Source organism: Monodon monoceros, unplaced genomic scaffold (genome assembly GCF_005190385.1).
Source record: "Monodon monoceros isolate NGI ecotype Baffin Bay Population unplaced genomic scaffold, NGI_Narwhal_1 Super_Scaffold_22, whole genome shotgun sequence".
Taxonomy (NCBI): Eukaryota; Metazoa; Chordata; class Mammalia; order Artiodactyla; family Monodontidae; genus Monodon; species Monodon monoceros.
In genome coordinates, this window is record NW_021703779.1 from 116,455,539 (window position 1) to 116,599,717 (window position 144,179).

Here is a 144,179-nt window from a genome sequence, read left to right on the forward strand (position 1 = left end):
TCACATGGAAGCAGATTTTTTTCAGTGTGTGGAAATATCCACTCATAAACATGGCTATCTAACCCCTGAAACTGCTATCCTACAAATTTGGGTAAAGAAATTTTTTAAGCAAAATATTTTATCCTAGTTCTGGTCAGATCTCTGTGTCTCTGTGTCTCTCTGTCTCTGTCTCTCTCAGAGAAGCAAGGCTGAAAGTAAACATTTCTTTCCACATTTCCTAGCATCATTTATTAAACAGTCCCTTATTTCCCCACATGCAATGCGACATCCATCAATACAGCAAATTAAATATATGTAAGACTGTTTCTGGGTTTTCTTTGTTCTATTGTATTTTGTCTATCATTGAGCTCATTCTCTTTCTTTATTGCAACTTTATGACAAATCTGAAGGTAAGCATTTAACTCAAAATACTTACTGTGTCTTTACTGTATCACTAATAAATGAAAGGACAGGAGTTTTCCATTCTTTGACATAAATCGTACCAATGTTTTCTTAGGTCAGTCTCCCAAGGCAATAGAAATAAAAACAAAAATAAACAAATGGGACCTAATCAAACTTACAAACTTTTGCACAGCAAAGGAAACCATAAACAAAACGAAAAGACAACCTACAAACTGGGAGAACATACGTGCAAATGATGCAACAGACAAGGGCCTAATTTCCAATATATACAAACAGCTCATACAACTCAACAACAATCAAAAAAAAGAGAAAACAACCCATTCAAAAATGGGCAGAAGACCTAAATAGACATTTCCACAAAGAAGAAGTACAGATGGCCAATAGGCACATGAAAAGATGTTCAACATCACTAATTATTAGAGAAATGCAAATCAAAACTACAATGAGATATCACCTCACACCAGTCAGAATGGCCATCATGAAAAAGTCTACAAATAACAAATGCTAGAGAAGGTGTGGAGAAAAAGGAACCCTCCTACACTGTTGGTGGGAATATAAATTGGTGCAGCCACTATGGAAAACAGTGTGGAGGTTCCTCAGAAAACTAAAAATAGAATTACCATATGATCTAGCAATCCCACTCCTGGGCATATATCCAAAAAGATACATGCACCCCTATGTTCATAGCGGCACTATTCACAACAGCCAAGACATGGAAACAACCTAAATGTCCATGGACAGATGGATGGATAAAGAAGATGTGGTACATATATATAATGGAATACTACTCAACCATAAAAGAGAATGAAATAATGCCATTTGCAGCAACATGAATGGACCCAGAGATTATCATACTAAGTGAAGTAAGTCAGAAAGAGCAAGACAAATATCATACATCACTTATATGTGGAATCTAAAATAAGACACAAATGAACCTATCTATGAAACAGAAACAGAATCAAGGACATGGAGAACAGACTTGTGGTTGCCAAGGGTGAGGGGGTGGGAGAGGGAGGGATTGGGAGGTTGGGGTTAGCAGATGCAAACTATTATACATAGGATGGATAAACAACGAGGTCCTACTCTACTGTAGAGCACAGAGAACTGTATTCAGTATCCTGTGATAAACCATAATGGAAAAGAATATATATTATATAGAAAAAAGAATATATATATGTGTAACTGAATCACTTTGTTGTACAGCAGTAATTAACACAGCATTGGAAATCAACTATACTTCAATAAAAAAAAAAAGGAAAGCAGTTTTCAATGATACTATACTAAACCGAAAAAAATATATGAGTGAGTTTAAGGTTGGATATTTTTAATGTGGAATTAATGCAAGTACATTTACTTTTTAAGTACATTTATAACGTAATTAAAATTTGAAGACTTAAAGGGAAATTGCTGCTATGTTTCATAGTAACACACATTTATAAACCTGAAAAAATTAATACAGTGCAGTTACATATACAAATACATGTACAAATATAGCATTCATTGTACAGTGATTAAAACATTAAAAGACTACACTGTATGTTTGAATATATAGAACTCAGTACTGTCTTAAATGATTAAAATCCCTAGTTTAATACCATGAAAATAAAATGCCTTGTGCAGAGGGGCATCATTATTCAAAGATTTTATCTCCTAGTTCTCTCTTCTAACCACAGGGTCAGCACACAAAAGAAATGTATTTTGATATCATTTTGTTGTTGTTGTTATTGTTGCAGAAGCATTCATTGAAATATCAAACATATGGACATTTTCATGAGTCAGTTATAAATCAACCATCACAAATTCCAGCAATTTGACATTAGAAGATTTATAATTTACAGGTAACTTTGAATAAAATACAATCGGTTTGTCATATAAATGGTGACATCTAACGATACCACTGAAATAAACTATGATTTGACATGATACACAAACCTACTTAAAAGATAATTTATGTATTATATAGTTATTGTGTTGTTTTCTGTAAAACCAATCATCAAAAACCATGCACCTAATATGCCAACTTGATAGTAAAACTCACGATCCATGATTCAAAAGGCAGCAATTTCAAACCATTGTCTTCAGTGCTTTAAAACAAGTGATCTCACTGTTTACATATTTAAAAGAAGGGCATCTATACATATATTATCAAAGAAAAACCACAGGAAGGAACACAATATAACTTAAGAAAACCTGCACTAGAATAGATTTTTCTAGAAAATTCAAAAGCAAGTAAAGACACTGGAAAGCAGAGCTTTGTTACAGGAACACCTCTTGTGCAAATATGAATATTTAACTTAAAGCTGTGATGTATCTAAATTTCAATGCATAAAGTGTAAACTTCAACACATCCTAATTGCAGGATTTTTAGCTTTGGGTCTTTTTAGAACAATTAAGACAGCTCTGACAACCCTAAATACCAGTCCAAGTGCAAAAGAGGTCCTTCAGAACGTATCCCTTTGGTACATTATAGTCACATAGTTAACAAAATTAAATAATAACATATCCTAACAATTACCAAAGGGGTTTAAAATCTCTGATTATCTCGCTTCTCTCTTTGGATTTTTGTTTTTTGTTTTGTTTAGACAGAATCTGAATGCATGCCATGAAAAACCCTACTTGGAAACAAAATAACACCGCACTTTTCACCTGGGGGGATTGGAAGGTGTGAAGATGGCTTCTTGCAAGAATGAGACAAACTGTGAATGACGAAGTCCACCTCAGTCCTGAGGAAGTTCTGTGAATGTCATGGGTAGCATAGGATCATCCTGACTCTTGTGCTGTTTATCTGTAACACTTTTGAGAACTGTAATCTAGTTCATACCTTCAAAGGAAATCTTATTTTTTAAAGTCTATTCATTCTCCTTTAATTCAAGGGGAACTTAGTTTCCTTGTGTTACTCACAGCAGCATCTACAAAATAATGAAGAATGATGTTAATACTCGTGACTTTTAAGGCCAAAAATGTTGTCTGTGCTATGACTTCTAACACTAAATGTGAGGATTCAAAAGGTCCATCATAAATTCAAGGGTGATGTCTTTTGGTTGTTTATTTTAATTTGAAAGTCGTTATTCTGTTACATAGTGATTTATTAAAAGCATCTATTTCATGAATGGCATAACTTCACTAGAAGCAAAATAAACAGAATTCACATCTCCTAAAACCAGATTTCCCGAATATTGTATGAATTATGCTGTGTGCATATAGATGAAACATGTTAAGCACATAATTAACGGAGAGACCTTTACATTCCATTTGCCAGATTTCAAATAAGATACTCTAATACATATTTTGAAACCTAAGTGCTGTTGACAGTTGCATATGCGATCAACCTTCATTTCCTAATCCATTAACTGACACACAGTACAATATATTTTTGTAGGCCACATTATACTATTTTGCTCTAGGCAATGTGATGAGGAACAGATCTCAATCAAGACCACTTGATATAGCATTCAACCAAAATCTACCAAGTACTGATTTGTCAATTCGATCTGTCATAAATCCATGTTATTTGAAAGTAATGTATATTTTTAAAACTTCCGAAGTCAGAACTTTCTAGAGAACAGGGAACTATGGGACCTTGTCACCTTATCTAGTAGCATGTCACACCAAGCGAGTAATACATGCTTTAAATGCTGATGGTATATCAATCCATTACACTTAACTCTCCTGATGACACTGCAAAAAAGAAAAGGATATTGAAAAAGTGTACTGATGGTAGAAAATAAAACTGAAAAGAATAATGTTATTTTTTCCAAATAAAGTGTATGTATGTTAACAAATGTATAGTAAGCCCTTCACTGACTGAAAAATAAGCACATAGCCCTAAATCTACTGTGATTAGTTACAGTAATGGAATCATTTCAAATTAAAACTAATCATATATGTAATTTTACACGTCCTGCATTACTGTTAGCTAAAATTGAATGTAATTAACTTTGTCCTGAATTAACTATGAGGACATCTGGCTCTATATTTAAAATGATGATGATAAAAGTTATGGAAAACCTACTGAGTGTTCCTAATGTTGAATACAAATGCTAATATTATATGGAAGTTAGATGAATACACTTGGTGTTCTCAATTTTGAAATTTGGAGACCTGAGTACAAGAAAGGCCATTATTTTCTAGTATATACACTGCACTCTTATTTCATGGCTTTATTGGTTTATAAAACATGCTTCATTAAAAAATGATTTATATAGTTAATTTACACAGCTCTTTGAGCACGTATTTTAAGTGACTCATGTGTTTCTTTGCCTCTCTCTCATTAACCACTTAAATAAGCATAAAGCAGTTGGCAGAAAGCTGGCCATATTTATTTTCAAACTTAACTCTTTAATGTGTAAGATGGAATCAGTTAATTTGAGGGGAATATATGATTCATTACAACTATCTGGCTTTTGAAAGTGTTCAAAATGTCACTATCTTAGGTTTTACCTTATTCGAACACGTATACATTTTTAAAGTGTAAAGTGCTCAATTCAGCATGTGCAATGTTTCTTTGTGTTTGTCCGATACTCTTCTTTTATGGTTAGTACTTTTTCTGCCCTGTATAATTTACAAGAAAGAAATGGTTAACTGCTCAAAGGCATGAAGATGTTGTCCTGTGCTTTTAGAAGCTTTATGATTCTAGCTTTTATGTTTAGGTCTATGATGCAACTGAAATTAATTTTTGTGTATGGAGTGAGGTGTAGGGATGGAGGCTCATTTTTTTTTTAATGTGGATACCCAGTTGCTCCTGCACAATTTGCTAAAACAACCTTCCTTTCCCCATTCAGTTGACTTGACACCTTGATTAAACATTAATCAGTTATATATATGTGGGTCTATTTTTTGTAATTCTTTTAAAATTTTATTTTATTTATTTATCTTTGGCTGTGTTGGGTCTTCATTGCTGCGCGCTGGCTTTCTCTAGTTGCCGCGAGCGGGGGCTACTCTTTGTTACGGTGCGTGGACTTCTCATTGCGGGGGGCTTCTCTTGCTGTGGAGCATGGGCTCTAGGTGCGTGGGCTTCAGTAGTTGTGGCGTGTGGGCTCAGTAGTTGTGGCTCACGGGCTCTGGAGCGCAGGCTCAGTAGCTGTGGCGCATGGGCTTCGTTGCTCCACGGCACATAGGATCTTCCCAGACCAGGGCTCAAACCCGTGTCCCCTGCATTGGCAGGCGGATTCTTAACCACTGCGCCACCAGGGAAGTCCCTGTGGGTCTATTTTTCTTTTTTCTTTTTTTTTTTTTTTTGCAGTATGCGGGCCTCTCACTGCTGTGGCCTCTCCCGTTGCGGAGCACAGGCTCCGGACGTGCAGGCTCAGCGGCCATGGCTCACGGGCCCAGCCGCTCTGCGGCATGTGGGATCTTCCCGGACCAGGGCACGAACCAGTGTCCCCTGCATTGGCAGGCGGACTCTCAACCACTGCGCCACCAGGGAAGCCCCCTGTGGGTCTATTTTTGAACTCTATTTTTCTATACTTAAACCAATACCACACTGTATTCATTACTGTAGCCTTTTAGTAGGTTTTGAGATCAGGTACGTAAATCCTCAAGATTTCTGAGATTCCTCTGTTCTAGGTTGTTTTTTGCCTTCCATATACATTTTAGAATATACTTGTCTTTATTTTTTCTTCCAAAAGGGCTTGCTGAGATTTTGACTTCATTAACTGTCAATTTGGGGACAATGGATTTCTTAACAATGAGATTTCCAATCCTCGAATATGGTATATCTCTCCTTTTAGTAGGTCATCTTAAATATACCCCAGCAATTATTTGTGGTTGTCAGTATAGAAGCCTTAGACATCTGTTGTTAGATTTATTCATATTTATTTTATATTTTATATTACTAATGTAAATGGTATTTTTTATTTCTTTTTTTTCTAATTCTTTGTTGCTAGGATATAGAATTACAGTTTATTTTTTATAATTATTTTATATACCATGGCCTTATAAAATTCACTTATTACTTCTAATAGGGTCTTTTTGTGTAGAGATTCCCAATGGTTTCATACATACACATGATCTGCTAAGCATGACAGCGTTGTCTCTTTTCTAATATTTTGGTTCTTTTATCTCTTTATCTTCAGTTATGGCACTGGCTAGGACTTCCAATATAATGTTAAATAGAAATGGTGAGAATGAATATCCTTGGCTTATTCCCAGTCTTAGGGGCAAAAGCTTCCAATATTTCATCATTAAGAATGAGGTTAACTGTGATTTTTCACAAGCACACATTATTCCCTTTATTCCTAGTGTGGTGAGAGTTGTTATCATGAATAAGTATGGAGTTTTGTCAAGTGCTTTTCTGTATCTACTAAAATGATTATATAATTTTCCAATTCATTATATTAATATGGCAAATTATACCGACTTTTGAAGCATGTAATACAAGTACTTAATTTAAAGCTATACAATTCCCTACATTTCCTTCCCTCTTGAGCTGCATCCCCAAATTTTGATATGTCACATTTCATTTTCATCCAGTTTTAAATCATTATAATTACTCTTGTGATTTCCTCTTTGTCCCATGTGTTGTTTAGATGTGTATTATTTAATATCCAAATATTTAGGGATAATCTATTTCTAATATAATATCTTTTGAGACTTTATATGATTCCTATCTTCTGAAATTTATTATTTCTTTTGTGATCCAACGTATAATCTATCTTGGTGAATGTTCCATGTATACTTAAAAATAATGGTGTATCCTGCAGTTGTTGGGTGTCAATTTTGAATAAATGCCAACTGGTTCAGGTTGTTGGCCTATCAGACTTTTCTGATTACTAACTGTCTAAATAATTCAGTAATTCAATAATTATCCAAAAAAAAAACCTTTGAAAGGTGGCCCAGATTTAGAGAAACAAACAAACAAACAAACAAAAACACAAACAAGAAGTGACTCTATTTTGGGGATTCCCATGTGACCCAATATTTATATTGAGCCCTATCACCCTTAGATTTTGTTTCATGTCATAAATGAAATTTAGAACCAAGTAAGTTACTTCTGGCCTATTAGATTCATTTAAACACAAGGTAACATCACCTAGAATTCAAATACAAGTCCAAAACCAGGAATTCAAAGGAAATATGTACATATAATAATAATAATCTTGTTCACAAACAAATCTGTTGTTGTTGTTGTTGTTGTGCTGCCTTTTTATAGGTAGCTCAGTATCAGGTGAAAAATTTATAAGAACACTGGTTTGTGTACAGAAATTTCATGTACTAATGCTTGGGTTAATAGAAAGGAACATTCTCATTGCTTCGTAATATCTTCACACATTAAGTCTTGGGAACAGACACAGGGTATGTTTGTGTGCGTGTGCGTGCGCACGCGCATGCACAAACGTGTAGCAGAAACCTACCATAAGGAAATACATGCTCTTAGAACTGAGTAAAAACACACTGGTGAAGCATTCTTGGACAGTAAGGCTGGTTCCTTAAAATCATATCATCAGTATTTAGTTCTGAAGGATCTCTTGTAAGACAGCACTGTACATGAAACTTCCTTTCAAACCTATCAACCTTGTAGAGAAAAGTTTAACATGTTTAAAACATCTCTATTCATTAATTTAAAACTGTTAAGGGAAAAAATTAAATCCCAGCTAACATAATATGCTTGCAGCTCTATTTCTAAGTGCAGAGAGGTTCTTACCCTATGCCAATTACATATTTGGTGGAGCTTTAAGATTTTTAGCCTTTAAACAAATAGCATACAGTCAAGTTCATATTATACCTGTAACTTTGGCATTCTGAAACCTATAGTCACCGATTAAAACCTGCAAACTGGGGCTTCCCTGGTGGCACAGTGGTTAAGAATCCACCTGCCAATGAAAGGGACATGGGTTCGATCCCTGGTCTGGGAAGATCCCACATGCCGCGGAGCAACTAAGCCCGTGTGCCACAACTACTGAGCCTGCGCGCCAGAGCCCGTGAGCCACAACTCCTGAAGCCCAGGCACCTAGAGCCCATGCTCCACAACAAGAGAAGCCACCGCAGTGAGAAGCCCGCGCACCGCAACAGAGTAGCCCCCGCTCGCCGCAACCAGAGAAAGCCTGCACGCACTGACAAAGACCCAACGCAGCCAAAAATAAATAAATTAATTAAAAGAAACAAACAAACAAAAAAAACCCCTGCAAACTGTTCCCTGGAATCAGATCTTCTTTTCTTCTGTTTAGATTTTTCACCAACCTAAATAATAAACTAATTAGTAGCCAATAATGGTAATATAAGGTAATAAAATTAACATATACATTGCATTAAAGCTCAGATTTTCACAAACTATTGCACATATTCAAAGACCTTCATGACACTGTGCTTGAGTCCTCTGAGTAATCTACAAAAGACTTAGCTCACTAGCAAAAATGGTTATTATGTTAATGATCCATCATTAATTTCACCGTCAGGTGTACACTCTTCCCCCTTTAGGGTCAGAGTACACAGTCAATGTAGCACTTCAGTTAAAGTTATTGACACAATGAAGGCAGAATTACTTCATATAAAATTTCCAAAAGCTTTATGGAAGTTTCATTCAGTCCTCTTCCAAATAATATTTCCTTCTTGCTTTGGGTTCTCTATAATTAAACAGCATAGCTGGCAGAAGCATCTTTGCAATCAGTGCTGTATAAAGTCAAACGCATGAGGATAGAATGATAAGACTAAAAAGTCAGTATTCGAACTGATAAAGCAAAGTGTGGCTATGTTGTAAAGTAGCGAACATGGTCCCTGGCACATAGTGGGCATTCATTAAACATGTGATGAATTAATGAATGACTTAAACGACCTAATGTAATGTGATCTGTAGCCATTACAAAGCCTGATGTATCAGCTGAAACATCTGAGCCAAAGGTAAACCACAAAAGAGCATGCAGACTCATAGCATTTCATTCTTTCAAAGCATTTTTCACTCACCAAAGGTTAACATTCCTTTCAGTGAGCTATACAGACATGGATGAAGCAATGAAAATGAAACACTGATAAGAAATGTGTTATTTCTGCTTCTTGAGACTGTATAACAAAGATACAAGTAAAGCAGAACAATTGATTAGATATCCGTGTGCCCCAGGCGGAGGTCAACATAGCCATGGAGAATTCACCTACCATTGACCCTCAGCATCCTCATGGAGAAGCTGAATGACATCTCCATTTCTAATCAGGAGGTCTTCTGAGCCTCTCTCCTGCAATCTGCTAGGGCTTTATATTTGCCTGGAGACTGTAAGGTTGTTTTGAAAAATGACATTACAAATTTGAATGCAAAACTACTTGCGTAAGTGCCTGTTCTGTGACGTACAGACCTCATTCTTTACTTCAATGGTAAATGTGGTTAGCTGCAGCAGCTTTGCAGTAACAAACAAACATAGAGCAGTTTGTGATGGCAAAAAAAGAAAAGCAGGACATGTGTTTATTTAACCTGAAGAATTAATTTTTATTTGCAAAAAGAGCATTACAGCATGAATTACACAGAAAATAACAGAGCACAACTGATTTAAGTTACATGAATAATAAACATAAATCCAGAAAAAAAACAAGCATGAAAATAATTTTTAAATACTGTTATTTGTAAACTACTCTCATTAAAAATAATTATCTTGGCACATAAAAAAGGCAATGGCCCTGAACAAAGATTTACTAACGCCCCCAAAAGGATTCCTGTGCTTTGTTATCGTTTTGCACAGGTAAAAATAATGGGCACAAAAGCTGAGTCCAACAAAAGCATATTAAACCATAATGTTGTGCTTTACTTGGCCTTAATCTTTTTGCAGCTATAATTTTAACTTGATTCATTAATAAGCTAAATAATCCAAGGCACACTGATTGCATTTGGTTACAAGGTAGACAGAGAAGAAATAGTAATCTTCAAGTCCAAACGTATTCTGAGATGAGAATTTTTCCAGCACAGTATCTTACACATTGAATATATGATTTTAAAGAGTAAGAGTACCATAATTAAAACTTTTTTAAAATAAAAGGAAAGAAATAATTATGTGGTGTTGATTCTTTGCACGTCCAAAGGAATTAACCTGAAAACATTATCCGCATCACTCGGGCTGAACGTCTTTTGAGCAGTATTTTTATCAAATGGGCCGAGGAGCAGGCAGGAAAGAGCTACTTGCCATTTAACAGAGTAGCTTCATTAAAATAGGACAGCCATCTCCGACACGGGCCTCTACAAGGGAAGCAGCACCCATTATTTCTTGTTTTTGACTTGATAAAGCGAGGCTAAAAGATCAGCTCATTCCAACCTGTTTTGCTTTTTTAGGTTGGGGGTTATTTAATTGAGGGGGTATGGAATGCACTATATTGTCCCTTGTATGTTTTCCTTAGTAGCACAACTCAGGGAATTCTTGGGAGAAGAGAGCTAGTAGGTTTTTCTACATTCCCATCCCCTATGATGAAAGCATTCATCAATTTTGCATATTTGCTTTATTTTCTGACACCATAGCTGGAAAAATGCTTACTGAAGGCTTTCTCGGTTCTTGACAATCCCTTCATAGAGCATCATTTACAGCAAACATTGAAATCCCAACTGGCTTCCCTTGACTTACTGCTCACATCTGAACAACGACCCCTCCTGTCCTCAGATAATGTTACTTCAGGAAATGAAGTTCTTTTTATTTATTCGTCTAAATCAGCAATTCTCAAAGTTTGGGAGGCTGACCGTTGGGAGTTCCAAGGGTCTGCAAGGGTCAAAGCTAAATATATTATTTGCCTTTTTCACTCTCGTCCTCTCACAAGTCTACAGGGGAGTTTTCAAGAGGCCACCGAATGTGTGATAGCACAACAGATTGAATGCAAACGCAAATATGAGAATCCAGCTGTCTTTTCTGAAGCCAGATGTTAAAGAAATTTGCAAAAATATTTCATTTATTATTATTATTTTTATTGGTTGCACTGTGCAGCTTGCGGGATACCACTTCCCTGACCAGGGGTCGAACCCATGCCCCCTGCAGTGGAAGCGCAGAGTCCTAACCACCGGACCGCCAGGGAAGTCCCTTATTTACTTTTTATTTTTTAGGCTGCAAAAATATTTCAAATGCCACTCTTCTCACTAGATTTTTTTTGGTTTCAAAAATGTAAATTCATTAAAACGTTTGAGCACTGCCAGTCTAGACAACGAACGCTGGACAAAACCCTTACCAGCTCTGAGCTTCGGTCTCCTCCTCCGCCAGTTGGAGGGAATAAAGCCTCACTAAGACTATGAATATTCAGTGTGAAATCACTTTGAAAACTGTAAATGACCATACAAATATGAATTATGGTCACTGTCTTATTAGTGGAAAGAATATTTTGTTGCTTTTTAAAAGAAAGCATTCCAGCGTCGATGCAGCTTTGGGATTCTCCATGCCATTACTCCCTTACCCCAACACCAGAACTGCCAAACTGAATTTATTCCTCTGAAAAGCACCAAGGAACAGTCCACTACAAAGCATCGTTCCCACCCTCCACCCTGGTGACTTCAGAAAATTGGAGATTTATCCTAAACAGTCCTGACTCCCCTGTAATAATCCACCAGGATCCTAACAACACTGCAAACTAGTTCTATAAAACACTTCCTTTTACCCTAAAGCAACCTTTACTTTCATGGGGTGCCCTCTTGCTGTGATATGCTGAGATCTGTAGCATTAGCATGTTTTTTGACAGCCCACTAAAATATATTCCCCAGATGGTATTAAATAGTTTTTAATGTGTAATGTTTATTTCCTATACTTTCTAATCTGGAATCTAAACTGATTTCTAAGTATATCTGAACCTCCTTTGTGCTCTGATTTTATCTCACATGCCCAGATTGAAAACAGAGTGGTGAAGCTCAATTAAAGATAAAATTGGTCACGATATGGGACTTGGAATGATTGACTATCTCATCAACTTCAGTAGGAGCTCCATGTATAGCTCAAACAAGTTCTCACAGAGATAAAAGTGCTTACTGAATGTTCACAGTAAGACTTGCTTCAAATCTTTTGGCTGTGGAAATGACCTCATGACCTCAAGGATACTGACAAAGGATTGCCCCTATGTGCCTCACCTATTTCATCAATAAAATTGCTTGAAGGGTTTTTACTTATCTTAATATGTCATTACTAACCATTAGAGGCCTTTCTTCTTCATTGTCATCATAAGAAGAGTAGAAATAGTTACTGGACCATTCCTCAGGCTCAACAGAGATTTCTGCAGGTGACGACATCTCAGTCCAAACTGTAAGAAAAACATGGAGGGTGGCAGTTACTGGTCCACCACAAGGAGAGAAGTAAAATGAAGTGTAATAATCAAGGCCATACCCTTCAATGGTCCAAGAATAATATCTTTTGTAATAAAACCTCCAATTAGGTTGTACTAGTTTAGAATTTCTGATATTTCAGAAAGGGCCTAGAATATCTACACTTCTTTTACTTTTCAGAACAGTTTCCTGTTGGGGGTGGTGGGAGTTATTACAGATAATAATAAGTTAAATAACATTCCAGAGAACATTTACCCCTTCTTATAGAAAATCATCTCTTCCAAAAATTCTTTCTATAGCATTCTTCTTGGTCCCACTTAAATAGCACTTATAACATTCTACCTGGTAATATTGTTATTTCGGACTTGTCGTATCTCTTTTATTAGGCAGGAACCATGTGTTACACATTGTGTGTCTCATAAGAACCTGCCTGCAAGAGATGCTTAATTAATAAAATGCATTGAACTGGTATGGAAGAAGCAATCTGATGTAGGCAGAGAAATGACACAGCATTTCATCTTGGCCACACTAAGCTATTCATGTAACCTTGGAAGAGTCATGTTAACTTTCTCTGACTTGGTTTCCTCATCTGTCAAATGAAGGCAGTGGTACTAGGCTCTCTCCTGATGGCTCAGGGGGCCACAGTATAGATGACCTGAGGGAAGTGACACGTAAACGGAGAACTGAAGCTGAGCAAGGTTGTTGTTCCTTGTTTCTCCTCAGCTAGTAGAGAAGTCTTCCAGATTAAGGAACATCATATTTAAGCATTGAGTATCAGGCACCCCGTTAGGCATTTCTTCAGGGAAGTCTATGCTGTTGATCCCAGAGTTGTTGAGGTGACCCTTGCAGGTGCTTCGGAAGCGCCTTCCCTGTTATCACACTATCAAATTGAATTTTCATTGCTTGTTGCATTATCTTTCTACACTCCTAGCTTCGTGGGGATGGCAGCTGAGCGTATCTCAGTTAGACTGTATGCCCAGAGTACTGCACAGTTCCTGGCACACAGGCTGCTATGTTTGTTAAATTAAACAAATTGTTTTAAATCCCTTTAAATGACCCAATTTGAAAAATAAAAAGAAATATTCCTGGGCTGTAAATGACTCTTTTCTATTCATTAAACTTACAGTGACTCAAGCAGGTGTGCATCCCTTGATGCAGGATGTGTTTTATTCACCTCTGTATCCTGTGTAGGAGGGGCTCCCAAACTTGAGAAGGTTCCAGAAAGAATCACATGAAGAACTTGTTACATTACAGCTGGCTGGGTCTCACTCCCAGAGTTTTTGATTCAGAAGGTCTGGGATGGAGCCAGAGCATTTGCCTTCTTAACAAGTTCCCAGGTGATGCTGAAGCTACTGGTCCACGGACCACACTTTGACAACCTCTGCTCAGCCGAGTATCTTGCATATACACAGGACAGAAGAGTCGTCTAAAAATGGGTTAACTTTGTTTTCTCCATATAAAGTGAATAGATGGGTAGATTTCTCAAATTAACAACGGGAGGAAACAATTTGCACAGCCATGAATTCTGCCTTCAGATGAGCATTACACATACCTGTATTTGCTTCTGCCCGAACTGACGCGATGGCCTCACCAACTTCCACCATAGCGCTGGTGTGCTCCAAGTCAGTTTCCTCAGCACCTATAAAAGCTCCCTGTTGCCTTCTGAAATAGTAAATATGTAAAAACTGGTAAGCTTTTTTTCAGTTTAAGAGTAATAAGAAATTTTAAATGGTATTTCTTCTACTAATACCATGTGTTAAGAACATAGTCTAAGAATCCATTCAAACAGAGCTGATTTCCCCCCTTATTTAAGTCTGTGTGATAACAGCTCATAATATACAAAAGCTTTAATCCTGGGATCCAAGCCAGCATGGAAAGAAAAGGCTCCTTTCTGGACCCAAGGCAGGTATATTGTTTAAAATCCTTGTTTCATATTATATTGTATATCCAAAATTTGCTAAGAGGTAAATGCTAAATGTTCTCACCACAGACACAAAAAAGGATAACTATGTGAGGTGATAGATATGTCAATTAGCTTGATTGTGTTGATTATTTCACAGTGTATATGTATGTCAAATCATCAAATTTTACTCTTTTTTAAAAATATCTTTATTGGAGTATAATTGCTTTACAATGGTGTGTTAGTTTCTGCTGTATAACAAAGTGAAATCAGCTATACATATACATATATCCCCATATCTCCTCCCTCTTGCATCTCCCTCCCACCCTCCCTATCCCACCCCTCTAGGTGGTCACAAAGCACGAGCTGATCTCCCTGTGCTATGTGGCTGCTTCCCACTAGCTATCTGTTTTACATTTGGTAGTGTATATATGTCCATGCCACTCTCTCACTTCGTCCCAGCTTACCCTTCCCCCTCCCCATGTCCTCAGGTCCATTCTCTACGTCTGCATCTTTATTCCTGTCCTGCCCCTAGGTTCTTCAGAACCTTTTTTTTTTTTTTAGATTCCACATATACGTGTTAGCATATGGTATCAAATTGTACTCTTTAAACGTATATAATTTTAATTGTCAACTATAACTCAATAAGTTGGAAAAATATAAACAACAAAAAAAACCCTATTGTTCTATGAACTTTTAACTTCAATGAATTAGGCAAAGTGTATATGAATGACAATGAAACCTCAATCTGATTAATACTGTTGAGTTGTATCAGCTACTATAGAGTCAATTGCTCCATGAAATCTAAAGACTTTACTTCCAGAACACATGATAAAACACTGAGTATTGTGAACCATGGAAAATAAAGACTTCCACCGTGATTTTAAAATGGTTCTCCTGCGGCTTCCCTGGTGGCGCAGTGGTTAAGAATCCACCTGCCAATGCAGGGGACACAGGTTCGAGGCCTGGTCCGGGAAGATCTCACATGCCGTGGAGCAACTAAGCCCGTGTGCCACAACTACCGAAGCCTGTGCGCCTAGAGCCCGTGCTCTGCAACAAGAGAAGCCACCGCAGTGAGAAGCCCGCGCACTGCAACGAACAGTAGCCCCCGCTCGCCACAACTACAGAAAGCCTGTCCGCAGCAACAAAGACCCAACGCAGCCAAAAATAAATAAATAAAAAATAAACTAAAATGGGTCTCCTAAAGCCTCAGATGAATCAACATACTTTGCACCTGATCTTAGCTACCTGTGAAAGATGATGTGCAACAGAGAAAAAGAGTATTTTTATTTTTATTGGAGTACAGTTGATGTACAATGTCGTGTTAGTTTCTGCTCTACAGCACAGTGACTCAGTCATACATATACCTATACCCACTCTTTTTTAGACTCTTTTCCCAGATAGGTCATTAGATAGTATTGAGTAGAGCTCCCTGTGCAGTAAGTCCTTATTAGTTATCTATTTTATCTATAGTCGTATGTATATGTCAGTCCCAATCCCCCAATTTATCCCTCCCTCACCTGCCCCCCACCCCGTAACAGTAAGTGTATTTTCTACATCTGTGACTCTATTACTGTTTTGTAAATAAGGTCATTTGTACCATTGAAAAAGAGTACTTTTAGTAAGTCCTTCAGTGATCCCTACATCATGCAGATGCTGCGTGGTGAATTTCTGTGCCAAGGCTTTGGAATCACCGTGAGGATTCTTTCTGCATATATGTAAATGTTGTATGGAAACTCCACCTTTTAAGATTCCTAGAGGCGGAATACAATGGCCACATCTCTAAACCAGCAGCAAAGCTATCATTGAGGACGGCTGCCTTCCTCAAAGACGTCGTGGTTGTGTCCAGGCACAGCCCCCGCCCCACAGCCCCCGCCCCCGGGATCCAGACCTCCTCTCTAGCTACACAGAGAGGCCAAGTCACCAGCAAGTGGTCTCCATCAAGGGACCACAAAGCTGCAGGCCAGTATTAGCTGCCAGTACTTCATCATTCTTATACCTCTCCTTCTCCAATCAGATTGAAGGTGCCCAGAAATATTTTGAAGAGAAAGCCATGAGTGTAGCCGCTTTTGCTAGCAGCCTACATGCAACTCCCCCCAGGGTATACTGAGAACAAAGCACTTATAATCGTGTTTAAAAATTAGCCCAGACTATTTTTTTTTTTTTGAGGCAAGGAAGACGACTTTATTTGGAAAGCTGGCAGACCGAGAAGATGGCAGACTAATGTCTCAAAATAACCATCTTATCAGGGTCTGGATGCCAGTTTCTTTTATAGAATCCGAGAGGGAAATAAAGTAAAAAGGCATAATAGTGAGAGGCGGGGAGGAAGTAAAGTAAAAAGGGCCATCAGTCTTGCAAAACATCTCCTGGGGGAGGGGATGTGTTAATTTCTTCTTTCTTGCCGCCATCCACACGTGGACGGGTCAAGATGTTTCCCTGAACAAAGGCACTTCCTTATATTCTTTTTAACATCAGGGGGACAGTGGGATAACTACTAAGGACTATCAGGCTCCAAGTCCAAGGACAGAACTGAGAAAATGTGTTTATAGAATTTGATGAGCTATTGCTAAAAGGCCAGGTAATTTTTGTCTGATAGTTTAATTACATTGTTTCATGTTATATACAGAAAACAGAAGATTGGAGAGTGGTATTTCTTAAAGTATAATCACTTACTCATTCCGCTGAGAAGAAAGATTCTGTTCTGTTAACTGATTATGTTGTTCTTGTTTTTTAACTGTGAAATAAAACAAAGATTATATAAGCATTGTTCGGAAGCCACAATTCTTACTTCCCTGAGGACCAATGACCTTCACATATGCACACACACACACCCCAATCCCATTTGAGTTCACCTTCACAGACTTGAAACAGCCAGAGGGAAGGCCAGTCTGAATTTGGAATATAGAAAAGGGTCGAACCATGTAATATTTTATTCAAGAAATTCAAGTTTATAACTAGCACCACCCCCAGGCCAACATTACCAAGCACTGATTACTGAGGTCCTAAGCAGAGTTGCCTCATGGGAAGCATTTAGAATTGACACATTCAGATTGCTCTATCACTGCACCACTGCTTCTCAGGCACTGGAGCTCATCTTCCATTGTAAAATTCATTCTCCAAAATAGTTTAAACAGCCTCCTGCATCTTGATCTCCTACTAATGAGTTGAGCAAACCATTTCATTATAAATAGTAGAAAGTAAATATCAGCCCCATTCCCTGTAAAAATTATCACAGAATCTGAGTCACTGAGCCGTTCTTGTACTTCTTGTTCTGGAGAATGCGTGCTTGAACTTACCTGTCATAAGTTCCTGTTGCTTCAACAAAATACTTCTGATTTCTTTTAACCACGTCATCTTCACATCTACATTTGAAGCCTAAAGATTTAAAAAGCAGGGGGGGAGAGGACATGTTTCCTTTTTAGAACGATGCTTTAATAATAAAACAAATGTCACTAAGTATATCAAACACGATTTACATCCTGAACCACCATAATCCAACTCTAACATTTTGATTCTTAAAACTTCTAAGAAGCAAATAAGTAGCCATCGGATTAGATGAAATAACAGCCCAAAGCATTTCGAAATTGGCCTTCAAGAATAACGCTCAGAGAAGCGTGAAATATAAATCTCACTTATTTTTTCTGTGTAGGAGGGTTCTTTTAAATATATAAATGTTTTTATGTTTAATTCTGGTAAAACAAAACAAGTTCTACTGTTTCTGAAAAGACAATCTATTGTAGGGACTTCCCTGGCGGTCCAGTGGTTAGGACTCGGTGCTTTCACAGCCGAGGGCCGGGGTTCAATCCCTGGTCAGGGAACTAAGATCCTGAAAGCCATGTGGTACGGCCAAAAAAAAAAAGACTCTTTGAAATGACAATAATCTCTTGAAATGTTCTAATTCCTCTCTTCTTCCGTGAGACAGGTTGAAGCTTACAGCGCGTCTGGCCAGGACTTTAACCACGTTCTTTAGAAAAAACAATCCGATCTGAATCATCACATCGCCCTGTCTCGTAATCAGGTCCTCTCTGAATGCTGAGCACAAGAGGAACTCAGAACTGTTATAAATCTGTAACTCAAGAGACTTGATGGGGACAGAGAAGCACCGGCCAAGCTCTTGGCTATCAGCTCTTGTTGATAAGTCTCCTGGTGTCGTGGTGAAAACTTAAAGCCATAGAAAGCATCACAGACATATCTCAAGTTAAAGAAAACTTCTGCCAAGACATGGAAGTAACCTAAGTGTCCTTCGACAGATGAACGGATTTGGAAGATATGGTACATATATACAATGGAATACTACTCAGCCATAAAAAAGTATGAAATAATGCCATTTGCAGCAACACGGATGGACCTAGAGATTATATATGGAATCTAAAAAATAAACAAACTAGTGAATATAACAAAAAAGAAGCAGACTCACAGATACAGAGAACAAACTAGTGGTTACCAGTGGGGAGAGGGAAGGGGGAAGGGGCAATATGACAGTAGGGGATTAATAGGTACAAACTATTAGATATAAAATGAGCTACAAGGATATATTGTACAGCACAGGGAATATAGCCAATATTTTATAATAACTATAAATGGAGTATAACCTTTAAAAATTGTGAATCACTATATTGTACATCTGTAATACATAATATTATACAGCAACTATACTTCAATAAAAGAAAAAAAAGAAAACTTGGTAACTGAGAAAATGTTTAATTGCATCACAAAGAATAATAATCAAATAATATTTAGGTAACCTACAGGAAAGGACTGAGAACTTTTGTAATGTAACCAAAATTATTTTTGTCTGTAAATTCAGACTTCTGTATCTTAAGGCAGGTTATGGTTTCTAGAATAATTCTTAAGTGACCAACCTGGACAATATAAACTTCTTCCTTCCCAGCGTACCAGATTTCAAACTTGCGGTTGTCTCCTTTTACATATTCAGTGATTCCAACTTCATCCATCTACAATAAATGAGTCACCATTTTCATGAGCATTTTATTAGGAAAATGAAATTACATTAAATCTACCCCCATCATATTCTAAATGAAACAGAATTTCTCACTTCTGCAAAATATATGTTTTATAATCAAAGAATATGAAATGATAAATACAGAGACCTGAGTGTTTATACGCTTTCATTAAACTATGCACTTATATAGTACAGACTACATGCTCCATTCCAGTGAGTGAAACAAATGTTTCAAATCTGAGCATCCAAGTAGTCCATGTAAGATTGAATTCCATTATAAATTAACTGTACAGTATAAAAACAAATTATTGTGTCAAACACAGAAGTAAAACTAATTGAACACTGTGGAAAAGGTCATCCAAAATTAATTTAAATGGTTCTTTTTAATAACTTTATGCCAGATAAGTTAATCTCACAAATTACTACGTATGTCTATAGAAGCCCTACAAGTTATAGACATCCAATTTATGGGTCAGGGGAGAACCAACCAGGTACACAGAAATCCCCTCTATTTCCACCAATCTCTTGGCCTCTCTAGGAAACAACCTGTCATGGGACAGTGATGTCTTCTTGTAGCCAGTGAAAATTAGGTATGCAATATCCCTTCCCTACCATAGTTTTTATTCTCTTTCATATGATTGTGCAAAGCACAAACTCTTCCATTTTCTTTCATCCAGTGCTACTAGTAGCTTGGTTAATTTCATTTTGAGCAACTTCACTCCCTTGTACACACACTCTCTTTCAGTTTCCTTCTGCCTTCTCTTTCCTTTCAATCCTTTCCTAATTAACTAAAGGAATATCTCACTCTCTGTTCCATTTACATGCCTCCCAAATGACCCTAATTAGAGCTGATAAGCATTTAAAGTAGTGCTAGTGAGATCCCCGTATCAAGGAAAAGAAAAAGGATTATACTTAGAAATGAAAGAGCCTGTGACATCTACCCTGAATGTACCCAGAAGTTACTTTCAGAATATCCAAAAATATCTTTACATTCCTACTCAACCACTCTAACTAACCTACTTTTGCTCAAACATCAGGTTTTAAGATAAACAATAATCTCATATTCAATCTCTATTTAAATTGATTTTGTTTCAATACATGGTTTTGTTTTAACAGCATGATAAGATGGAAAGCCCATGCGCTAGCTATGTGTGCTGGTACAAGTTGCTTAACCTTTCTGAATTTCAGTTTCCTCAACTATAAAGTGGGAAGAGTACCTATCTCATAGAGTTGATATAAGGATTAAATAGCATGCACTAAAGGCTTAGATAACATGATGAGTTTTTAAAAGTATGAGTTTGCTTTCTCAACTTTCCCTTATTTGAATAGCAATGGTTTTGCCATTTTTCATTGTATACATAGAGCACAGCATTATAGAGTAAATGAGCTTTTTTGAGTTACTCTGGAAACCTAACCATGATCTCTATCAGACAACACTGTTCTTAGTTCTAAACAATTCACTACAAATGATCCACTGTAATACAATCCATTTGTAATTCATGGATTGTAGATATTTACTCAAATAACACAATATAAAGGTTTTATCAAAAGGTTTTTATTCTACTTATTAAATATTTACTATACCATGAAAACTTACCTTTAGAACCTAGAGGCAGAGTTAAAGCTCTAACTATATGAATATAGTTATATGATATATTATATAATAAATAATATATATAAAAGAACGAGGCTGATTCTATAGTTATACCCTAACTGTGGCCTCCGCCTCACCCTTCACATTTTCACTGATGATTTCTGGTAGCTATGAATATATTTTCTTTATTTTAAAGCATTTTATCTGAAGACATCTTGCTGTATCAAGTGCTCAGGGCCCCAACTTTTAACCTAATTTTCTGTCTTCAGGGTAGTGAGAAGATGTCAACTACCTTGTTAAAAGTCACCCAGTGGGTCAGAACTCTGGGATTATAACCAATAACTACCTATCTTAAGACTTTTATTAGGCAGATCGGCTCGGTGCTTTGCGATGACCTAAAGAGGTGGGATAGGGAGGGTGGGAGGGAGGCTCAAGAGGGAGGGGATATGGGGACATGTGTATGTATATGGCTGATTCACTTTGTTGTACAACAGAAACTAACACAGTATTGTGAAGCAATTATATTCCAATAAAGATCTATTAAAAAAAACTACTTGAATATTGGGAGGGAAAGCACTTGATATATTAAATGAAAAGTCCATGTTATAAAACTGAAGAAAAAAGACTTTTATTTCTGTATCTGGGATATATAATAGTTACTTCTTGGGTCAGTATTATGAAAAAATTGATCTTGGACTTCCCTGGCAGTCCAGTGGGTAACACTCTGCACTTCCAATGCAGGGGGCACGGGTTTGATCCCTGGTCAGGGAACTAGGATCCCACATGCCACGTGGTACAGCCAAAAAAAAAAAAAACTGATCTTGATTCACAATAACACCACCAATAAAAAAATGTAGCTAGGTTGAACTGCCGTGAAGCAGTTAGAAACAAGATACTGGGTATAAAACAGTAACATAACTGTATCTTGAAAATAGTTTCTGGGATCAAAAAAAGAAAGAAAATGAGAATTATAACAGAATACTATTTATATAAATTAAAACTAAATGGGGGGGCTTCCCTGGTGGTGCAGTGGTTGAGAGTCTGCCTGCCAATGCAGGGGACATGAGTTTGAGCCTTGGTCTGGGAAGATCCCACACACCGCAGAGCAACTAAGCCCGTGTGCCACAACTACTGAGCCTGAGCTCTAGAGCCCGCGAGCCACAACTACTGAAGCCCACGTGCCACAACTACTGAAGCCCGTGTGCCTAGAGCCTGTGCTCCATAACAAGAGAAGCCACTGCAATGAGAAGCCCGTGCACCGCAACGAAGAGCAGCCCCCGCTCGCCGCAACTAGAGAGAGCCCGTGTGCAGCAATGAAGACCCAATGCAACCAAAAATAAATAAATAAAATAAAATAATTAATTAATTTTTTAAAAACTAAATGGGCACAGAACATTAGTGTATACTTAAAAAGAACACACAAACTGAAGGATGTACATCAAATAATACAGGGGTAGAGAGGAGAGTAAGTGTGGGGAATGATAAAAAGGAATGAATGAAGGAATGAAAGAATAAACAAGCAAGAACAAGTCCTGCCAGCACGGCGCAGTGGTTACAATCATGGAGACCGAAGCCATCTGCCCGGGTTTGAATCTGTGCTGCACCACTTACTAGCCATGCTCTTGGATGAATTATTCACCTCTCTGGAACTTGGCTTTCTCATCTTCAAAATGGGGTTAATAATAGTTCCTACTTCATATAAAGTTGCTATGTGGATTAAATGAATTAACAGTGATATTCATAAACACTTAGAACAGCTCCTAGCAAACAGCGAGTACTACATGTATGTTTGTTAAACTTAAAAACATAGATGATAATAATAAACACATGAACTGAGGAATCTGTAGAACTCAAATGTCTCCATTTGACTAACTGTGACTTTAGGGCCTTTCCTTTGCACAGGAGCAGCCGACTTAAAATATAGCACACAATCATGGCACAGCTGTGGGGCTACGAGATTCCAGCTTGGTACGATGAACTCACGGCAACAGTCCCCTGAAAGTGCATCTGCATTGATCGCATCTACCAAGGGGAAGATTCTGAAACCAGGAACCCAAACTGTTAGGTAACACACCGACTAGTCCTACTAGTAATTATTTAATCCTGGACTCTCATATAAGCAAGAGGAAGAAAGCATGGTGAGGCTTATAAGAGATAGCCTAATTTCCATCTTTCTCTGTCAGCGACATCACCATTTTCCTAGTAATCCCGGTCTAAATCCTTGCAGGCATCACTGACTAATCTCTTTTATTAAGGACACTAGGCATTATTGGGGAATCAAAGAAAAATCAGGCTGATTTTTTTCCTTCAAATGTCAGGTATTATTTATTTTCAGTATCTAGTAAGTCAATAAGCCTGCCTGTTTACCTGCCATGGAAGTGTTTCTTGCATCTATCCCACCCTCTGTTTCCACAGTAGCCACTGTAGTTCGAAATCTCACAAATTGGTTACCTCATACCAGTCTGTCCTTACTGTGATGTACTTTAGAAACACTCTGTTGGTGTGCCCATCATTGTGACAAATTAAAGGTAAAAAAAGAAAAATAGATACAAGCCAGAAATAGTGTATTAGGTAGTAACTAGGTCACACCTAAATGCCCATTGACAGACGAATGGATAAAGAAGATGTGGTACATATATACAATGGAATATTACTCAGCCATAAAAAGGAACGAAATTGGGTCATTTGTTGAGACGTGGGTGGATCTAGAGACTGCCATACAGAGTGAAGTAAGACAGAAAGAGAAAAACAAATATCGTGTATTAACGCATATATGTGGAACCTAGAAAAATGGTACGGTTTGCAGGGCAGAAATTGAGACACATGTAGAGAACAAACGTATGGGGACCAAGGGGGGGAAAGTGGCGGGGGCAGGGGGGTGGTGTGATGAATTGGGAGATTGGGATTGACATGTATACACTAATATGTATAAAATGGATAACTATAAGAACGTGCTGTATAAAAGAATAAATTAAATTAAATTTAAAAATTAAAAAGAAAAGTGAACCAAATGGATTTGGGTCCAACGTGGCTATGAAGATAAAGTACCCTCCTCTGGAATAAATACACAGACAGCAAGACATCTGAACCCTGTCTGAGGTCAATTACAAATTCTTGCTTCTCGACAGATGTTTATTAGAGACATAAAAGATCCTTGGAGATTTTGGGGGCTTAGAGGTGGGCGAATATCAAAGGAGCAACTGGGAGACATCCCTGGTGGCGCAGTGGTCAAGAATCCGCCTGCCAATGCAGGGGACACGGGTTCGCGCCCTGGTCCCAGAAGATCCCACATGCCGCGGAGCAACTAAGCCCATATGCCACAACTACTGAGCCTGCGCTCTAGAGCCCACGAGCCACAACTACTGAGCCCGCATGCCACAACTACTGAAGCCCACACGCCTAAAGCCCGTGCTCCGCAACAAGAGAAGCCACCACAATGAGAAGCCCACGCACCGCAATGTAAAGTAGCCGCCGCTCGCCGCAACTAGAGAAAGCCCGCGCACAGCAGCGAAGACCCAACACAGCCAAAAATTAATTAATTTTTTAAAAGGAGCAACTGGGCATTTGTTATGAAAACAGTGAGGTTTTTGAACAGTCACTGCTGTGGGTTCAGAAGTGAAGCAGGGAAAGTAGACAGTAGGAAGAAGTCAGAGACCTAACCCTGGGCAGGAACCCCATTAGGAACAGCATGGGGTCGTTGGCCTCTGGGAAGAATCAAAAGCAGGGCCTGCTTCTCCGGTGGCCTCCTGACACAAAGCCCTCGGGCCTGGCTCAGGACACATGGCACGCCCTCTCCATTACCACTGCTGGACATCGCATCAATTCTCAACATGCTAACAACCAAGAAACAGTGGTTGGGGAGTCGAGGGTCATAATTTTCTCCATTTTCCAAATTTTCTTCAGCAAATGCCATACCGCTTTTACAATGTAGAACTTGAAAGATAAAATTAATTAGGTGTGAAAAAAAATCAAATTTGCCAATTACAGACTCATGTGGATTGGAGGTTCCTCTTGTCAAATGTCAAAACCAGCTGGGAGTGTCACTGGATTGGCAGTAACTTCCTCAAACAATACTGCTCTCATTTTAATACCAAACTAACATTAGGACACAATGGCAGTTTGGGTTATGGGAGAGAAGAAAGTAATTTCTAAGGATCGGACAGGACAGGTGTGGGCAGGATTCAGCGGTAGGTGGCTTTGCACACCCAGGAAGGGAGGGGATGGAGGAGGGATACAATGGGAATGTGCTAACCATAAAAGTGATCCATTTTTAAATCACACGGAAAAAAAGGAAGAAACCCTTTCCTCCTTGACTCTCCCGTATGAGAAAAGCTCCTTGCTACCAAGACCAAGAACTCCACCTGGAGCCATTGGTAAGAGAGTGCTAATGGGGGAGCCTGTGTCACTGCCCACAATTTCAAACTGTGCCGTGCAGGAGTCTAGGGCGCCCCCTTGGGGACTGCCTGGGACTGAAGTGAGAGAGGAAAGGAAGGAGGCCACGGTCTGCCCTCCGTGGCTCTCATTTCAGGCAGAAAAGTTCTGCTTCACCTGACTTCTCTCTAAGACTTCTACTTAAGGTTCCATGGGTGGGAGCGTGCGAAATGGGTGGTGAAGGGGGAGTCAAAGGGTACAAACTTCCCGTTATAAAATAAGTCCTAGGGCTGTAATGCACAGCATGGTGACTATGGGTACCACGGTTAATAATACTGTACTTCATATTTGAAACTTGCGAACAGATTAGATCTTAAAAGTTCCCATCACAAGAAAAAAAGGTCTGTAACTATGTGTGGTGATGGATGTTACTTGTGGTGATCATTTCACAACATATACAAATATTGAATCATTACACTGTACACCTGAAACTAATGTAATGTTATATGTCAGTTATACCTCAATTTAAAAAAAAAAGATTTTCTTTTAAAAAAAGATGTGCAACTAAAGTATAAGAGTATATATACTTTTTCAGCCCAGTCATCTGAGCTGAAAAAGTATACAAACTGGAATACAGTATATGTATATATGAAAGACTATTACATTACACAATTCAAACAGTCTTACTTTCAAACAGTGCTTAAAACTGTATGACGGGTATCGATCGGAGCCTTCTCTGCTTTCAACACGCCTTTTACAAAAAACAATGGCTTTTTCGTACAAGAAAAGGTGCCGCTGCATTGGCTTGAATCTAGCAAAATCCTTCATCTTTGTAGCACCTTTCTTGTGTCCAATCCAAACGCTGAATGCACCCTGCGTTATCATCTTGCCCAGCTCATTTAAGTTTCCCTGGAATGGAAAACCCAAACTCATTAGTACAAGGCAGAGCAACATTCAGATCTCTGACATCAATATTACAGTGTTTAGATTGAGTTACTAAAACCCTGAAGCGTATATTTATAGTTTTTAAAGTTTCATTCATCATAACTTTTCACAGGAAAACATGCCATGTGTCACCCAGTTACAAAATGACTGTGGGACCAGGAGATAGAAGAAGCCTCCTTTTCCCTGGCTTCATGTTTCCATTATTTCCTCAATCCTAATCGGTAAATGACCTCTCCCAGTCCAAGTTTTCCCACGGGGGGCAGTTAACTCTAAAGATTTGATCTCTTTCTTCCATCTCTATCCTGGACTGAGGCAAAGAGCAATTCTGGGACCATATGCCTCCTTAGAATAGACCCAAACATTCCAGCAAGCGGGATCTCCCAAGGTCTGCACTTGGGGGTAGGCCTTGTTAGGGACAAGGGGAATGTCGTAAATCCATCTGGCTGCTGATCTGAAGCCAATTTTCCACTTAGCATCATAAGTAATAATGCTGACATTCGGATCCTTCATTTGTCTGCCTCTTACATCTTATTTCTCAGTTGATTCCAGGAGAGGAAGAAAGAGATGTTAACATGCTTACCCTGTAAAACTGCAACAATCGTTATGATCTACTTACGATATAGCCATTTATTGCAATCTGATGCATTGAGTCATTAACTGACTTCAGTAAATCCAGTATCATGTCAAGTGCCTCCTTTAATTGCACAGATCCTTCGCAGTCTTTGCTATATTTTAATAGCTCCTGTAATTAGAAGTCAAGGATTAATATTAGGCTGATATTAATAGCTGGAGAAAATGAATACATTTTTGGCTAACACGCTTTCGAGGAGGAATCCAAAGATAATGGCAGTTTTTCGAGTAATTTCTTTCATATGCTATTTGTCACGTTAATACTATATTTAATAACAATGTCAAAACTGGGGAAGAAACGGAATAGTGACTAAACAGTAGAAAGCAAAGGGCATTCAATGCTTCTGGAGCTGGAGAACTATAGGTATTAGGACACGCTAGAGATCTGTTTTTAAAGCAATTACGCATTTTTTGGTCCTCCACTTACAGCAATTCATTTTATTCATTATGCATATACCATAGAACGTTGTAAAAAGACATTTTAAAACAGGCTATGTTGTATTTATACTTAACGTGACATTTTTGGAATCCTTTCACATTACTCAGAGGTATGCCATCTTCATTTTTCATTGAGAAGGCCCACAGGAAATACAGTCTCAAAACTATATTTGTTTAGTTCTGCTTAACAACAGTAAAAGTTCTGCAGTCAGGGTTATCCATGTATCAGTGTAACTTGTATGGACGATTGAATAGCTAGGAGCATTGATTCAACTGCTAAATCCAGCTGTCCCAGTCAGGAAGCCTACCTATTTCTAGTGCTTACTAGTCAGCTGCTTCCGTTTTAATGGCTTTGCCACATTTGACCCAAAGAAGTAAGGAAAGAAAGAAACAAATGTTTCATGCACTTACCTTCAACAGTAACTGATATTTAGTAATCCGTTGCACTGGTTTCAGTAAATAGGAATCTAGACCAAGTCTGTGTTTTAATTTTCTTTGACATTCCTGTCATTAAAATACAATGATCACAAAAAAAAAAATACAATGATCAATAAATTTAAATTGACATTTACCTATGAAAATGTCAAATGTTCATTGATTAGACCCAATGCACGCATGTTTCTTACATCTCAAGGAAAAGTTACCAGAAAAATTGCTGTTATATATGGTATGGAAATTGTGAGAGGCAGTATGTCTAAAACACTACAGTAAACTTTATTTCAAGGATCGGAGAGGTAGAAAATCCTCAAATTTCAAAGACTAAAAAGTTTTTATATATAAATTCACAATGACGTAGAATGCTTAAAAAGTAAGAAAGCAGGGCTTCCCTGGTGGCGCAGTGGTTGAGAGTCGGCCTGCCGATGCAGGGGACGCGGGTTCGTGCCCCGGTCTGGGAAGATCCCACATGCCACGGAGCGGCTGGGCCCGTGAGCCATGGCCGCTGAACCTGCGCGTCCGGAGCCTGTGCTCCGCAACGGGAGAGGCCATAGCAGTGAGAGGCCCGCGTACCGCAAAAAAAAAAAAAAGGAAGAAAGCAATGAATGACCATAGGTTAACATGACCACAAAGTACTTCAAAGTATCCAAGAAAATTAACAAAAGGCTCAGCTCTGCAAGCCAAGACCCAGAAAAGAAATAGGTTGTACTGAATATAAATCAGACTGGGTATGAGAAGAGGTTTTTAAATGTCACAAGAAAAATACAGCCCTTATCAACTGGTGCTACATTTCATCTGATTATTGGCTTGCTGCCACTATAAATACAAGAGCCATGACTTTGGGTCCTGGGAACATTGTAGGGTCCATAATTAGGGCAAGATGGAGCTGTTTGGGATGAAATCTGCGTATAGGAAGTGCAGAACACAAAGGGAATGGGAGAGGAGATATCTATGGAAGATCCAGGACCCTCCTCTGTATGTGATAAAATCCAATACATAATCTAATTCGATTATCAACTTTTATGGTTAAAAATGGTGGACTGATACATGTATTTAGCTCTCCACTCATGAAACCCAATTAAAGTGATGGAAAAGTTATTTTTACAACGAAAAACCCAAAGTTACAAAGATGAAAGAGGGAAAAACATTGACAAAATTTGGAAACTGGCAGAGGGAAAAGCCAAGGAACAACTCAATTTATGTTAAAGAACACACTTCCCCCTCCTCCACAAAGACTCCAGAATCAAGTACCTCTGGAAGTTGGAGATGAAGGTGGGGTTTGAAAAAAGATAGCTGTTTAAGAAGTAATTTTAAAAGTTTGTTTAAGAAGCAATTAGATACTAACCAGTGTTGGTAGAGGTGTGGAGCAATCAGGCCCCTCATACACCGTTGGCAGGAATGTAAAAAGGTGCAGCAACTTTGGAAAACAACCCAACAGTTCTTCAAAAAGTTAACAGAATTACCATATGACCTAGCAATTTCACACCCAGGTCTATGGCAAAGAGAAATGAAAATAATGCCCACACAAAAACTTGTACACAAAAGGTGGAGACAACCCAAATGTCCATCAACTGATGAATGGGTAAATAAAATGTGGAATATCCATCCATACAATGGAATATTATTAGGCCATAAAATGGAATGAAGTTCTGACACTTGCTACAACACGGATGAACCATGAAAACATGATGCTGAGTGGAAGGAGCCAGACACAGAAGGTCATGTATTTTAAGATTCCATTTATATGAAATGTTCAGAACAGGCAAATCTATAGTGACAGAAAGTAGCTTCGTAATTGCAGAGAGCAGTTGGGGCTTGGGGGAAAGTGGGAGGTGACTGTTAAAAGAGAATTGTTTTTGGAGTGATGAATATAGTGAAACTACTGAATTGTACATTTTAAAAGGGTGAATTTTGTGTTATTTTAATTATATCTCAACAAAGCTGTTACCAAAAAAAAAAAAAAAAAAAGAATTAAATGAGCATTAAATCTAAACAAAGCAGCACCGGCGGCGGCAGCAACAGTAAGCATCTTAGACAGCATGCCACTGTGCAAAACTGGGTGGCTGCTGCCCTTGTCCCCATAGCACAAGAAAGGATGTTTATCTGAAAAGAGTAAAACAGAGGGCCTTTGGACTAGGGAATACCAGGTCCAGCTGACGGCATCATACCATATTGAAAGCAAAGAGATTACCTGAATATTTATGTACCAACTAAGAGACTCTCAACCTTTCCCCCCACTTGGCTACCAGAACACTGGCAGTCAGATCCTTATTCTCCAGGTAGCAGAATGGAGAATCTGACCAGCCTGAGCAAAAGGACCTAAACATACAGGTCTTGGGGATCCTCCAAGGACCCAACAGTGAGGACCATGGTCAATAAACCCACATAAGCACAGGAAACTTCCAGTGAGCTTTTTAGTGCTTATTCCTAACGCAAGTGGACAACCAAATATCACCAGACATTTGAGGAAAGTGACAGAAACAAAAAAAAGAAAAGAAAAGAAAGAAGAAAAGCAATATGAAGACAACAGAAACTCTGCAAGGAGGAGAAAGCTATTTTTAAAAGGAAAATCTATTATAATTCTCCTCATAGAGATAAGTAAAGATATTGAATTCATGAAACATAAACAGGGTTGTACTGAAAGGAACATTCAGAGAACAAAAAGGGGTAGAGGCTCTTCAAAATTAATAACATGACGGCAGAAACAAAACCCTCAACAGAAGGACTGGAAGATAAGTCCCAGAAGATACAGCAACAAGACAAAGACCCAGAACATAGAAAGAAAAGATAATTAGAGGACTGGTCCAGAATCTCCAACATCTGTACAATAGAAATTCCAGAAAGAGAAAATGGAGAAAATTGTGTGGAGAAAATCAAAGGAAAAAAAATCCAACTAAATTTGGACAAGGGGTTCCAAATTCAAAGGGATCACCATAAGATTGGATAATGGTACAGCACTGTGATATTTCAGAACCCTGAGGATAAAGGAAGCTCCCATAAGCTTTCACAGAGAGGACAAAACTAGGTCACATGCAAAGGAACAAAAATCAAAATGGCATAAGATTTCTTAACAGCAACACTGGAAACTAGAAAACAATGGAGCAAATACCTTCAAAATTCTGAGGAAAATTATTTCTTACATAGAACTCTATACCCAGTCAAGCTAGCAATCAAGTGTTAGGGTAGAATAAAGACATTCGCAGACATGCACGCTCTCAGAAACATTTACCTATCATGCACACTTTCTCAGTAAAGCTACTGGAGGATGTATTCCGCTGAACAAGTTAATAAAACAAGGAAGAGACAGATATGGCACCTAGGAAACGGGAGAGCCTGGGCAAGAGACACGTGAACAGGCTCCCCGAAATTGATATTCACCAACATTCCAAGATGGCAGCTGCACAACGGGCTTAGTGAGTCTAGATGAGCAGGTCAGAAGACTCCAGGGGAGATTTTTTCAAGATGAAATTCAGAGAAAATATAATGTTTAAATGTACTAAGAAGAGATTGATGTAACTCTCACAACTGGGAGAGTTTGGGGTAGAATAGGGATAAGTACCTAGAAAATTAAGTGAGTAAAAAAGACACTTGTAAGAAAAATAATAAGGAAGGAAAAGCAACCGTCTTATTCCACATTATTCACCTGAGCACAGAAATTACACAGTCTTAATAATATAACACTGTATATCAATCTAACCAGAGTTACACAATATAACTAGATTGGACTATTTGGAGGAAAAGGGGTGTGTGTGTGTGTGTGTGTGTGTGTGTGTGTGTGTGTGTGTGTGTGTTGGGGAGCCAAGGACAATGAAAGAAAGCTAAATCCTCATCTTCCATCATGGGAAGCAGCAACATGGGTATGATATTTGGAGGTATGGAGGTAAATACCGAAAGAAGTAGCTAAAAGAGCAGAAAATAGTTGCCTCTGGGGAGCAGCATATATGTTTGTGTGCGTGTATGCGTATTTTGGGGTGGGTCAAACCGCTCTTTTATATATATATATAACTTACTTAAAGCAGAAAATGAATTTATAAATAAGAAATACCCCAGTATCTTCCACAGAGAGTACATCCAATACCTGAACAATTACTATACCTGGAAAAAGGTGCATTCTGAATACTTCTTCCAAATTGCCTCTGACCTGGGCTTATTCTGACAATATTTTGCATACATTTGAAAATCATCTTTCTGTGATAAAAAGAAAATTCAAGGGTATTAGCAATTTGTGAGCATGTACTTTTCTTATCAAGGAAGCCTGAGCAAGGGTTAGTATGGCCAAGCATCACAGGGAATGTGGCCTAAAGGGCCTGTCACACTGGCAGCTGGTCAGAAGCCCTTTTTATATTCCAAGAACAGCATGCCCATCAGACCAGGTACAGGGACACATAATTATCCAAGGAATTTCATAACTTCCATTTACCAAGTTTAAGAGTTAGAGGGAGAAAAGAAAAGTCAGAGGGAGAAAAGCCTTCTTTGAATGAACTATGAAAACAGACTACTTTTTTCACTACTATGAGGTAATAGGATACCAAGAAATACGCTCTTTCTATGCTTTCAGTCTCTCGACTCCCTAGTGAATGAACTTATAGTAAGTCCCGAGGTCTTTGGTTCCTCGGAGCATCATCATTGTACCATAACACTGCGAGGCATCTGCCCATGCTATTCTCTCTCCCTGGAATCATCTTTATTCGACCCTCATGTAATGGGCTACCTCCTACTCACTCATTAACATTCATCTCATGAGTCATCTCTTCTATACAACCATCACTTATACCTCCAGTCAATAGCAGATGCACCTCTTCTTGGCTCCTATAGGACCCTTTGTATATCTCTAATATACCACATCTCACACTGTACACAATGGATTCCCTGTCTTTCTATGTGGATGGTCTTGGTATTCCGCATTGCCTAGTAAAGTGCTTGGCACAGAGTAGGTATTCAGTAGATGGCTGTCGAATGAATGAACAGACCAACAGGCACTTATTAAACCCCTACTGATCGCCAAGAACCATGCTGACCTTATTAGAGATACAAAAATACATGGGATATGGACCCTGCCTCAATGAGCTTTCCATCTAGTTGGAGCAGATTTCATGAATATGTGTAAAGATGCGTAGTAATGTAAAATTCCCAATGAGTAGCACAGACATTAAGTACTACAGTTCAAAGGAAAGAGAGGTTGCTGTTGCTTAGGGAAGTTGGGGAGGAATTTGGCCATGGTTTAAATGCATTTGAAGTTTGGATATGTTGAGAAAGGTTCTGCCTTATCCTTATTATTTTCTCACGCCATAAACGCTTTCTGAGACAAGATATCTCCTTGGAAGCTTTCAGTGATCACCTCTATCAAACTGACTCTCAAATCAAGACAAAACTGATCTTTCAAGAAGAGGAGGAACTAGATAAGCAGAGAACATTGTGAGAGAAAACTCTAATGGAAGAGAGTATGATTACAAAGCCTGGGAAGTCAATTGTACTAAGTACACTCTTAGGACGTAGAGAATGAGCCTCCCTGAATGATCTTGTAGAATAAAAGGAACACACAGCTCCCCATTTTGCAAAGTTCCTGTGATAGATGCCTTGGTGTCTGAAAGCCAGACTCCATTTGATTCAAAGACTTCACGTGTATTAGAGGGGAATATCAAGGCATCTCTTAGGCTAAAAATTAACCACGCCAAGAATGGTTGCGCTGAGATGATCCCAAATCTTCCATCTTCACAGCCAGGATGGTCCTTGGACTCCTGGGATCACCCAGGGGTCAGTGGACACAAGCTGAGCCATTGTAGCATTTGATAGCACAGAATACAATGGCCATTTGCACGTTCGAATACCCCATTCCTGTAACAAAACGTGGTTTAGCCTCAAATACTTGCTGGAGTGATGTGTTTCCTCCAAAAACATAAAGACATAAAAAATAATGCCTACCTTGTCTCTAAATCTGTAAAATGACCTGCTCTTTTGGTGGCCTATATTTATCTATTTTGAAATAATCATTGGACTAACCCTTTCCAGGAAACAAGGTCCCACTCTTTCTGGAGCAACAACGCAATCTTCCAGACTCCTCATGAAAATGCTGTAAAAATTTCAAAGAAAAAAATGATATGATTTTGTGTGAAATACGCTAAATTGATCAATAACCTTTTAAATAAAAATCACGAAAAAGAAAATTCAATTCAGCAATTACATACTTGTTATGGAATTCATATATTTCTGCCATATTTCCAAAGAGAACATCCTTTTTATTTCTCAGGAGAGGTGGTATAAGGTCAAACATCTCTGGATTATCCATCTCCTCTCTATAGCCCTACCCAAAATAAATACATTTATTCATTTAAAAAATATTTACATCAACATTTGATTGGGCCACCAAAGATATAGGTATAGCAGAACATATATGGGATTAATGGGTAAAGTTGTTTAAATTTTAACATTTTCTAGTTCCCAAAGTTATCCACTATTATTATTATTATTATTTTAGATAGTAGAACAAGGAAGTCAAGGTTTTCTACTCAATGGGTAGAATAAAGTGACAGCTCTTTGGCCTTCAGGGTAGCTTATAGGAAAACAAAATAGAGACAAAATAGAAACCAGGTATGAAAAATGATATTACAGGCCATTAACTTCTCCTTAAACAGGCAATAATTGTTTAGTTTTTTTCAGACCAAATTAATATTATGACATTTGTATCAAGAGAATGTTTTTCTCCCAACTTAATGCTTTACATCACAATCTCTAAAGAGCACCCTGGGAATAATGATAACAATCTGCTGTATTCCTAAGGGAACAGCTTATCTGTTCTGTAACAAATTCTGAACCCACAATTCTCACTGCTGAGGGAGAACCTGAATATGCACATTTAACAATCAAGGAAGGAGACAAAAAGAGAAGTCTGCCCGAAGCACTTCCTAAAAGACAGGAAGATACGATCTGAGTCACTTACCAACAAAACAGCAAATAGTTCCCGAACATACACCTTCTCTGTCTGTACCAGCTCATTTAGGACGTGGCTAAAATGAAAGGACCACATCTGTCAGTTATTTTATGGCTTTAGAATTGTATTGCAACATTTCACTTATTATCATTATAAATTGTCAAAGATGAAAATTAATAATGCAGGGGAACTACCAATGGTTTGGTTTTATCATCAAAATATAAAATTAATTCTATGGTTTCTAGAGTAAGTACTACGCACAAGACTCTTAAAAATTGTTTTTAAAAAAGAGGAGTGGGGCTCAGGAGTTATTTTTAAAGAGAAAAAAAACCCATCTTATTTCTAACTCACTAAGCTTAAGAATCATTTACTAAAAATTCACAAAATCTATTCCTAAAAATCTGGGGAATACTTTTTTCAATTAGCAATAATCGCGCCTCGAATAAACCTCATTGGCTATGATACTGCCACTGCGCAAAAGCTGGGAATACTTTTCTGAACAGCACAGTTTCTGTGCTATAGTTCCCTCTCTCTCGCTCAGAAAAAAATAATATTTGCATTTTAGGCACAATTTTTCCTTTTTTTCCCAGTAATGTTCTGAAATTTTCCAAGACATGATTATACTGGTTTTCTCAAATATAGATCATACTTAAGTTTCTGTAGTAATTTTTTTACTGTCTTTTTAAAATAAAATACATTTTCCTTCCAATGTGATTTCTAATTGACATCATATTTAAAATTTATTTCCTCACTCCCCAATATAAGTTACCCATTTAATTTAACTTCTATCCTTGGCTTCTTTTAAATTTTTACACTTTTAAGAATTAACATTTAACAGTCTTTGACTATATACATAACTTGCTCCAAAATACTGGTTACTTACTCAAAAGTCTGTGATATAAAGTTTAAAATGTGAATATTCATATGTGTGGAATATTAACATAATAATATAAAAGTGAACAAAAGAATGATTTTTATTAGCACCTATAAAACCACATTGTATATCTACATAATCCTTTGTAGTTTTTGAAACACTGACCCATTCACTCTCACCTCTTTCATAAAAGAGGAGACTAAGATTCTGAAAAGATCTGGTTAATTTTCAAGTCACATAAACAGAATATAGGTTGGCCAGGCCTAAATCTAGGACTTCTGACACCTTCTCTAGTGTACTTTTCATCACATCCAGTAGAACCCCATTCTGTGAACTCAAAATTCTAAGCACATTGGCCTTGAACACTGAATCAGAGCCTCCTACTGGTAGATGTATATATGGGTGTATGTTAATAAATAAAAGATACTTCTTTAAAGTATCCAGGCTATTGTCATTGTCCAAACTGGAGGACTGAGCAGAACTTCTCTTCTCCTGACAATCATGCACTGCTTCAATCTGAAATGAAAATAAAAGTGAAATTAGCATCTACGTAGGTATAGTTCTTTTTCATGGAACTCTAACTCAAATTAAGTTTTCTTCTGTCTACGTTCTAACTGTATAGATAAACTGAAAAGTAACACTATGAGTATGATTTTTTCAGAAATAACTTTGATATGTACTAGTTAAAAAAATTATTTTAGTTGCCTAAGAGGACAGATTTAAGATATTCATTACCATTTACTTTATATGTTAAGTAATGTTTCATTTCTTTGGCACTTCGGGAAAATGAGGTTAATTCATAAAAAGTTGATTGTACTGGGACATCCCTGGCGGTCCAGTGGCTAAGACTCCGTGTTTCCACTGCAGAGGGCACAGGTTCGATCCCTGGTTGAGGAACTAAGATCCCACATGCCGGGATTTCCCTGGTGGTGCAGTGGTTAAGAATCCGCCTGCCAATGCAGGGGACATGGGTTCAATCTCTGGTCCGGGAAGGTCCCACATGCCTCGGAGCAACTAAGCCCGCATGCCACAGCTACTGATCCTGCACTCTAGAGCCCGTGAGCCACAACTACTGAGCCCACGTGCTGCAACTACTGAAGCTGGCGCGCCTAGAGCCCGTGCTCTGCAGCAAGAGAAGCCACTGCAATGAGAAGCCTTCACACCGCAACAACGAGTAGCCCCCGCTCGCCGCAACTAGAGAAAGCCCGCGCACAGCAACGAAGACCCAATGCAGCCCCAAATTAATTAATTAATTATTTTTAAAAAAGAACACACAAAGAAAACGTAGGGTGCTGCAGTTTTGAGGAGGCTACTCTCTGCAGATACCAGAATATCATGGCTAACTGAGAAGGAATCTTAAATCTATCAAGAAATGGATAGATGTCTGTTTTGAGGCAAGGGGATGGTCCATTAGAATCTGTCCTTTGTCCATGTTTCGTACTTGCAGGACTGGAATCACTTAGGAAAGAAATCTCCTTTTGTAAGAAGATGCAACAATTGTTTAGGTGAATTGAGGTGGGGGCAGGAATGAGAAGCTGGAACTTATGTGAGATGTTCTACAGCAATTATTCTGAACTTGAGCCAAGACCTGAGAAACTGCTCATATATCTGGGGCTACGCCAGTACTGCAATTAGACACAATGCAACAGCAGCTTTTTCTTTTCGATGAAATTGGCTTTCAAATGCACAATATTGGTTTAGTGAATGAAAAAATATGGTTTTAGTCCCTATCCCAATTCTGCAACTACAGCAATAAGGCCAACTTTGAATTAATTAATGATATTTACTTTTATGTTGCTCTGATTTTGTCTCCAAGTCTTCCTCCCTGGTAGAGAAATATGAAAGAAGAATTTCAAACGAGAATTAAAATCAACACTTTTCATAAAAATACGTGCATGTGTGTTACAGAGACATTAATGTCCCATCATGTTTATGTTAGTATTTTTAAATCACACTATACATAACAGATGATTTAGTTAGACTTATCTATATGATTTCAACTTCTTACAGAGCACGATTTGCTATGTATTCACCCATTCTCTCATTCATCAAACATTTGCTGGATTGCCGAGCAAGCACGAAGCTAGGTGTTAGTACCCATGATTATTCGCAGGTTTAGTGTTCATTCTCATAACATAAGCATTTAATCAGATGGTAGCTCACTGATTAACTGAATCAAAAAGAATTTCGGGAAAAAATCTCAATTTAACTAACAATTATAGCCTCTGACATTTATTTGGCACTTACTACATGCCAGGCACTATTCTAAGCCCTACACGTGCATTTTCTTTTTTAACCCTCAAATCGACCCTAAGCAATAAGTACTACTTCTATCCCCATTTTATAGGTGACTAAGCTTAATATCTTGTCCAAGAAGCAAAAGTGGTACCCAAATCCATAAAGTCTACTATCAGAATCCGTGTTTCTAACCACTATATAAAACAACATTTCTGGGCTTCCCTGGTGGCGCAGTGGTTGAGAGTCCGCCTGCCGATTCAGGGGACACGGGTTCGTGCCCCGGTCCGGGAAGACCCCACATGCCACGGAGCGGCTGGACCCGTGAGCCATGGCCGCTGAGCCTGCGCGTCCGGAGCCTGTGCTCCGCAACGGGAGAGGCCACAACAGTGAGAGGCCCGCGTACCGCAAAAAAAAAAAAAGAAAAAAAAAAAGACAAGGCCGTTTAGGCTCCTAATTCTCAGGGCTGCTGGAAGGAATAGACTTTTTGTCCTTTCCTCTTCGGTGGGAGCCATGACAAGGCCCACTCAGGGAAAGACTCTGTCGTTAAGTTCTCTAAATCTTATCCTTCACTTTCATTTACTTAAAAATATATTCTATATGGGAATATTTACCTTTACACGATATATATGTAAATAGATAAATATAAATTAGACTTTGTGGCAATTACCATATAAAATCAATTTCTCAATAAATACTGATACCCATCACTTTAAAGAAACTTGATATACAGACATCCAAAGATACTTATAAAGGAAACTTAGGGAGCTTTACTTATTGGCTGTACTAATTAATTCTTTGCAAATACATTAAGAGATGAAAAAGGAATATATACACAACTTATGAAGAATGCATCTTTTTCTGAAAAGCAAGGTAGATGTATTCATTCTTTTAACAATATGACTGTGTATATATATATATATATATATATATATATATATATATATATATATAATTCTTAAGCACCTATACTCTCTGCTAAGCTTTGTGTCTGGTGCTGGGCATACAAACGTGAACTGCACACAGTCCCTGCTCTGACAGAGCTTACAGTCTAGCAAGAGAGATAGGAAACAGGCAACGACGCTAAAGCTGAGAAGAAATGAAGAGGGGCTTGTTATGCCATGGCATGAACACCTGACCGAACTGGGGTGCAGGGGAGGAGGAGAGGCAGGAAGGAAAAGCTTACCTGAAGGAAGAGGCCTAGAGATAGGAAATCTGATGGCGGAGTAGGAGAGAACAGTAGGTGTAAAGTCCAAAAGGCAAGACAACTAGGGGCATTTAAGAAAAGAAAGTGGGAAACAGGGAGACTGTTGTAGTTGCCAAGGCAACAGATGGTTGTTAGGCTGGATTCCGGAAGTGGCAGTGAGGGCTAGCAGGGCGGATGGAAACAAGTGGGTTTTTTGGACTGATTAGAGGTCAGGAATGAGTGAGAAAGGGGAGCAGGAGAAATGGCATCAGTTTGGGGGTTCGCTGAGACTGAGCTGCCGGTAGGAAATTCAAGGAGGCAAATTGGAAACGCAGACTCTGAAGTTCAGGAGAAAGATCTAGACTAGAGCTACAGATTTGGGAGCTCAAACCACATCTTACCCCTCGCACACAATGTTCTTCCATAACTTCCCTCTGTATGAAATGTTAATTCAGCAAATAGTTACTACATCTTGCTAGGTGCCAGACACTGTGTTAGATACAAGATTCTATTTGATGCAAATTAATGAAAATAAACAAACAAAAACAACAAAAAAACAGTTTGACTTATTTTATAAAAAATTAACATTTATGCCTTGATTTGACCAAATCTTTTTTTTTTTTTTTTACCAAATCTTATATATTTGGCTTAGCAATTAAAAGTCTTGAAGAATTATTTGGAACTGATTGTCAGAATCCCCACTACTCACAGACCAATTAGGTAAAATGAACAGTGTTTGTAGCATAAATAATGCTCTGATTTAATTTAGAAACCATGATGGATAACAGATAAAATCATTTATGCATCCATGTCATTTATTCAGTAAGCTGCCTTCTTCCTTATAAATACATTAGGCAGTTCTAAATCGAGGCAAATTCAAGCTACTCCCAACAAATAGTTTTATTCTGGGTGACAGAGAGTCCCTACAATGAAAGCAAGCTTGATTTATTTTAACATGGCCAATTGTTTTCGTCTTATGAGTGGTCATTTGATGAAAGGGAATAATCTACTTTTTATATAGTTATTTTCCAAGGTAAGTTTAGTACTGAGAGAATAATGGATATGCTTATTATGAAAAAAAGGAGAAAGTTAATCCTAGGCAGAATGCAAGAATGAATTGCTGCTGGTTTTAGATGCCAAACTGGTTTTTCACACGTACACAAACTCAGAAAATGTACTGATGAAAAGTAATAAAGATGGGTACCTTTTGAAAAAAGTTTACATGCTTGAAAGAAAGAGTATCCAACTCCCACTGCAGAAAGAAAGTGTAACGCCATTAAATAAGAATATCAGAAAGAAAAAAAAATGAAACAACACAAAACAAAATGTACTTTTAGTGACTAAGGCCTGGAGTGGGTCTTAGGCAGTCTTCTCAGAGCTCTGTTCCTCAACCTGAGGCATGCCGCTTTCGGAATGCCTTCAGAGGAGTTGAGCTTTTAGAAGACCATAAAGCAAGAGGCCTTAGTCATAAGGGAAAGAATAGTCTAGTTTATTGAGTATTTTTTTATATTCTACAATTTTTTTCCACTTTGTCTTCACAACACTTTGAAATAAGTAGGTATTATTGTTCCTATTTTACAGACAAGGAAACCAAGGCAAAACCAACAAAGGAGGTTAAGTGAACTGCCCAAGGTCACATAACCCATGAATGGAGCCAGAAATCTGAGCTCTGTCTTCTGTTCAGGAATATCAACCTATTCTATTTTTATTCTCATAGCTGTTGGTTTTTATCCCCTATTGGTTGTTTGTTCTTTTTATTCTTTTTCCCAGTATCTTCTTAGTATAATTTATTTATGGCATTGTTCATGGTTTTACTTGTGAGTATATTTTTATATTTAATAACTATTAACTATATAACTTACATCATCTTAGCCTAGTTATCTGCTTTTATCACCTCGTTTTAGTCTGATCCATGCTGGGGCTGAGCTGGATTTTTATATTCATTATGCCTGGCTCAGGCTTTCTCTGATTTTTCAAAGCAGTTCCCATCATTAATGAAGTCTCTGATTCTCTCAGATCAAAGAGACCGAATTTAGTCCCATGTTCACCCACTCAACTAACTTAGGGCCCCAAAGGCCAAATTTCTTTCCCCTAAGAGGCCCCAGAGGCAGCTCAAGAAAAACCTTGGGGCAATAGTCATCTTATTTCCAAAGTAGCTCAACATCACAGTGAGGATAATTCTTTTTATCCCATAGAACGTAGAAGACAGAAATGGATATTACATGTTTAACACTAGTCTACAAAGATTAAAACGAGTAAATGAACTTTGTAACAGTTAATTACCAGTGAAACTACTCAATTTACCTGTGCCTATTTAGAAAAGGCAATTCATTCGATTATCTATCTATCTATCTTATCATTCACTTACTAGAAGCTTATAAGAACCAAGTAATAGTTTATCCCAAGAAGTGGTAAATACATGCGTGTATATATCAGTTTCATATACTTTCCTCTACCTGCTGAAGAAAAGGGTGAGTTTGACGCTAGTGCAATGTTCATATTCATTGCAAGACTGGGCAATTCAGTCCAGATGTGCATCATCCTGTACTATACTATACTACTACTATGTTTAATTATTGTACGATAATCTCTATCACAACTCCTGTCTTGTGCAATATAATTTGTACATGACCAAGGACGCTAAAAATAAAATTTCAGTTTCTCGGGACTGAAGAATGAGTTCAGTATTTACATCAAGAGTAACAAAGTAAACAATAGCAGGGAAAGAAGAGATAGAAAAGGGGAATGTAAGATACTCTACCTTGTTTAGGTGAAAAAAATGGTTCTCTAGATCTGATCAAACTGTCAGAAGCAGGTACTACAAATGGAATTGGCCTCACGTGCTTATCAGTCAGGTTTCTGAAACCGGCTTGTTGGTTCTCAAATAAACTTCGGATGTTTTCAAGCTTGAGTTGTATGGTCTGCATTTGAACCTGCAGGTTGCATAAGAATTCTATGAAATAGTTTCTGAAATGGGGGTCATTACAAATCCTATTACATTTCTCAGACTCAGACAGATAAAAAATTAATATAGAGTTTAATATATAACTAGAAATTTAGGAAAGTAATGGGAAACAGATTAATGCATTATTTCATATGGTTATAAAACCAGAAGGTCTCAGCCAAAACAACTTGAAGAAGAAATTTATCAAGCAGTCATGAAATAGGTCACTGCGTAAAGTGATTTACCCTTCATTGGGTGAAAGGGGATCAAGGCCTGAAAAGAAGGCGTGTTTGGTACGAGAAAGCCACCAGGTTAAGCGTTATCACGGTAGTTTGTTATATTTTAGCCTGCAGGACATTCTATAGTTCACCATGTTGTAAAAGGTTCCTCAGAGCCACTGATGATTTGAGGCAGCTAGAGAATCACTTGGTTATCGCCATGTTTCTGATCTTCTGGAGTATTCCCCTCAGATCTGCAGCTAAGAATGGATTTAGATACTGCTCCAAACTTAAGGGTCAATGAGACATTTTAGCAGCAAATAGCATCACAAATCCTCTTATCTACAATGTGGAGACAGGGCTTCACGGCAGCTGCAACAGGGTGGTGCTGAACTAACCTATAGCTCTCTCCCCTGCCAACACCAGCCTCTGCTGCTCCCCCTTCCCCAAGAAGACACAGATCCTTCCCTCATCTCTTCATCCTCAAACTGAGTAGGAAAGCCAGATCTGTGTCCCCAGAGCATCTGCTGGTAGTCACTGCAGCACAAAGGAAAGACGTTTTGGGTAGAGTGTTCTTGATATGGGTCCAATATTCTAGGACAGTTTTGGGCCTTAGTCCAAGGATGCACAAGAAAATGTATGTGAGAGCTCCTAGTATGTGAAAAGAGTTGAAAAATAAGGCAGTCATGGGACTTCCCTGGCGGTCCAGTGGTTAAGACTCTGCGCTTGCACTGCAGGGGGCACGGGTTCGATCCCTGGTCGGGGAACTAAGATCCTACGTGCCGCGCGGTGTGGCCAAAAAAATAAAAATAAACAATAAATTAAAAAATTAAAAATACTGCAGTCAGAGCTCAGAAAGGAAATTACTCTTCATTATAAGGCAAACATAAGCCTTTGGATTCTTTGACGCCTAACAGTGGCTCTGATACAACCCCTAATCCTTAAGAGAACTGTGTAATTGCAACGTGATACAAAGTTACCTGTGAAGCAGTAAAACTCTTATCAACACTAATGCAATTATAGTTTTTTAAAGTTTGTTTACTTGCCCCCAAAAGCCTCTTACCTTGAGTTCAGGGGATAAAACCACATCAAATTCATACTGCAGGGTTTCAGGATCATAATTTATAAAGGGTAGAGCCATTTCAAGAAAATTTTCGATGTCTTGGAGGGCTTTCTGAGCATCTTTTTTAGACTGAAACTTATTTATTTCTTGATTAGCCAGAAGGCACTCTCCTTCTTCACAGCACTGGTGAGCCTGGTGAGCAAATCACACACATGCACAAACCATGAATGAATAAAGAAGAAATATGTTTGTCCCTTAGGAGAGTGTTTATCAGCTCTGGCTTCTGTGAATCAGAGTTGTTTTCAGAGCTGTTAAAAAAAAAAAAAAGATATCCGGTTTCTACCCCCAGGAATTCTGATTCAGTAGCTCTGGGCTGTAAGCCAGGCATTTATATTTTTACAGCATTCCACAGGTACTCTTTTTTTAAAATTTATTTATTTATTTGTTTATTTTTGTCTGTGTTGTCTTCATTGCTGTGCACGGGCTTCCTCTGGTTGCAGTGAGTGGGGGCTGCTCTTTTTCGTTACAGTGCGTGGGTTTCTCATTGCAGTGGCTTCTCTTGTTGCACAGCACGGCCTCTAGGCGCGTGGGCTTCAGTAGTTGTGGCACGCGGGCTCAGAAGTTGTGGTGCACAGGCTTAGTTGCTCTGCGGCATGTGGGATCTTCCCGGACCAGGGCTCGAACCTGTGTCCCCTGCATTGGCAGGCGGATTCTTAACCACTGTAAAGTCCCTTCCTTTTATTTTATTTTATTTTTTTTTTGGTACGCGGGCCTCTCACTGTGTGTGGCCTCTCCCGTTGCGGAGCACAGGCTCCGGACGCGCAGGCTCAGCGGCCATGGCTCACGGGCCCAGCCGCTCTGCGGCATGTGGGATCTTCCCGAACCGGGGCACGAACCCGCGTCCCCTGCATTGGCAGGCGGACTCTCAACCACTGCGCCACCCGGGAAGCCCCCCTCTTCTTTCTTTTTAATTGAAGTATAGTTGATTTACAATGTTGTGTTAATTTCTGCTGTACAGCAATGTGATTCAGTTATACATATACATACATTCTTTTTCATATTCTTTTCCATTATGGTTTATTACAGGATATTGAATATAGTTCCCTGTGCTATACAGTAGGGGCTTGTTGTTTATCCATCCTATATGTAATAGTTTGCATCTGCTAATCTGAAACTTCCACTCCATCCCTCCCTCACCACCCCCCCGCCTTGGCAACCACAAGTCTCTGTGTCTCCACAGGTATTTCTGACACCCAGCCAAGTGTGGGAAGTGCTGCACTCATTTCATAATGAGGAATTCATTCTGCAGCAGGTGTCTGACCATTCTCTCAACACCAGCACTTCAGCTGCACGTTATTTTCCCAAAATCAATAATTGAAATATGAAACTCCTCGCAAAATATCAAGTGTAATATAAATGCATAATGATTGCCAAGGACAAGGATAAAAGTTTCCTTGCCAGAGAAGGAGATGTACAGATTAGAATGCTCACATTCAGATCCGATGCCTATAAGTGATACCCCTATTTTACATTCCACTGCCATGATCACAACTTCTCTTCACCGCCTAATCATCAAAGGGGTCAGACCCACAAGCCATGGAGGAATAGTTTCCAATCACTGTTTAATTTGTTATTGCTGTAACTATGAAATGTGGAATGAGTGTCAGGCTTTAGCAAAATGCCCCCAGGGCTTTTTTAAGTGTTCTGATTGCAAACTATCGCCAGGGCAGAGGCTACAGAGATGGACCCAAAATAGAGAGGAAGCCACTGCCACCACCACGTCAATATTCAGAACAGAGGCCAAAATTCGTACAATACTGGACCTGCTCTGAATACTGCAAAGTAGACGGAGTAAACAAGCATAATCAAACTCAGTCCTTCAGACTTCCTACAAATTTAATTCCAAAGCTATACCAGACCTTAGCCCCATAGCCTCTGAGAAGGACCCGGGGAAAAAAAAAGTATCTTCTCTTTCAGAAATGCACCATGTCCCATGACACTACCTGCTGTAGGATTTTATGCATTTTAAAGGTCCTGCTGAGCTGTATCCGTTTGGTTTTGATCTCATTCACCAAAATATCAGAAAGGTAACGTAGCTCATTGCACCTCTGGCAGATCAAATCCAGGGCGTAATGGTGACTTGCTGCGAGCCTGTGTCCATGTAGTATCACGAACTGGGCCTTTGCTAACAGGTCCTGATTTTTAAGAAAGAACGGAAACAAAAACTGCATGATCTCTTTCTGAATAGAGGGGGAGAAAAGAATGCAATTAAACAAGCATAAATGGTCGAACCAGAGACATATATTGCCAAATATACAGTTTGTTGTCATACTTCTGCTGGCTGCAAAAAAAGCCTCCAGTTACAGTCACTAGCTATGGCAGTGATGTCGTCAGAAGCTCACACACTTCTGGTCACAGAAACAGAAAATTAACCAGCCTGCCCAGAATGTGGATTAGATTTGTTCCTCTTGGTATGTACAGATTTAGAACAGAACCGCATATATCAAATGAGGTACACAAAAGCCAAGTGAAAGCTAAGGGATTTCATATCACTTCAGTCTTGGAAAACCCATTAGGTCTAGTCAGCATCTACCTGAGTACTTTACACACATGAAGTGACCGTCACAGGGTTTCCCTGTCAAAAGGGATCTCAGCAGCCTAGTCTCTACTCTATCAACTACTGACCGTCCCCCAGCCCCACCCAGTATAGTGCAAGATGAAAAAGTTCTGGAGATCTGTTATACAACAACGTGAATACACTCAATGAACTGTACACTTCAAAATGGTGAAGATGGTAAATTTTATGTTGCGTGTCTTTTACCACAATTAAAACTAAAAATTATTCAAAACAAAACAAAACGAAATGAAAACAAACAAAACAAAGCCAAACAAAAAATTCAAAGCTCCCTAGTTTGCAAGCCAGTTTGCCTTCTCTTTCTCCTATACCATAAAGATTTGTAAGTTGCCCCATGATCACAAAGATCTACAAGCACAATTTCAGAACTAGGCACCACAACTGCTGCCTCTCAATTTTGGTTTTTAGATGCTTGTGGTACACCCATAAATCTATTTGTTTGCTGAGAACACACCCTAAAAACAAGGGCCTTACTCTCACATACGAGACAGGAGAGCAAAGCTAGAATGTGCTGAGTATTAAAGCCATGAGTCCAAGCTTTAAGACCAGCAGAACAATGATAGCTGGCTCTTGTGGGTACTTACTATATATCCATATATCCCAGGTACTGTGCTAAGTGTTTTATCTACAGCATCTAAATAAATCCTCACAATCACTCTGAAAAGTAGGTCATTACATCCCCAACGTATAGATGAGGACAACTGGTAAGGCTAAGTAGATCTATCTGTATGAATCTATGTTTGGTTCAATTGCATATATCAAATGATGGTTATTTAAGGAATTATGTTGTTATGTTTCCATCATTTTCAAATACCAAATAGCATTCTTTTTTTTTTTTTTTTTGCGGTACATGGGCCTCTCACTGCTGTGGCCTCTCCCGTTGCAGAGCACAGGCTCCGGACGCGCGGGCTCCGCGGCCATGACTCACGGGCCCAACCGCTCCGTGGCATGTGGGATCTTCCCGGACCGGGGCACGAACCCATGTCCCCTGCATCGGCAGGCAGACTCTCAACCACTGCACCACCAGGGAAGCCCGCAAATAGCATTCTTGATAGACAATTTTCTAGCTTCTTCAAAATGATTTATGCTCTTGTTCCTATTGGTGGGCCTGCAACAGTTACAACTACATAACATAACTGCAGAGTCAACTCAGGCCCACATTGAACAAAACAGAATATAGACCAATATTACTGAACCAATTATACAGATTGTTGCTATGAGAGATTAATCATAATAAGGGTTTATATTACTAAAAAACATCAAAATGTGACTATTATACCCCATAAATATAGAGAACATCTAAAATGTAATCTTACCTGAGAATTTTCATCTAAGTTTTCCAACTTTTTAATTTTTTGTTTTACTTGAGCTATATTCCCTGTTACATCTGCCAACTCTGCTTGTTGGTTTAAAAGAAGTTCAGCTTCACTCACGAGCTAAAAATAAGGGGGAGAAAAAGTCTTAAAAGCGTATAAATTATTAAGCATTTTCCCTTAATAATCAAGTTTTGTAGTAAATGGTAGTAATTAAGAACATCAATATGGAAAAATCGCACATATGGAAAATGTCTTCAGTGATTTTATTCACAGAAATCAATTTAATCTGTTAAAATTTAACCTGCTAGACATCAGTGTGTACTGATGATTTATAAAAGATCACTATGTACATGTAAAGGCATGTGTATATGGACAGGTATGGAAGTATATATACGTGTATATACATGCATATATATTCCCTAGCTCTATGGTGAATGGTTCTAGAAACAAAGACCCTTCAGTAGCAATGAGCACACCTAGCACCCAGATCTTGGTCTTTAATATCATTTCCCAGAAAAAGAAAGTGGGGCTTTGCAGGAAATTGGCTGGTTCCGGGGCTGAAGCAGAGTAGGAATAAGATTAGTTTGGAACATCTCTTTATGCCAGGAAGTAAAGAAGTGATCAAAATGTTTGGACATGTCACAAGGACACAGCAGCCAGGTGGAAACACCAAAACAGTTAAGAACAGTAATGAATTAAAAACTAGGAAGCCATGAGCCCAATAAATAGATAAACACCAAACAGCATTCTTTTTTTTTTTAAACCCCCCTTTATTTATGTATTTATTTGGCCACACTGCACAGCTTGTGGGACCTTTGTTCCCCAACCAGGGATTGAACCCGGGCCCTCAGCTGTGAGAGCGCAGAGTCCTAACCACTGGAATGCTAGGGAACTCCCCCAGACAGTATTCTTGATAGACAATTTTCTAGCTTCTTCAAAATGATTTGTACTCTTGTTCCTATTGGTGGGCCTGAAACAGTTACAACTCCATGACATATCTACACTGAGATATGAAGATCAGCATTTCACAACCATCATACTTTGAAGCAAGAATCATCAATTGATGCTAAACTGGATGGGGAATTTTTGATGAGGAACAAGGTATTTGCATGGCTTTAAATTTTCTCCCCACATATTGTCTACTAGTTGCAAGAGGGAAAAAAGTAACTATACTCTGGAGAAATTCAACAACACTCTGACAGGGTGATCAAAACCCCTACCAACAATGAGGGGCAGATGGACCTCATCTACCTGCAGATGTGATACCCTCCAAAGGAAACATCACTTATGCAGTGTTCTTGCTGGTCATGCGGAGATTAATCTGATCATGAGACAATGTCAGACAAACTCAAAATGGTGAATATTTTATTTTAAAAATGACTGTATTTTTCCAAAATGTCAGTGTCATAAAAGACAAAGAAAGGCTATGGAAATGTTATAGATTAAAGGAGACTAAAGACACATGACAACTTAATGCAATACCCGACTCTCTAGACTGGATCCTGTGCTGAGGGGGGAAAATGATATAAATGGCATGATTGAGTCAATTGACAAAATCGGAATACTGATGGCAGATAATTAGAAAACTATTGCATTATTCGTAAATGTACAAAATTTGATCGCTGTACTGTGATTATGCAAGAAAATATTCCTATTCTGTAGGTTATCTGAAGTTTGAGAATATTCAATTTTTTCTTGTAAGTTTGAATTGCCAATTAAGCCTTTATTTAGTTAATTCCTAAATAGCCAGAACCCACTACGAGAGACAGATCGTGTCAGTGAGATTACAATCCAAGACAAACAACAGCAATACCAATCGGAGGCAACAATGACTTCATAAAACAGACTATAACCACAGGGCAAGAATTTAGCCTGGAGGCAAATTAACATATAAGTAGAGGCGCAATGGGTCTATTCAGGAAAAGTGTTGTTTTTGCATGTGTGTGGTTGGGGAGGAGGGACCGACACAAATAATCTGGAAGGCCCAAGAGCAATTTGACCTATTCTCTCTTTAAGAAAGGTTTCACGGAGAGCACGGCACTTCAAAATCTGAATCACTGGAGGGAAAAGGCTGGTAGTAACTGAGCCTTGGGTTCAGAACGCAGTGCCCCTCCCCCAACTGATTCTGTCAGACGAGTCAGCCACTCATGGGTAGAAACAAGCTGACCACGTGCAAGAGAGAGAAGTGAGTTTTCCTTGGATCCGTGGGAAAATACTATGACAGAGACTGGGAGAAGCTTGGATGCTGACCATTAAAGAAAAGAAGAAAATAAATCCATATGGGATGGATTTTTCAGAAGGATGGAACTAGAATATACTTATAACCTTTTAAATAATGTATAATTAAACATGATTTAATTTCATCCATCAGGCTTTTCACAGAAAATAAATTGCTGGATCAGAAAAAAATGTTTCGTTAGATTATATTAAATATGGTCAGCATAGATATATGGTATTTAAAAAATCATGAAGGGGCTTCCCTAGTGGCGCAGTGGTTGAGAGTCCGCCTGCCAATGCAGGGGACACGGGTTCGTGCCCCGGTCCGGGAAGATCCCACATGCCACGGAGCGGCTAGGCCTGTAAGCCATGGCCGCTGAGCCTGCACATCCGGAGCCTGTGCTCCGCAACGGGAGAGGCCACAACAGTGAGAGGCCCGCGTACCGGAAAAAAAAAAAAATCATGAAGGAAGTTGGTATTATTTCCTTGGAAAGTTATCCCATAGTCCAAAAGCATTTTGTATCTAAAATAAATTTGAATATCAAACATCAGTGTAGATAGCAACTTTATCCCTGTCATCTGTGTTAGGACTTAAGTGCTTTCTCATAAGAAATGAGTTTAAGCCAGAGAAGTAGGTGTCTTGGCATTTTCGAAGCTGTTTTCTTCATTCTAAGTCAAGGTTCACTCACACTTGCCTCTTTTCACCTCTCTGGGGGTATAAATGGGCACCTTGCAAGACTGTTTCTGATGATCAAGGAGTAAGAACCTCCAGCATAATGAGAAACACCGTATCAAGGGAAGTTTTAACTGACCTCTTGAAAATCCTGCTCAAACTTCCAGAGTTGCAGATATTGCTCCATTTTTAGCTGGTGTTTTTCCCAAAATCCATCAAAAGCTATTTCCATATCATGTACTTGAGTGAGCAACCTTAACAAAGCAAAGTCATAATTAAAGCAACGATTTGTGTTGCAGGTATGCAGATAAACGTGGTCTGGATGTTAAGAATTATAGGCAAAGTCACAGCCCATGACATCTGGTCCAGGTAGAGACCATCAATGTCCACAGAACCTCCTCTCTGAGCAAACTAAGCTCCGTGAAACATCTCAGGAAGGAGTTCTCAGATTCCCAGAGGTCCAGGAATACTTTCACACTTAACAGGTAGCAGCAAAAATGTATAATTCCCTTTCAAAGGTATAAAATAAGTAACTCTAAACCCAAAAGAGTACTACTCACTTATTAATAGTTTGCCAGTCACCACAAATTTGCTGATGATTTTCAAGTCTTGAACTCACGGCATCTTGGGCATCAGGCACTTCCAGATTTGTTAGCAGGATTTTTCCTTCTTTGGTTACAGCTGTAATATCCTTCTGTACAAAGGCAAAATAGGATGAATCAGCCTGCTGGGAACCTATTCTGAATGACCTGGGGAAAAGGAAGCATACAGCAACAGCATGCAGAATAGAAACAGCAGTTCTAGAACGGCCTTTGCTTTCATAAGTGAAAAATCAAGGAATACCTCATTACCACAGAATCCAAAAGCCGTGAGGATCTCCAAGAAGGCCTGCCTATTGAGATGGATTTGCAATCACTAATTTTATAAGATCTTTACAGACAGAAGTACCCCATGCTCGGTTTGTAGCCTCTTTCTGTCACAGGTAGAAAGTTCTAATTTAGGGACTTCCCTGGTGGCACAGTGGTTAAGAATCCGCCTGCCAATGCAGGGCACATGGGTTCGAGCCCTGGTCCCAGAAGATCCCACATGCCGCGGAGCAACTAAGCCCGTGCACCACGATTACTGAACCTGCACTCTCAAGACACAACTCCTGAACCCGTGTGCCACAACTACTGAAGCCTGAGCACCTACAGCCCATGCACTGCAACAAAGACAAGCCACTGCAATGAGAAGCCCGCGCACCGAAACGAGGAGTAGCCCCCGCTCCCTGTAGCTAGAGAAAGCCCACACGCAGCAACGAAGACCCAATACAGCCATAAATTAATTAATTAATTAATAAAAAAAAGAAAGTTCTAATTTAATGTGGAAACAACCTAAGTATCCATCAACAGGTGAATGGATAAAGAAGATGTGGTATATATACACAATAGAATATTACTCAGCCATTAAAAAGAATGAAATTTGCCATTTGCAACAACATGGATGGACCTGGAGGGTATTATGCTAAGTGAGGTAAGTCTGACAAAGAAAGACAAATACTGTATGATATCACTTATACGTGGAATCTAAAAAGTATAACAAACTAGTGAACATAGCAAAAAAGAAACAGCCTCACACATACAGACAACAAACTAGTGGTTACCAGTGGGGAGAGGGCAGGGGGGAGGGGCAAAATAGGGGTAGGTAATTAAGAGGTACAAACTACTATGAATAAAATGAGCTACAAGGATACAGCACGGGGAATATAGCCAATATTTTACAATAACTATAAATGGAGCATAACCTTTAAAAATTGTGAATCACTATGCTGTACACCTGAAACGAATATAGTATTGTAAATCAACTATACCTCAATAAAAAAAGAAAGTTCTAATTTATTCTATTCTATTTTGCTAATATTTTTAATGTGCTCCAATAAAGCAGTAGTACTGTAATAAAGACTACCACACTAGAAAGCATACAGTTACAAATAATATTTAATGCATATTCAGATATAGTTAGATACCTTTCCTACAAATCCTTAATTGTTACCAATCACCGCCGGCCAGAAGTACTCTGTTACTTCACGTTTGGATTAATGAATTCACCATGAAGCATGTACTTCTATTCAGAAGGTCTTAACCTTAGAAGGATCTTGATCCTTTAGGGATCTAAGAGTGATCTATCACTCCCTTCAGGAGATGCAAAGGCCCTCTGAAACTTTAAGGAAAAATTTGGGTGCCCATGTATTTTCTGGGAACAGGTTCCAAGATACCAACACGAAATAAGAACATAAACGTTAAGAGCTACTGTTTATGAAGTGCCAACTATGTGTCAAACACTGTTTGACATACATCAGATACTTACTTCATTTCATCCTCACGACAGCCCTACAAGGTATGCATGTATCATCATCAACCCCATTGTACATATAAGGAAACTGAGACTCAGAGAGGGTAAGCAAATGACCAAGTCACTCAACTTGTGAGGGACAGAGCTTTTTTTCCTTGAATAGAGTTTTGCTTTTAGATTATGATTCAAAATTCCCATTTCTCTCCTCTTCTTAACATAAACATGTCACCTCCACATAGAGCTTGTATCTGTCAGTGCCCCCAGCATGCCTGTTATCATACAAAGGACATGAGTTTTACAGGGATGCCTGGTGCTTGTTCAGATCATGCTCAAACTTTTGGGGGAAAGTGAATCTAAAAGCATTTGGTGACTGCCTGAAACGTGACTCGGAATCCTTCACAACACAACCCTCCAGACAACTGGGGAGGAGAGTAAGATCAACTTGCTAGCTATGGTCTATTGTAGAAGACATCAGGAACTAGTACTCTGTGGAAAAGAAAGCTTGTAATCAATTTAGCAATGTTTGGCTCGGTCACAATGCTAGTATATGGCAGAGTTGGGACAAGAAACCAGGCCTCCTGACTCCTCATCAAGTTCTCCTTCTCCATTTCACAGTGTACCTCTGCTGGATGTTGAAACAGAACACCTGTCTGCCTCTTGACCCTCACTCTAGCTTTCCAAATGAGAGGGCCTTTCTATAAGATACAGAATGCATGGCAACAGAAATGACTGTGGATCTCTTATTCTGGAGCAGTGATAAACTATTCTATTTACAAATAAACAGCTGCTCAAGAGAATGCACCATTTAAACAAGGGACACTTCGATTCCACATATCCAGGACATCTTCCTCTTGTAAAGTATTCTTTTTTTTTAATAGTGTGCTTTATAATATATAAATATCTCCTTTGTCTCCCTACCCAGCAATCTGTGTGAAATGGACACTCAACATCTCTCTATCAAAAGAAAGACCATGGGAAATTTTGGTTTGTCCCCTCTATCAGACATACCTTTAACAGGTGGTACCTTTCAGCACGAATTGCAAGGATTTCTTCTATTGCGGGAATATCATCTGGTAGTTCTGTCTCAGCCAGTTCAGTTCCAAAGGACTGTAACATCTGAGCCATGTCTTTCACTGTGAGGGCAAAATTTTCTATAGCCTGTAAAGAGCCCGTGATGCTTTTAATTGTATGGAAGTTCTGCCAGCATATCAAAACCTAGACCAGCAATCGTATTAACTTTCATTTAGGTATGACAGCAAACACATATACTATGAACTCTGCTGAGGAAAGCTGGCAATGCCCTTGACAATCAACTCTAACTTTGCATCTAAGCCCCTAAGAAACTGAAGTGAGGTAGGAAGTCTTCTCAAATGTCTTTTACCTAAACTTCTGTACTTATTTCTCGAACACCGATGAAAACTCTTTCTTAAAGAGGCCATGTAAAGAGTAATTTGTTTTATTCTCTTGCAAAACACAGTGTTTCCTTATTCTATTAAATTCTGAAACTGCAAAATTATTTGATAATAACTTTACTTCTGAAGAGAAATGAGAACATCAAAGCCACTTTATATTTACTATCATTTATGAGCAAGTATTAGCATTTCAAACAAGGCAATGGACTAAGGTGACAGAGGAATATTAGTCACAACAGTTCATTTCAGGTACTGGGGAAGATTTGAAATTGTGACCCCCAAAGGCTCTGCTGCCCTAAAATGTCAAGTAAGGTTGGGTTGTTTATTTTGTTTCCAAAATCAATGACTCAGAGAAAGAAGGACAACATGTAGAGACCATATTAACCCGTTGTTTACCATGCAACTCAAGGTGTCTGCTCTTTTATTTATAGCTTTATAGGTTATTAAAGGCAAGACACTGCTTATTTTGACAATACACTTTCATACGAGTGAACAGGACTGCTGAATGAAAATAAGGATGAGGAAAATAGAATCCTGATTGAATTAAATATCATTATTTCCTTCAGAAGGGTTCCCATATCTCTGGGATTTGGAGTAAAGATTTTTATAGGACAGATTCACACCTGTGAGGCACCGGGCCCTTGCCTATTCGTACATTTCTGGAACAGAAGGCATCTTTGCTACAAATCTAACTGCCCCAGGAGAATCACTAAGCTGATGAGATTAATAAGATTACTTGCATTTTTTGAGGGTGGACCATAGGCCAGGCACAATGCCAAACATTTTACATCTGTAATCTCATTTAATCTTCCTGATATTCCTATGAGGTAAAGTCTTATTCTTCCCATTTTATACTTGGAAAAACTGAGGCTGAGAGAGCTTTTACAACTTGCACAAAGTTATATCCCTAAAAATCAGCACTGCTAGGATTTGAACCCAAACCCTTGGTTTCTTCAAGTTACTACATGGCCACAGGAGGGGGTGGGTAGAGTAGGATCTCCTTACTCCCTATAGGCCTCTCACTCAAATGCCATCCTCAGTGACTCTGCATCATTTCTAGATACTTCCTAGGGAATAAAATCAAGATGTTGAATTATACATGTTTTTGTAAAATAGGAGCCCCAGAAACCTGTTTTTCCCAAGGAGGAAAACAAACAACTCTAGAACTAGATTTCAAAGCTAACACAAACTATAGGCTCTACGGTAAGGGCAAAAGAAACATACATTTCTGAAGATGATCCATTCACTGTGGCAGTACTGCAAGGTGCCGCCTAACTCAGGGGTTAACTGCTCGTCATCAATGTATGTCAGCAAATCACTAACTGAGCTCAGCATAACAACCTACATAAATAAGCAAGAAAGATACTGTTAACTGCCCTCCGTGGCATCCCTCCACACAGCCGTACAATGAACTTTAGCATTCATTTAGCAGAATGTTATCTTTTATAAATGGTTCTAACAATTCTCTCCTGTACATCCCCTCCCACGTGGATATACTACCTTCCCTCAGGGAATAACAGTTGTCATTTACAAAACATTTCTCTGTAAAGTGAAAGTAATCTCCATAGAAACCCAAACACCTGATTCCCCCTGATCTAAAATTTTGCACTGTCAATGGTCAACCTTCTGAAAGAATGTTAAGCCCATAACAAAGTAAAAGGGCTTTCTGCAGTAAATTATAATTTATCAGGAGGGACTGATCTTTGCAAAAGTACCCAAATTTATGAGCACTCTATTCCTAACTCTAAAAACGTATAAAAATATCTTTTGAAAAAAAAATGTTACTCTGAACTAGCTCAGGATGTAAGTTCATGGGAGTTCAAATACATAAAACACACACTCATTTTTTTCTCTAAAAATAAAATGTCCTGATTTTATACACATGCACACATACATATATACACATACACAACATATGTGACATACATCTTTTTCAAAAGGAACTGCTTTGTTACAAGTTGATTAATCTTTTCCTCTATTTTAACAGTAGGAGCAGAAGACTTTTAGGCATTTTGATTTTACATTTTGGGAAGATAAATTCTATTTTTTTCTTTTACATGCTCTGTGACCACATGTAAAACATCAGTAGCATGGTGCAAAGTCTTCATGAGAAAGGGACAAAACATTTAAATACTCTTACTGGTAATTTGAGTATGAAATCTTCCTGACTAAATCGAAATCCAATGTCTGTGAAAGTTCGTTGGAGAAAACTGGTAGGACGAAGGACCAAAACCAAGTGCAAGTTCCCAGGGAAGGAAGCCTATAGAAAGACCACAGGAAAGCAAGAAAAAATTGTCAAAACATGCATTCAAGTGAGCACATGGCAGAAAATATATAGTTAAAGAAAACAAATTCTAAAGTCATAAAAGCCACTAAAAGGATAAAACTTTAAAAAATGGATATTGATAAAATCTAAAAACACAAAAATAGAAATAAAACTAATGTAAGGTCATCAGGTCAGATCCTTGCAGTTCTCGTGGCCTGGAATTTTCTCACACTAAAGTCAATCCCAAGTTATGAAAAATTATACTCTTAAACTTCATTTTAAACTTAGTTGTTTGCACTCAAATTGCATTTAATCCCTGTAAAACAGAATTAGGAGGCAGGTTTCTAGGATAACCCTAAATGCCAAAGGGAGCTGAAATATTGAATACCTGCAGTAAACAATGGAAGAAAACTATTTTATGGACTCACATTTTTAGTTCAGTCAAGCAACATTCACAGAATATCTTCTACGTGTCTACCCCATGTATTTAACTGAATGATTATCAGGCACTGTTAACACTTGGTGTACACAAATTAATAAAATATAGTCCCTACCCAGCTTGCAAGAAAATGACAATCTAATAGTAGAGTCCATTAGTATCATTTACTCTATAGGACGATAAGTTGATAAATGAAACAAGGGAATTAGAATAATATACAACAGGAAGTGGTAGCACAGAGCATCCTAGACCTAGGAATGTCAAAAAGGTCTCCCATAAAGAGGAATAAATTGGATTAGAATCTTGTTCTGGTGCACCCATGTTTCCCAGCTTCTTAGAATACTGGCGCATAGTAGGTGGTCAAGAAATAATCATTAAATGAAAGAATGCAAAAGACAAGGAGGGCACTATGCAGAATTTGCAAGGGGTGGAATAGTATAGCCTGATATAAATGATAAAACACCACATATCAAATGCTTACTGTATACGAAGTATTTTGCCAACATTATCACAGTTCCTCTTCATAATAATCCTGTGAATTAGTTAGGCTATCCTCTTTTACAAACAAAAAATAGTGAGGCTTGTAGAGTTTAAGTATAACTTGACCCAGCTGGTAAAGTCTGAGTCGGCACCTGAGTCTGCCCCACATCAAGAGGTCCCAGTCCAGAAAGCTAGAGGAAAATGCTGATGGGAGTGGAGGGGTGCAGCAATGGGAGATGGTGCTAGAAAGATGAGCAGGAGCCAGATCAGGAAAGACCTTGGGTTTTTTCCTGGCGGCAAAGGGAGACTCAAGAGTTTTTAAGCAGCAGAGCAACACGATCAGATCTGCATTTTAGAAGGATCACTTTGGCTTTGGAAAAGGACAGGATTTGGACAAGAGTGGAAGCAAACAGATGAGCCTGAAGGCTGAACAGTCCTCCAAGCCAGGGATGGTGAGTTTCTGAACTGGAGCAACAATAGCAGGGATGAGGGTAGAATTTAGGAGGTACTCTCTGCAAGGCATGATGACTGGCTGTGTCTGATGAGAAAGGAAAGACTAGGACAATCAATTTCCAGATTTTTGGCTTGAGTAACTGGGTGAATGGTACGACCCTCACTGACATGGGAACACAAGAGAAGCAGGTTTTCAGGAGGGGGATATGATACTGATTCCCATTCCTTGACCTGTTGGAAGGGTCATTAGGACAATCTGATGATGTCCATCGACAAATGGACATACAAGTAAGGAGGGAAAGAAGCCTACACTGGGAATGTAGAGTTCGGAGTCATCAGTCTCAGAACAGTGGGTTAAAGCGTAATAAAGCAAAATATGTCCAAAATGTTTAAAATACAGTCATCTTTTAGGAATGCTGGAATATTAATAATTGAAGAAAACTATAAAACAAAAATTAATAAGATACTGTGGAGGCAGGGGTATATGGGAACTCTACTTTCTGCTCAATTTGCTGTGAACCTAATCCTGCTCTAAAAAATAAAGTCTATTAAAAAAAAGAATAACTTTCATAGAGGGATAAGACCTAGACTCTGAAATGACATTCAAAACTGGAGATTTTTAAAATTCAACTTGAGATGATGATAAAAACATAAACAAGTGGCGATGAGAACTACAGTCAGGGAAAGAGAACTGAGTGTGATACAAATAGGTAAAAGAAAGGAGCACAAAATTAAATCAATAAACTAAACAATGATTACAAATAGACACAAATCGGGATGGCTATCTACCTGAAAACTCCTCTAGGTGGCCATATCTGTACTACCCTCTCCCTTCATGAGAAACTACTTCCCCTCCCCTCAAAATTCATATGTTGAAACTTAACCCACAAAGTGAAGGTATCTGGTGGTGGGAGCTTCAGGAGATGATTAGGGCATGAAGGTGGAGCCCTCATGAATGGGATTAGTGCCCTTACAAAAGAGACCCCAGAGAGCTCCCTCACACCTTATGCCATGTGAGGACACAGAGAAAAGATGGCCATCTATGAGCCAACCAGGAAGTAGGCTCTCACCAGACACCGAATCTGCTGGCACCTTGATCTTGGACTCCAGACTCTAGAACTGTGAGAAATAAATTTCTGTTGTTTATAAGCCACACAGTCTATGGTATTCTGTTATAGCAGCCCATAAGGACTAAGACAACCTCCTATTATTCTTTTTTTTTAAACAAATTTATTTGTTTTATTTATTTATTATTTTTGGCTGCGTTGGGTCTTCGTTGCTGCACGTGGGCTTTCTCTAGTTGTGGCAAGCGGGGGCTACTCTTCGTTGTGGTGCGCGGGCTTCTCATTGTGGTGGCTTCTGTTGTGAAGCACGGGCTCTAGGCGTGTGGCCTTCAGTAGTTGTGGCACGCAGACTTCAGTAATTGTGGCTCGGGGGCTCTAGAGTGCAGGCTCAGTAGTTGTGGCGCACGGGCTTAGTTACTCCGCGGCATGTGGGATCTTACCGGACCAGGGCTCAAACCCGTGTCCCCTGCATTGGCAGGCAGATTCTTAAGCACTGTGCCACCAGGGAAGCCCAACCTCTTATTATTCTTAATATTGGTTTCTAATGAGAACTGTTCTCTTTCTTCATGACCTTGCCCTTCTAACACACAATGATTTGAAGTGGGATGAAAATTTAATGTAAAAAGTCCCACACTAGGGTTTTTCAAACTAGTGCTGAGGGAAGGAAACTTTGAGGATGCAGTTCCAGAGCTACTGATAGCCATGACCCCTGCTGCTAGAGGAAGCTTATTCCAAAGAACAAAGCCAACAATGTATAGAGAACTGGAAGTAGAGACAGAGAGTCCCAATGATAATGTGTATCCTACCATCTATTATGCACATAATGTCTATTATATTTTATGCTAAGAATGGTACATACTTGCCATAGTTATTATAAGAATTAAAAGAAATAATGACTATCAAGCTACTCTGTCAACTCTAAAAAAGTTAATAAGATAGTTTTTTTAATTTATCTTGGGTTCTTGGACCTAAAGAAGAACAAGCAGACTTAGGTAGAAAACTTTTTCGGGATATGGATAAAGGCTTGCTTAAGGGGAAACTCTGACAGAGACTTGTGAGAACTCTGGACCTACTTCTACACTGACAGCACTAAGTGTATTTCTATCCTATTCACTTTAGGAGTTAAGCCTTTCCTTCTCCTTCACATGGGCATATTACCAGCACAATTATTATACTTAACCTGCCTTGCCCCAGCTTATTTTTTCACTTTTAAATGAAATCGAAAGCATCCTACTTTTGCCAACACTTAAAGCACTATTACTTTTATTGTTTCATGGATTCTAGGTTGATCTGCTCTCATTGTCTTTTTGTCTCTGACTTTCCTTAATGTCATATTCTCTGGTATTGCATTGGAAATCTCTAGATGCAACACCCTGGCGATGACTAACTTAAAGCCTGGAATACTGACCCACCTCCAAAATTGGCGGGGGTGGGGTGGGGGTGGTGATACTATGGGAGCCGAGAAGACCACGTGGCAACTCTCTGCCCTGAGGTCAGGCCCTGGTCTCTAACCTGCCACTCCTAGGAGAACAAGCAGCCAGGCCCTGGGACAGCTGATCACACAGCAGGGAACAAAGTAGAGAGGAGAGAGAAGCAGAATCACTGTTCACAGCGTCCATGGGGAAGAGAGTTCAGGCAGGGTTTGCGGGTATTCAGCTGCTCCTAAGTCAGGGGTTTCATGTTGGCTGTTTTACTAAATCAGTTATTCCATCTATTTGATAAAGTGGCTTATCCCAAACATTGAAAGCTGAATAAAATGCTTCTAAAGATATTTCTACATTCTAAGGAGATCATTCTCAAGTAAAACTTCCTGATTATTTTATCATACCTTCTCCTCCCTTAATTCCTTCAAAATGTTTAGTGATTTGCTTATCACAGAAAACCTATAGGACTTCCCTGGTGGTCCAGTGGTTAAGACTCCGAGCTCACAATGCAGGGGGTCTCGGTTCAATCCCTGGTCAGGAAACTAGATCCCACGTGCTGCAACTAAGACCCAATGCAGCCAAATAAATAAATAAATACATATTTTTAAAAGCCCACAAATATTTGCATTTCTAAAGAAAATGCCCTATCAAGGATGAACACTTCATTTATTGCCTGTATAATTACATTTGCAATGTTGTTCCTTATAGGATAATTTTAGAATCTTTATTGAGCTGCCATGCAAATCTTCCTAGAATACATGGATTCTGTTAACCCAATAGCTACTCTCAAATCTAAGCCATTTGAAGGAATAAATAACTTGTAGGCAACAGCTATTATTTAGTAGGCAAAACTACTAAACAATTGGGTGGCACTCAAACAATTCATGTGATTTGTCAGTTTTTTTTTAGAAAACTAAATCATACAGTTCAGACCAGGCATATTGTTTCTATGCCTCACATGCATTAGATCCCATGTATGAATCCCAGTCCCACTCACTTACCCAAATTTAAATAGGTGCCAAACTAGTTATAGTAAAACCACAACCTCATGTGAATGACTTTTAATAGCTTCTCTCCAGCATAATATATATATATATATACACACACACACACACACACACACACATGTGCATATATTTACATGTATTCAGGACCCCTCAAAGCCTTAAGGTAGGGACAGGAGATTGGCTAGCTGGCCATGGGTGGGAGTGTTGCGTTTTATTGAATGACTATTATGAGAATTATCCTCATTATGATATTATGACATCATACTAAGTATTTTACATGCAACAGGTTCTTTTATCCTCATTTCACAACTAGTCAGTTCCAGCTAAACGCTGTCATGTGGGAAGGTGGGCCCAGCTCTGCCAAATCTGTGATTTCTCAAAAGCCAGAAATCCAGACTTCTGTGGGAAACACAATTTTCAAAGATGGGAAACAAATGGAAAGTTTGTTAAAGCACTGGATGGTCTCAACAAAACACATGTATGGACTACCAGTTTGCAACCTTGGAACTAAAGCTTCATACATCTGAACCTGGGCCAGTATCAACGCTCTGTCCACTTCTCTGGCTGTGATCGCTGGCTATGAGAATCTGGAGGGGACAGGGCACTCTTGAGAAATTTTAACCTGAAAGGCCATTTTGGCTTTAGGGTCAGTCTGCATGTGTTTGCATGTGAGCATACAAATAGGTATAGAGACAGATTCTATTCTTTATATACAGATGTTTGCATAACTAAAAGATTCAAGATAATCTATTTTAAAGCCGCTATTGAAATGAACATTCAAACAGCATATCACATATCATAAACAGGATCAGATGCACATATCTTATAGCAAATATAGCGCAAGCCCCCTGAGGTTTCCCATTCGGTTTGGGGAAACTACATTTCTACATTCTCTGGTATGCTGCCTTAAAGATCTCTAATCTGGATGGTTATATAAACATGAAAAGGCACAGTTCCTATTTTCTCCAAAATCAAACCCTAGATTTTCAAGCTATAAATCATTTTTGAGAGCCTGTCAAAAAAGCAAAAAGATGTGAGCAAGGGTCAGCCTTGTTTTCTTTTATTGCTTTCTTCTTTACCAAAAAAAAAGCATGCAGCATGAGAGAGGAAACAGCATTGGTTTTAGGCACTGGTTGCAGGCTTTTTTTTTTTTGGAGTTCCAACATGTGACTGCTTAAAGGCGCCTCAGTAAAAATGAACATGCTGCCTGTCTTCATAGGGCTCAGAGCCATTTCTCCCGTTTCTGAGCACGGCCCCACCCCAGCCCTCCGCAGCAGCTCCGACCGGTTCTTCAAGTTAAGGCGCACAGAATTCGTTTTCTCTCCCCTTCCCCTCCTGGAGAAGACATTTACTCCCTTCTCCTCATGCCTGTCTTCAGATCACCCAGTTATATGGCCTCACGGCAGTTTGGACAGCAATAACAATGACAAAAGGCATCGCTTTTTCACTACTGAAGTCTGGAAATTAACCTTGTTTAATATTCTTTTGTGCGGCATCTCAGACAGGCAATTCATACACCCCCTGCTCGCTTTTCAGTTATTCTAGTTATTTCTTTAAAAACGCTTACAGTGGCTGATGCCACATAAAAATTTGATTATTTTACTATGAAAACAATTTATATTCCTAGAGCTTTTTCTTTGCATCCTTAGGGCAGAGAAATGCAGTCACAATAAGAGGGAAACCAGGCCAGTCTGAATGCTAAGGACAAGCTCTTTCCTGGACCCTTAACCCTTCCCAGGACACGTACTTAACGCACAGGCTGAATGCAAACTCAGACTTGCTGCCTGGCATTTAGGAATAACTTGACCTTGGCATCTAGAAAATAGGACAAATACTAACAGCAAAAACAAATGTTTGAAACAATTTAGCATCGTGGAGCCTACTGAACAAAACTATTATAATTTCATATTACTATAGTTACAGAATATAACTGTTACAGAATATAAAATACTGAATTGTTGGCAATGTGACTGACCTCGATAAGGTCCACACTATCACGTTAGAATAAGCTGGGAAACATCTCGTGACCTCAAACTACAGAGAAGAGTTTCCAAGGCCGTGAGCTACTCCCGCACTCTTCCCACATACCCCACCCTTAAAGAGTATAGAAAGGAAGAGTTACTCCCCAGATAGCCAAATAACTTGCCAAGTGATCTCAGGAGTGGGACAGTCCCAGGCAATACTCTTTTCCTTGTGATTCGCCCTTCTTGTCCCATATCCATTCTCAACCCCCTCACTTGTTCACACTCATTGCAATTTCCACCAAGTAGCCAGTTTAAGCCTCTCTTTGGACTTTAAATCCGCTGCTACCATCCTTCCAGGTGCTACCTATCATAGCCTCTAGAATCAGCCCAACTCCAGAGATCCTTCCAAGTCAAACTATGGTGTCACCAACCGAGTTGCAAATTTTTCACTCTGGTCAGCCCCTATGCATGCAAGCAGAACAAATTTGTCTTCCACCATAGTTCTGGGCTTCAGGCTTAATCCAATCAATTTCATTTCAAGCTAGCTGTTCATAGGGACCACTTAAAGTAATTCATTTGAGAGAAAAAGAGAAGAAAGAAACCAAGAAAGGTAATAGACACATATGCTCTTCCTTAAGGTCCAAACAAACGTCATCTCCTTCGTGAGCCCTTCCCTACCAACTAGAAGTCCTTTCATAATAGTTATTTAATAGTTATTTATGAACATGTCCTACCTTCTCTACTAGAGTGAAAGCTCCTTCAGCTCTGTAGCCATTCCATGTTTACCTTTGTAACCCATGTTGTGTGTGGCACAGTACTAGATATATCTATTCACTGAGTACTTGTGTGCTGTATTAATTTGTGTGTATATTAAGGGATGTGCATCTACACGAAACAAAGTTCAGAACTGAGAAAACATCTATGCATATAAAGGAATTAGGAACTTTCTGAAAGCTTAAGTAAATTACTTTTGATAACATAAGTACTAATGTCAGTTGCACCCAGTATTGCAAAGCATATACACAGGCATCTCTTGTGCACCATGAATTGTCTGTTAAAAGACTGAAGCTATTATTCCCATAATACAAAATCACGTGTAGAGCTGGAGATAAAAGATTCATATCCTAAACTGTAATTTTTAATATACCATTTTGTGCCAAGAGCTTTATTAGAAAATAAACCGTTTACTCACCCATTGATGTTACTGTCATTCAACAACAATAAAATTCTTACTGGTTTATTTCCCTGATCTTACTTTTGATTCCAAGTGTCATTTTTTTCTATGACTGATTTTCACTTTCTTATTTTTTGTGTGTTGTCTTGATTATTTAAATAAGCAAGTATTATATTTTAAATCATAACATCAAGAACATTACCTTAAGTTTGTTTTTTTTTTTTTTTACCTTAAGTTTTGAAAGAAAAAGAGTAGCCCTGAAAACCTTGCTGATGACCAGTTAGTTATCAAATTAGCTAGTGTTACTTCGTATCTCTCCAAAATACATCTAAATATCCCTTCAGAAATTTGCTGGGAATTTAGTATACAAGTGAACCAACGATGGGAAAATTTGAAAATGTATCTGAAAGGAGAGATTTCTAAATTCTAGCTTATAAAGAACAGTGAGTCATTTTTTTTCCTTTAAGAAACAGTTGTCAACAGGCTAGAAATCTGCGTCTTTCAAGTTTGAATATGGGGAAGAAATGAAATCAGAAAGATTTCAGATCATCAGACTTCAACATTTTTTCACTTGTCCGGTAACACCCAGGAAGGGCTGCCTTTTTAAATGCTGATGAAGTCGTCTCCAGGTCTGTCCATGATATCATACTCTACTTGACCATGGTGAAAGGAAGGACGAATCCTTTTGTTAGATATTATTTTAACTGGTCACTTAAAGCTACTCTGCCCAACGATTCAAAATTGCTCATACAGTCTTGAACAAGTACCATGATGGATGGTGCTTCCTCATAAACTTGATCACGTTTAGATTTTGAAATTACATTCTACCTCCTTGGCCTTAACATTCCCCTATGTCCGTATCACAGGAATCACATCAATGCAGTCCATGCAAACACAAGACTCCATTCTCGCCCTCTGTCCTTAAAAGCCCCATTCAGCAGTTTGTGCTATAGCACCATGCTGCCGCATCCCTGCACTTGAACTTGGGAATAGGCTTTCCAGGACTGCAGGCAGAGCCCTTACCGCATTCCTTCTGAACCTCATCTTGCCTCTCGGGGGAGTTGCTTCTGCCATCTCGCCTATACACAATAACACTCTTCTTTTCCAATTGTCAATGCCACATTGATGAAATATGAGCCGCTTCTTAGGTAGTATTTAAAAGCGGCAGCCAAAAATCTCTATCAAACAAAGCTACCGTAGCTGCTTCCATTACCACCGTGGCAGCGCTGCAAAAAAACCACTATCCCTGATTCGTCAGCTGACAGAGCCTTCCCTGCTGCTCATTGTAATTCAGAGTCGACACATTCCCCCAATTACTTAGCCTGATTGAACCTCATGGATTAGCTGGTGCTGGACTGCTCAAGAAGATCAGCCTCGTCCAGGGAGTGGAGGAAGGAAAAAAAAATGACTCTCCTCCTAGGGGCTAGATGGGACTGGCTTTCTCCTCTGCGCAATTTGATTTTTAAGGTGGAATGCTAAGAATCTTTGTGAAGGTAGTATTAACTGATATCTTTAATCTTGTCCTACCCTGGTCTGTAACTTGAAATTCAATTCTGTTTGTTTTTTTTTTAAAATTAAATTCTATTCTGGGTTTAAGCCTTGTGAAAGGTTAATAGCTTGTGAAATTTTGTCCTGATGATAATCTAGAAAGAGCAGAACGTGCAAACTTTCTAAGATGGATAGGATTCTCTCCCAAATGAACATTTCCCCAAAATGTCTAACTAAAAAATAAAAAATCTTGTCTCTTATCATTATGAAGTATAGCCTAACTGCATAGTTTCTTTTGGAATCTAGAAATTAAGATCTTCAAATTGAATTATATAATTACTTCATAGACACTAGTTTAAAATAATGTACTAAAGACAGTTAGACCTATCTATACAATGGCCATTTTCACCAGAAATTCTTTCTGAATGTCAACTTTTGTTCTTGAAATTGGCTTGCATTCAATATTTACCTCTATTGCAAACAGTGTCCAATGGCTATTAATGGTTGAGATATAATTAATGTGCTTTTGAGTATGGGTATAGAAGCTCTACCATAAGCAGAAACATTTAAAATGCTAAAAAGAAACAACGCTTAAACTAATCTATAGCCAGTTACATGTCATCGTCACCTGCCGTCCCCCCACCTCCCACTCCTGCCCGACTGTTATGCAAGTAAAGCGACCTTGGGCTCAAAGCTCTTTGTTGGGCATACTTCACACTTCTCCCCTGAGAGAGCATTCCCTAGGGAAACAGAAAGGGGAGCATCACCTCCCCTTTCTGTTGGGGTCAACAAAGTCATTATTCCTTTGTTGACCCCAAATCAATAGTATCAAGACCCAATTTTGTATTTCTCTTTTGGGAAAAACAAGACCTCTGTTCTAAGCAATCTATTTGATAAATAAAAATAAAATTTACCAAAAAACTGATGCCATGTGCCAACCAGTCACTCAATGAAAATCAATCTCATCAAGCAGGTAGTTTTGGCCAAAAGAAAAAACGCTGGGCTGGGTGATTAAAAAAATGTTTTATTGTAACACGTGCTATATTTAGTATTAAATAATCTATTATTGTCATAAACTAAAGTCTGCTCAATAAGCCCAAGGACCGATCCTAAAGGCCAGGGCACAATAAATGCCTTTTATATGATTCAGCCCATTGATAGGGCTCAATAGTACCCGGACGCCAGATGTACTCTCTCCAAAGGAATTTTTACCTTTTTCTAAAAAAAAATTTAATGTATTTGTCTATCCACATGTCATTTAGAAAATGATAGGAAGCAGCAGGTGGAAAGGTCACCAACTGCAGTTCATGAAAATTCAATTCTTGCTCCTGACCTTGAATTCAACATGTAATCTTCCCAAAATGCGTATATCAATGTAATTCCCTCACCTATGGGACAATTATAATGATACCTGCCCACAGGAGTTAATCAGGAAATGAAGAGAATCAACATTACTTAATAAATGTGAATGCCTTTGAAAAAGCAAAAATGTATTATACAAAATCGAGGTTTTACTATTTTATTTTGGTAACTTGTATGAATGTGGTATTAACTCTTCTCTTCATTGCTTAGGATTAAACATTTCTGTTATAAAAAATAAACAAAAAACTACCTTGCTGACTTGCCCAAGATGAGGAATAATTCCTACTGGGTATGAGAAGAATAATGATCTCATTCATTTTACCATGTGAGTGCCAGTGTATTTCTTACACTCGTCAGCAAGTTAGTAGAGCAAAATGAACACTGGCTCAGAAGTCCAACAACCTAGATTTTTGTCTTGCCTTCACAACTAAACCAACTGCCTCTGCTGGCTGTGGCCTCCCGCGTGAGTCCGGAGACGAAGGAAGAATTTCAGATGGCTGATGACATTGGACTCTCAAAGAAAAACATATATTGATTCCCAGCTACTCTGGTCTGATAGAGGAAGTTGACTGCACGGCACTTTTGCAGACAGCCCCACTCTTACCAGCTCGGGAGGAGTCTATGGGTTCCTCACCTCCCTCTTCTTCTATGAAAGAGAAGTGTCAGACAATATGCACATGAGCATAATAATGTAAGAGATCATCTTGGCTGTGGGCAGAATTGCATCTCTCATATTGTCTCCTTTAGGGAAACTGTTTTTTCTCTCTGGGTCTTGGAGAGCTGGGGACTAGCTTCCAATAGGGACAACATGTCATTTTGCAGGTGACTCCCTTCCCTCTCTACCCCAGGGGAAAGAAAAGTCTAGAAAGATACACACCGAAATGTTAAAAAGTGCTTATTTCTGGACGGTTCGATTACTGACTATTGTTTTAAACCTTCTTCTTTATACTTTTCCATATATAATGAGTATACAGCAACACAGCTATTTCCATTTTTAAAACAGTTCTCATAAAAAAACTGCCTTGCTTTGAAAGGCATAGGGGACCATGAATCACTTCTCACTCAACTTGAACCATTGACTACTCATTCTTTCCTATTAGGTTTTATTTTGGGTAGAGTTGGTTAGCTCAATCTCCTCTACCAATTCGCCTCTCTAGTTTTCCACCTCCCCATTCCATCTATTTTTATTGTCTCCATCAGTATCAAAATAAGCTGTACCCCACAAACAGAAAGTATAATGCAAAACAAAGTCAAGAAGTTACTGTAGAATACAAATGTAAAACAGTTAGCTAGCGGGAAGCAGCCGCATAGCACAGGGAGATCAGCTCGGTGCTTTGTGACCACCTAGCGGGGTGGCATAGGGAGGGTGGGAGGGAGGCTCAAGAGGGAGGGGATATGGGGATATATGTATGCATATGGCTGATTCACTTTGTTGTACAACAGAAACTAACACAGCACTGTGAAGCAATTATACTCCAATAAAGATCTATTTTTAAAAAAAGAAGTTACTGTAGAATAAATTGGTACTCACTGAGATTTTTTGGAGAGAGATTTTGAGAGAAGACCAGGTATCCAGTCTTCGATCAAGAATAATGGTAAATCGGGAGTCAGATCCATTTTGCCTACAAGATGAGAGGAAATACTCTGTTTTTCTTAGTAATAACCCAACTTTGCTAGATATGTCCTTACTTCTGATTATTTCACTTACATGTGATGTCTTGCCTGAGGACAGATTTGGAAAGTTATCACAAAGTGCTACAATGGAAAGCCAATTTAATTCCATATTCCACTACTCACTATTTAAAATTTCTTTTTTGTCACTAATGTCAATCATTTAAATAGGCAAGTAATAGTGTCATGCAGGTAGGCCACTAAAATGGATTCAGAATACTATGATTTGGGGCATGGGAAAACCTTACAGACAGCTGTCCTTCATGACGTCAGATGTAACTTCACGGCAATCCATCAGGAGTCAATGATCCATTCATTCATTCAGAAAAACACTGTTAAATACATATTCCTACCTCTTGCCTGCTCCTTGAGGGAAGGCAGTGTAATGGATAATAAAACTTTTATTTGCCCTAAAAAGACCACTTTCAAGCTTTAAGGGGTGCCGTGTAAATTTAGTTTTCTGGGATTTGATTTTTGTTCATGAGCTTCTTCACAATATTATGATTTTAGATTCCTGCCTTCTTAGTCTTCAGGATTAATAACCAGAAAATGTTTCCTTTAAAAACTTTGTTTTCAACCTAAATAAAATCTGTAAGGAAGCTTTTGAAACTTTCCCCTTAAAGCATTCTCATCTCAAATGATTTCTAATATCAAGTAACTCCTAATCCATTCTAATATCACTTTTGAGTCTATTTAACTTTCAGTCTTCTTATTTTATCCTTGGAAGAAATGAAGAATAGCTGTCTAGCTACTGGCTAGTGAGAGTTCCTTTTAGGCGAATTAAAGGCTTTATGTATGATCATCATTTTTAACCTATGTTCTTCTGCATGGGGACAAATACTTCTAGGCCTCCAATTTGGTTTTCATAGAGCCTCAGTATAATTTTTTTTTTTTTTTTTTTTGCAGTTACGCGGGCCTCTCACTGTTGTGGCCTCTCCCGTTGCGGAGCACAGGCTCCGGACGCACAGGCTCAGCGGCCATGGCTCACGGGCCCAGCCGCTCCACGGCATGTGGGATCTTCCCGGACCGGGGCACGAACCCGCGTCCCCTGCATCGGCAGGCGGACTCTCAACCACTGCGCCACCAGGGAAGCCCTCAGTATAATTTTTATAGCAATTTAGGTAGCTGTCAGCTTTCCCTTCTAAGTTATTTCTTATCTACTCTGAAGGTGAGTCTTATGATCATTTATAATAACAAAAGCCACACTAAAACACCATTTTCCTGTTACTACATTCAAATGGGTAGCCAATAGAAAGCAAACTGAAAAAGAATGTAATGAAATGCTATACCTTGCAACAGACGTCAAGTAAGTCAGCACTTTTGCTATCACCTCTTCTGGTATGCATCTGAAATTACAATTTTCCGGAAACGTAATGATCCAAGCATTGTCCTTTCCCCGGCCACCTAAAATAGTATAAAAAAACAAATTAGCATTTATGTGACAACAATGCAAGAAAGAAGATTTTAGATTTGAGAGGGGTGGTTAGAAGACAGTCTAGGGCCAATGCAACTTTTATAAGGATGATGATCTCCACAGAAACCAAAATGGCACCATGCTCCTGCTGAAGTCTAAAAAGTGGCAGGGTGGTTTTGAAATAAAAAAGGAGAAAGAAAGAAAGGGGGCGGGGAGACAGAGAGAGAGAAAGAAAGAAAGAAGAAAAGGAAGGAAGAAAGAGAAGGGGGAGGGAGGGAGGAAGGAAGGAAGAAAGAAAAGGAAAGAGGGGAGGGAGCTCCGGAGTAGAGAAGGCAAAATGAGAAAAAATTTCACAGAATGTGTATAATAAATGCAGTTGAAAATAGAGCTGATCACTCATATTGGACAACCATGGGTTTTGGGAAATAACTGTTTCTATACCAATGCTATGAGCCTAAATTCAAAGTGAGTCACTGACAGCTTGATAACAAGTGGAAACCTTGATAAAATTGACCACTTAGAGTCATGGTGAGCATGAAAAGAGTATAGGATACAAACTATAGGAAATAAGTGATGTTCTAACTGATTGGTGGAAGAAACAATATAAGCAATGGAATAGGAATCTTACTAATGCAAAGAAAGAAAGACCACAAATTCTCCATGGGTTAAAATTCAGTGTGCACCCCACTCCACAGCCCTCTACGCAGCCTGGAGGATTGAGAATGAAAGCCACCTAGTGCAGGGATGAGCCTTACATGTGCCTAAGGTCCCACTCTGTAGTCAGCCTAACACCTGGGCACAGAGTGGGTGCTCAATACATATTAGTGCTAAATGGAAGTTGAAAGATTATTTTAGGGGAAAAGTTGTACTGTGGCGCTTGAATTTAGCTTGCTAAAAGAATTTTTTTGAGAGGTTTAGTTGTAATTCTTATTTGGCTAAATTTAAGTGAATAAAGGTACAGGATATAAAAATATTCAATATGCAATAAAACTATGACAAAGGCAAAGGAGAGAAAGTAGAATGATAAAGCAACTAATTCCAAAAGAAAGCAAAAATGGAGGGAAAAAAACAAAGAATAGGACAAATAGAAAACAAATAGTAAATGATAGGTTTAAACTGAGCCATGAATAATCACATTAAATGTAAATGATTTTGACACCCCAATTAAAAGTTAGAGATCGTCAAATTGGATAAAACAATCAAGACACAACTATATATTGCCTACAAGAAACACACTTTAAATATAAAGGCACAAAATATATATATATATATATAAAGGCACAATGCATTAAAAGCAAAAAGATGGAAAAAGATATATCATGCTAAGTAGTCAAAAGGAAGGTGTCTAATTTTAGACAAAGAAGATTTCAGAATCAAGATTAAGAAGATCACTTGATAATCAAACAGCAGTAAATTCATCAAGAGGACATAACAATCCTAAGCGCTTATGTATATAACAGAGCTTCAAAATACATGAAACAAAAATGGATAGAGCTGCAAGGAGAAATAAACAAATCCAGAATTTTAGTCAGAAATTTCACCACCCCCTCAATAAGTGATAGAACAAGTAGACAGGAAGTTCACTAGGAAACAGTACACCCGAATAGCAATCTCAGCACTGTGACTTAATTTACGTTTCTAGAACACTCCATCCAACAAAAGCAGAACACATATTCTACACAAGTGTACTTGGGAAAGATCAAATTCATTCCTTGCCTTAATCTTTACCAACGGAAACTGAAGGGAGGTCCCCATTCCCATAGTATCTGTTGAATCAAACTAGACCAAAGTAATAAATCAAATGACGATAAATCTTTATAACATTCTAGACTTAAAGAGCAGGATGAAGAAAGATAATCATGGAAAATGATGGCACCCACCCAAGAATTTTAAAGGAACTCAAAGGAGAAACTGTACAACTCTGAACCAAGAGATTAGCCAATCATGAAACAAAGGGCCTCTATAGGTATTGTATGGTGTAGAACTAGGAATATAAATAATGTATAACATATAATGCTCTCTCTCTCTCTATATATATATTATATATAATATAACTTAGACTTGCCAAGCAACACTCAGGCAAACTATACCTGTCAAAGGAAAGAATGTTGGTTCTTGTTAAGGACAGATTGTCATTGACTAATCTATAAACCGTTATTACTGCTGAGTACCTACAAGTGCTATACTAGGTAGTAAACATGCGAGAAAAGAACAAGGGAGATATTTATATTCTGAATTGGGGGTTTTCAGTATTTTTCCCATTGGGAACCCTTTCTTCAAAAGAAACGACAGGCATAAGCATTTTTTAAAACAACTAGAAAATTCAGATAAGGAAAGAAGTTGTGGAGCGGGATCTAGGTCTGGGAACAGGTCCTGAGGGTGGTTCTATTTGGAACACAGTTGGAAAAACACTAAGAAGCTTCAGTAAAATCCCTGAATCTCAACAGTGAAAGCATACCACACATTTATACCACTTCTAAAATAAAACATAAAACCACATTAATTAAGTCACCACAATTACCGCTAATTATAATCATTAAAGCAGAGGCCAGATTGAAGTGTCCAATTAGGATCATCTGTAAAGTAAATGTGTGTTTAGTAAACCGAGCATGTAGGTATCATTTCAGAAGAAATAATTAAACTACTTAAAAGGAATAAGATGGTCTCTTGTACTCTCAACACTTAAGAAGGATTTTCATGCAAACAATGCATATACTCATAAATTCTTCTTATCTGTGTAATACAATAAATATAAAGTTTAATGGCATAGTTCAAGTTACTCTAACACCTGAAAGGAATCTGCTTGTCTTTAGGCAAAGCTTTCCCTAGATATCTGACCAAATTAAAAAGACAAGGGTGGTTTCCCATTGCTGTATCTCTAAACATATGTAATGCTTTTGAGCAGCATTATTCACAATAGCCAAAAGGTGCAAGCAACCCAAGTGTCCATCAATGGATAAATGGATAAACAAATGTGGTCCATCCACACAACGGAATGTTATTCAGCCTTAAAAAGGAAGGAAATTCTGAAAAACGCTACAACATAGAAAGACCTTGAGGACATTAGGCTAAGTGAAATAAGCAAGTCACAAAAAGACAAATACAGCAATGATTCCACTCATATGAGGCACCTAGAATAGTCAAATACCTAGAGACAGAAAGTAGAATGGTAGTTGCCAGGGGCTAGACGGAGGAAGGAATGAGGGGTAATTTTTTTAACAGGTACAGAGTTTCAGTTTTATAAGACAAAAAGAGTTCTGGAGATGGATGGTGGTGATGGTTGCACAACAATGTGAACGTATTTAATGTCACTGAAATGTACACTTAAAAATGGGCTTCCATGGGCTTCCCTGGTGGCGCAGTGGTTGAGAGTCCGCCTGCCGATGCAAGGGACACGGGTTCGTGTCCCAGTCCGGGAAGATCCCACATGCCACAGAGCGGCTGGGCCCACGAGCCATGGCCGCTGAGCCTGCGCGTCCGCAACGGGAGAGGCCACAACAGTGAGAGGCTCGCATACCGCAAAAAAAAAAAAAAAAAAAAAAGGGCTTCCATGGTGGCGCAGTGGTTAAGAATACGCCTGCCAATGCAGGGGACACGGGTTCGAGCTCTGGTCCGGGAAGATCCCACATGCCCGTGGAGCAACTAAGCCCGTGTGCCACAACTACTGAGCCCGCATGCCACAACTGCTGAAGCCCGCACGCCTAGAGCCTGTGCTCCACAACAAGAGAAGCCACTGTAATGAGAAGGCCACGCACCGCAACAAAGACTAGCCCCGGCTCACCGCAACTAGAGAAAGCCTGCACGCAGCAATGAAGACCCAATGCAGCCAAAAATTAAAATAATAAATAAATAAATAAAATTTCATTAAAAAAGAAGAAAAAAGAATAGTTAAGACGGTAAATTTTATGTTATGTGTATTTCATCACAATTTTTAGAAATTATATACAAATACATATACAAATACCTATACATATTTTAGAAAAGTAAACTTTTTTATCATGTGTAAATGAAATCCTTTTAAAAAAAACTTAATACATGATGCTTAATTAGGGTGACTTGCAGCATTTGTAATGAACATTTAAGTCATCAGAGCTATGGTGGAGGGGGAAACCTCAAAGAAGCCACCTGAGTGGTTACCCTCTCACTCAGCCTGCACCCACCTAGGAGAGGTATTCCACTTTCACCCATCACAGATTGCTGAAGACTTGCCCAAACGTCCAATATACAAGACTGGTAAGACTGGTTTTAATCACATATCTAAGCATATTTCAAACCTCTAGTTATTCTCTAAATGTCCGTTTTTTAGCAACTACATGCACAATGTATGAATGTTTATTAAAATATAAAAATTATACAGCCACTTATATAAGAAGGACCAAACTAACTTTGCTAATAGATTCAAACATTCATCCGGTCTAAATATATGAAAAAGTCTACTTACCAGACAGGAAGGCAATGTCTTGCATTAAGAAATGGCTGATGTCCTTCACACGGAGGAGCACCTCGGTTTCTATGACAAACGAGAAAGGGAGAGAAACAGCGGGCACGTTAAGAGGACAGCCAGAAACGCACACGTGATTTCTCATCGTGTCGAAAAGAACTCTGGGGGTCCCGCAGATCTGCATCCCCAGACGCACTGCTGACCTTCTCCTCTCAGCCACATAAGAAGGAAATCACACTCTGGACAATATCACTGGGTAAGGAGGACCAGTGTCCTCGTTCTCACAATCTACGCCTGGGACATAAACTACTTTCACTCACCAGAAAGCCAGGGGCAAAGGTCCAAACTCCAGGACATCCAGATTTATTTATCTAAAGGGTAGATAGTCACATAGAGACACTGGCATAGTGTCTTTCACTTCTAACAATGCCTTTCACTCTGCAAAGCTTTATTAGCGACTACAAAGCACTTTTCGGATCGTTTATTGCATTGGATACTCAAAATAACCCAGAGAAAGGTATTATTATCCCACCTTACAGGTCAGGAAAATGTCAGAGAGCAAGTACAAAGTATTGGTTAAGCATGTGAGAAACCTAGATTCCAATCCCAGCTTGTTGCATTTACTGGCTGTATAAACATGTACAAGCTACTTAGCCTCTCAGAGCCTCAAGTTTCCTTACCTGTAAAATGGGCATAATATCTACCCCACAGGGTGCCTTGCCGACCAAATGCAAAATAACTGGCATAAGAGTCAGTGTTCCATGAATGGCAGCCTATTAACTCATCTTTGACCATTAGAGGTGGGACACATCCATGTGATGTTCAATATGTTTTAGTTGTCCCAGATCTTAAGTGCTAATTTGTAATGTTCGATTCTAGTGAACTCTACAGGGGCCCCAGGTCAAAGTTCACTACCTGCCTCTGGCCCATGAGCAAGGATAACTTTTTAAAAGAAAATGGGTCATCAAACTCAGCTATTCTAGATTGCTGGTTTTAACGCCTGTGACATCTCTCAGAGAAACCATGTTTTCCCCTTGCCCTCTGATACATAGGGCCTTCAAAGACCTGGTCTCTGGTGGTGTCAGACTGATGACACATTACCCTTCTTAGTGCTCTTCAGATCATACCATATGGAGGTGGTGGATCAGGGCCCATCCTGCTCAAGGGCCCTGCACAGACAAGCTCTCAATGACCCACACCAGACAGTGGAATAGGGCCTCTGTTACAGAGCCACACACACACAAGCACACACACACACACACACGATTTGAAACATAAATTCACTGACAAATTTATTTTTCATAAGAAACATGCCATTAAAAATCCACCATTTGTCAGGACATAAAAATCAATTCCTAAAAATGTCTTGCAATTTAAAAAAATTAGGCTCCTGGTACGTCCCAGTCTTCACAACCCAAACTGCCAAAAGCAGTTATTTTTACAATGGTACATGCTTCCTCTGATAAAAGCACGTGTTTATGACAGTCACAAACATGCGTCATGTATTGACATTTTTTATGCCTGGAGACCTGAAGGAAGGATAAGATGGGGATAGTGCAAAGAGGACTAGAACTTTCTCTGCTCTCAGAGGCCTGCACAAGTGGCAATGCCCCAAATGTGTTCTACCGTTTAGATGAGAGCATTAGGCATTAAAATATTCCTACATAATAAGACCCAATTTTCTCCCCTGCTTTGATCAGTAGAAATAGCTATCAACATAAATGGATACATTTTATGTCATGTGGCAGATCTGGAAGCACTAATGTCTGCAACCTGGTTCCTCCCATACCATTCAGCCTCTTGCACAGTTACAGAAACTATGTCTACTTACTCTACAATTTTTTTTAATCCATTCACATCATCAGAGAGGCATCAGGGCATAAAATAAAAGGCTGAGGGCTGAGAATGGGAGGACCTGGGCTCAGTGCTGGCTCGGCCACTGAGCAGCTCTGGGATCTAGGGCAAGTCACTCCCTACCCCTCAGCTCACTACCCTCTGCGGGTAATACAACAAATGCTTTCCAAGGCCCCTTACATTCTCTGAGATCCGACAACAGGTAAAATCCATAGATATAAGGAAAACACACTGTCATAAAATGTCTCCCACAATTATGCCAACAAAATGACATTTCCACACTAACAAAAAAGGATAAAATAATGGTTAAAAGAAACAGACTCACAGGTATAGGGAACAAACTAGTTGTAACCAGTGGGGAGAGGGATGGTGGGAGGGGTAAGATAGGGGTAGGGGATTAAGAGGTACCAACTAGTATGTATAAAATAAATAAGCTGCAAGGATATATTGTACAGCACAGGGAATACAGCCAATATTTTACAATAACTATAAATGGAGTATAACTTCTAAAACTTGTGAATCACTATGCTGCACACCTGAAACTTACATAGTATTGTAAATCAACTACACCTCAATTAAAAGAAATGGTTAAAAGAGAAGATGTTAAAAAAAAAAAAAAAAAGAGAAGATGTTACTACTTTAAGAAATGATCAGAGACTTCCCTGGTGGCTCAGTGGTTAAGCCTCCATGCTCCCAATGCAGGGGGCCCAGGTTCGATCCCTGCTCAGGGAACTACATCCCACATGCATGCCACAACTAAGGAGCCCAACTGCCACAACTAAGGAGCTGGTGAGCCACAACTAAGACCCAGAGCAACCTAATTAATTAATTAATTTAAAAAATGATCAAGTTCTGGGTTGGAAACAGACTGAAGGGAGAGAAGATAGCAGGAAAGGGAAACAGAAGCCACGGGGTTATCACTGAGCAGCCACAAAAGACAAGGTGGGCTTTTTGCTGAGAAGAGAGAAATAGAGTACAGACTTTGGAGAAAGCTGACACTGAGTTAAACCCAGCTTTGTATCTAACCTTCTTGAATTTCCACACAGATTTCCTCCAGAAATGTAAAAGTGAGAACAAATATGGTTTAGAATGTTCTTCTTGATGACCCTTTAAACTATTACTCCAGAGCATGAGAAATAAAAAGCCTGGGTCACCGAAGCCAGATCAGGTCCATATTACAGTATATTCCTGTTGACCAGATTCACATTTGATAGGAGGTTTGCGGAGCTGTCCCACGTGGTAAGGTCAATCACTCAAAAATGAAAGGCGTGCATTCTCCTTACTTTGGACTAGTTGTGCAAAAGGGCTGGTTGGGAAGGCAAAAAAGTACTAACTCAATAAGTAATCTGACAAACAGCCTCAAAAACACCCCGATGGAGCAGCTCTTCATTGAAAAGCTCTGAAGAACCAACCATGTGACTGTACAGTTAAACACAATCAGGCACAAACTGAAAACAAAAGACGAGGAGAGTGCTTGTCAACTCATTCATTCCATACATTTGATCAGGAAGCAAGAGAGGCAAGCTTTTATTGCCTTGGCCATAAATTGCAAACTCAATCACTAATATTTCCTTTATAACATAACAGGTAGTTGTGCAAATGAGGATACAAACTCAGAATGCAAATACAAAGAATTTTTAAAGTCCTAAAAGGCATGGAAGTAAATAATATATTTAGGATGGTTCGCAGAGGAGGAAGGTAAACCCATCCAATTAGTTGATCCATTTTGGTTGTGTCACTTGCAGAAATAAAAGACACTTGTCAGGGCCTTCCTTGGTGGTCCAGTGGCTAAGACTCCGTGCTCCCAATGCAGGGGGCCCAGGTTTGATCCCTGGTCAGGGAACTAGATCCTGCACGCCACAACTAAGACCCGGCGCAGCCAAATAAATAAATAAATATTTTTAAAAAAAAACCACTTGTCACCTTGATACAGGGTGCCCTTTATAGCTTTTAAAGATTTATCTTGCAACCATTCACTTTTTTTTTTTTTTTTTTGGCTGTGTTGGGTCTTCATTGCTGCTCACAGGCTTCCTCTAGCTGCCTCGAGCAGGGGCTACTCTTCGTTGTGGTGCGCGGGCTTCTCACCATGGTGGCTTCTCTTGTTGCAGAACACGGGCTCTAGGCGCGTGGGCTTCAGTAGTTGTGGCACGTGAGCTCAGTAGTTGTGGCTCGTGGGCTCTAGAGCGCAGCCTCAGTAGTTGTGGCACACAGGCTTAGCTGCTCCGTGGCCTGTGGGATCTTCCCGGACCAGGGCTCGAACCCGTGTTCCCTGCATTGGCAGGCGGATTCTTAACCACTGTGCCGCCAGGGAAGCCCCATCCATTCACTTTTTAAAAACAAATATTTATTGAGCACCTACTATGTGCCAGATACTAAGCTGTGGATAGATGTTCTGGGTAAAAGTAAAGATTCGCAACCAAAAAAGTTTTGTGATATTGGGGGTAAAGCATACTGCAACATTCCCCAGCAAATACACACACACACACATTGCAACTTCCTGGGTATGGGCTATGTATGCAGCGTTTCCCAAACCTACTTGATCAGGTACTTCTTTGTTTGTTTGTGTGGTTGGTTGGCTGGTTGTTTGGTTGGTTGGAAGTTGGTTGGTTGGTTTTTTCCCTTCAGAGAGAGAGAGAAGACAAACAGAAAGCCACAGAGACAGCTACACAGACTCCATGTAAAGAAGCACTTGTTTTAGAAGTCAGAACTCTCTGGAGATGAAATGACCGCCGTGGTGGGTAGAGAAGCCTTTCCCTACCACTAATAGGGTTGGAACGAAGGCCAAGCAGCTCTGTAGCAAGGAGGCTAGAGAGGACAATGGAGCGTGTAGGTGGATTGGAGTAAATGATCCTTCTTGTCCTACTTCTCCAAGAGTCTATTTCTCCATGAACTGCGTATGTATTACCATTCCAAGATATTTAAATTCTACTGAGTTTATTAATGATTCCTACAAGGAAAATGATGGTTTATAAAGTTAATAAGTAAATTGGTATGTACAAGCATTTCCATTTTCTAGAAAGCGTTTTTACTCCAGATTCTGGTGTATAACAGCTATAATTCCAACCCTTGAGCTTTATGTCACAGTGACACGCTCTTGTGTACAACATATTTATCCCTTCTCCGGGGTTTCTGTTCATACCCCATAGAAGAATACGAGCTCTGAACCATGCTGCACACACGTGCCATTCTGTTCAAGCGCCAGAGAGCCAGGACAAATACTAACTGCTTAAAAGAGCAAATACTTCTATTCTCACATTTTCCTAAAAGTAAGAGGCAAAAATGGAGCACAAATTAAAATAGAAAGGGAAATAAAGGAAATGTCAACCAGAAAGATACAATCTCTTTCAAGGCAACTGACCCACTGCCACAGCCAATATGAAAACAGAGGGGAAAAGTGTAGGGAATGATTAAAAGTAGATATTTGCTGAGCACCTAGTACTCCAAGATGGATATTAAAACCCTCACCTTACTCAGTGCTCTGTGGTGACCTAAATGGGAAGGAAATCTAAAAAAGAGGGGATATATGTATATGTATAATGGATTCACTTTGCTATACAGCAGAAACTAACAACACTGTAAAGCAACCATACTCCAATAAAAATTAATAAAAAATAAATAAAACCCTCACCTTACAGATGAGGAAACAGACTCAGAGAGGCTCCCATTCATGTACTTATTCATTTAAGAAATTCAACCTGAACAACTGCTAGGCACAGGCACTGCTGTGTAGAACCTAGTAGAAGATTTAGAAGAAGCTTTCACGGTGTGATCCATTTGGTTCCCTAACCTTCAGACAGGCAGAAGAATACACTCAATCAGCTCTAATGCAAATTACTAACTATATATAGTTTATTAACCTCCAATTTTCTTCCAGGAAGAATTTTTTTAATTAATTAATTTTATTTTTTTTGGCTGCGTTGGGTCTTTGTTGCTGCACACAGGCTTTCTCTAGTTGCGGCGAGCGGGGGCTACTCTTCGTTGCAGTGCACGGGCTTCTCATTGTGGTGGCTTCTCTTGTTGTGGGGCACAGGCTCTAGGCGCACAGGCTTCAGTAGTTGCGGCACGCGGGCTCAGTAGTTGTGGCACGCGGGCTCAGTAGTTGTGGCTCACGGGCTCTAGGGCGCAGGCTCAGTAGTTGTGGCGCACAGGCTAATTTGCTCCGCGGCATGTGGGATCTTCCCGGGCCGGGGCTCAAACCCATGTCCTCTGCATTGGCAGGCGGATTCTTAGTCACTGCGCCACCAGAGAAGCCCTTCCAGGAAGAATTTTATCCCAAACCACATCAAGAATGTTTATAAACAATCTTTTGCCAGAAACTCCATTATTTGTACACCCTGGATTTCTTAACAATGGTGCTTACTCTTAGCAATCATCTCTTTGAAGGTTCACTATTGCTGATGTGCAGGACGCAAATAAAATTAGGTTTCGTTTTGAGTCCTAAATCCTGTTGCGAGGCAGATGGGATTCTATGAGTGTAATTTTTCCCTTTCAATACGAACATCAGATACACTGTACCATCTGTAAACATTAATGAGTTAGCACATGCAACAGATTCAAGTGCTGTCTTGACAAGTGTTATGCTTTAAAAGGTGGAACAGGGACTTCCTTGGCGGTCCAGTGGTTAAGACTCTGCACTTCCACTGCAGGGGGCACAGATTGGATCCCTGGTCGGGGAACTAAGATCCTGCATGCCGCACGGCGTGGCCAAAGAAAAATAGGTGGAACAAATAAAAGGGCAATTCTGAAACCATCACAAAATGAATTCCCATTCGACTACAGGAGAACAAACTATGCAGTATTTTGTTCTACCATAAAGGTACAGTATAGGGACTTCCCTGGTGGTCCAGTGGTTAAGACTCCACGCTCCCAATGCAGGGGGCCTGGGATCAATCCCTGTCAGGGAACTAGATCCCACATGCCGCAACTAAGAGCCCGCATGCCGCAACTAAAGATCCCACGTGCCATGATGAAGGTCCCACTTGTGGCAACCAAGATCCCGTGTGCCGCAACTAAGACCCGGCATGGCCAAATAAATAAATAAATATATTTTTTAAAAAGGTACAGTATAAAAGACTCGCAAAATTCTGTACTAACAAAAGAAAACAAAGATTCTTGCTAAACCCTTCTGCTAACAACCTCCTTCCAATCTACTGTAATCCAACTCACCAAACATCTAGTGGGTTTCTATCTGCTCCTCTCTGCTAGGTGCTGTGGCCCATTGGAATATGAAAGAGTTTCTCACCTTAAGCTCAAAAATTAACAGAAGATATGACATATAAACAACTGGCCATAATATATGGTACAGTATGTGCTATAATAGAAATATACAATATAGGGTATAGGGAGGAAGAAATTATTGCATCGAGATTGAGAGATTAAGAAAAAAGAAGCTTTCACAGATGATGTGTCATCTGAGCTGAGCCTTGAAAAGTGAGTGGGATTCAAATACATAGACAGGGGAATAAAGAAGGACATTCCAGTAAAAGAAACAAGGCACAAACACAGGAGTAGGTGAAGGCATCAGGGACTGTACATGCCTGATACGGTTTGAGTTCAGAGCATGGGATAGTCCAGCTAAAGCCTGACAGCAAGACTGGAAGCAGAAAGTGGAGAACTTTGCATGTCTCCAGAGGAGAGCAGGCTTCTGGAAAGCCTCTGATCCAGGATCACTGCCTTAGCACAAAGGTATTTTCCAAGCAGGCAACTCCTGCAACACAATGGCAGGGATGGAGAAACTGGTGGAGTCTCAAGTCAACTACCAACTTTTGGTATAACCTTAGGCAATTCACTGAAGATGCCCCAGGACTCAGGTTGTTTATAAGCACCTATACAACAAAATGTGTGGGAAGGAAAAGGGAAATGGAAGTGAAAGTCCTTCTTTCATGTGTTATAAACTCCAAATAAAACTTGGCCTGAGTACTAGATGCCCGTTTTTTTTCAAAAGTTAACAGTTCTGAAGTCTAGAGGTATAGTAGACTCACCATCACATTTGATTCTGTTTTTCGTTTTTCCATCCAAAACCCTATATTAAGTAACTTAGAACAAATCAATTACAGTCAAAAAAAGGAAAATCAGGAAATTTAAAAAATTAATTCCCAACCTCTTTGTAGTTGATATATATATATATATATACACACACATATACATGTGCATATATATATATCAATATATATCTTTAGATTTCACAATTGTCATTTTAGATGTCATATAGTACAAGATAATGTGGCATGAAAAAAGCAGAATACAAAACTGTCTGTTCAGAGATAAGATATGGAAACAACCTAAATGTCCATCGACAGATGAATGGGTAAAGAAGATGGGGTACATATACACAATGGAATATTACTCAGCCATTAAAAAGAATGAAATAATGCCATTTGCAGCAACATGGATGGACCTAGAGATTATCATACTAAGTAAGACAGACAGAGAAAGACAAATATCATATGATATCACTTATATGTGGAATCTAAAAAAAAATTATACAAATGAACTTATTTACCAAACAGAAACAGACTCACAGACATAGAGAACAGACTTGCAGTTCCCGGGGGTTGGAGGAGGGATGGATTGGGAGCTTGGAGTTAGCAGATGCAAACTATTACATATAGAATGGATAAACAACAAGGTCTTACTGTATAGCACAGGGAACTATATTCAATATCCTGTAATAAACCATAGTGGAAAAGAATATGAGAAAGAATATATATATCTACATGTATAACTGAATCACTTTGCTGTACACCAGAAACTAACACAATATCGTAGTAAATCAACTATACTTCAATTTAAAAAAACCCATCTATTCAGTATGATGTCAACTATATAATATACTGGGCTGGCCAAAAAGTTCATTCAGGTTTTTCCGTAAGCTAGTATGGAAAAACCCAAATGAACTTTTTGGCCGACCCAATATCTATTTTTAATCAAAAATCTGTTAAAAAAAAAAAATATATATATATATACTTCAGTGTTAGCAGGGCTTTTCCTCTGGACCATAAAATTCTTTTTTTTGGTATATTTTCCACTTTTTTTTTGTAGTGATCATGTTCACTTTTTTTAAGTATACTTTTTTAAGAGCAGTTTTAGGTTTCCAGCAAAATTGAGGGGAAAGTACAGAGATCTCCCATATACTGCCCACCCCTACATATGCATAGCCTCCATTATCAACATCACTCACCAGAGAGGTACATTGTTACAACTGATGAACCTACAATGACACATCATTATTACCCAAAGTCCATGGTTTACATGAGGGTTCATTCTTGGTGTTGTACATTCTATGGGTCTGGACAAAAGTGTAATGACATGTATCCATTATTATGGTATCATGCAGCATATTTTCACTGCCCTAAAATTCCTCTGTGCTCCACCCATTCATCCCCCCCACACACAACCCATGGCAAGCACTGTTGTTTTTACTTGTCTACATAGTTATGCCTTTTCCAGAATGTCCCATAGTTGGAATCATACAGTATGTAGCCTTTTCAGACTGGCTTCTTTCACTTAGCAACACGCATTTAAGGTTCCTCCGTGTCTTTTTATGGCTTGATAGCTCATATCTTTTTAGTGCTGAACAATATTCCATTCTCTGGATGTACCACTGTTTATTTATCCATTCGTTCTTTCTTTTTGATAAATTATGTTTTCATTTTCATTTAATTCAAAATATTTTTTAAATTTCTTTTCAGGCTTCTTTTTGACCCAAGTGTTATTTAGAAGTAATCTGCTTAATCTCCATGTATTTTAGGATTTTCCAGTTATTTTTCTGATATTGATTTCTAGTTTAATTCCATTGTGGGCTGAGAACAGACACTGTATGATTATTTTTAATTAATTTTTTAAAAAATTTTATTTTTGGCTGCATTGGATCTTCGTTGCTCCGCGCAGGCTTTCTCTAGTTGCAGCGAGCGGGGCCTACTCTTCGTTGTGGTGTGCGGGCTTCTCATTGTGGTGGCTTCTCTTGTTGTGGAGCACAGGCTTTAGGCGCGTGGGCTTCATTAGTTGTGGCTTGTGGGCTCAATAGTTGTGGCGCACAGGCTTAGTTGCTCCACGGCATGTGGGATATTCCCGGACCAGGGCTCGAACCCTGGCAGGGGGACTCTTAACCACTGTGCCACCAGGGAAGCCCCTAGACATTTTATGATTTATACTCTTTCAAATTTGTTAAGGTGGTCCATCTTGGTCAATGTCCCCTGTGAGTCTGAGAAGAAAACTTTTTATTATATATTTATTTTTATATATTGAGATATAACTCACATACCAAAAATTTGCCCTTTTAAGTATACAATTCAGTAGATTTCCGTATATTCAAAGTCGTGCAACTGTCACCACTATCTAACTCCAGAACATTTTCATCATTTCAAAATGAAATCCTGTAAAATGTAAATCAAAACCACAATGAGATATCACCTCACACCTGTCAGAATGGCCATCATCAAAAAGAACACAAGTAACAAATGTTGGCGAGGATGTGGAAAAAGGGGAACCCTTGTGCACTGTTGGTGGGAATGTACATTGGTGCAGCCACTGTGGAAAAGAGTATGGAGGTTTCTCAAAAAACTGAAACTTAAAAAAGAAAAAAGAACTACCAAGTGATCAAGCAACTCCACCCCTGGGTTTATATCCAAAAGAAACCAAAACACTAATTGGAAAAGACACATGCACCCCAATGTTCACAGCAGCATTGTTTACAATTGCCAAGGTATGGAAGTAATCTAAGTGTCCATCAACAGATAAAGAAGATGTGGTAAATATATACAATGAAATATTACTCAGCCATAAAAAAATGAGATTTTTGCCATTTGCAGCAACATGGATGGACTTAGAGAGCATTATGCTAAGTGAAATAAGTCAGACAGAGAAAGACAAATACTGTATGATATCACTTATATGTGGAATCTAAAAAATACAACAAACTAGTGAATAAAACAAAAAAGAAGCAGACTCACAGAACAAACTAGTGGCTACCGGGGGGAGAGGGAATAGGAGTGGGGAAGTGGGAGGTACAGACTATGCGGCGTAAGGTAGGCTCAAGGATGTATTGTAAAACACAGAGAATATAGCCAATATTTTGTAATAACTGTAAATGGAAAGTAACCTTTAAAATTGTATTAAATTTTTTAAAAATAATTTTTAAAAACTTTCTGGGGGAAAAAAAAAAAAGAATTCCTGTAGCATTAGAAGTCAGTACAGAAAGAGTTAACATAGCAGGCCTAGACTGCTTATCCTAAGAAAGGCTGAATTGCAAAGTAAGCCTTTGGCTGGCATCTGGGAACTTGGATTCAGGAAGTAAACAATGCAGATTATGCTAAATACCTGCTTTCCTTCCGGGAGCAAGGAAAAATTTTGGTACCTGCTAGGCATTGGGTGCCTATGTAACTACCCAACAATATCAATCCTGCACTGAGCCTCTAAAGAGGGTCCCTGATTGGCAACATTTCACATGTGTCACAACTTGTTGCTGGGGTAAATGATTAAGCACATTTTTTGTGACTCCACTGGGAGAGAGCCCTTGAAAGCTTGTGCCTGGTTTTCTCCAGACTTCATCTCATGTGCCTTTCCTCTTTGCTGATTTCGCTTTGTATCTGTTTGTTGTAATAAACACTATCTATGAGTAGAACAATATGCGGAGTCCTGTGAGTCTGTCTAGCAAGGCATCAAACTTGGGGTGGTCTTGAGAACCCCCAACACACAGTCACCTCCCCAAAGGAAGAAGTAAAACTATCTCTACTTGCAAATGACTTGATCTTGCTTGTAGAAAATAATAAGGAATTCACACACAGAGACACAAAAATGACAAAACCTTTTAGTACTAATAAACAAGTTTAGCAAGGGTGTAGTGTATTAGATCAAAAATCAATTGCATTTCTATTGTGCAAAGTATAACTGCAAAACTTATACTCTGAAAACGACAAAACATTATTGAAAGAAATTAAAGATGATCTAAATAAATGGAAAGCCATCCCATATTCCTGAAATGGAAGACAATATTATTATGGTGGCATTACTCCCCTAATTGATATACAGATTCAAAACAACCCCTATAAAAATCCTAGCTGGCAGGACTTCCCTGGTGGCACAGTGGTTAAGAATCCACCTGTCAATGCAGGGGACACGGGTTCGACCCCTGGTCTGGGAAGATTCCACATGCCACGGAGCAACTAAGCCCGTGCGCCACAACTACTGAGGCTGCGCTCTAGAGCCCGTGAGCCACAACTACTGAAGCCCGCATGCCTAGAGCCCATGCTCCGCAACAAGAGAAGCCACCGCAATGAGAAGCCCGCACACCACAACGAAGAGTAGTCCCCACTCACCACAACTAGAGAAAGCCCACGCACAGCCATGAAGACCCAACGCAGTGAAAAAACAAAAAATCCTAGCTGGCTTTTTTTTTTTGGCAGAAATTGACAAGTTGATCCTAAAATTCATATGGAAATGCATGGGAGGCAGGTAAACCAAAACAATCTTGGAAAAAAAAGGAACAAAACTGGAGGACTTAAACTTCCCAATTTCAAATCTTACTACACAAAGTTGCAATAAAAACAAGACAGTGTGGGGCTTCCCTGGTGGTGTAGTGGTTGAGAATCTGCCTGCCAATGCAGGCGACACGGGTTCGAGCCCTGGTCTGGGAAGGTCCCACATGCCACGGAGCAGCTAGGCCCATGAGCCACAACTACTGAGCCTGCACATCTGGAGCCTGTGCTCCGCAACAAGAGAGGCCGCGATAGTGAGAGGCCGCGCACTGCGATGAAGAGTGGCCCCTGCTTGCCACAACTAGAGAAAGCCCTCGCACAGAAACGAAGACCCAACACAGCCAAAAATAAATAAATAAATTAATTAATTAAAAAAAAACAAACTAAAAACTAGACAATGTGGTACTGGCATAATGACAGACATAAAGATCAGTGGAATAGAACTGAGCATTCAAAAATTAGGCCATACATCTAGTGTCAACTGATTTTTGACAAGGACAAGATAATTCAATGAGGAAAGAATAGTCTTTTCAACAAATGGTGATGGGACAACAGGATATCCACATTCAAAAGAATGAAGTTGGACCCTTACCTTAACACCATATACAAAAATTAACTCAAAATGAACCAAACGTTGAAATATAAGAGCTAAAGCAATAAAACTCTTAAAATAAAATACAGTAATAAATCTTTGTGACCTTGCATTAAGCAAAGACTTCATATACATGATATCAAAAGTAGAAGCAACAAAAGAAAAAAATTATATTTTTGCACTTCAAAGGACACTAACAAGAAAAGGAAAAGACAATCTACAGAAAGGGAGAATATATTTGCAAATCATTATCTGTTAAGGAATATGTATCTAGAATACATAAAGAACACTTAGTAATCAATAATGAAAAGGCAAACAGCACAATTAAAAATGGGCACAGGGGGCTTCCCTGGTGGCGCAGTGGTTGAGGGTCCGCCTGCCGATGCAGGAGACACGGGTTCATGCCCCGGTCCGGGAGGGTCCCACATGCTGCGGAGTGGCTGGGCCCGTGAGCCATGGCCGCTGGGCCTGCGCGTCTGGAGCCTGTGCTCCGCAACGGGAGAGGCCACAGCAGTGAGAGGCCCGCGTACCAAAAAAAAAAAAAAAAAAATGGGCAAAGGATTTGAATACACACATCTCCAAAGAAGGTATAAAACTGACCAATAAGCACATGCAAAGATGCTCAACATCATTTAGTCATTTTGGAAATATCAAGACCACAATTAGTTACCACTTCATACCCATGGGGATGGCTATAAGGAAAAAGATGGACAATAACAAGTGTCAACAAGTATGTGGACAAATTAGAAAACTCATCTACTGTTCAAGGGAATGTAAAGTGGTTCAGCCCCTGTGCAAAACAGTTGTGTAATTTCTCAAAAAGTTAAACAGAGAGTTACCATACGACCCAGCAATTCTACTTCTAGGTATATAGCCGAAAGAAATGAAAACATACATCTACACAAAAACACATACAGGAATGTCAATAGCATTATTCATAATAACCAAAAGGTGGAAACAACACAAATGTCTATCAACTGAAGAATGGATAAACAAAATGTGCTATATCCACATGATGGAATATTATTCAGCAATAAAAAGTAATGAAGGACTGATACATGCTACAACATGGATGGATCTTGACAACATTTTGCTAACTGAAAGAAGCCACAAATTATATGATTCCATTTATATGAAATATCCTGAACAGGCATAGAGAGAGATACAGAAAGTAGATTAGTGGTTGCTTAGGGCTGGGGAATGGGGAAACTGGGAGGATGATAGCTGAAAGGTATAGGGTTTCTTTTAGGAATGATGAAATGCCCCAAAATTGGCTTCAGTAATGCTTACACAGCACTGAATGTGCTAAAAACACTGAACTATACACTTTAAATGGGTAAATTATATGGTATGTGAAGTATATCACAATAAGGCTGTTACAAAATAACAAATCAAGGAAAGAATCGGTGTTTATAAGAAAAAATTTCATTTGAGCAAAAGTTGCACTTTTTCTACTTCTCCTTCCGAAGGAATTTAAACATGAAAAACAAACAGAAGTGGGCTCGACTTTTGGAAATATATGTTCAGGAAAAAAGATGAAGGTTGTGCATAAAGGTAAACCACAAGGACATCACACGATCAGTAAGTTCACACAGTTGTTATATTTCGGTGCTATCTTAGGTGATGTATAAATATAGAATTCTGATTTTTTTCACACAAATATTTCTTGTAGAGGTAATATAGCACAGTACTTTTTTTTTTGTGGTATGCGGGCCTCTCACTGTTGTGGCCTCTCCCGTGGCGGAGCACAGGCTCCGGACGCGCAGGCCCAGCGGCCATGGCTCACGGGCCCAGCCGCTCTGTGGCATGTGGGATCCTCCCGGACCGGGGCACGAACCTATGTCCCCTGCATCAGCAGGCAGACCCTCAACCACTGCACCACCAGGGAAGCCCAGCACAGTACTTTTGAGTGCGTGCTTCAAAGACAGATTGCCTATATTCCAATTCCAGCTCTACCACTTACAAGTTGTATGACCTTGGACGAGCTGCTTAAACTCTCTGTGTCTCAATTTCCTTTATTGGTAACATGGAGAAAATGACAGTACCTATTTCATAGGGTTATTGTAATGAGTAAAGTCGTTAATACATGCAAAGACTTGGAACAGTGTCTAGTATATGGTAAATGCTCAATAAACATTGGCCATTGTTATAGAAGAAAGAAAATATAACATTACAATTTAAAAGGTTTAGTGTACAAGTGAGCATTCAGGCAGTGGCAGATAACGACTGGGTTAGCATTTTGCTTCCCACCCTCCCCAAACAGCCACGGGCTGCTTCTAGGCCAGAATACCACTCCCATCTTTCAGTTCATCTGCAAATAGGAGACTAGGTCATGGTTCCTTATCCATATCTCAAGTCTCGTATACAAGGAAAACTCTGAGATGATATCATCTTTGAATATAAAAATTGAACTCTCAAGTTTGACAAACATGAAGGCGCTTTCCCTTATTGGTCTCACAGGGGACTAAAAATCCTGAAAAATCTTCCTGCTATGAAACATAAAAACATGGTGGGGAAAATAAAATTAAATTCTTTCTAATGAATGGCTGAGTTGGCAGGAAAGACAAGGAAATCCTCCGAGGCCAAAACCATTACCAGGGCAAATATTCTGAGAGAAGCCAACTGAGAATAGAAGTTGCCCCAAGGCAGCTGCTAAATCCCAGGTGACTTAGAACTTGGTTTTAATGGTCATGCTTTGGTGGAGATTCAAAGCCTACAGCGCTAGGCATCAGATCAGAGAAAATACAGGAGAATATGTGTATATCCTGTGGGTAGGATAGAATTTTTTAAACAAAATGCAAGAAGCAGAAAGCTTAAAGGAAAAGATTGATAATTTAGGCTACACTAAATTTAAAGTTTTCTTTCATCAGGATGATGAAGGAAAAGGATGATGTCTATCATAAAGAAAATGATGACAAGCCACAAATTAGAAGCAGATACTGCAATACATATAAGTGACAAACAAATAGTATCAAGGATATATAAAAGATGGTAAGTCAATTAAAAAAAAAGACAAACCACATGACAGAAAAATGGGGAAAAAAATAACACAGGCAGGCATTTCATGGAAAAGGAAATAGGAATGGTCAATAAACATTTGTAAAGATCCTCAATGGCATTTGTAAAGTTTGAAATGCAAATTTCAAGGACAGTAAGATAATATTTTCTACCCACCACTTAAACAATAATTTTAAAACATCGACGTTAGCATGCACCTATATGTGCGTAATCATTATAGATGTTTTGGCTTTGGCCGTGGCTCTTATCACAGATTTCTTTTCTTATGAAGCATCCATTTTGAAAGACCACATTAAAAATTGTTTTAGTGATCACTGAAAGAAAACATATCAGGGAGAGTTTTACCATGATAGAGCTGAAGGGCAAATGCAGTGACTAGACACAGGCTAAAACGGAAACAGAAAAATCAGTTAGATGTGACAACAAAGATCAAAGGAACTCTGCGGTGGCGTTAAAGGCATGTATAATGTCAACTCAAACATACGCAAGTGTGGCCTGAGTACCTACTATGCATTCAGCGGTGTTTTAGAACCCACTTACACGGCACTTAAGAACGAACAGTTTCCAATTCAGGGAAGAACATCCACAAATCTGGCTGTCCTCAGAGGCTCAACCTTTGAAATTGCGCTTTGAAGGGAAAAACCGTGGGATGATTTTACCCACAGTAGCACGAAGTGGAATTCTAAAGGATGATGGGAAAGGGAAGGAAGGAATGAGAGGCTGGAAGGAGAGAATAGGAATACAAATCAGGAATCCACATTTCAAAACAACTTTAAGTGTCCTTTTCGTTTACCTATCAGCCACTCTCATCATTTGTGTATTTCTTCTTTCAACAAACCTTTGTTAGACTCCCATCTGTTGCCATGCCCCAAGCAGCGCTGGGGACGCAGAAACCAGTGAAAACACTGGCCCAGCCTCATGGGCTCTTCATCTGGGAGCTAAGTGTTACAATAGTGTTGAGCCTAGGACACTGTGAGCACACAGAGAAAGGACATCGAGCACTAAACTGATAAAATAGATGACGTATGAAAAAAGGAAAGAAAATGGTTTTGTGGCCTAATCTGTGCTGAATACCTCCCGGCATTCATTTGCAGCATTTTCAGTGTGCAGCAATGACTCAACATTATACCAAGGTCGATGGCCTCTGACCTGCTTCCAAGGAGGGGAGTAAGTGGTAGTGAGCTCCCTCAGCCTGTCATGCATGAGACAAATGAAGCGGAACTGTTCATTTCTGTAACTTTTGCCAACTCCGATGTTTATGTGTTTCTGTGCATGCGTATAGTCCAGAGAATTGGAAGTAATAAGTATGTAATTAAAATGGCTGGTTCTGAAAATTCATTCTGCCGTCTTTCATATCACTTGTATAGTCAAGAGGCAATATGAAGAAGCTCACACTGATAAGAAGTGGTTAAAAACTGCAGCGTGGAGCCTTTATTTACTCTTCTCCACTGTGAAAGCGCTTTTGTGACTTGATCGTGTGTCTTTTAAAATTTATACTCCATAAAAATTGACAGGATCTTTGCTAAATGCCGGAACTCTGGTAAAGGGCTTTTTAATATGTATATGAGGATATATATTATATACATATTTCATATATGTTATATACAATTATGCATCATCTTCAAAACCATACATTACCTGTTATGAAAATAAATGTCTTTCAGAATTTGCTTCCATGGGTACTTCTGAGAGCACAGTTTAAACAAAAAATGTCTTCATCACACAATTTTGAATGTTCCAAATTATTTCTTAACAATAGAAATTTGAGAAAAAAGCATGTAAATCAAAGGGACATCACTTTATTCATCCAAGTCATACTCATTCAAGTACGCACGGTGCAAATGAACATGAGCTTAAAATCACTACCGCCACCACTAGATGATTCTAAACACACTAACTTAGTAACAGGTAAATATTAACGTTAGGCTCTTTTTTTCATTTTTATTATAACATCAAGCCTTTCGAGAGCAGCTATTTAAAGCACAAGCTATAAAAGAAGACGAGGTGACCCACTAATATTAGAACTCACAATATCCATGTAGACATATGACCGAATGCCAGATCTATTCAGTGGCTATTCATCTCTTCTTGGGTTCAGACAATCTAATTTTGAAATACACAGCATCTGCAGTGGTCCTTGGAATGTGTTAACGAAGGAAGCAAAACTGACCCTCTGTTGGAAACTGACAAGTGCAAAACGGCAAAGAAAAACAGGGCCGCTGCGTTTTGCTCTGTGACTAATCACGTGATCCGGCTGGCACGTGCAAACACAAAGATGTCCTGCAAATACACATACTACTTTTCAGTGTCATCAAAGAGTCTAAGAATATATAATCACACCATTTCAGTTTAAATACGGGAAATATTATTTAAAATAACTCCCTGTGGCTTTTCTTGTCATCAGACTGATACTGAGTAGCTAATTCTTCAGCTTAACTATCAGGAGTGCAAGTGAGCGTCTGATGAACAGAGAACCCAGTGTCCCTGAATGTGTATCTTTGTCTTCCATGAAAGGAAAAAATTTTAATAGCATGACAAAATGATTTTATATTATATATTTTATGTTTCCTGTACTCTTGTGTGTATCACACATTTCAATATGAAATCATCTTTAAGTAAACACATTCAAATGCAAGTCACAGTTCAAGGTAAGGAGGAAGATCCCAGCTTGGTAAAATTCTTAGGTACACATGCATTCTTTTTTTTTTTTTGCGGTACGCGGGACTCTCACTGTTGCGGTCTCTCCCGTTGCGGAGAACAGGCTCCGGACGTGCAGGCCCAGCGGCCATGGCTCACAGGTCTAGCCGCTCCGCGGCATGTGGGATCCTCCCGGACCGGGGCACGAACCCGTGTCCCCTGCATCGGCAGGCGGACTCTCAACCACTGCGCCACCAGGGAAGCCCGACATGGATTCTTTACTGTTGTTCTCACCAGTTAGAAATAAGCTCCTTGTAGGCAGGGACTTTTGTGGGGTTTGTTCACTGAAATATCCCAACAGTGGAGGTGATCAATACATGTTGAATTGAATTAATGTATCTATATCCATAGAAAAGTTCCACAATCCCAAACTGATTGCATATAGATAATTTAATTTAAAAACAAAAGAAAATGTCTTTCTCTTATTTCACTTAGCATAATACCCTCCAGGTCCATCCATGTTGCTGCAAATAGCAAAATTTCATTCTTTTTTATGGCTGAGTAGTATTTCAGTATGTGTGTGTGCGTGTGTGTGTGTGTGCGTGCATGTGTGTGTGTGCGTGTGTGCAAGTATCACATCTTCTTTATCCATTCATCTGTTAATGCACATTTATGTTGTTTCCATGTCTTGGCTATTGTAAATAATGCTATAAGGGCTTCCCTGGTGGTGCAGTGGTTAAGAATCCACCTGCCAATGTAGGGGACATGGGCTCGAGCCCTGGTCCAGGAGGATCTCACATGCCACGGAGCGGCTAAGCCCGTGCGTCACAACTACTGAGCCTGCACTCTAGAGCCTGCAAGTCACAACTACTGAGCCCTCATGCCACAACTACTGAAGCCCATGCACCTAGAGCCCATGCTCTGCAACAAGAGAAGCCACCACAATGAGAAGACCATGTACCACAACGAAGAGTAGCCTCCACTCACTGCAACTAGAGAAAGCCCGTGAGCAGCAACGAAGACCCAATGCAGCCATAAATAAATAAATAAATAAACAAATAAAGGTCTGAACATAGGGGTGCATGTATCTTTTCGAATTAGTGTTTTTGTTTCTTTTGGATATACACCCAGGAGTGGAATTGCTGGGTCACATGGTAATTCTTTTTTTTTTAATTTTTAGTTTTTTGAGAAACCTCCATACTGTTTTCCACAGTGGCTGCACCAATTTACATAGTGTTCGATGGTTCCCTTTACTCCGTATCCTCGCCAACATTTGTTATTTGTGGTCTTTTTGATGACAGCCATTCTGACAGGTGTGAGGTGATACCTCATCATGGTTTTGATTTGCATTTCCCTGATGATTAGCAATGTTGAGCATCTTTTTATGTGCCTGTTGGTCATCCGCATGTCCTTTTTTAAAAAATGTCTATTCAGATCTTTTGCCCATTTTTTAATCAGGTTGTTCATTTTTTTGATGTTGAGTTGTATGAGCTGTTTATATATTTTGGATATAAACCTCTTATCGGTCATACCATTTGCAAATATTTTCTCCCATTCTGTAGGTTGTCCTTTTTGTTTTGTCAGTGGTCTCCTTTGCTGTGCAAAAGCTTTCAAGTTTAATTAGGTCCCATTTGTTTATTTTTGCTTTTATTTCCTTTATTTTAGGAGACAGATCCAAAAAAATATTGCTATGATTTATGTCAAAGAGTGTTCTGCTTATGTTTTCCTCTAGGAGTTTTATGGTTTCTACTCATACATTTAGGTCTTTAATCCATTTTAAGTTTACTTTTGTAGATAGTGTTAGAGAATGTTCTAATTTCATACTTTTATAGGTAGCTGTCCAGTTTTCCCAGAACCACTTATCAAAGAGACTCTGTTTTCGCCATTGTATGTTCTTGCCTGCTTTGTCGTAGATTAATTGCCCATGTAAGTGTGGATTCATTTCTGGGCTCTCTATTCTGTTCCATTAATCTATGTGTCTGCTTTTGTGCCAGTACCATACTGTATGGTATCACTTATATGTGGAACCTAAAAAATACAACAAACTAGTAAATATAATAAAAGAAACAGACTCACAGATATAGAGAACAAACGAGTGGTTACCAGTGGGGAGAGGGAAGGGGGAAGGGGCAAAATAGGGTTAGGGGATTAAGAAGAACTATTATGTATAAAATAAGCTACAAGGATATATTGTAGAACACAGGGAATATAGTCAATATTCTGTAATAACTATAAATTGAGTATAACCTTTAAAAACTGTAAATTTTATACAACTATAACATACAATGTATATCAACTATACTTCATTTAAAAAATAATAATAATATAAATCAGAATAATCTGCCAAAGCAAACTGAAACCAAATATTAAAGTCCTTTTGACTCAACCTTGATCAGATACGTATTGGAAAAGTCATTATTAATCAGTTAAAACTGGAAATAAAAGTTTGTGGTTTTCTAATATTACAAAGCAAGAATAACTATACCCTAGATCAGTGTTTCCCCAACTTGTCCCTTGAGAAAAAAATCACCTGATACGTCTGAAAAGAATGCATATTCCTGGGCTTCATCCTAAATCTGAATCAGAATAAAGACAGTGGAATCTGTAGTTCACCCCAAAGGCCAGGTGATTCTTCTAACAAGGCAGGTGTATGACAGAGTTCACTAGAGCAGCAGTTGGCCAGCTATGGCTTGGGGACCAAACCGCCCTACTCCTTGCTTTTGTAAATAAAGTTTTATTGGAACAGAGAAAAAATAAAGTCACAAGAAAATGGAAAAATAAAAGATAATCCCTTACCAAAAGCAAAACACACACATACACACACACACACACACACACACACACACACAGAAAGAAGCAGCACCTAAGGCACTAGGCAAGGAAGAGAGAAATGTTTAAAAGGAGTAATAAAAAAGAGGAGAAAACCAAGAAGAGAGAGGGATGAAAGGGAGAGGGCCAAAAAGCACATGATTTCGAAAAATGAGGCGCAGCAGGTAGGCAGTGACAAGGTGGAACCTCCACCCAGGAGCTGGGTGTCCCAGGTTGCTGGGCCTTGCCTGTGTCTCTTGCAGGTGTTTAAGAGTGTGACTATGGAAAGCTCTTCCTTCCTCCCTCCTTCAGATTAAAAGCCACCCAACAGAGACAGCATGTTTTCCTTGTACAGGGGCGGGAACTGCCATTGTCTTGGGAATCTGACTAACAATTACAGCCTAGTGAATTCATTACTCGGGAACCCAATACATATAGGTAAATTTTGAGAGGGACTGAATCGTGCCATAAAGAGAACTACATATGTGGTGATTTACTGTATGTAAAAATTGGGATTAGAAAATGTTTTTCCTGCTTAAAGCATCAGCAAATCCACGGCAGAGTCGGCCCAAGCTTAACTGTGTAGTCACTGCAATCTATTTTCCTGAAAGACATCTCCTGCCACAGGGAGGGGGATTATACATTTGATTGACAAATGGTCTCGTCCAGCCTGGAAAGGTCTTTTGCGGATTCCTGGTCAATGTGGTATAAAAACACATGCTTCTCATTTTCTGTATGTTAACCCACTCTAGTCCCACACAGACTCACATGCCAAATGTTGAATCACAAGCACTAAGGCAATTGAGTTAGTGATTATATTTTGTTGTTTTTGTCTTCATTGTGAATTTGTCTTCCCTTGGGAGAACTCTTGTGGATATTTACTGTTTTATGCCTCTTAAAAGCTTCTAGCAGGGTCTCTAGAATAATTCCCATAATAAGAATGAAGTAATGTATCATAATCATAACTGAACTCTTGAAAATCTACAGGCGAGTAATCATTCAATGTGAGCACTGTTGGGCCAGAAAAGCATTAGAGTAAATAATTCCCAAATACTTTAAAGAGGAATGCCCTATATTTGGAGGAACCTCAATTTGTACAACTAAAAAAATGAGATTCAGACATTCCCTAAATTGATCTACAGTATGATACAGATATAATGACGGACTTACAGATAGATCAGTGGAATAGAATTGTCCAGAAATAAACCCTTACATCTATGATCAACTGATTTTAAACCAGGGTACCAAGACATTTTAGTGGGAAAAGAATATTCTTTTCCACAGATGGTGCTGGGAACACCTGTATATATGCACATGGTTAAAAGAATGTAGTTGGACCCCTAGCTCACACCATGTACAAAAATCAACTCAAAATGGATCAAAGACTGAAATGTAAGACCTAAACCTATAAAACTCAGATGTAAATGTAGATGGACTTCTTCGTGACCTTGGGTTAGGCAATATTATCTTATATATGACACTGAAAGCAAAGAAGAGAAAAAAACAGGTCAACAGGTACAAGAAAAGATGCTCAGCATCACTACTCATCAGGGAAATGCAAATCAAAACCACAATGAGATATCACCTCACACCTGTTAGAATAGCTATTATCGAAAAGACAAGAAATGAGTGTTGGAGAGGATGTGGATAAAAGGGAACTCTTGTGCACTGCTGGTGTTAATGTAAATTGGTATGGAAAACAGTATGGAGGTGCCTCAAAAAATTAAACATAGAAGTACCATATGATCCAGTAATTCCACTTCTGGGTATTTATCTAAAGAAAACGAAAACAATAACTCAAAAAGATATATGCACCCCCATGTTCATTGCAGCATTATTTACAATAGACAAGACATAGAAAAGTGTCCATCAATGGATAAATAGATAAAGAAGCTGTGGTATATATATATATATAAAATGGAATATTATTCAGCCATAGAAAAGAAGGAAATCTTGCCATTTGTGACAACATGGATGGACCCTGAAGGCATTAGGCTAAGTGAAGTCAGTCAGACAGAGAAAGACAAATATCATATGATGATCTCACTTATATGTGGAATCTTATAAAACAAACAAACAAAGAGAACAGATTGGTGGTTGCCAGAGGTGGGAGATGAGATGGGGTGGGAGACATGGGTGAAGGGGGTCAAAAGGTACAAACTTCCAGTTATGAAATAAATAAGTCATGGGGATATAATGTACAGCAGAGTGACTATAGTTTAAATTACTTGGGGAACTTCTCTGGTGGTGCAGTGGTTAAGAATCCACCTGCCAATGCAGGGTACACGGGTTCGAGCCCTGGTCTGGGAAGATCCCACATGCCGCGGACCAACTAAGCCCGTGCACCACAACTACTGAGTCTGTGCTCTAGAGTCCGCAAGCCACAACTACTGAGCCCATGTGCTGCAACTACTGAAGCTGGTGTGCCTAGAGCCTGTGCTCCGCAACAAGAGAAGCCACTGCAATGAGAAGCCCAAGCACTGCAACGAAGGGTAGCCCCTGCTTGCTGCAACTAGAGAAAGTCCACATGCAGCAACAAAGACACAACACAGCCAATAAATAAATAAATTAATTTTAAAAAAATACTTGGGGGCTTCCCTGGTAGCACAGTGGTTGAGAGTCCACCTGCCGATGCAGGGGACACGGGTCGTGCCCCGGTCTGGGAAGATCCCACATGCCGCCGAGCGCCTGGGCCCATGAGCCATGGCCGCTGAGCCTGCGCATCCGGAGCCTGTGCTCTGCAACAGGAGAGGCCACAACAGTGGGAGTCCCGCGTACTGCAAAAGAAAAAAAAAAACAAACTTGGGACTTCCCTGGTGGTCCAGTGGTTGAGAATCTGCCTTCCAATGAAGGGAACATGGGTTTGATTCCTGGTCGGGGAACTAAGATCCCACATGCCGCGGGGCAGCTAAGCCCGCGCGCCACAACTACTGAGCTCGCGTGCCTCAATGAAAGAGACCACGCGCCACAACGAAGAGCCCACATGCCGCAACTAGGACCCAATGCAGGCAAAAATAAATAATAAATAAATGAATGAATAAATAAATACATAAATATTTTTTTAAATACTTTACTGCATATTTGAAAGTTGCTAACAGAGCAATTAAAAGTTCTCATCACAAGAAAAAAATTTTTGTAACTGTGTGGTGACGGATGTTAATTAGACTTACTGCGGTAATCATTTCCAATACACACAACTATTGAATCATGTTGTACACCTGAAACTAATATAATGTTATATGTCAGTTATACCTCAATTTAAAAAAAGAACTGAAAACAGAGACTAAAAAAAAGAGAGAAAAATAGGTAAATTTGACTTCAAAGTTAAAAACGCTTGCGCTTCAGATGAAACCATCAAGAAAATGAAAGATAATCCACAGAATGGGAGAAAATATTTGCAAATTAATATCTAATAAGGATTCTTGAATCCAGACTATATAAATAACTCTTACAACTAACTAAATAGTAAAAACAGAAATAGACCAATTTTAAAATGGGCAAAGAATCTTCATAGACATTTCTCCAAAGAAGATATACAAATGGCCAATAAGCACATGAAAAGGTGCTCAACATCACTAGCCATTCGGGAAATGCAAATCAAAACCACAATGTGAAAACACTTTGCACTTCACACCCACTAGGCTGGCTGGAATCAGACAGAGATTAACAAGTTCTCAGAAGAATGTGGAGAAAATGGAACCCTCATACAATGATGGTGGGAATGTGAAATGGTACAGTTGCTTTGAAAGTCTGAGAGTTCCTCAAAAGATTAAACATACAGTGACTCTATGACCTAGCAAATCCACTCCTAGATATATACTCAAGAGAACTGAAAACATGTCCACACAAAAACTTATATAAGAATATTCATAGCAACATTATTCATAATAGACAAAAGGTGGAAATAATTCAAGTGTCCATCAACTGAAGAATGGATAATTAAAATATTTAGCCAGATAAAAAGAATGAAATACTGACACATGCTACAACATGGATGAAACTTGAAAACATTATGCTAAGTGAAAGAAGCTAGTCACAAAAGATCATCTATTATGATTCTATCTGTCTGAAATTTGTGGAATAGACACATCTTTAAAGACAGAAAGTGTGTTAGTGGCTGCCAGGGGCTGGTGGGAAGGACTGTTAGGAGGAAATGGGGAGCAATGGCTAATGGGTATGAGGGTTTCTTTTTGGGGTGATGGGAATGTTCTAAACTTGTGGTAATTAATGCACAACTCTGTGATTATACTAAAATCTATTGAAATGTACACTTTAAATGGGTTAATTGTATGGTATGTGAATTATATCTCAATAGAGCTGTTAAAAAAAACTTGAATGGGATCCTGTTTTCCCCGTTTGCCTTCTTGTTAAGAAAACTCTTTTCTGTTCCTCCTTGCTGGGAATGGCTCTCCTTCCCTTTTCAGATTAGTGCAAAAAATTATCTGAAAACGGAGCAGACATATCTCTATCAAGTTGCTGGCTCACAATTTTCCAGAGACAAATACACAAATGTAAATTATAAGTGCTGCTAAAACGTCTGGTTTCCCAGCATCTGCAGGGTTAACGAGCCGACTTAATTTCTTCCTGGCAGAGGTAACAGTATCATTGATAAATATTTGAAAGAAAGTCAGAAAAGAGATAATTACCTTTCAGAGTAAATTTCAATATATTAAAGTGTCACTATATTTGCTAATCCAACTATTTTATAAAGCCCCAAACTTTATTATGAGTATAAACTGATCCTTCTTTCCAATTTCACATCAGCCTTTGATCTTTCCATTAAAATATAATTGTTTTAAAGAAAATTATATCATGTATTGAAAATGAAAGGAGGTAACGGATAAAGGTCTTCTCAACTGGGAAGCAATAGTGGCTGCTTAACATTCCTACTGAAGAAAAGAATAAGATGGGAAGGAATTCATCTGCATCATGAAACTTAAGCCATAAATGACTACTGCAGATTTCTTGACGCATAAAGAAGGCTCGTTTAGCACTGAAGTTGTAGTTTCTCTCTTTGGAGAGCTTTCCTCGTAGACCTCTTCTTTACCCCCGGGCACAGATTATGTTGGTTCCATACTCTGAGCAAAGGAATATGAGTCAAAGTGACCTGTGAGCAAATTGGACAGTGCAAACATTTCAACAACAAACCACAGAAATGATTTGTCTTTTTGGAGCACTGATTCCACTAGTGCTCTCTTATGTTTTTTTAATAAATTTATTTATTTATTTTTAATTTTGGCTGTGTTGGGTGTTCGTTGCTGCGTGCGGGCTTTCTCTAGTTATAGCGAGTGGGAGCTGCTCTTTGATGCGGTGCTCAGGCTTCTCATTGCGGTGGCTTCTCTTGTTGCGGAGCACGGGCTCTAGGCATGCGGGCTTCAGTAGCTGTGGCATGCGGGCTCGGTAGTTGTGGCTCGAGGTCTCTAGATCGCAGGCTCAGTAGTTGCGGTGCACGGGCTTAGTTGCTCTGTAGCATGTGGGATCTTCCCGGACCAGGGATCCAACCCGTGTTCCCCCCTGCACTGGCAGGCAGATTCTTAACCACTGCGCCACCAGGGGAGTCCCTTGTGCTCTCTTGAATGTTGCTCTGGGGAAGAGGTCATCCCCAAGTCTTCACTGGGGGAAACAAACAACTGTCTCTTCTGACTGATCTCTTCTCTATACTCACTCATCCAGGCTTTAAATACCACCTCCGATGACTCCCAAATTGATATCCCCATCTCAGATCCGTTCCTTGAAGACCAGATTCCTATATCCATTTGCCAACCCAAGATCTCTGCGTGGACATCGAATAGGCACCTCAAAGTTAGCAGGTCCCAAACCAAACTTCTTTTTTTTTTTTGCAGGGGACCCGCCCAGCTCGGCTCGTGGGATCTCAGTTCCTTGACCAGCAACTGAGCCCCAGCCACAGCAGTGAAAGCACCGAGTCCTAACCACTGGACCGCCAGGGAACTCCTCCCCCCAAACCAAACTTCTGAGCCTCATGATTTCCCCACACCCAGCTCTCCCTGCCGGCATCTCCATCTCCATCCGTGACAATTCCTGCCACCCTTGACACCCCTCTTCTCTCACAGCCCACATTGAAACCATTTGCAAATCGTTTTGGCTCTATCTTCAAAAATATACCCCGACTCTCACCACTGCTCACCACCTCCAGTATCAACTCTCTGGTTTAAGCCACCATCATCGATTGTCACAGTCTCCTAATTGGTCTCCCCGCTTTCACCTTTCTCCTGCCTTTACCTCATTCTCCACATAGCATCCAGAGCAAGGTACATCACTCCTTTGCTCAAAACCAGATCAACTCGGTGCTGTGCTCTGTGACCACCTAGAGGGGTGGGATAGGGAGGTGGGAGGGAGACACAAGAGGGAGGAGATATGGGGATATATCTATATGGATAGCTGATTCACTTTGTTATACAGCAGAAACTAACACACCAATGTAAAGCAATTATACTCCAATAAAGATGTAAAAAAAAAAACAACCTTCCCGTGGCTCCTCATGTGACTCAGGGTAAAAGCCAAAGTCCTTACCAAGCCCTATACGACCCAGACCCGTTACCTCTCTGGCTTCATCACACACACACACACACACACACACTGCTTCAGCCACACTGGTTTTCCTCCCATTCCTTGAACTTGTCAATACTTTGTCATCTCAACGCCTTTACATCGATTATCCCCTCTGCCCAGAACACTCCCTCAGAACCCCCTCTTGGTCACATCCTACAATCCCTTAGGTCTTTGCTCAGTGTCACCTTCCCAGTCCTGAAAGGAACAAGAAGCCAGTCAGATCCTTACATTCATCATGCATATACAACGAGGGGAGGGCTTGGGTGAAAAATAAATGAAAGGAAGGGCTGTGACATTGGCCTCTTGCCGGTTCCGGATAAGACCTTGGCAGCGATCAGATAAGAGGCATCTCTCTTAGGGGGCTGACCTCTGCTTCTGCGCTGGGGCAGGTGGGGAGCAGGTTTTTTATTGAGCCTTCAGAGGGTGCTTGCTTGAGAAGATGCTGTAGAGGGACATTTGCTTTCAATCCTTGGGGGCAACTCCTAAAGACTGAAGTGCCGCCTAGTGCCAAGCACTTGCAGGCATGCCTGAGAAATGCAATGGATAAAATGCATCTCAATTTTCTGATGGATTTTGAACACACTTGCTTATTTGTTTGTTTTACAAGACAGTAAACTATTACAATTTCACATACTGTAATAGCTTAATTTATGAGAGAACATGTTTCACTGATAACATTTTTAACAGCATCAACGGAATTCTCTAGCTGTGCAGTGGTTAGGACTCTGCGCTTTCACTGCTGAGGGCCCGGGTTCAATCTCTGGTTGGGGAACTAAGATCCCACAAGCCGTGCAGCCAAAAAACAAAACAAAACAAAAACATCATCAACCCTCCAGGACACAACTAAGTACTAGGAAAAAACTTTGTTAAGCTTTTAGAAACAGAAACAGACACACAGATACAGAGAACAAACTAGTAGTTACCAGAGGGGAGTGGGAAGGAGGGAGGAGCAAGATAGGGGAAGGGGATTAAGAGGTACAAACTACTAGGTGTAAAATAAGATACAAGGATGTGATGTACAGCACAGGGAACACAGCCAATATTTTGTAATAACTTTGTATGGAGGATAATTTATAAAAAATGGAATCACTATGTTGTATACCTGAAACTAACATTATACAGTAAGTCAACTATACTTCAATTTTTTTTTCTTTTTTTTTTGCGGTACGCGGGCCTCTCACTGCTGTGGCCTCTCCCGTCGCGGAGCACAGGCTCCGGATGCACAGGCTCAGCAGCCATGGCTCACGGGCCCAGCTGCTCTGCGGCATGTGGGATCCTCCCGGACCAGGGCACGAACCCGTGTCCCCTGCATCGGCAGGTGGACTCTCAACCACTGCGCCACCAGGGAAGCCCTGTACTTCAATTTAAAAAAAAAACAAAAACTTTTAATGCAACCGGAAGAGATATCACAGAGTCCATGTGTTAAAAGTCCTATACATTGGTAGAAGCAGGCTCCCCAAATACTCATAGTCTATTTACTCATATTCTGCAAACAACTCTAACAAGTTTGGTTATCTCATTTCCTAGTTCATAACAACACATCAGAAGGGGCAACGAAGGAGGGAGCTTAGAGGCTTAGGCAGTAACTGCTGGCTGGTAGAAAGAGTTAAAATAACAGCAGCAAGAAATGGCAACTAACAGAGAGGGGATATATGGAACGATTAGAAAACCAGGCATTACCAATTAAGAGGCAGAACATCTGTGCCCAATTTAATGCAGGGACAAACAGACCCGCCACACTTTAGGAGCCCTTAAGGCAACACTATACACAGCAAATTAAAATAACTAATGCTCTTATAAGGATAATCTTGAATCATCAAGAAAAGATACAATTATTTCCAGGCTCAGGAGTCAGGAAGGTAAATAATCTTTTTGAAAAGCTTTCCATCCAAAATGGTTAGCGACTGGGGCAAGGGAAAAGCAGTGCAAGTGCTGAACCTCAGTTACCCAGAAAATCAGTTATGCGGAACAACTCAGAAATTAGTGTTGCCCAGTAAGTGACCCATCATCATTGGAAAACAGTTTTATACTATGTTGCAATGTATATTGAATAATTAACTTTTGTTGTGATTTACACAGCTAAACTCTGACAAAAACAAATTTGCAGTGAACAGGTTTTCACAACTACTTCTCTGAGTTATCTGAGGTTAACTTAGATCAGTATAGTTCAAGTCCTTTTGTCCTGCAAGGAACGCAAAACATTTCTTTCTTTTTTTTTTTTTCTTTTTTCACCCATCATCAGGTGAGGAAAGTTTGAGGGGGGAAAAAATCTCTGTTTAAAGGTAAGTTCAAAAGGTAATTTTATAATAAATGTGGGCTCCATCTAGGCTAGGCTGAGTTATCAACCCATAGAAGTAATTTAAGGAAAGAACTTCTGTGCCAGGAGTTGTTTAATGAGCGCCACGGATGATTGTAAGAAATAATATTGACTTCTTCCCAGCTCTAGTAAGCTCTCAACTCTGAACCCCAAATTTCCTCTCCATCCTCCATTCCCTATCTTAATGATATCTCTCCCCACCCCTTCACCCTAACTACAAACCTGGAATTAACCTAGTCTCCTTCCCTGTCCCTCAAACCTCGCAAGGAGTCACCAAGTCAAATCAGTTCTACCATCTCAATTCCTCCAGCTTCTCCCCTTCTCCCCATTCCCAGAACTGACTCAGTCCATGCCTTCGTCCACTCTTGCCCAGCATGCTACAACTGCTCTCTAACTGGCCCCCCTGCTTCCAGTCTTCTGGCTCTCTTCTGCACACTCCATACACTGTGTCCTCCCCACAACCGCCAGAGTGCTATCTGCAAAAGCAACAAGCCCCGCCATGCACTGGCACTGCCAGCCACTGTGCACACCGTGCCCTGTACCACCCCAGTAAGGGCATCATTCACAGTTTTGCAGTGCACAACCTGTACAACCATATGCAGCAGCCTTGTTCTATTCCCCTAGTTACAACACTCCAATGGCTCCCCATTGCACTCCACATAAAGCCCTTTAATATGCCTGATCCAGCCTCTGCCTACTTCTCCAAATTAATCTCTCTCCTGTATTTTCCACACTTTCCACTCCAATCATTAAAAAAAAAAGAAAGAAAGAAAGAAAGAAATGACTCCCCAAACCTACTATGCTGTCACCTTTCTGCTTGTTTCGGCACATCTTATTTCCTTTGCCTAGATAACCTCTCCCTACCTTTCCCCACCACACTCCATCCCCATTCCCAGTCCACCTGGACATTTGTATGCATCCTTGAAGATTCAAATCATGCATCACCCTCTCCCCAAAGTCTTCCCTTAACTCCCTAAGTAGAGTCAACCATCCTATTTCTGGCTGTCCCGCAGCAGATCCTGCACAAACAGGTGTAATTAGCTTATTGCACCGTGGCATGTCCTGGTAGCGAGCAGTCTCTAAATGGTCATTACTGAAATGATCTCTCAGAAAGTTCTGTACCACAGTAAAAAACCTTGTAAACATATTCTTAAATAGAGGAATACTTTTTTTAAATAGATGAAATCTTTTCACACGTAAAACTCTCATCCTAGGGTGCATGTCCTAACAGCATAGCTACAGACCACTTCCAGGACATTCTGTTGGTCCATCCAGCGGTAGATGTTACTGCTAAAAATGCTGAAAGGCAGAACAGCACCACAAGCTCGTGTAAAAACACAGCACAGCAACCGGTGTCATTTAGGTGCTGTGACACATCATAATGACGAGGCAACTGCCACCATGCAGGAGCCTTCAAAGGTATGGAAGATAAAACACCACACAACTATAGAAGTAGAGAAATCACTGGAGGTAGAAATGTCAACTGACAGTTCATAGCATAGCTAATTGAACTTTGGTGAGAAAGCATACATTTCTCCTATGGAGATTTTTTTTCACTCTCAGGAAGATGGAGGAGGCAAACACAAGACACAAAGCACTTTCCACACTCCCCTGAGCTGCCCAGCTGCCAGTGAGGGTCTGTTGTAGCATCCCAACCCATTCCAGACGCTGAATACCTGAAGGAGCGTGTGCCCCATCACCGCACTCCCCTTAATGGTTGATTACACATGGAAACCAATAGTGCCCACCCCAAATACCAAACAGGGAGGGCCTGAAAACGCACAGGCCGAAGCCTTGACTTAACTGCGGTCTAACGACAGGGGTTGCCGTGGCCTCCTTTGGATTCGAGGCTAGCCCCGAATAAGGAAGGAAAGTATTTGGAACGTGTGTGAGGGCTACCTGATTTTCAGAAAATTGTCACCAAGTCTATTTTTGGGGTGCCAAAACTCCCACTGCAAGGCTGAGCACCTGCTAAAGCAAAACCGCCACGGGAGCAGAGGAAGAAGACACGTCCATGAATTGCAGTACCTTGAGAACTTGTCTGAAAAGCCCTGGCGGAACTTAAGGTACCAGAGCTGCACCCTGTTCTCGGGTTGCTCCTGAGCCCCAGTCCGCATGGTCCCGTAGGAACCTAGCTCCTCAGAGCCCAGAGCCTGCTGCACCTTCCCCGCTGCACCAACCCCAAAGCTTGGCACCTCCGGCGAGGTAGACGCGTGTGCATCACGGCTGGCAAGTGACCACGTCCACCGTCCCCCGCTCACTGCTCACATCCCTCATCCAAATCGCGGCAGTGGCAGTAAAGGATGCGTGGGTTTGTTGGCTCTTTTTTGTCTGTCCTATAGTGAGGACCCCAGGAGACAGGAAACTCATGGACCCAGCTGGAAAGATGCACCAGCCTGAGTGTAAGAAAGTCCGAGTTGGCGGCGGCGGCGGCACGGTTTCTCTACAACTCCTCCCCCTCCAAGTGCGGCGCCGAGGGTCTGCGAATCCCAGCGCCTTTTTGGATTTGGTTTCCCCAAAAGTATTATTCAACCCCCGTCGCCGCTTTTGCAGCATTCAGGGGATATTACAAGCGAAGTGCACCCCCGGGAGGGGGGCTTCTGGTCGCCGGGATGCGGAGTTGGAAGATACCGTCTGGCCCCATCTCTCCAGCGACACACAGGAGCGGGTGAGGAGCGGAGAGGGGACCTGAACTAGCCACGGAGGAGACGTCCTCACACCACCTCCCGGACTTTCTCACGGTCCCGCTGCAGCGCGGCCCGGGGCCGGAGGAAAAACGGCTGGCCGGCCAAGGGCGCTGGCAGCGGGGGAGGGCGAGCGTGTGTGGGCGAAGGGAAGACAAAGTGTGCTCGGCAGCCGGGCGGCCGGGGATGGAGCGCGGGAGGAGAGGGGCGCGCGAGCGCGGCGGGAGGCGGAGGCCGCCGGGCGGCGTGCGGGAGGAGGGAACTTACCTGCGAGGAAGACCGCTTGCAGCAGGCAGAGGTAGCTCTTGCCGTACTTATCGGAAATCCGTACGCGCTGCAGGGCCATGGCCATGTCCACCTGCAGAGAGATGGCCTGGGTGGCCGGCACGAACGCGCAGCCGTCCGGGTCCCAGGGCAGACCCGGCGTACTGCCGCCCGGCGCGGGGCTCTGCGGCGCCGGGGTCCGGGGCGCGTGCCCGGAGGCCGAGCCCAGGTGGGGCCGGGAGCCGGCCGCCGCCGCCGCCATCCTCACGCGGGAGCCCGGGCCGGGACCGCCGGCCCGGCCCGCCGCCGCCGTACTCCACCCCGCCTCCGGCCCCGCGCGTCCGGGCACGGGCGGGGAGTTCTGCCGCCCGCCCGCCCGGCCCCGCCGTGCCGCCACCGCGGCCCGCCCTCCCGAGCCCGCTTGTGGGGACGGGAGCGCCGGAGGCCGAGAGCGCGGCGCGCCCGGAGCCCGGGAACTTGCTCGAAGTTTGGGGCTCCGGTGGGGCGCTTCTGGCCGCGGCCACCGCGAGGGTCACTCCTCCAGGGAGCGCACACACGCCCCCCCCTTAGCTCCCGGGAGGATGGGAGGCGGGGATGTGGAGGAGGGACTCCGGTAGCCTAAAGGGAGAACCCCTGCAGAGACGCCCATTGTCAGGGGAGGGAAGGCCGACCGAGGCGAGCACACGTGGTGGGAGGAGACGGCCGGGCCTCGCACTCCCATGGCAACTCTTAGCATCCGGCTAGCACTGGCCGAGGCAAAGATTCGCCACGCGCGGGAGTTGCTCCGTGAGGACGCTTGCAGGTGGCCCTGCCGGGAGTGCTGTCCTTGCTGACGCCGAGAGGACACTAGCCCTGGAGAGTCTGAAAGGGTATGTGCTGAAGCCAGAATATGCCCTCCCCACACCCAGCTCAAACAGACACACACACATTCCTACCCCTTGGGGATGCTAAGTCCTGTGCCCTCCAGATCCCTGATTCTCGAACGCTGGGGTCTCAGGAAGCGCCCTGTATAGACACCTGGGCTGCCATCCCTCAGGGGCTTTGGAATCTTGACCTGTCCTCGAGCGGGAGGGCTCAAGAACACAGAGAGCACAAGAAGACAGAAAGGCAAGAGGAGGTGACCCCTTAAAGAAGCCAAGTGGGAAAGGAAGGAGCCGGAGCTCTTTCCTTGCCCCAAAGCCCCCAGGGATGGGGTTGATGAAAGATGGGACTCCGCAGTGCCTGGAAGGAAAGGAGCGCTGCCCGGGAAGCCGCGGCTGCTGGAGGAGAGGCCAGGGAATGTCAGCATAAAAAAACGCAAGTCTGAAACTGAGTCAGTGCTGTTGGAATTCGCCACGATTTTGCTCCAATGCTAGAAATCTTTATGGGAATTGCAAGTGCCATTTCTCTCTTTAATCCTTATCCTTTTCAAAATTTTCTGGCAAGAGAGTGGTCTGATGGCCAATCTTTCCAGGTCCATCTTTTAAACACTCTATGGGGAATCACTGATTTATACCTCCAGAGAATGGGTGCAGGCAAGTACAAAAGGCAAGAGTAAGTAGGGGAGGAAAACAACACACACACACACACACACACACACACACACACACCTCTTCCTCTAACCAGTTTAAGCTCTGTCTGAATGCGTCAGTCCACAGGCAGAATGTTTTCCAGCCCCTCTCTTGAATATGTGCAGAGGGAAGAGGAGCAACGACTTATAGTTGTCCCCTCTATTGTGGACAAGATGACATTAAGAATTCCACTGATGCTACAGTTGTTGTTCTTTTACAACAACTTTAAAGTTAAAAATAAATAGCAGTCTATTTAAATAACATTTATTATTTTATTTAATAAAAATAGCAGTCTATAAAAGTACTAGGTGACTATATAGGAGGATTATTTTTTATAATCTGCGGTGGAGAAGGCTTTACTTAGCATAACAAAAAAAGTGTGATTGATCCACGTATGGAAAGATACCCTGCTATACTGTCAAGTGAAAAAAGTAAGATGTAAAACAATATTTATAGTTTGATCCCACTTTTTAAACACTATACATATGTATATGCATAGAAAATGGTTGGGAAGGATACAAATTGCTAACAGTGGTGATCTCTGAAGAGTGAAACTGGGAGTCACTTGGTTATGGGGGAGCTCTCACTTTTTGCTTTATAAGTAATTATGTTAAATTTTTCACAGTGGGCAATTGTTTTTTAGTAACACATTTTCTAAATAAAGAAGGAAACAAATAGAAAAATAAACTTAGGTTCAGAAAGGTATTAGAAAATTAACAATGAAAAAGAATTTTCTAAATATAAAAGCAGCAGATGCCCTGATTTCAAAGTATACTGCAAAGCTACATTAATCAAAACAGTATGGTACTAGTACAAAAACAGACACATAGATCAGTGGAACAAAACAGAGAGCCCAGAAGTGAATCCACACCTATATGGGCAATTAATCGATGACAAAGGAGGCAACAATATATAACAGGCAAAAGAGAACCTCTTCAATAAATGGTGTTAGGAAAACTGGACAGCTACATGCAAAAGAATCAAACTGGACTACTTTCTCACACCATATACAAAAATAACCTCAAAATGGATTAAAGACTTAAATGTAAGACCTGACATCCTAAAAGAAAACATAGGCAGTATACTCTTTGATACTGGTCTTAGCAATATATATATTTTTTGGATATATCTCCTCAGGCAATGGAAACAAAAGCAAAAACAAACAAATGGGACCTAATCAAACTAATAGGCTCTTGCAAAGCAAAGGAAGCTATCAACAAAACAAAAAGGTTGCCTACTGAATGGGAGAAGATATTTGCGTATGATATATCTGGTAAGGGGTTAATATCCAAAGTATACAAAGAACTCATACAACTCAACATCAAAAAACAAACAACCCAAACAAACAAACAACCCGATTAAAAAGTGAGCAGAGGAACTGAATAGATATTTTCCCAAAGAAGACACATACAGTTGGCCAACAGACACATGAAAAGGTGCTCAACTTCTCTAATCATCAGGGAAATGCAAATCAAAACCACAATGAGATATCACCTCACACCTGTCAGAATGGCTATCATCAAAAAGACAAGAAATCACAAATGTTGGCAAGAATGTAGAGAAAAGGGAACCCTTGTACACTGCTGGTGGGAATGTAAATTGGTACAGCCACTATGGCCAACAGTATGGAGGTTCCTCAAAATATTAAAAATAGAAGTGCTATATGATCCAGCAAAACCACTTTTGGGTATTTTTCCAAAGAAAACAAAGACACAATTCAAAAAGATATGTGTGCTTCTATGTTCATTGCAGCATTATTTACAGTAGCCAAGATGTGGAAGCAACCTAAGTGTACATCGACAGATGAATGGATAAGGAAGATGAGGTATATATACACACAATGGAATATTACTCAGCCATAAATCAAAAATGAAATCTTGCCACTCATGACAACCTCGATGGACCTAGAGGGTATTATGCTAAGTGAAATAAGTCAGACAAAGGAAAGACAAATACCATATGATTTCACTTACATGTGTAATCTAAAAATAAATAAATAAACATAATAAAATAGAAACAGAGTCACAGATACAGAGAACAAACAGGTGGTTGCCAGAGGGAAAAGGGATGGGGGATGAGTGAAATAGGTGAGGGAGATTTAGATTAACAATGTTGCAGTTACAAAATAAATATCACAGGGATGAAATGTATAGTGTGGGGAATATAGTCAATAATAATGTAATATCTTTGTGTGATGACAGATGGTAACTAGACTTATAATGGTGATCATTTTGTAATGTATAGAAATATTGAATCACTATGCTATGTACCAGGAAATAACATAGTGTTGTAGGTCAATTATACTTAAAAACAAACAAACAAACTCATAGAAAAAGAGAACAGATTTGTGGTGACCAGAGGCAGGGGTTGGGGGGAGGGAGAATTGGATGAAGGGATGAAGGTGGTCAAAAGGTACTTCCAGTACTTCCAGTTGTAAGATAAATAAGTACTAGGGATATAATGTACAACATGATAAATAAAATTAGCACTGCTGTATGTTATATATGAAAGTTGTTAAGACAGTAAATCCTGAGAGTTCCCATCTTAAGTGAAATCTTGGGCTCCCTTCTTAAGTGAAAGAAGCCAGTCTCAAAGACCACATGTTTTACAATCCCATTTATATGAAATGTCAAGAATAGACAAATATATAGAGACAGAAAGTAGAATAATGATTGTCAGAGAATGGGGAGGATGGAGGGAGTATGGGTAAAAACTAAGGGGATTAAAGTTCCTTTTTAGGGTAATGAAATATTTTAAAATTCATTGTGCTGATGGATGCTCAAGTCTGTGAATATACTAAAAACCACTGAATTATTTTTTTATTGAGGTATAGTTGACTTACAATATTATATTAGTTTCAGGTGTACAACAAAGTGATTCAAAATTTTTATAGAGGGCTTCCCTGGTGGCGCAGTGGTTGAGAGTCCGCCTGCCGATGCAGGGGACACGGGTTTGTGGGGGAAGATAAGGGGGGAGGGGCATGTTAGGGAAAGGGGATTAAGAGGTACAGACTACTATGTATAAAATAAATAAGCTACAAGGATATATTGTACAGCACAGGGAATATAGCCAATATTTTATAATAACTTTAAATGGCACAAAATCTATAAATTTTTTTTTTCTTTTGCAGTACGCGGGCCTCCCACTGTTGTGGCCTCTCCCGTTGCAGAGCACAGGCTCTGGATGCGCCGGCTCAGCGGCCATGGCTCACGGGCCCAGCCGCTCCGCGGCATGCGGGATCTTCCCGGACCGGGGCACGAACCCGTGTCCCCTGCATCAGCAGGCGGACTCTCAACCACTGTGCCGCCAGGGAAGCCCCTTTCCTTCAATATTTATAAAAATAAATCAAAAGAATCTCAAAATACCATTTTTCACTTATAAAATTGGCAAAGACTTTTAAAATACTCAATATCAGTTAATGTGGTCAGCCAAGCAGTGTCATGCACTGCCGGAGTGTAAGTTGGTACAACCTTTCTGGAAAGCGGTTTGGCAGTTAATACTGAGAACCTAAAAATGCACATATCCTTTGGCTCAGCAAATCTCCTAGGAGTTTCACCTACAGAAATAGAGATTTCGGCAAAGATTTACGTACAAGGATGTTTTCTACAGCATTATTTATTATAGTCCCAAATTATAAGCAACCTACATTTCAAACAATAGCAGGATTAATAAATTATGATACATTCCAAAATAGATTATTAAGCAGTTATCAAAAATGACATTCCCTTGTGATGGAACTGTTGTGTATCTTGATTGTATCAATGTCAATATCCTGGTTGTGATATTGTACAATACTTTTACAAGATGTTGTCATTAGGGGAAACTGGGTGAAGAGTATATGAGATCTCTCTGTATCATTTCTTACAACTGCTTATAGATCTATAATCATCTTCAAATAAAAAGGCTAATTTTTTCAAGGTGACATTCTTGAAGAATTTTTAAGACCATGAGAAAACGTTCATGATCTTATGGTGATTGGGTTATCTGTATGCAAGATGAATATGCAGTATAATCTCAACTACATGCCATCTATAAGCATTGAAAAAATGTTGGAAGAAACAGGGTGTATAGGTGATAGATAGGTAGAGAGATAGATGATAGATAGATAGATAGATAGATAGATAGATAGATAGATAGAGATAAATGATAGGAAGATAGACAGCCAGCCAGACAAACTGATAAGAGAGAGAAGACTGGGCTTACATGAGCTCCTTCTATGTCATCCATAGGGTGGTGGATTCCGCAGCCATTAGAAATGATTACCTCCTCTGTGAAGCTTGGCCACAGTCCCTGAGCCAGACCCCTTCTCTCATGTTCCTTTGTCCTATCCCCCTCATACTGATTCTCATCATATGTTGTAATTGCTTGCAGCTCTGTCATCTAGATAGGTTCTGAGGTCTTAGAGGACAGGGAAATGTCTTATTAAGCACTGTCTTCCAGGGCCTGGAATATAGTCAGCACTTGAAATATGGGTTAATTGAAGGGGGGAATAAAGTAATAATGGATGAACAGTAGTCTTTTAATTGTACTGTGGACCCTTATTTGAAAGAACAGTAACCTCAGGGTTTCTTAGGGCTGAAGAAGAAAATACAACAAACTACTATATATAAAATAGATAAGCAACAAAAATATACTGTATGGCACTGAGAATTATGCCCATTATCTTGTAATAACCTATAATGGAGTATAATCTGCAAAAATACTGAATCACTATGCTGTACACTTGAAACTAACACAGTATTATAAATCAACTATACTTCAATAAAAAAAGAAGAAATGCAGAGCTCTGACTCAGTCTTCCCCAATTTGCAGAGCACATTCAGATTCACCTACATGGAACTGCTCTATGTGCAATCTTTGGGGCCCTTGTCACAGGTCATACAATGTAACATCTTTGGAAATAAGGTCCTTGGTATTTCATTAATGTCCTTGGATGAAGTCCAAGCCTTATAACAAATTCCTCTCTCTAGTAACAGTGATGTGATAAGGTTTCATCCCATTTGCCTGAATCCATAAATCTCATCTATCCTAGGTAGAACAGAGGGGATTTGAGTAACAGGAATATTATTTGATCATAGTAAATAAAGCATAGGTTTTTTGTTTTTGTTTTTGTTTCGTCTGCGTCAGGTCTCTTAGTTGCGGCACGCGGGATCTTCGTTGAGGCATTGGGGATCTTTCGTTGCAATGTGCAGGCTTCTCTCTAGTTGTGGCATGCGGGTTCCAGAGTGCGAGGGCTCTGTAGTTTGTGGCACGCAGGCTCTCTAGTTGAGGCACGCGAGCTCCATAGTTTTGGCGCGTGGGCTTAGTTCTCCGTGGCATGTGGGATCTTAGTCCCCTGACCAGGGATGGAACCAGTGTCCCCTGCATTGTAAGGCAGACTTTTTACCACTGGGCCACCAGGGAAGTCCCTAGGCATAGGTTATGAGAAACCAGAATCTCTGAAATGTTGAAAGTGGAAGAGGACAATACAATTAAAAGGTATCTTTATTTGCTCCTTATTACCTTTGATTTTGAGAGGTTCTGCAGAATTCAGGAAGTCTATTGACATGTGTGAGGATTACCAAATGAAAACTCATTTGTAGATTAGGAACCACACAATTTGTATAGATTAGATATGATTATATTATATAAAGGACTGTATCAAGTTTCACAGTGTGCCAGGTTCTTTGCCATGTTTGTAGCGGGTATCTGCCATTTTTGCCTGCTTAGCACCTGTGTACTTCAGGATTCCTCTGCAGAATCGTCCTTGCCCCCCACTTTAAATCCATGTGGCGCATGCAAAACTGCCAGTAACTGCACCCTCACCACCCCATTCCAGGGTGGGAAGGTGACCCAGGCCTAGCAAATCAGTGTATTCTGTCCCTGCTTGGCCACTGTGATAGGATTAAACCAATGAGACACCATCCCAAGGCTTTCTGGAACGAGTGAAAGGGAGAGTAACTCTTTGCTGGGATTGTTAGTTATAAGGGTGAGGTAAGCCTGGGGCTGCAGAGAGAGCCTGCAGTCACACAGATCAATACATTTTCTTTTGTGCTTGAACCTGTTTGCAGTTGGATTTCTATCATTTGCAACCAAAGAACCCCAACTAATACATCATGATTAATGTAACATATAATCTCATTTAATTCTGGGTTAGCATCATGGAACCTTCTGTATGTATGTATAAACCCAGAAAAGCATGATAAATACAGAGGCGTCCCTTTGACACCCAGAGCTCAAAGATATTAATAAACTAATTGATCTGAGCCCAGGCCCTGCCAGGCATTGACTTAAAGTTTATCCCCTCTCAGGAAATTCCACAGAAATCTTTTCATTTGTTATCATTTAAAAACATTTTCATTGGGACTTCCCTGGTGGCGCAGTGGTTAAGAATCCGCCTGCCAATGCAGGGGACATGGGTTTGAGCCCTGGCCCGGGAAGATCCCACATGCCCCGGAGCAACTAAGCCAGTGCGCCACAACTACTGTGTCCGTGCTCTAGAGCCCACGTGCCACAACTACTGAAGCCCGTGTGCCACAACTACTGAAGACCGTGCAACTAGGGCCCGTGCTCCACAACAAGAGAAGCCACCGCAATGAGAAGCCCACACACTGCAACGAAGAGTAGCCCCCGCTCACCGCAACTAGAGAAAGCCTGCGCGCAGCAGTGAAACCCAATGCAGTCTAAATAAATATATATATATTTTTTTGCGGTACTCGGGCCTCTCACTGTTGTGGCCTCTCCCGCTGCGGAGCACAGGCTCCGGATGCGCAGGCTCAGCGGCCATGGCTCACGGGCCCAGCCGCTCCGCGGCATGTAGGATCTTCCCGGACCGGAGCACGAACCCATGTCCCCTGCATCGGCAGGTGGACTCTCAACCACTGTGCCACCAGGGAAGCCCTAAAATTTTTTTTAAAAGGGGGGGATAAAGGATAAAGGATGATTAGGTGTGAGAGAGCCGTAGCTTGAATGGGGGGAGGGTGGGACTCACAGAAACCGGATATGGATCAAAGGGAGCCAGTTTGCCCGGCAGAACCCTGAAAAGTCTTGGAATTTGGAGATAGCAGGTACTGCGAAAGACGGAAGTGAATAAATATTTTTTAAAAATGCTCATTGTTGGGCTTCCCTGGTGGCACAGTGGTTGAGAGTCCGCCTGCCAATGCAGGGAATACGGGTTCATGCCCCGGTCGGGGAGGATCCCATATGCCGCGGAGCGGCTGGGCCCGTGAGCCATGGCCGCTGAGCCTGCGCGTCCGGAGCCTGTGCTCCACAACGGGAGAGGCCACAACAGTGAGAGGCCCGCGTACCGCAAAACAAACAAACAAACAAAAAAAAGCTAATTGTTTATACGCTGTAAGATTCAAGTCATTTTTATAATCTATAAACAAAAACAGTATACTATGAAAAAGGAATAAGAGAGCTCTCAGAGTGGAAAATGACTGGCAAAATTTTGAAAATTCCATAAAAGGGCCAATTTCAGACTACTAACTCGATGTCACTGAGTGCCAAGTTGGGAAGAGAGGTGCAGAGTCGGTTTTCACAGGCTGGTCTGAGCCGGTTCCTGGGCACCAGACGGGTGCAGGGGGTCTGATGCGTTAGCAGCTGTGATGTGCCACTCAGATCCTCCTTCAGGAGGGAAGGATTTATTCTCCCATCTGTTGAAACTGGTGCCAGCTAAATGTCTTCCGCTGTCAGCACCCCGTAGCAATTGCCTCAGCTGAAAAGAGCCACCTAAGCCAAGGTCACGGCCCCTGACAATGGCATCTCCCATCCAATGACTGAACAGCACAGGGTATCAAGATCCAGCTCTCTTGCTCCAAATAGGAACCACTCTGACAAATGATCCCATCTCCAAAACTTACCAGGAGTGTTGGATGAGGCTTCTGTTCAGGATACTTTACCAGTTGACTTCTGCCCAATCCATCTTCCTTCTCTTCCCTACTCTTCCACAGGAGTTAGTCTCAGTAGCACATCCTAACGAGCCTCCTGTATCTATTTGCTTTCTGAAGTCATCAGATGACAGTTAAGAGGAGAAGTGGGGGTAGGAATTCCTCCTCCTCCTCACTATTTTTAGAGTGGAAAACTGGGTTTCTAGGGAAGTACAGTGTGGGATTGCCTGGAAGTGTTGAGTGAAAGAAAAGAGACATAGAGAATGAATTCAGGAGGCCCAACATCCCACAGAAGCCCAAGAAAGGAAGAAGAGAGAAAATGCAGAGGGGCTATTTCAAAGAAATCATAAAAGAAATAGAAGAAAAATTTCCTAGAACTGAAAAACACAAGTATTTATATTAAAAGGGCCCATCGAATGCAAACCAAGATGATTTTTTAAAAAAGAAGTACACTGACACACACCCTTATGAATTTTTAAGGACACCAGGGATATGAAAAAGAACCTAAATATTTCCAGAGTGGAAAAACATAAATCCCTTACAAAGGAATGAAAGTCAAAATGGCATAGAACTTCTCAGTAGCAATACTGGACTCTAGAAACTACTGGAAAAATACATTCAAAATTATGAGGGAAGTGACTTCCCTTGTGGTCCAGTGGGTAAGAATCTGTGCTCGCAATGCAGGGGGCCCAGGTTCAATACCTGGTCGGGGAAATAGATCCCGTATGCATGCTGCAACTAAGAATCCGCATGCAGCAACTAAGACCTGGCACAGCCTAAATAAATAAATATTTAAACCAAAAAACTTTTTTAATTATGAGGGAAAATATTTTTCAACTCAGAATTCTTTACTGAGCCAAAATCTCAGACAAATACGAAGATAGACCAAAGATATTTTTCAGACATGCAAAGAATAATATTTTAAAAGCTTGTTACCCATAAACCTTTCTTAGGAAGTTACTAGAGAATGCATTCCCCCCAAATGAAGAAGTAAATCAATAAAGAGGAAGACAAGGAATCTAGGAGATATTGATCCAATCCAGGAGCACAAACAAAAGAAATTCTAGAAAGAGAGATGTGCAGGGAGCCTGGAGAACAACCAGCTCCGGTGGGATAAGAACGGAGGGCTCTGAGAGGGCGCTACTCCATCTCTTTCTACCTCTGTCTAACTGACTTCAGTAAGCCTTCATCAGGGCCTTTTTGATCCACCCAAAGAGGCTTTAAGAACTCTGTACCTCAAAGAAAGAATTCTCGTCTCCGATGCTTCACTCTTAGAAGGCTCCCAGGCTCCTTACACAAATAGATCCACTCCTTCTCCAGAAACTTCCTCCCTCCACAAATCAGTACTATAGAGCAAGAATGAAAAGGTCAAGTTTTGCCTCAATAGATACCACTCCAAAAAAATGTGAGAAAGGTCACCATATTCTTTTAGAAAATTGTTCTTAAGACCTTCGGTTTTTCTTTACTCCCCAAGTCTGTGCTTGCCAGCCACCTTCTGGGGACCAAAGTGGGTTCCAGGCATTTTGGTCCTGGGAAAACGTTGTGCTTAAAATGAACTAGACACAAACAGTGGAAAGGTCTTTTCCCCACTGAAAATGAATAATTTAGTGTTCAAATTTACAAGCCAATCTTGCATAAGTTCAGGTAGCATGAGGTACTTTCTCATGTCCTAATGACTATAGGGCTCAGAGTCTGAGACCCTTGGATTCCACAGGGACCCCCCCACCAACATACAGCTATCCCGAGAAGGCCAACAGCAAAGAACCAGCGGACAAGATCTGGTGCAGTAGTAATCTCAGCTTTACTACTGGTGAAGTCCCAATCCAGAACTGGGAAATTCTTGCCTGCCTTTCCTTGAGGTCCCAAATTATTTTAGGAGACCCCTGAAGAGTAGACAAAGAACTGGCAGAGAACTCTGAAGCAGGTTATCTCAGTCTGCATGTATGAATACACCTTAACAAGAGCTGCAGTCACTCAACAGCTGTGTCCTGCAATCACTGGCTCTAGAACTGTGGGATTCTGGGGAAAGGAGTGGGAATGACTGGCTACGGTGGATACTCTCTTAATAGGAATATTCCAGGATGGACCCATCATGCCTAAACCCATTTCTTGTATTTGTCTAAGGCAAAGAAATCCTTACCACAAATGTTGGTCCTTAAGACGGTCGCTACTCATTCCCTGCTTCCTCAGCCAAAAGGAACCACAGGACACCACAGCCTGTCTCTCCGCCTGGATCTTAACTTCAGATTAAACATGAATATTTGGAAAAATGTTTCAAAACCAACCTGCTGTCAGCAACTACAAATGTAGAATAGCCTTGACTTGCAGAAAACTATTTTATAAACTATACACTGTATCAGTAAAGGAAGGGGACCTACTTTATTTACAAGGACAATGCTGGGGAAATGGAGCTTCTACTAGAAAGAATTAGCCTGCCAGGTTCAAAGCCAAATATTTGTGTGTGTGTGTGTGTTGATTAGACTTTTTCTTTTTCTTTTTTTAAAATTGAAGTATAAGGGCTTCCCTGGTGGCACAGTGGTTGGGAGTCCGCCCGCCGGTGCAGGGGACGTGGGTTCGTGCCCATGTCGATTAGATTTTTTTCTTTTTTTAAAATTGAAGTATAGTGGATTTACAATGTGTTAGTTTCTGGTGTACAGCAAAGTGATTCAGTTTTATTTATGTATATATATATATATATATATATATATACACACACACATATATATTCTTTTCATATTCTTTTTGCATTATAGTTTATTACAACATATGGAATATAGTTCCCTGTGTTATACAGTAAGTCTTTGCTGCTTATCTATATTATATACAGTAATGTGTATCTGCTAATCCCAAACTCCTAATTTATCCCTCCCTGCCCTTCCCCTTTGTTAACCATAAGTTCGTTTTCTATGTCTGTGGATCTATTTCTGTTTTGTAAATAAGTTCATTTGTACCATTTTTTTAAGATTCCGCATATAAGTGATATCATATTATATCTGTCTTTCTCTGTCTTACTTCACTTAGTGTGATAATCTCTAGGTCCATCCATGTTGCTACAGATGGCATTATTTCCTTCTTTTCTATGGCTGAGTAATATCCCATTGTGTATATGTACCACATATTCTTTATACATTCATCTGTCGATTGGACATTTAGGTTGTTTCCACGTCTTGGCTATTGTAAAGTGCTGCTGTGAACACTGGGGTGCATGTATCTTTTCGAATTAGAGTTTTCATCTTTTCCAGATATATGCCCAGGAGTGCAATCACTGGATCATATGGCAACTCCATTTTCAGTTTTTGAGGAATATCCATACTGTTCTCCATAGTGGCTGCACCAATTTACATTCCTATCAACAATGCAGGAGGGTTCCCTTTCTCCACACCCTCTCCAGCATTTATGATTTGTGGACTTTTTGATGATGGCCATTCTGACTGGTGTGAGGTGATACCTCATTGTAGTTTTCGTTTGCATTTCTCTAATAATTAGCAATGTCGAGCATCTTTTCATGTGCCTATTGGCCATCTGTATATCTTCTTTGGACAAATGTCTATTTAGGTCTTCCGCCCATTTTTTTTTTTTTCTTTTGCGGTACACGGGCCTCTCACTGCTGCGGCCTCTCCTGCTGCGGAGCACAGGCTCCGAACGCGCAGGCCCAGCAGCCATGGCCCATGGGCCCACCCCAGCTGCTCCGCGGCACATGGGATCCTCCTGGACCGGGGCACGAACCCGTGTCCCCTGCATCAGCAGGCGGACTCTCAACCACTGCGCCACCAGGGAAGCCCTCTGCCCATTTTTTGATTGGGTTGTTTGTTTGTTATTCAGCTGTACGAGTTGTCTGTCTAATTTGGAAATTAAGCTCTTGTCAGTTGCATCATTTGCAAATATTTTCTCCCAGTCCTTAGGTGGTCTTTTCGTTTTGTTTATGGTTTCCTTTGCTGTGCAAAAGCTTGTAAGTTTGATTAGGTCCCATTTGTTTATTTTTGCTTTTATTTCCATTGCCTTGGGAGACTGACCTAAGAAAACATTGGTACAATTTATGTCAGAGAATGTTTTGCCTATGTTCTCTTCTAGGATTTTTATGGTGTCATGTCTTATATTTAAGCCATTTTGAGTTTATTTTTGTGTAGGGTGTGAAGGTGTGTTCTACCTTAATTGATTTACATGCGGCTGTCGAGCGTTCCCAACACCACTTGCTGAAGAGACTGTCTTTTCTCCATTGTATATTCTTGCCTCCTTTGTCGAAGATTAATTGACCATAGGTGTGTGAGTTTATTTCTGGGCCCTCTATTCTGTTCCATTGATCATATGTCTGTTTTTGTGCCAGTAACACACTGTTTTGATTACTGTAGCTTTGTAGTATTGTCTGAAGTCTGGGAGGGTTATGTCTCCAACTTTGTTCTTTTTCTTCAGGATTGCTTTGGCAATTCTAGGTCTTTTGTGATTCCATATAAATTTTAGGATTATTTGTTCTAGTTCTGTGAAAAATGTCATGGGTAATTTGATAGGGATTGCATTAAATCTGTAGATTGCTTTGGGTAGGATGGCCATTTTAACAATTTAATTCTTCCAATCCAGGAGCATGGGATATCTTTCCATTTCTTTAAATCATCTTCAGTTTCCTTTATCAATGTTTTATAGTTCTGTTTAAGTCTTTCACCTCATTGCGTGGGTTTATTCCTAAGTATTTTATTTCTTGATGTGATTTTGAAAGGGATTTTTTTTTTACTTTCCCTTTCTGATATTTCATTGTTAGTATAAAGAAATCAAAGCAAAATATTTTTGTTCAAAATATACAGGGGGCTGGAGCAGCAGATCTTTAAGGTACTTCCCAATCTTAAGATTATATATATCCCTAAAGGCTTATTAAAATACTACTACCCTTACACTTGGTTCTTTATTCTTTTCTATATTATCTATATATTTGAAGATGGACATATATTTAATTTATAATAAGAAATATAAAAAAATATTTTTAAATAGACAACAAAATTAGACTCAAGGGATCCTTTTAAAACTTAGGTCAGATCATGTCACTCTGGTCATAATGCTCCAAACTTCCATCGCAATTACAATAAAATCCAATGTCCTTACCATGGCTACAAGGTTCTATATCATCTTCTCCCTCCCTCCATCTCTAATTTCAACTCTTACCACTCTCCCTCCATTTTGGTCACACCAATCTCCTGGCAGTACCTCCAATATGCCATGTAAGCTGCTATCTCAGCGTCTGTGCATTTGCTGTTCCCAGTGCCAGAATAACCCTCATAAGTTCATCCACATATCTCTCTCTTGCTTATTTCAATTCTCCGCTCAAATGTCACCATGTCAGAGAGAACCTCTTTCACTACCATATCTAAAGTAGCACGCTGTCATTCTCTGAACACTTGCATTGATTACATGCTCATTAAAACTTCCTTTGTAATGTAAAAAAATGCCTGACGTAATGGTAATTGGACACAGAGAAAAAAATACTCGCAAAATATGTGACAAAATGTACGTTTTCCTAATATACAAAGAGTTCTTACAAGTAAGGAAGAAAAAGATGAGCAACTGAATAGGAAAATGGGCAAAGGAAATGTAATTGCCAAAAGAAGAAATACAAACACCTACGTGTTTAAAATACTTAAACTCACACAAAAGCAAAGCAAATACTACCAAGAATAAAGCACTATTTTTCCTCTAAACCAATGGTCGACAAACTTCTTCTGTAAAGATCTAGACAGTAGAAGTTTCCATGTTGTGGGCCACATACAGCATAGTTTCTGTCACATAGTCTTCAACGTCTTTTTTTTTTTTGGCCGTGCCATGGGGCATGCAGGATCTTAGTTCCCAGACCAGGGATCAAACCTGTGCCCCCTGAAGTGGGAGCAAGGAGTCCTAAGCACTGAACCACCAGGGAATTCCCCACATCAGGATTTTAAATATGCACATCCTTTGCCCCAGGAATTCCTCATCTTTGATTTTATACCAGAAGTTAATGCGGTAAGTGTGCAAATATTTTGGTTGAGGGTGCATTGACACGTCATTCACAGTAGCAGGCAGGAGGAGGAAAAGGAGAAAGCTAAATAGCCATTAAGCAGGCAATGGTAAAATAATGCATGTACATGAAATCAATAAAATAATGTGAAAAGGTCTTCATGGCTTTTTTTGGTTAAAAAAATATATATATACATACACACACACATAAAACAGTGTGTATATCATGGTTCAATTTATACAAAATTATACATACATACGTGTGTGTGTGTGTGTATATCCATGTTATGTGTGTATGTTTGCATAGAGAGAGTCTGAAGAACATGGTTAACAGGAGTGTGGTGGGATATTATATGACATCCTATTAGGTATTGCTTAATTTTGACAATGCATCATCATATATAATCAGAAAAAATAATACTCTTATTAAATTAGGAAAACATCAGGTCAACCCAAATGGGTTTTTGCCTGAAATGCGATAATCTTCTAAAATTATCTTTCCAAAATTATTCTTACAATACAATCATGGTAGATATTTTTCTCCATTTGAACAAATAGTTTTATGGGTTTTATTGGCTTCTTGGTTTGTTTCTTGTGCTGAAAGTACAAAGTTACTCATTAATTTGTCATCTTATATTCTTTTAGGATATCTAGGATCATGCATTTAACTTTTTGTCACCTCTTTTTCTCAAACTCACAGTGAACATTCACTGGCATTGTAGTATCATCGTATTCTCAAACCAGGGCACAGAGAATGGAACCAGAACAGCATCACACTGCCTGCTGACGTATGGAAGCTGGAGAAGGGTAGAGAGAAGATGGACGGTGAGAGACACTCAAAGTGCATCACTCACATCACTGTAATTCGCAGGCAAGCTGTCCTCAGTTACTGTATCATGTAAGCTTGCTGTGTTTGAAAATAAACGTGCAAATGAACAGAAATATCACAGCCCTGGTGTTCTGCATAGCACTTCAGTTGCACCATGTTTTGCACAAATGAGCAGCTTTTATGGATCCACAATGTGTATTTCAGTATTCAAACAGAAAGGCTTCACTGACAGAGTTAAAATAGGACTTCAGATTAAAGCTCTTACCTCAGAAATGGGGCACTTTTATTCTTGGAGAATAACTGTTTGATTTATTTGTTATTTTTTGTGTTTGCTTTTTTTTTTATTATGAGAGTATACATGCTCATTGTGGAAGATTTGCAAACTATGGAAAAGCATAAAAAAACAGAAAAGCAAAACCCAGCATTAATGACATCATCCGGTGGCCACCATGGTTAATTTTATGACATTCCCCCAGTCATTTTGAGATCATACTGTTCTTATTTATTTATTAAATTCTTTATTGGAGTATAATTGCTTTACATTGTTGTGTTAGTTTCTGCTGTATAACAAAGTGAATCAGTTACACATATACATATGTTCCCATACCTCTTCCCTCTTGTGTCTCCCTCCCACCCTCCCTATCCCACCCTTCTAGGTGGTCACAAAGCACCGAGCTGATCTCCCTGTGCTATGCGGCTGCTTCCCACTAACTATCTCTTTTAGGTTTGGTAGTGTATATATGTCCATGCCACTCTCTCGCTTTGTCACAGCTTACCCTTCCCCCTCCCCATGTCCTCAAGTCCATTCTCTAGTAGGTCTGCGACTTTATTCCTGTCTTGCCCCTAGGTTCTTCAGAACCATGATCATACTGTTTATAATTTTGAATATTTTTTTTACTAAGCCTTAAAGTATACTCGTTTCCCACTGGCAACAGTTTTTTAATAAGTGTGAAAAAATATGTCTTGGCTTTCAATATCAAACTACTCATGAAATAAGGTTAACAGGTTACATTTGCACGATGTGTTCTTTCATACCTCTATGGTGAAAAATTCCAAATAGACAAAATTGCATTTTAAATACCACAAGGATAATCAAAGTGAAAAAAAAAAACCCACTGAAATCTAAACATTGGATTAGACACTGTTTTCAATCAAATGGTCAGAAGATTTCTTAAAACCAAAAGGAGGGTCATTGTTACTCACAGCCCTTGATGACACTTCAGTGATTGACAAAAAAGTTAAAATTGCTATTTAAATTTTATATACAGGCCAACTTTAAGGCATGAAAAGAAAACAAGATAAAAATCTGTCATCCCTTTCTGGTTCCAAAGTTATTCAATAGAACAGATAATTTAAATGTCAGAAAAAGGCTTTTCAAAGGCTTCCAGGAATATTGACAAATTACATAAAGAATTTTTGCCTAATATTTTTGTCATTTAAGAGGTATTCTTACTTTATTAAAAAACACTTTCTGCGGCTTCCCTGGTGGCGTAGTGGTTGAGAATCTGCCTGCCAATGTAGGGGACACGGGTTCGAGCCCTGGTCTGGGAAGATCCCACATGCCGCGGAGCAACTAGACCCGTGAGCCCCAACTACTGAGCCTGCGTGTCTGGAGCCTGTGCTCCGCAACGAGAGGCCACAACAGTGAGAGGCCTGCGCACCGCGATGAAGAGTGGCCCCCGCTCACCGCAACTAGAGAAAGCCCTCGCACAGAAACGAAGACCCAACACAGCCAAAAATAATAAATAAATAAATAGAAATTAAAAAAAAACACTTTCTGAAGTCTTCACATCAATTTTACCTGTTAAACAATAGTACTACTCAATTAAAATTCAAAGCAAATTTATATTTAGATTTCAATAGTACATGTTCATCCTTAAAGGTAATAATTTGTTTTAAATAGCACAACCATCTGTCCTGTGATGGCTCACATGAGTTTAATTATTGGAGAAGTCTGAGTGGAAGTTCTCCCACGAATACACATCCTGCTGAACTGTACTAAAAACATGAGATCTGACTCTGACATTTTTTTAAAAAATAAATTTATTTATTTTACTTATTTTTTATTTTTGGTTGCATTGGGTCTTCGTTGCTGCATGTGGACATTCTCTAGTTGCGGTGAGCAGGGGCTACTCTTCGTTGCGGTGCGCGGGCTTCTCATTGCGGTGCCTTCTCTTGTTGTGGAGCACGGGCTCTAGGCACGTGGGCTTCAGTAGTTGTGGAATGTGGGATCCGTAGTTGTGGCTCGCGGGCTCTAGAGAGCAGGCTCAGTAGTTGTGGTGCACTGCATTAGTTGCTCCGCGGCATGTGGGACCTTCCAGGACCAGGGCTTGAACCCGTGTTCCCTGCATTGGCAGGCGGATTCTTAACCACTGCACCACCAGGGAAGCCCTCTAGTCGGTTACATGTTATAATTTAAAAAGAAACCGGTGGGGGAAGTTAAGAGGTAGAGAGTAGATGTGGACCTATACACATAGCAAAACTAATAGCTGGGCTTCCCTGGTGGCGCAGTGGTTGAGAGTCCGCCTGCCAATGCAGGGGACATGGGTTCGTGCCCCGGTCCGGGAAGATCCCACATGCCGCGGAGCGGCTGGGCCCGTGAGCCGTGGCCACTGAGGCTGCGTGTCCGGAGCCTGTGCTCCGCAACGGGAGAGGCCACAGCAGTGAGAGGCCCACGTACCGCAAAAACAAAACAAAACAAAACATAAAAAACTAATAGCTGATGGTGAGAGCTTCAAGGGAGGTGCCAGGACTATAGAAAGAAATCCGGTATCCTCTTAAAGCCATGCAATGCGGAGGCGCACAAACGTGGGAACCACGGCACTTCTTGCCCAGCACTGTGCTGGAACTCCAGAAATGACCCAGTGTCATCAGGAGAAGGTGACGTGGTATCCGGTGCCTCTGCATATGGAAGAGAAGAGTGCAGCACATTGTAAAAAGATTTCCACTAAGGAAAAAGTTTTGATGCTTCAATGAGTGACTTGGTGTTATCTGGAAAATCTAATTATGTAGAAACTGACAGTGCAGGATGAAAGAGATAATGCTTAAAAACAATGTGAAAGGCAGCTGTTAAGGAAATGTAGCAAAGGCAGGGGGAGGCGTTCAACAAATATATTTGAAAAGTAAATTCAATTTCTAACCCTGTCTAGTCCCCCTCCTGCCAGGATGCCTTAATAAATGAATGAGTGAGCAAATGAATGAATGAATGCAAATTGTCCTTCCATGGGTCCCCCTCCTCAGGGCTGTTCTACGGTTGTTGGAGCTAATGCTGTGCCAAGGTGTTGGAGATGGACAAGGGCACCTGTCTGGTCCTCAGTCATCATCCACACTTATACCCGAGAGGTCCATCATCCCAATCTACATAGTGTCTCCCACAGCCAGAAGCTCTCCTGGCTCTTGCCATGTGGAGGCTTGGAAGTCTCTGCCAAGGCTGGCTGGCTAGGATCCTGTCTCCCTAGAGGCACCCGGCTGTTGTCCTCTCTGTTCCTGCTGTTACCCTGTAGGTGCTGTTCTGCAGAAGAACATAGGTTCTGCCTGCTCTTTGCACTCAAAGGCCCCCCTCCTCATTTCTCCTCCCCAAGACACTCTCTGCCCATGACTCCCCTTTGCCCTCTTCTCTGCAAACCTTCTACATTCTTCTTAATGATCTGCCTTTGCAACACAGCCAAAAGCTGTGCAGGCTGTTTCATGTTTTCCTGGTACTATATACTTCTTAAGGTAATGAGCTGGCTATCTGTTTGAATATGGAGAACGTAAAGGGGAAAATGCAAACAACACTCCTCCCCCATCTTGTCATCTCTCTCTCCCTTGGGAGTTCAAGCCAGTTGAGAAATAGGCTCAGGCATCAATCAGATAAAATGCACTTGCTCATTTATGATGTGTTTGTTAAACAGCATCTATGGTCCCAGAATTGCTCTAGGCATTAAGAACACAGAAGTGCCTGAAGCAGACAAGATAGCAATCTATTATTTGCAAAGTTGCATTTTAAAACTTGGCTTAGCTTGCAGTGGAAATGACATACCTGAATTGAATTTATCCATTGTAGTCAAAGACTTCAGTGGCTGGAAAACTGAAACCACCCCTTCACCCTTCCAGTATGGTTTCCTGTCCCCAGTGAGCTCACTGCACAGAAGATCCAGGGATGGAGAAAAGAACACCAGCAGACTCGAAGCTGGCAGCTCTAAAAGAGAAGGGGCAGAGCAGGCTGAAACACACACACGTGTGTGCACGCGCACACATGGAATAAACCCTTCTCCAGGCTCACCCATTAGTACTCAAGTGGGTGGAGAGAGGGGCAGAAACCTCGCTCCACATGCTTCAGGGAGGATGAGAGTTCCTATTTTATGGGTGGAGGCAGGAACATGAAGAGGGAAAATTATTCCCTTTGCAATTAATATTGCAATTTTATCCAGACCCTTGTGAATTTTAAATTTTGAATATGATGTAGGTGAATTTATCTAGATATGCTTACTCCTTCATTTTGCTCTAGTGTTTAATCTTAAGTGTCTATTATTACTAATTGAGAAGACTATTATACAAGGGCCTTCTACTTCCATTAAGCTATGCATCCATAAAAGTTATCATCTGTATGTATCACACTAAATATATTACAGAAGTGAGTTCAGATTAGATGCATTGCTCGCACTTCCCAGCTCTGCTCTATTCTGTGAGGATGGGGAGTGACTCCCTTCAAGCTGTTTCCCAAGATGGCTGGCTTCCACCTGGGTCCAGCCAGTGACAGGCACTGGCTGGAGGCTTGGGGGCAGGCGGGAGAAGCCAGGGTGTTTGTACCTCAGGTTGCATCTTTAACAGTGGCTGAGTCTGCTGTTGTTCCAGCCGCTCCAGGTAGGTCCACCATGATTCCTGTTTCTGCCAAGTGACCAGGCCACAGCACCCAGGATCGCCACCTTCTTTTCGTCCCCTCAGCCTGAGTGGTTCTGGCCTCCTACTCTGGGCTGCTTTACAAAGAGCCCCAGTTGGCTGTGCCCCTCTGCCATCACATGTGTAATCAATTCCCCGTTTTAAGTTCCCTCCATTTAAAATACATGGAATGGTCTCTGTTTTCTACTTTGGAGTTTGAGGCTTTTGCCTTGAAAACTGTCTTCATTTACATCTTTCTCAGATCATGAAAATGAACTCCATCAACTGAGTGGGGAAGAAAGAGTGTTCCATGGAAAACTGGTGTCCGACGATTTGTTATTAGGTGATCTATGCAAAAAGGTTTCCTTGGTCCAGTATTTGGAACATAGTGGGTTAAAAGAAGTCAAATGGGTTTAATATTAGATCTCTCATAGAGTTTAATGTTCTAGTATGCATTGTAACTTAGGGCAATCATACACAGAACTTCCCAAAGTTAGTTAACCAGGGAACCCCCTTTTTCAAGGACTTTCTAATAACATTTCCTAGGACTCTTAATGCTTCATACAACCCAGTTTGGGAAATACTAAACAACAGCCATCTCAGCCAGCCTTTTGCTAGGAGTGGGGTAGAATAATTTGAGATGGAGATTGCCGGCAACATTCCCACATTCTTACTTTAAGCGATGTACATATTTTAGATACCAGGTGGCTAGCCTGACGCCTCATTATTAAATTGAAGGAGCTTATTTGTATTCTCACTCAGATGGGGGGAAGCTGGTTTAGGAGGATAAAACTTGCCTCGGGAACCACCTGAAAAACATGAGGGAAACCTAGTTCAACATCAAATTAGATGGAAGGGAAAACCTGGGCCTAGGGCATTCTGAGGGCACCCACCTCAACCTTAAGGGCATTGGCATGAGTCTCATTCATGGTTTGACCTGGGGTAGACCAACGTATCCAGATGAACCTACAGGAAAAATGACTGCAGAAAGATTTTCTTTTAAATGATCGTAGACTCCAGCAGGACATGCTTTAGGAATCCTAGACAAACCGCAGTGCAGTGTAGGGGGAAACACGTGGATCAGACCTAGGTTCAGTCCTGAGGGACCAGGGACAAGATAATTAACTTATCTAAGCCCCAGTTTCTTTTTCTCTTTTTTTGTTCGTTTAGTTTTTTTGGCTGCGTGGCATGTGGGATCTTAGTTCTCTGACCAGAGATGGAACCCATGCCCCCTGCAGTGGAAGCGCAGAGTCTTAACCACTGGACTGCCAGGGAAGTCCTGAGCCCCAGTTTCTTTATCTTTAAGAATCTGGAATTTAATGATCTCTACACAGAGCTGTTGTGAAGATTAATTGAGGTATGCAGAAGCATTCGGTAAAGTGCTATGCAGATATTTGTTAATAAATTATATTTTAGTCTTCTATAGTCAGCTCAATTTAATGCCCTCTCCCATTAATATTTGTATGCTTCATTATGTTTTAGCTTTACTTTTCAAATTATAATTTTGAAATAATTTCAGACTTAAGTTGCAAAAATAGTACAAAGAATTCCCATATACTCTCCACTCAGATCCCCCCAAATATAATCACAGCACAATTTCAAAAATCAGGAAATTAACATTGATATAACCTATATACCACAGTCAAACTTCATCAGTTACTCCACTAATGTCCAATTTCTGGTCCAGGATCCAACTGAGGACCATACGCTGCACTTGTTATGTCATCTTCATTTCCTTGATCTGGGAATTTCTGGGTCTTCGTCTTTAATCATGTTAATAATTTTGAAGATTACAAGCCAGTTAAAGTGTAGAATATCCCTCAGTTTGGATCTGTCTGATGCTGTCTCATAGCTGACATTAACATTTTGCATTAATGTTGTGATTATTTATTCAGGCCATCAAAGGTGATATAATGATGGAAATGCAGTGTCCTGGTTAAGTGCCTGGACCCTAGTCAGAAGAACTGGGTTTAAATTCTGGTTCTACCAGACTGTGTGACCTTGGCTGGTGACTCAGTTTCCTTATCTGTCAGATGGAGAAATGTTAATACCTATTTCATAGGGTTGTCGGGATTATTAAAGGAGCGAATATATGTAAAGTTATTGGAACAGTGCCTGGCACATAGTAAATGCTATCTAAGTGTTAGCTTATATGAGGAGTTGGGATTTTAGTGGTTTTACTGGTAGGAAATATATCCTAACAAACTGATGAAGAGATCAAAGAAGCAGCAGGCATTTTAGCTATGAACATCCATTGCCCCTCTCCACCCAAAGAGCCAGGGCCAAAGACCTTTGGCTAGCAGGCATTCTGCTCCACCAAGAGGTGCACTGTTCTTTCAGCCAGAGGCCTGCTCATAGCACTTGCTCCTAAGCCCATGAGATGAGGACTTGCTTGGTCCACAATAGGTCCACGTACTAGGAACTGAGGCCACATTTCCTTACCTGTCAGTTGCTGGGAAATACGTGTCAAATTAATTAAAAAATGTTGTGAAATAATTAAGCCCCCCATTTTCCTGACAACTATTCCCACAACTCAGGCTTTCAAGCTTCATTAGTATGCATCCAGCACTTCAGCTGCGGACACATTCACTGAATAACCATAGTGATAACCTCAGCCCCTAACCTTTGCATGTGCTTCTTGTTGAAGGGGCCAAACCACTCAGCCCCTCACAATACTTACTTTATTGGCCAATCCTGGGCAGACTCCACAGTGAGGCAGCGTCTTAATAGGCTGGATGGGGGAAGGGAAGGAAACCTGAACAGACTAATTCCAAGAAGGTAGAAAGAATCTAAGACATATCTATGAAAATTTGGTAAATGACAACTATTCATTAAAAATGTCAAAGCAACAACAAAACCCCTTAATAGAAAAATAGCAATGCATTCAGCTGACTAGCAAATGACATTTTACAAAGCAATCATGTTCTTTTACCTCATTTGATCACCCTTCACCCCCAAGACACCATTTTATAGGCGAGAAGAGGACTGAGAGGGAAATGGCTCCAAGTGGCAAAGCTGAAACTTAACTCAGGTCTTACCTCCAGATATAGCACATTTCCCACTTTACAACAACAAAAAAAGAGGAAATGCTCTAAATGTAGGTCAAAGACTAACAGGATTAAAAGACTACAAAAATATAGGGACTGAAGTGTAAAAACGTAATGAAACCAGCTACAGTGGAGACTTTAGTTTCTTAGAAGTCAAGGAGGGCAGGGTTTTTCAAGGAAAAGGACTTTCACAAGGCCTTAGATGCAGGCTGAGCAACGACACAGGGAAGGAAGGGGGATGGGGAGAGGGGGAGAGAGGTGTAGGGGAAGGGGAGTGAGGGACAGAAAGGTGTAAACACGCACACCTTTGGCGTAAACACACACTACTGTAAAATCTCTGTATCTTTGGGTACTTAAGAATCAAATGATTTCAATGGGATGCAGACAGGGACCATATATCGTACGACCTCCAATGAGTGAGCACTGCCAAGCACACAGCAGACTTTCAATACGTATTTGCTGATTTGGCTGGACTTTTACGTATGCAGCGACCAGATACAGCCTTATTCAAAACTCCCACAAATATCGGAAACTCCCCAAATTAGGTATTGCCCTCAAGTGCTAGTTGAACGTATGCAGAAATGGTCAGTCATTTGTGAATTGTACAGGCAAAGAGGAAATTAGAAACTTATTGCCCATCACCAAATTGCTTCCATATTACTTTTACGTCAGAGAGACCTTCCCAAAAAAGAGGCTAAAAATATCAATCATATCATACCAAAGTTTATTGATTACATCAAACAAAATTTCTGTAATGAAAAAGGCAAGTTGCATTCATAAAAGATGGCATTCACATTCATTATAGAAAGCAAAAACGATGTAAAAAATTGCTGAAGTGAAAAATGTAATATTGCAGTCCCATTTTGCAAGCTGAAAAATGATTTCGTCAACACTTGCATAAAATCTACATTTATATACTGCATGTTATTAAAAAATTCCATCACTAAATTATTATGGATTTTGCAAATTTAGGCTTGTATTTTATATACTGTTGCTGGTGTAAATGTGGTAGATAGGGAATTTATGTTTTCAGTTTCGTAGGTAACATCCTCAAACAGTGGAGAACAGCTGTGAAAACTACAAGGACGTTTTGTAGTTCGAAATTATTCAAATGATGGGTATATGATCCTATTATTACATTTTACCCCTTTCTCTGACACAAAATAAGGTGGTTAGATTGTAGTGATAGGAATACTGGATGGCTTACTTCAAGTTATTCCATCTGCTAACCCCACGCTAACCAATTTTTTTGCTCACTAATAAAATATCTTTCAAAAAATAAAGTCAGGTCCCTCTCAAGGATCTAGGCCATGATATTACACATCACGGCCATCATGAATTTGAGCTGCAGTGTAATGTGTAGCTTATTAGACACAACTCTAAATCCCCCTTGTCTTTCTTCCAGGATGCAAGGAATTTCACATGCCACCAGTTATATTTCCACTACCCTAGATATTCTGATCATGTCAAATCTCCATGGTCTGCATTAAACAAGCCTCTCTAATTAAGGTCGGCTCTTTGTATTCACAGTCCTTATAATTCTTATGTAAAACAACAATAACAATACAGCAACAACTATAAAAACAAGAACAACAACAAAACATCGAAAACTTTCCTGGGTCTGATTTTTTAGCTCTTTGGAATAGGTAAAGAATATATTGACTTGGTTTTCAGCAGACTGCCCCAAATACTAGACTACTAGAACACAGCACACTTAGGAAGGTGTGATGGCACCTAACAAAATACTCAAAAATAATACTGATATATGAGAACAAAGGAAATAATGAAAAAGGGTCAGTAATGATGGAATGGTTTCTGACAACTGAAATTATGTCCTTTCTAAAATTTAAGAAAAATTACACCTAAACATTAACACAAAATATAAATGGAAGAATCAAATGTGCCATATGGACTTTATAAATACACTGGTATAGATTGAATCTAATACTTACTTCTCCAAATCAAGGTACAATATAAAAACTAATAATAGTACAGGCATGCCAGGAAGACAACCAAGAATGGAAACTGGTAAGAAAATACCTTTTAAAAGACCATTTCCAATCTAGTAGTCAAATGTAGTCACTTATATCCAAAAAAAGCGTGTGTATAATTTTAACATTTAATAAAGACACACCACATTTATATGTTTTAGGTGAACTCCTTAGGAGGTTAAAGCCTCCCTCTAGTCCAGTAAGTCAAGGACTCTACCAAGGTGAATCTCGTGGTTTAGAGTTAGGCCATTACTCTAGCCAAGTTTGCTAAGAGAGACAACATTCATGTTCAGAGTTGTGCTATGGACCCTTCCTCCTCCCAAATCGGCAAGTTAAAAAAAAAAAAAGTGCAGCATATATGCACAGATGCAACCTCTTTCAAATAAAAACCATTAACAGTTTGAAATTAAGCTATTCTTCCTTCCTCTCCACAAAAAAAATGATAAAAGACTGATGTTCAGAATGGCCTTTATTTTTATGTAACTGTGGTTCTGCCCATCTTGCCTCAGATCCCAGTAAAACTAATATTGGAAAAATCTATTCTATCTTAACTATTTTGAGGAGCTACTGATTGGAAATGCTTTCTTTTCAAATCTAGTAGCCTTACACTCATTAAGTGTAATCCAGAAGAACAAAAATAAATAATTTCTTTTGATTTTTGCAAAAATACCCAGGGTTAACATTCTTTCCACCTTTCAAGTTATTTGTTGGCAAGGATATTCGATCAAGACAAAATTAGCATGTGGGTGAACAGAAAGGATTAACTACTATCTGATGCACTGATTTAGTCCTCATATTTTCAAGTATTCCTTTCATATGTTGAAAAAAATAATTTAACATTATCATTCAGCAGGAACAAGAAACGTGATCTAAATTGCCTATTTCTTCTGCCAGGCAAAAAAAGTAATATTAGCAAAATCTATTCATTCCCATTGCATGACTTCTACTTTATACTATTGTATTTAAATCCATTCAGAGTTCATGGGTTAAAAGAGCACCCATTTGGTAGTTATTTTATTCTATCTAAAGCCAGAAATTCTAAATATTCTTGCTTTCAACCTTCATATAATTCGTAACTTAGAGCTTTGGCCATAACGGCTACTTACGATAACTGTAAATGCTTAAGAGAGTCATTTGGTATCTTAGTGGACATTTACTCTGAACCTTAGACATAAGATAGTGGTTTAGTTTGTTGCATATCAAGTATCCTGAGATGATAACTTTTTGTGGTTGCTTCTTCATGCTTTCTTTTAGCTGTAACCACTGTCAATATGCTTGTAGGACAATAACATAGGCAGTTCAAGATTCGGATTCTGAAAGATTTAAAATACACAGAGTTAAAAGTTTTATCTTAATAATAATGTAAAACCACCTGTTCAGCATTTTCAAAAATAAATCAAGTAGTAAATTTTGTTATGAGAATAAAACAACTGTTTTAACAAAGCTGCCAAGTTTTATTCACATGCAGGGAAAAAAAAAGTGACACAATAACTAATTTTGAATCCTTTATACATTTGTCAGCTGAATAGATTCAGACTTGCTTTTTGCTTTTGGATTGCTCCAGGGTTCTTTTAAGAACTTTTACCACTAGGACAGCAGAGGCTTAGCTCACTAAGATCCCTTCTAGTCTGTGAGGGACAGAAGGGACATGAAAACAGGGACATTTTATTTAACTTTCTATCTCTAGCACCTAGCCCAGTGTCTGGCGCACAGCAGATGCTCAGGACATGTTGAATGAATGCATCGACTGTTTTTTGGTTGTTAATTATCACAAAGTCTGAAGATACATTGTTTTGAAAGACTGTTATGAAAGTTCTTTTCCTTTACTTAAAGAAACATGTTTCCTCTCTATAATGTTGAAGTTAGTTTTCTTTTTGGTAGATCATGTATCTATGAGTCAACTGACTCCTGTTTTTCTTATTCATCATCTTTTTAGAAAAGAAACCACAGAAATCTCCCTAAGAAATCTGTAGATTCTTCTTTGTTCTCTAAACACTATCACATGCTATGATCAGGATGGGGCATGATAGGGCAACTATCAGTGAGTATAAATCAGGTATGTGGAGAAGTGGAAGTCCTACGTCAAGGGAGTCAACCTGACCCTTGATTCTCCACTCAAAAATCCAACTTTTTAAAACCTGAGTAGTGGAGGGCCTTAAGGGGTGTACTATTTTCTCCCCCTTTAGGTGCACCTTCCTTGCCATACTTGGACTAGAAGTTCTTTAGAATACCTTCCATTCCTTTTGATGTTCCATTTTCTCATATTATTTCTTCAGGTAGCAGGGTCAGGGTGACCCTAACCAAAATAAGGTTGCCATTCACATCGAGAACTTATAAAATGAGTCAGGCAGTTCCCTTATCAACCAAGGGACAAACTCGGTGGCTAAACTAATTGCCAAATATTTTCCTTGGAGAAGAAATAATGTCACATGAAAATATATTCCTAGAAGAAATAACTACATTAAAAATAAAACAATCGTTTTTTGAAAAAAATTTCCTCAGTTGTGTTAGGCATTGTAGGAGTTAAGGCCCTGGAGAGACCAAAAGCAGTAGCAGTGTCTGCTACCCAGCCTAGTCTCCCAAACCACAGACCAAGCTAAGGCAAGCAATCCAGGGGAATACAAAATTCACTGGAAACAGTATAGCTAAAATGCATCACACAGCTTAGGACAAGGCTATCTGGAACAAAATAGTCAAAGACTTTGAAGGCTACTGGGAAGCAGATTCATTACTGAGGGACAACATAAGCAGGTGAGTCACTCCAGATGGGTAAAAGGATGTATGTAGACTGAGACAAAATGAATTGGCTTCCAAAATAACACTGCAGATGCAGACTGTGATGAACAGTAGGAGATAGAAGAACCAATGGATTCAATCCATCAGCTCAATTTTTATTCTTTGCTGGAGGGTAGGGAAGTTGACAGGTGATGAAAAAATGGGCCTATGAGGTGGACTCACAATTGTTAGCATCACAGCAAACTGACCTGCAACTGTCATTCATGATGATCATTAATTTTTATGTGGGCATGAAAGACAGCCCTGCCCTAAGCCATATAGAGTTGTTTCCAAGCTGACAAGCTTGTAAACCTCATTCATGAATTATTCTACATTCCCATGGATGGATAAAAGACCTTTAAAGGTCTAGGGTGACAGAGGCCCCTGCAGTGGGAAACAGAGTACACGTAGAGGAGTCATTCTGAGTTCAAGGATTCCTCCCATGGCATATCAATTCCCTCCAAATCTTTTTTTTGGGGGGGGTAAATGAAACAATGTTATAAAATTAATTTACTCACTTTTGGAAAAATTATGAAGCATTCTATATGATTAGGCTAGCATCCCCCTGAATGGCTAGGAAAGGTTTTACCTCTGAAAGTTGAAACATTTAGCTGGAATAAAACTTGACACTACAAAAAGTGATTACAGTAGATTGGTTCATTAACATATACTTGGGGATCAGACATTTACAAGGACATTAAATATATACCTGGAAACACAGACACAGCACATGGAAGTACAAACACATTGAATTATTTTCACATAATTCCCAAAAGAACATGCAGTGCTAAAACTGACTTGATATTATACAGATGCAATTTTGGAATATTTATTTTCAATTTTTCCAAATCATCTTTTAAAATCAAAATTATATTTCCTAATCGGTATTAACATGCATTTTCACATGATGCCATGACAACATGCCCCTTATAAATTAAATATACTGTATTGCCCTTCAGTTCTGGAAAATGCCTAAAATTTTATTTGGGGGCTTAGCAAATTTAAAATATGTATTCCTCCATATTCCAAGTAATGCATCTTTATATTTTTGCAAAGAATAGTATAAAGTTCACCACACCAACAGCAGAGAAAATTTAGAGAGTGATATTTTCATTTTTTCTTTATAATGCTGTTAATCTGTTTCTTTAAAGCCAGCCCGCTTGTTTAACACTAGGTACCTGTTACAATATATTAGATTCGTCTGAGAATGTTCGTAAAAGAAGAGGTCTGACTGAAGGTCTGGTGGATAATGAGTCAGATGCCTTTTTACAGCTCAGATTTCTCTGTAATAGTGAGGTAAAGATACTTAAAGCATTTGAAGATTGGTTAACCCACCTGGTGATAAAAATGTAGGAAGAAAAAAATAATTTCCTACAGACTACTCCTCTGGCCAAAAGCACAAATGACTACACTACAGCAAATGCGTAACATTTAAATGAATACATTTAAAGACCTAAGAAAGTCTCCAACTCCAGTTGAATTGTTTTCATGGTAGAAGAATACAGACATTAGTAGTACGTGGCAAACTTGGGTTTTTGAAATGACACTGGTTAAGTTATGCGGTTGATGAAGTCAATATGGTTCGATTAGTAAACCTTACCATCCTTTTGGTGAACACCTCTGAGAGTTGTGCCGGTACTGTGAGTGTACTGAACAAAGAGAAATTTGTGCAAAACATTCCTGTCTTAGTGAACAGACTAGCTGTAACACACTGTGGCTTCTACTGCCACCAGGAACCAATGGGACTACAGACCTACAGTCCAAGTTTTTGAAAATCACTTTCTCTCCAGTGTGACAATTTGAGAAGGTGAACAAATGATTAAAGGAAAATGACAAAATATTCTTAAGTATCAATAGAAGATGTAAAGATGAGTCATGAGAATTTTTCATAAAGAATCAGAAAATGATGTCAAGCAAATGAGAATGCAAGCAAGTTGGTACATAAGAAAGGAAATCACCTTATTCACTCCAAGAGAAACTGTGATTGCTGGAAGTTTGAGAAAGCATGAAGATAGTAGATGTTCCTGAGGAAGGGAGGCGTTTCGTTACCTTGTTCACAATTGCACAAAAGGTGGAAAATTGCAGTAGAAAAAAGAGAAATGCAGAAACCAAAAAGAAAAAAAAAGTAAATATTCTCTGAAATGTAAGACATTTAAAAAGAAACCTTGAGAATTCGAAGCTGAAATGACGTTAGTTTTGAAGACGTTACTTTCTGAAGTAAAAGTACAGTTAGAGTTAGGAATAGTCTATTATATGAGCAAACTACTATTTCTCTGTATAGCAATTAAAAATTTTTTTTCTTAATGGGAAAATTGACTATTTTGAATAAAGTAATTTAAAAATATGCTTCTCATTGAAATAAAGCTCACCTCTAATCATTAACTCAGTAGCTTACACTGTTCAAAATCCACTGGTCAGAGAGCTAGGCTGAGGGTCCATCACCAGTCTATACTGAAGTAACTGTCTCCCCTATCCAATTGCATAGATGGAATATGAAGGGACTGACTGCCCTTGGGCAGTTCCAGGTTAAAAACCTAATCAAAACTAACATAATGGAAAAACTGTTGGCGAAACCACACTTCAGTGCCGTTTACCTCTGAACCAATCTTTAACTTCCTTTATTCTAACATAATTTGATCAGTTTCCCCCTTTTCTCCTACAGAGACTCTTTAAAAGCGTTGGCTGAAGAGCGATGAATTTTTCCTTTAAAACACTTAGAAAAAGTAAAAATCGATAACTTACAGTTTAATCAGAAACCTAAGAGGCTAGTTTTATTTTTTCTTATTCTGTGCCTGAAGCTATAGGCTAATTTATAGACTTGGTTTTGGTATTGCTCAAGCAAAACAGAAGATGAGTGGTCAACTATGCAGATGAGCTTAATGATTCTGCTAATCAAGATTACCCATATTATCTCCTTGGCAGCTAACGGAAATACGCTTACAAAAAGAAACCAGCTAAAGTAACACATATATCTAACAGAGTCTAATAAACATTTATACTTATAAAGGCAAATATTTTTATTTATTCATATATATTTTAACATAACTACATTTTTTCCTGTTCACATTTTACCTTAAATACAGTTCGTGACATGTTGGTAACATGCAAATTACCAATTGATAAAGCTAGAGAAATAAATATTTCGTTTCTGAGAAAAAAATTTTAAATTGCTCTGTCTTCTATTTTGTGGGCAAAAACCTTGCAACAAGATTAACATGATACCAAATCACCCACCCTGTGTTTAAAATACAAGCCCATCTATTTAAGACTGTAACTGAAACACATTTTGGTGTGCTCAAAACCTTGTTCCCAACGGTCAGAGATAGAAGTATTTCTAAGAAGTAGACATTTTAGGGGTTAATAGGTTACTTTATAAAGGAAAACAAAAGAAATATGAAAGTGCAGAAGGCAGCAGAGAGCATGGAAAGATTAAAGCAATAAAAAAACGGATACAGCTAGCAACTGGTTGGGGGAGGGTGAGAAGGATGGGAGATAACTAAAACAGTATGAAATTTCCACATTCCTTTGCAGTCATCTAGAGAGCTTTGACTCTGGCTCAAGTAGCAGGTTGTCAAAGAGGCCAATGCATAAAGGTTCCCCTCAACAGCCACGATGTTAGGATTCAACTTTATATTTGTCTAATTTAGATGACAGGACTGTTACCCTTAGAATTCTTGGTTCTATGTGACACTGTCAGGATTGCAACAGTAATCATCATTGTCACCATTGTTATTATAAGGATAAATTGTATTCTCCAAAGTGCTTTCTCTGGGAATTTTGCTCAGACACCTGACATTCTTCCTTTTCCTGTCTTCCACTCTGAAAGAGCTCCCTGCGTAATGGAATGTTTCCTCTTGTTTGTGCAGACCTCACATGCAAGGTATGGCCATGTTGCTGGGTCCATTCTCATTAGATTATAGTGTTTCCGTGTCTACTAGGCAAAGTCAAGCCTCCTTTAGATCATGATGGTTTACACGGGAAAACTTTACATAAAGATATGTGGAAAATTCCTCCGCTGGAAATGGGAACTGGTATTTACCAGTTGGCCAGAAGGTCCAGGTGTATTTCACTGATTAAGAGACAGCCCAAGAAATATGCTTAAGAGGGGACACAGCTTTTTGAAATACCAAAATCCTAAACTTTAAATTTCCTTTAAAGTGTTATCTGCTGTACCACTGTTCAGTGCTCCATGATAGTTTCAACATATGCTTGTCAGCAGCATGGCGATGAGGCTCTGTCAGTTTATAAGCTAAAGAAAAGACCTATGATCCTTAATGATGGGACTTCAGCTCAAGAATTAACTACAGTGCTGAAAATAAGGGTGTGAAAATATTTACCCCTGAGTTAAATGAGTGGGGGAACCTATTTTCGAAGAGAGAATTCTTTCTAATGCTAATATCATGACAGAACTCAGCTGTGGTGGAGGCTTCTGGAGGTAGTGGCTTGGACCTTGAAATAGCCCAGCTGTGTTACAACAAGCCATAGTATTGAATCTACTGTTCTGTTTATACCTGCTTACAGAAGTGTTCCAAATAAGTCCCCTTTATAACTCAACTAGAGTGAGAGCTCCTTGTGAGACGGAGCTACATCTGATTCGTCTCTGAATGATTAACACCTAGTACAGCAGCTAGCTTACAGTCGACCCTCGGGCAATGTGTGCTGAACTGAATAGAATTCAACAGAAGGCTGCTTCTATAATTGTTAAATGTAAATGGTTTAGCATCTTTCTCAAATGCCATAGACATTTTCTCTATCCACTGCTGAGTTCCCTTCTTAAAGCAGCTGCCAAGACTCACAGGAGGATAGCACTGGCAGTCTACTTACCACAGGCATTTCTGGCTCTACATGCAAAGGACCCTAGCTTACTGTTTGAAGTCAGGGGGATCTTCTACCTCTAGCTCGGGACACACACTTTATCCCATTAGGGATTCTGTCAGGTATGAGGCTGACCCGGTGTAAAAGAGTCCTTTGCGTTTCTTTACAATGAGGCCAATGTCTTAGCAAGGGATATTGAACAAAGTAGGAAGTCACCCAGGATGCCAGACTGTTGGTCATTAAAATACTCTTTTCTCCTTTATCTTAGAAGTGGCCTCTGCCTCTTTGATGTGGCCAACTAGAGCCTTGTGTAAATAGATGTGACTTATCAGAGTAGTCATAGCTGCCATGTTTCAGTTGGCCTTTATGCATTCATATGCACTACTTTGCTCTTGCATTTTCTCACAAGGGGAAAAAAAGAAAAAAGAAAAAAAAAAAGGCAGTGCTGCTGAGTGCCCACAATGTTTTGTCTCATCTGCAAGTCTCACAATCCCATAGAGTCTGAAAAACCATTTAGCCTTTCAGACTCTGGATGTAAAGAGAGATGTTCATCAGTAGGTGGTTCAACACATGTTCACTGGTTCAATGACGATAGGAATAAATGAATGAATGAGTGAACGAATGAAGGTGATTATGGAAATTCTCCTGGTTGTTCTAGCATATCAGCATGCCAAGCTACAGTACAGACACTGGAATTCCTCCTATCATGGACATAATCCATGGCAAACAAATCTCATGCTAAACCCTGGAAACATTCTACACTGCTAAGTAAAAAGGGCCGCAGTCCCAGAACTCCATGCTTTCGTTCAACAGAAGTTTGGAATCTGCTGTTTGCGTGGAAAGAAAATGTTCTAAGTCTTTATCTGTGACTACCTTGTAGCATCTCTCCATTTAACTTATATAAAAACATTTAAAATATTTAGTAGTCATTTAATTTATATAAAAGTCACCTCCAGGGCTTCCCTGGTGGCGCAGTGGTTGAGAGTCCACCTGCCGATGCAGGGGACACGGGTTCGTGCCCCGGTCCGGGAAGATCCCACATGCCGCGGAGCGGCTGGGCCCGTGAGCCATGGCCGCTGAGCCTGCGCGTCCGGAGCCTGTGCTCCGCAACGGGAGAGGCCACAACAGTGAGAGGCCTGCGTACCAAAAAAAAAAAGTCACCTCCAGCCAGTGTCTAATTTTTTTTTCAAAGGGCTTAAGGAAGAGGATAAGATGATATGTTTGAAGGTTTTGATTTCTGAGATTTTTGTCTCATCTTTACAGCATGAAGCTGGGTGTGAGCCATTATTTAGCATGAGCTCCATTACCCCAAATAAGAAAAACATCGAGGAACTCCTCAAAGTGTACTCCCAAATAAGGAGATCCTTCCTAGACAAATCTCTATTACAACAAGGCACCAAAAGACTTCTTACTGTGACATTTTCTGTTTGGCTTCATGCAAATTGCCACTTGAGCCATTCTGGGAGGAACCTGTTTTATCCCTGTTCAACTGGTATTAAAGGTATAATCAGACAAGTAAATGCCACTTTTCCATTCTAAGACTAAACATCAGGCTGGAGGGAGTTAGTGGGGGGTCTACCGGAAGGATTAGAGAGAGATTAAGCCAGTCTTAGGTTAACGTTACTGTGTGCAGTTCCACCCATAAGGCATGCAGAAGCAGGGAGTTAAGGCCAGTTCTGACCACCTAACTATATAGTGATTGGGCCGTGTATAGCAAGAATCAATGTGGCTTATGCCACTGATAATCTACTGCTTTTGAGTGGGGCTGAAGCTCCTCTCTTATACATCTAATCACTGAAGATTTTCCCACTATAATCATTTTAGTTCCCTATTCTGCATGATGCCAACCACTGGAATCAATCAATAGGAAAAAAAAAAAATCAAGGCAAGCCAGTTTTGTGGCTAAAATGGTTGGCAAATTTAATGAAATAGATCAGGTAGATATAGCTTAGTCTAACTTCTTGAAAATATTGCCTTGGAGGGGCTACAAGATCTAATTGGTGTCAATATGATCGAAACAGGGTTTTGTTTGGCAAAATGAGCTAGTGTTGGTAGGAATATGACATATTTAATTAACATGTTGGTCAAAATTTGCCAGAAGTTTTATTTTCAAGGCTAATCTATCCCTTTCAGTTTAAAGGCTTTTTCAGAAAGGCTCAAAAGATATCAGACAATGCAGGGCCAAGCGATTAGGCTGACAGAGGGTAATAACTTCTCATTCCCGCAAAAAATTTGCCATATAAGCAGCAAAAATAAAAACACACTCATAAAACAATCTCGAATTTTTACAAGTGTGTTCAAGAGGGGAAGGATGTAGAAACCACATCCAAGGAATTCTCTTTTTGGTTCAAATATACTGCTGGACAGACAGGGCTAGAAGCAACACAGAGATTAAGCAGCACTATAATTAAAGGAAGGGGAAAGGTTTGAAAGAGGCAAATTGGGATTATCAACTAAAAAAAAAAATCTGCAAACAACCCATGGGGAAATTTCTAAGGTTAAAGCTGGAATGTTGGTGTGGAAATTCCCAGTGTGAAAATTCTAGGTTAAATTAAAAAAAATCATTTTTTTCTGTTTAAAATTCCATATGGAGCATATGAGATACTCCATATGGATTGCTAAAGGTCACATAGAACACTATTAAGGAATCTACTTACCACCTGCATTGGATAACGAAGTTTTTTACTATA

At 39.9% G+C, this 144,179-nt stretch overlaps 2 protein-coding genes, 1 long non-coding RNA gene and 1 pseudogene across 11 annotated transcripts in view; all 4 read right to left on the reverse strand.

The window, feature by feature from the left end:
* Positions 1 to 10,494: 10,494 nt before the first annotated feature.
* On the reverse strand, positions 10,495 to 74,584 carry MCF2 (MCF.2 cell line derived transforming sequence). Of its 6 annotated transcripts, XM_029240670.1 has the most exons (28): positions 74,560 to 74,584; positions 69,994 to 70,108; positions 68,565 to 68,655; positions 56,053 to 56,172; positions 55,137 to 55,253; positions 53,509 to 53,658; positions 50,730 to 50,863; positions 50,309 to 50,423; positions 47,280 to 47,399; positions 45,332 to 45,523; positions 43,329 to 43,520; positions 41,865 to 42,036; positions 40,308 to 40,355; positions 37,470 to 37,507; positions 36,110 to 36,198; positions 34,818 to 34,884; positions 34,066 to 34,181; positions 33,881 to 33,950; positions 31,976 to 32,068; positions 27,857 to 27,949; positions 26,994 to 27,119; positions 26,120 to 26,341; positions 19,367 to 19,459; positions 17,801 to 17,879; positions 17,178 to 17,238; positions 14,157 to 14,266; positions 12,473 to 12,582; positions 10,523 to 10,555 (listed from the first exon to the last, which is right to left on the reverse strand). In XM_029240670.1, exons 1-28 carry the CDS (start codon positions 74,582 to 74,584, stop codon positions 10,523 to 10,525), a joined length of 2,991 nt encoding a protein of 996 aa, XP_029096503.1. The 6 variants fall into 6 exon arrangements, with proteins under 6 accessions (XP_029096507.1, XP_029096508.1, XP_029096503.1 ...); XM_029240671.1 differs by lacking the exon at positions 40,308 to 40,355; XM_029240672.1 differs by lacking the exons at positions 68,565 to 68,655; positions 69,994 to 70,108; positions 74,560 to 74,584 and adding an exon at positions 65,207 to 65,257.
* LOC114906647 lies at positions 35,164 to 35,290 on the reverse strand (annotated as a pseudogene).
* Positions 74,585 to 126,439: 51,855 nt separating the features above from the next.
* On the reverse strand, positions 126,440 to 129,258 carry LOC114905584. The gene is made up of 3 exons (XR_003796303.1): positions 128,793 to 129,258; positions 128,023 to 128,181; positions 126,440 to 126,902 (listed from the first exon to the last, which is right to left on the reverse strand). It is a non-coding gene; the product is annotated as an uncharacterized LOC114905584 (long non-coding RNA).
* Positions 129,259 to 132,611: 3,353 nt separating this feature from the next.
* The window catches only part of ATP11C (ATPase phospholipid transporting 11C), a 167,128-nt gene continuing 155,560 nt past the window's right edge, over positions 132,612 to 144,179 (reverse strand). For 3 of the 4 annotated variants that reach the window (XM_029240444.1, XM_029240446.1, XM_029240447.1), the window contains 2 exons: positions 137,853 to 137,957; positions 132,623 to 135,212 (listed from right to left, as the gene is read on the reverse strand). In XM_029240444.1, the coding sequence (XP_029096277.1) occupies positions 137,856 to 137,957 (102 nt within the window). In that variant the 3' untranslated portion in view covers positions 132,623 to 135,212; positions 137,853 to 137,855. Of the gene's footprint in view, positions 135,213 to 137,852; positions 137,958 to 144,179 lie in introns of all 4 variants that reach the window. The other variant, XM_029240445.1, reaches the window with a different exon arrangement.

Coding starts and splice junctions, on each gene's coding strand:
- MCF2 (XM_029240670.1), bottom strand. CDS start 74,584: ATGCAAGACATTGCCTTCCTGTCTG. Junction 40,356..41,864: donor ATTTTTTTCACCTAAACAAG/GTAGAGTATCTT, acceptor TTCTTTCTGCAG/TGGGAGTTGGATACTCTTTC. Junction 27,120..27,856: donor AATATCAGTTACTGTTGAAG/GTAAGTGCATGA, acceptor TTCTAATTACAG/GAGCTATTAAAATATAGCAA.